Genomic DNA, 144,179 nt, shown 5'->3' on the forward strand with positions numbered 1-144,179 from the left:
CTACAGGAATAACAAAACTATCAAGTTGTAAGGCCAGACACATTTGAACTAGTATAGGTTACCTTCCACATCATCAGTTTCCTCCTCAGCTTTTGTGGATCTTGAGATTTCTGCAGTTGAATCTAGTTGTTCCTCCTCGGTTTATATTTGCAAAAGGACTGTTCCTGTCTATAATTCCTTGAGAAGATTTCCTAGGGCTCTCAGGGTATGTCTACACTACAAAATTATGTTGAATTTATAGAAGTCGATTTTTTAGAAAGCGATTTTATACAGTCGATTGTGTGTGTCCCCACTTAAAACCATTAAGTCAGCGGAGTGCATCCACAGTACTGAGGCAGCAGATACTGCAGTACAACTAGTAGCCATTTCTTTGTCTCCTGGGTGCTCTTGGCCAGGCTCGGTGAGGTCTGTCAGGGGCGCCTGGGCAGACATGGGTGCTCCTGGCAGACCTCGGTAAGGTCTGTGAGGGGTGCCTGCACATAAACGGGAGTGACTCAGGTCAGTCTCTTCTTTAAGTTTTGCTTTATGGAGATTCAGTCCAGCCTGGAACATTGACAGAGGGATAGCTCAGTGGTTTGAGCATTGGCCCCCTAAACCCAGGGTTGTAAGTTCAATCCTTGAGGGGGGCATTCTTCCTCAGGCTGTTCTCCCAGCCAGCAGAACTATCTGCTGCCAGTCTACCCCTTGCTCATCCCTTGGTGAAAGCAACGGCAGACAATCATTTTGCGCCTTTTTCTGTGCGGGCACCATATTGCTGTCAGCATCATCATCCACCCGCCGCTTCCACTACCACTCTGCTCTCCTGCTCACGCCATACCACGGCAAGCATGGAGCCCAGTCAGATCACCGTGGCAGTTGTGACCACTCTAAACATTATGCACGTTATCCAGGAGTATATGCAGAACCCGCAAAAGCAGGCGAGTAGGTGATGGCAGCACAATGAGTAGAGTGATGAGGATGTGGACACAGACTTCTCTCAAAGTACAGGCCCCAGCAATTTGGACATCCTGGTGGCAATGGGGCAGGCTCATGCCATGGAACGCTGATTCTGGGCCCAGGAAACAAGCACAAACTGGTGGGACCGCATAGTGTTGCAAGTCTGGGATGATTCCCAATGGCCTCGAAACTTTCACATGGGTAAGGACCCTTTCATGGAACTTTGTGACTTGCTTTCCCCTGCCCTGAAGTGCCAGAATACCAAGATGAGAGCAGCCCTCACAGTTCACAAGCGAGTGGCGATAGCCCTCTGGAAGCTTGCAACGCCAGACAGCTACCGGTCAGTCGGGAATCAATTTGGAGTGGGCAAATCTACTGTGGGGGCTGCTATGATGGAAGTAGCCAATGCGATCACTGAGCTGCTGCTATCAAGGGTAGTGACTCTGGGAAATGTGCAGGTCATAGTGGATGGCTTTGCTGCAATGGGATTCCCTAACTGTGGTGGTGTGATAGACAGAATGCATATCCCTATCCTGGGGCTGGACCACCAAGGCAGCCAGTTCATAAACCGAAAGGGGTACTTTTCAATGGCACTGCAAGCACTGGTGGATCACAAGGGACGTTTCACCAACATCAACGTGGGATGGCCGGGAAAGGTACATGACACTCGCATCTTTAGGAACTCTAGTCTGTGTGAATGGCTGCAGCAAGGGACTTGCTTTCCATACCAGAAAATAACTGTAGGGGATGTTGAAATGCCTATAGTTATCCTTGGGGACCCAGCCTACCCCTTAATGCCATAGCTCATGAAGCCATACACAGCCACCCAGGACAGTAGTCAGGAGCTGTTCAACTATAGGCTGAGCAAGTGCAGAATGGTAGTAGAATATGCATATGGACGTTTAAAAGTGTGCTGGTGCAGTTTACTGACTCAGTTAGACTTCAACAAAACCAATATTCCCATTGTTATTACTGCTTGCTGTGTGCTCCATAATATCTGTGAGAGTAAGGGGGAGACGTTTATGGTGGGGTGGGAGGTTGAGGCAAATCGCTTGGCCACTGATTACATGCAGCCAGACACCAGGGCGGTTAGCAGAGCACAGGAGGGTGCACTGCGCATCAGAGAAGCTTTGAAAACCAGTTTCATGACTGGCCAGGCTATGGTGTGAAAGTTCTGTTGTTTCTTGATGAAAACCCGCCCTTTGGTTCACTCTACTTCCCTGTAAGCCTACTGCCCTACCCTCCGCCCTTTGATCACTGCTTGCAGAGGCAATAAAGTCATTGTTGTTTCAAATTCATGCATTCTTTATTAATTCATTACACAAAGGGGGGAGAACTGCCAAGGTAGCCCGTGAGGGGTGTGGGAGGAGGGAAGCACCTGGAGGGTGGGGTAGGGAAGGACAAGGCCAAACTGCACTCTAAAACTTATTGAACACCAGCTTTCTGTTGCTTGGACAGTCCTCTGGGGTGGAGTGGTTGGGTGCCCGAAGGCCTGCCCTCACTGCGTTCTTGGGTGTCTGGGTGAGGAAGCTATGGAACCTGGGGAGGAGGGTGGTTGTTACACAGGGGCTTCAGCTGTGGTCTGTGCTCCTGCTGCCTTTCCTGCAGCACCACCATACACCAGAGCATATCACTTTGATCATCCAGTAGCCTCAGCATTGCATCCTGCCTCCTCTCATCACGCTGGCGCCACCTCTCCTCTCACTCATCCCTCCTGGCCTGTTGCTCATCCCTCCTGTTCTTGCATTCATTTTGTGCTTTCCTGGACTCTGACATTGTCTCCCTTCATGCATTGTGCTGGGCTCTTTCAGCATGGGTGGACTGCATGAGTTCAGAGAACGTTTAATCGCAAGTGCATTTTTTTTGGCTTCTAATCTTTGATAGCCTCTGGGATGGAGATGATACGTGGAGCGATGAAACATGTGCAGCTGTGGGAGGGAAAAAAAGGAGATTAGTCATTAAAAAGAGACATTTTAGAGAACAATGAGTAGACTCTTTCACAGTGAACCAAGCTGTTAACATTACATAGCACATGTGCTTTCTTTACAAGGTCGCATTTTGCCTCATATATTGAGGGCTTGCCGGTATGGTGTGAGAGATCACATACACAGGGCTGGCGGGCAACAGAATTTGGCTTACAGGCAGATATAGTAAGCCACAGTCTTTTGGCTTCTTTAACCTTCCTAGCATGTGGGAATGGTTTCAAACAGCAGCGTCCTCATTTCACATACCAAGCACCCGTTGGGTTGGCCCTTTAAAATGGGTTTGCCATTTAAAAGGAGGGGCTGCAGTTTTCAGGTTAAAGTGCAGCACAAACCCAACTAACGACCCCCACAACCCCCCTCAATTCTCTGGGATGATCGCTTCACCCCTCCCCCCACCGTGTGGCTAACAGCAGGGATGATTTCTGTTCAGCCACAGGCAAACAGCCCAGCAAGAATGGCTACCTCTGAATGTCTCCTTAATAAAATTCCCCTATTTCAACCAGGTGACCATGAATGATATCACTCTCCTGAGGATAACACAGAGAGATAAAAAATGCATGTTGCCTGAAAGCCAGCAAACACCAGGACCATATGCTGCCATGCATTGTAATGCAATGATTCCAGATTACGTGCTGCCATGGTAAAGTGTCCTACCATGGAGGACGGAATAAGGCTGCCCTCCCCAGAAGCCTTTTGCAAAGGCTTTGGGAGTACATCCAGGAGAGCTTCATTGAGATGTCCCTGGAGGATTCCGCCCCATCCCCATACACATTAACAGACTTTTCCAGTAGCTGTACTGGCCAAAAATGCACCCCAAGTCTTTAGAGCAAATTAATCATTAAACACGCTTGCTTTTAAACGGTGTATTATATTTACAAATGTACACTCACCAGAGGTCCCTTCTCCACCTTCTAGATCTGCGAGCCTTCCTTCAGTGGGTTGGGAGGGTACTAGATCCAGGGTGAAAAACAGTTCCTAGCTGTTGGGGAATCTCCGCTTGCTTGCTGTGCTTCAACCTCCTCCTCATCATCATCTTCCTCGTCCCCAAAGTCCGCATCCCTGTTGCGTGAGAGTCCATTGACGGATGGAATGGCATGTTTCAGAGTAACAGCCGTGTTAGTCTGTATTCACAAACAGAAAAGGAGTACTTGTGGCACCTTAGAGACTAACCAATTTATTTGAGCATAAGCTTTCATGAGCTACAGACAGTTTCCACAGTATGCATCTGATGAAGTGAGCTGTAGCTCACGAAAGCTTATGCTCAAATAAATTGGTTAGTCTCTAAGGTGCCACAAGTACTCCTTTTCTTTTTTCTAGAATGGCATGCAGCTCATCATAGAAGTGGCATGTTCTGACCCGGAGTGGCTGTTTGCCTCTCTGGTTGTATGGTAGGCTTGCCTGAGCTCCTTAAATTTCATGTGGTACTGCTGTGGGTCCCTGTTATAGCCTCTGTCTTTCATGCCCTTGGAGATTTTTTTCAAATATTTTGGCATTTCGTCTTTTGGAACGTAGTTCTGATAGCATGGATCCCTCTCCCCATACAGCGATCAGAGCCAGTACCTCCCATTCGGTCCATGCTGGAGCTCTTTTGCGATTCTGGGACTGCATAATCACCTGTGCTGATGAGCTCTGCATGGTCACCTGTGCTGATCAGCTTGCCATGCTGGCCAAACAGGAAATGAAATTCAAAAGTTTGCGGGGTTTTCCTGTCTACCTGGCCAGTGCATCTGAGTTCAGAGTCCTGTCCAGAACGGTCACAATGGAGCACTCTGGGATAGCTCCCAGAGGCCAATACTGTCAAATTGCGTCCACATGACCCCAAATTGGACCCAGCAAGGTTGATTTCAGCGCTAATCCACTCATCGGGGAGAAGTACAGAAACCAGTTTTAAGAGCCCTTAAAGTCAGAAAAAATGGCTTTGTAGTATGGACGGGTGAAGGGCTAAACCGATCTAACACTGCTAAATCCAACCTAAACTCGTAGTGTAGACCAGGGCTCATTGTGATCTTCAGATGATATAGCAGGTTGAAAAGACAATGTCTCTTGGCCTGTCCTGTACTCACTGTTTGCTGCACCAGCTTAGTTTTTTCTTTTATTTCACATTGCCATCTTTAAATTCAGCATTTACTTTGTTCTTGTCATTCTCAGTGACTCATCTGCAACGAAACTGGTGCCACAATCAAGTCAATTTAAATCTTTTAAATTATTTCTGTCATAGAGTTTGGCAGGTGAGCGGGATCACTGATGCATCTACTCACTACATGGACATCTAGTGAAACTTGCCTCCCTATTGGATATCTTTTTAAAGAGCTTTCAGAAATGTATTTTTGTACCTCTCGCTGTATGAATCCCTCCTTACCTAGCAGTCTTTACTTAAAGCCAGAGAATAAAATTAAGAAATTAAACTACCCGCATGCGTCACAGAAGATTACAATTGTATAATCAGTTAACATGTTTTAATCTATTTATTTGTTTGTTTATTTTTCTTGCCAAGTTTTTCCCCAAGCCACAGATGCCATTTCCTATTCAGCTGCTGCTCAGTTTCTTACAGACACCCTGTAGATCATATGGACAACGTTCCAACCCAAACTGGATTATTTGAGAAAAAAATAACTTCTGAAAATCTGTTAGTATTTCCCTTGCATTCTTCCCTTTTTTTTTTTAGTCTCTTGTAAATTCTTTGTACCTACAGTCCAACTCTCGAACACAGGCTAATGAAAACATTTGTTTTATTTTGATTTTCAAGCTTTGTTAGTCGTGATCACAAGACCTTATGACATTTTAAAAAACTTAGATAAACACTCAGAGTCTAGCACAGCTATTATTATCTCTATCATTCAAGAGTGAGATCATTGCAGTGTTTTTAATGCAGATATCTAATTTCAATAACCTTTACTTCTTTTAAATTAGTTGAATGCTATCATTTTAAAGTTCTTTGTAAACTAAAATCTCCAAGTTTCCCCGCTTTCAGTGTACAGAATTTAGAATCAATAGTGTACTGTGACACAGCCTGAAGACAATTGATTGGCATATTTTAAAACTCTTGATGCTTTTTTCAATGCAAATAAATAATTCGGTGTTGGTAAAAGCCAAGCAATTGAAAAGGCCATTGACTGAAGTCTTCAATTCATCTTTGGACCCTGTTGCAGACTGGACTTGTACTCAATGCTCTATCAATAAACCTTAAGTCCACAGAAATAGGTCACTCTTTAATGTGATTAGACATCTAATTCTTTATGATTTTGTTTATTTTACAGAGCTAACCCAAGTGGGGAAAAGACCTCCAGCAATGCAGAACTAGGCAAACATGTAACGGTTTTATGATGGTCATTCACAAGAAACTGAACCCACTGTAGAACACCTGGCCCCATCCCTCTGAATGCTGGAAGAGGTACTGATGGTAGATGGAGGTTTGTGATGGTAGTTCACAAGAAACTGAAACCATTCAACTTCCCCATCCCTTTATTTTTCTCAGCATTATTATAAGTATTCTCATTACTAACATAAGTCATATCCTTACACTTTATAAATAAAAACATAAGCATATTTCTTACCTTATAAAATATTATGTCTAAGTTTCCCTCGCATGATTCTAAGCTTGTCCACTTTTGTTGTTCTGTGGAAACCTTAGAGGTTGTCTGAAAAAAGAAAGTTGCAATATTGTGGGGTTCTGAGCAATTTGAAGATTTCTTTTCCCTTCTTTTTCTTGACTTTCCAAGAACTACTAAAATAAAATTGGATGTTCTCTTTGATAAAGCATAACATAATCAAGATGTTGTCTACAATTAGAAAAAATGATCAAATATGACCTAATTCCATAAAATTATTTAACCCCATTTAAAACATTTTTGAATTTTTTAAAGTCTGTTAAAACAACTGACCTGTTATTTGTGAAACTGATACTTTACTTGAGCACATCATGTCGCGTCTGTTGCTTGTGTTCCTCATTTGATTTTAAGTATAGTATTTTAATGTATATACTTCATATTTCTGTGATATATGTGTCAGAAAAAGACAAATAAATCCTTGTAGACCATTTCAGCTTTCTGGTCACTGATCTATCATGTACAATCCCTGGCTATCAAATGCTTCCTTTTGTTCTCTTTCTGCCAGGCTTTTGTAAAATTGGAGAGTTCCTATTCTCATCTACTCATTTCTTTAGTGTCATAACAATCCCATTTTATATTGAAAATTGGTCTTCTCTGAGGCTTAAATATTGTTTTATACTCTTTATGGTTCCTATATTCCAAATGAAAACTAAGATTTATGATGCCCTAGAGGGATCACTTGGTTTCAGTCCTTCCAAGAGCAATGTTACATTTAAAGACAGTGGTGGTATCCCTGCAGTGTATCAAGAATTTATTATGAAATATAAACTGCACAAGGAAAGAGAGATAATAGTGAACATGGGTGAGGAACTGACACGGTGTATTTATTTCTTGTTTTAATGTGGTCATGAATATTTACTGCATTTTTGAAAAATTCAATTTGTTGGTGTAAGACTGTGTTCAACGGTTGAGCTACTTTAGGCAAAGACTAACTCTCCCATTCATGTCAAAGCACTTGTGGTATATCACTGAACAGAAAGTTGTTAAACATCCTCCAGAGTGCTCATATGCTGCCTTGTAAAAGAAAGATTTGTCTTTTTATTTTTAAAACTATAAAGCCTTAATAAATTCCACTTTAAAAATACTGTACAATTTTAGCACTATTGTAAGCAAAAGCAACTAAGACTCTGAATATTTTCCGTGCGCTGATACTGTGCAATTTATCCTTCACCATTAATGACAGCTGCTCACAAAGCATTCTTTGGTTTACATTGGAAACCTCTGATAGAACTCTCTGCTCTGGTATCCAGATCTATGTAGCTGGAATTTTGTCTCATTGTTTGAGGCTCAAATCTGGGCTTTCTGCACTGCAGCTGATGGGAGTCAACAGGTGCACAAATGAAAAACGTCAACATAGCAATTAGGCAAGATCAAGTTATCAAGAGCAGTTGAAAAATAACATGTTAAACTTTAGTGAACAAGACTGTTAGGCATCCATACAATGGCAATACAGTGAAGAACTGGACACCACAGCACAGCATTTTGGAAAGATTCAGTATGTCATGATTCTGGCACAGCTCCCTGGCAGCTGATGAATGCTGGGAAACATAGTCCAAAAAAACACCTGACTCACAAGAAAGAGCCAATCTCTTTCACTTGTAATGCTGAGAGATAAACAGGTATATAACTAGGAAGATAACTTTCACCAGATTAATAAATGTAATTTTAATAGTAGAGGAATAGCTCATGAAGAATTTGGAATTGAGGTGCTATCTGCTGATGGCCAATATTACACTTGATGAAAAATGCATAGCTGAAAAGCTCTCTTCAAAATAATACTGTTAATTTCCTGTGTTCCCTTTGCCAGCTACAAAGTGGTGGATTGACTCTAATTTGGCGCTGTCTGGTTTTTAAAACTCCCTTAATGGTGCTAGCCCTGGTTTTTCTAAATTGCTGTATTTGAAGCTCAAACCAAGGGATATCTGCACTGACACACCATCCGCACTTTCCGGAACCCCACCACTACATCCTAAGTCATCAGACAATTTCATTGTCATTGTGGCGAGCCCTTGGATGTACACATCACCTCCCTGCTCACTACTGCTGAAGGGTTAATATATATATTTGGCAGGAATTTGCTACACCACAGAGATATGCATAAGGATTAATTGAGGTTAAATGGTGACTTTGATGTAACAAAGCATGAATAACACAATCTGACATAACATGTCTAAACGTTACTGGTCTGTTTCAGGTTTTTAATTTTTCTACCCTGAATTGTGGCTTCTCTGTAGAATTGTAACATAACATTAACTATTAGCAAGAAATTATTTGGGGTACTAGACTTCTGCAGGTAATTTGGAATAAAATGATATATCTGACAATTCTCTCAGTCATTATGATATGGAGATAAAATGATAATGATGAATTAGGACCTGATTCTGGAATTGTTGCCATATTCAGCAGACTCTTGGGTCTGCATGGAGCCTCACTGAAGTCAGAGGACCTCTCGGTTGGTGGACTTCACTGGGGCTTTGTGTGGAGGCAGTGGCCACTTTGTGCTATGTGAATTGTAGGATCGGGGCCTGGTGAAGTAGGGAATTCTAGGCAAATGGTTAATCATACTACAGGATCTTGTTCTTCTCTAAAGAGAATAACACTTTTTTTTTTTTTCTGAATGGGGCTCTTCTGATGGAAATGCTTACCATAAATTGTGTGGTTCCACTGCTTTTAGTTAGAGTTTAAAAGTGCCTTAGATGAAAAATTCACATAAAGTCTTTAGTGAAACAATGCCAAGCTAACAGAAAAATATCTTTATGAGGTCCATTACTGTAAAGGACTTGGAACAGTTTATTTCTACCATGCTGCCAAGGTCTATCATATTTCACTCCTTGGGTTCACATTGACTTTCATAGCAAACTTTCATAGAGTCCTATTTTCTGTTACTATACAAATCTAAACAATTATTCTCATTGTGTCAGCAGGAGTTCTGAGCCTAGAGAGCCTGCAGGGGCAGACCCAGTGTTAGAATTTGTACAGCTATTTGTTTAATATTAGACAACATGCAATACCTCAAAGGCTGGGATTGTCCTTTTCCCTCACCACCAGATTAGTCACACAGAGGGGTCCCTGGACTTGATATGGTGGGGTGGCCAGCCAACTTTACTGCACTGTTCTCCCTGCGTATTTTATGGTCTGTAGCATCCAAGTGCCTACCCACTTGGGGATTACGTGGGGGGTGAGGAGGGGGCGGGGGTGTGGATCATGCACATTGTCCTCCCTCCAAGCCCTGCAGGAAATCCAGCAACAATAGAATGTATCCCAAGGTTCTGTGTGGCCTGTTCCACCGTCTGGAACCTCCTTTCATGTGAATTCTGAGGACGGGTACTTGCAGATCCTAATAATGCATCTCCATTAGAGTTGTGCTGTCAAATAGCTGAAGGGCACAGGATCTACAGAGCTGATTAGGACAGAAGCACCAACTATAGGGACAAAACCTTTTGCTTATTTAGTAGGGATAAGAGGATAATAAAATGGGTTTGAAATAACTCTGAGCAGAGAAACTCATGGAGCTTTCTCTCAACTGGACCTCTGTATGATGCTTTTTCCCCCCAAAGGAGGAATTAAACCACCCCCCATTTCATATATGCCATATCACTGTATTCTTAGTGCCAGGGCCTGATTCTCCATTGCCCTCTACCTTTATACTCATTTGAACCAGTGCAAAATGAGTGTAAATGGGGTGGAAAATGCTAACATTCTTAACTGTCATTGTTTCACACCCACTTGGTGCTGGTGTAAGGGCTACACAACACAGAATCAGGCTCCGAATCTTTTGTATGTGTATGTTACTGCCATTAAAAAAATAATTTGAAGTGTAAATAATGGCAACAGTACTGTACAATGAGAAGTGCAGTTCCACAAGGGAAGGACTGAGAAATAGGAGACTGGGAAACTCTTCACCATCAGTGCCCTGCAGCAGCACAGCGGGCTGCTCAAGAAACTACCAGGCACAAGGCCCTCTGTCACTGTGCACAGTGCATACCATCCAAAAGGCAGAGGGCAGCAGTCTACCAGGTTGCAGTCTCTCCCACTGGATGTATCAACTAGTGTCAGAAGCACACCACTGACCTACACAATAGTAGTTGACTAGGTACTAGTGAGAATCATATGGTTATATTTACTGTGTGCAAAAATTATGGCATCAACCACTAACATGTCAATTTGGAACACTGAAAGGGTCAGTTGTCTACAGGTGAAAGCAGTTGTTGGCATAATTTACTGCAAACATAAATTTAAAGGAGGTGAGAACCTCGGAATTGTTCAAAGATCCCCAAGACATCATGAGTGCACAATCATCCAGAGAAGTTATGCTAGAAAAAAAAACCATCCTGGTTAAAAGGAGATGTGAAAGTGGAGATAAAACGTCGAAAAAAATAAGTATATAAAATTAATATATAAAAAATGGGGGGGAAAATGGAAGTAAATGACAATAAATATAAGTTACACATTTAAAAACAATAAGTAACTGACTCATTTGGCTTTCCTTGTCAATGAAATATCAAATGGCTAACAGAGTTAAAGAAAATAAGAAGGCATTTTGAAACATACTAAAAACAAAACAAAAACAAGCAAACAATCAAAAACCCAAAATGGGGACTAGGTCCACTGGCCATGGTGGTACTTTCTGACCTTGTAGTCCATGAATCTCCAGTCCTTCCCTTCATGGGCCCTGGAGAGAATAGGAAGCTCTTTTTTGGCTCAACATGCTCATAACACTTGCAACTCTTCATTAAAACAATTAATATAATCCAATGTCTTGCTTCAGAGCTTCAGTGAATCACCTGCAAGGGTCAGGAAGGATTTTTCCCCCAATGGCCAGATGTATTTTGAGGGTTTTATTTCACTTTCCTATGAAACATTAGTGATTGGCCACAGATGGAGACAGGACATTAAATTGGGTGGACTGGTGCTCTGAGATGGTACAGAGAATCCTCTGTCTTAGGTTCTTATAGATTCATAAAAAGAAAAGGAGTACTTGTTGCACCTTAGAGACTAACCAATTTATTTGAGCATAAGCTTTCGTGAGCTACAGCTCACTTCATCGGATGCATAAAGTGAGCTGTAGCTCATGAAAGTTTATGCTCAAATAAATTGGTTAGTCTCTACGGTGTCACAAGTCCTCCTTTTCTTTTTGCGAATACAGACTAACACAGCTGCTACTCTGAAACCTGTCATATAGATTAATAGTTATTAAGGTCAGAAGGGACCATTATGATCATCTAGTCTGACATCCTGTACAACACAGGCCACGGAAACTCACCCACCTACTCCTGCAATAAAACTCTCACCTATGTCTGAGCTACTGAAGTCCTCAAATCGTGGTTTAAAGACTTCTTGACTGGTGTGTCTCACTCACATGCTCAGGGACATAATAATTGCCAGATATGGGGTCAGAAAGCAGATCTGGGGACAGGCTAGTTTAGCATAGACTTTGGTTTGTTTTTGTTTTGCCTTCCTCTGCAGCGTGGGGTGTGGATCACTTTCCAAGATCCTCTGGGCATATCACTTCTAATCAATTCCCTGCTATAGCTGCTGCCTTGGGCACTGATGGCACCTATGTCTCTCCTGTTCTATGAGACTACAGTTTAATCTTCTTGTGGCTGAAATGCTTTAGCTATTGGGCTCAATTCAGCAATGATGATTCAGTAATGTGATGATCTGTTGTACACAGGAGGTCAGACTAGATGATCTAATAGTCCCTTCTGGCCTTAAACTGTGTGAAACTTTTCTTTCCTGCCTTGAGCAATCCTTAACTGAGCTGACAGGATGGCTACTGCATCTCATTACTATGAGAGTGCTACTACCACTAGAATTAGAGTGGTTTCCCCTCTGCTTCCACCCAATTACAGTTTAGACTTTCACCCCAAATCAGAATGAAATAGCTACACTACTCACTATAGTCAATACATACCATATTATTTTCTATTTTATTTTGAATGTCTATCATATTTATATTGAATATCTTCATTTTGAATAATTTCACTATATGTTTAAATTCAGATACTATGGCGAAAAAGCCATTTGACCATTATAGGTTACTCATATAGCCATTCAAACGTTTTAGATGATGCTATCATATAAGACCTGATAGCATCATCACATGACTCAATGCTGTCTTAAAAGCAGTTACAGGAATTTTCGTTTGATGAAGAAACACAGGCTATATTTCTTTTATTTGACTAAATTGTTGCCTATTACTTGTTGTGCTCTCTTGGCAGTAATAAATTTCATCATGGTTCCTAGCTTTCAGATCAACTGTTACACTATCTAGATGTAACACTGAATCAATAATGGATGATATGTATGTCAGCTCTAATAGCAGGAATGCAGTTTTGCCTTTAGGTGTCTCATTCAATAATCATTGTAATATTTATTGAAAAAGGAGTGAAATGCTACGATTTCAATAATAAATTGGTATGAATATATGAGGACATTTTCATAAATGCACAAAATAGACCTGTGAGGAGAACAGGTACAGTTAGTTTCGTATTTGGATAAAGGTTCTTAATCTTTGAAAAATTGCCTAATTAAGATACCATATCACATATTTTGCATTCACAGCTTTCTTGAGACACTTTAATTTTTCAAATTATCATACACAACTGGAGTACAGTCTAGTGAAATATTTCATAACTATAAGTCTATGCATTTCTCTTTTCAGTAGATTTAGATTGTTCACAGTTTGCTTTAGAAAATTCGTTACTATGATAGAATTATATAAATGTAGAGCTGGAAGGAACCTTGAGAGGTCGTCTAGACCAAGTATGCCTAGACAATCCCTGACAGGTGTTTGTCTAACCCAGTGGTCTCCAACCTTTTAACGCACGAGATCAATTTTTGAATTTAAGGACAACCCAGGATCTACCCCACCCCTTCCCTGAGGCCCTGCCCCTTCCCCAAAGCCCCGCCCTGCTCACTCCATCCCTCCTCTCTCCATCGCTCACTGTCCCCCACCCTCACTCACTTTCACCGGGCTGGGGTAGGGGGTTGGGGTTCAGGAGGGGTGCAGGCTCTGGGCTGGGGCTGAGGGGTTTGCAGTGTGGGAGGGGGCTCTGGACTGAGCCTAGGGCAGGGGTTGGGGTGCAGGAGGGGGTGAGGGGTGCAAGCTCTGGGAGCAAGTTTGGGTGCAGGAGAAGGCTCCAGGCTGGGCCAGAGTGTTGAGGTGCAGAAGGAGGTATGGGATGCAGGCTCTAGGAGGGGGGTCAGGGCTGGGGTTTGGGGTGCAGGAAGGGGTATGGGATGCTGGCTCTGGGAGGGGACCCAGGGCTGGGGGTTGGATGTAGGAGGGGGGATGGGGTGCTGGCTTTGGGAGGGGGCTCAGGGCTGGGGGTTGGGGCGAGGCCTCCCACCAGGCAGCACTTACCTCCAGCAGCTCTGGGTTGGTGGTGCAGCATGGCTGCCTCTAAGGAAGGCTCCCTGCCTACCCCGGCCCCACGCCATTTCCGGAAGGGACCAACGTATCCCTGCGGCCCCTGTTTGGGGCAAGGGGCATGTGGCTCCATGCGCTGCCCCTCTCTGCGAGCACCACCCCTGCAGCTCCCATTGGTCACAGCTCCCCGTTCCCAGCCAATGGAAGCTGCAGGGGTGTTGCCTGCATGCAGGAGCAGCGCGTGGAGGGAGAATCCTCCTCCACACTGGCCACTTCCGGGAGTGGCGTGGGCCAGGGCAGGCAGGGAGCCTGTCTTAGCAGCAGCCACACTACACCACCAGAGATTGCAATCAACTGGGAGATCCTCTAGGATCGACCATCAATTGCGATCGACTGGTTGGTGACCATTGGTCTAACCTGTTCTTAGAAACCTCCACTGATGGGATTTCCTGGAAAGTCTGTTTCCATGCTTAATTATCTTTACAGTTAGAATTATTTTCTGAATAGCTAAACTAAATCTTTACAACAGATTTAGCCAGTTACTTCTTGTCCTACCTTCAGTGGACGTAGAGAAAAATTGATCAATTTCCTCTTTATAAACAGCGCTTTAAATATTTGAAGATTGTTAGCAGGTCCCTCCTGAGTCTTCTTTTCTCAAGACTAAACATGCCCAGTTTTTTTCTACCTTTCCTCATAGGTCACCTTTTATCTTTTTCTTTGTTGTCCTCTGGATCTTACCAGTTTTTCCACATCTTTCCTAGAATGTGGCACCCAGATCTGGACACAAAACTCCAGCTGAGGCCCCACCAATGCCAAGTAAGGTGCATTTCATCAGGCCCTGCAGAATTATCTAACTTAGCTAATATTCTTTAACCTCTTCTTTCCCCACTTTGACATGTGTTCCTTCCTCCTTGTTGTTAACATTAACGGTGTAAAGTATCTGGCTACAATTTACCTTTTTAGTGAAGACTGAAGCCAAATAGATTTTAAACACCTCAGCCTTCTTGATGTCATCTTCTATTAGCTTTCCTTTCTGCAAAATAGAAGACTTACCCTTTCTTTTGTCCTTCCCTTGTTCCTAATGTATTTATAGACCCTCTTCTTATTTTCTTTTAAGTGCTTTGCTCGGTGTAATCCATGTTGTGCCTTAGCTTTTCTGATTTTGTCCCTACATATTTGTGGTATTCTTTTGTATTCATCCTTTGTAATCTGTCCAGGTTTACACTTTCTGTGGGATTCCTTTTTGATTTTCAGGTCATTAAAGAGTTCCTAATTGAATAATATTGGCCTTTTCCTGTTTTTCTTCCCCTTCCATTGGGATAGATTTGCCTTTAATATTGTCTTCTTGAGAAACTGACTGCTTTTCCGAACTTCTTTATCCCTTAGATTTTCTTCCAATGGGAACCTAGTTACCAGTTCTGAGTTTGTTAAAGACTGCTTTTTTTAGTTCCATTGTCTTTATGCTGCTTCTCTCAGTCCCTCCTTTCTGCTACAACCAAATCTATTATTTCAGGATAACTTTCACACAAATTGCCTTCAACCTTTAGATTCACAACCAGTTGGTCCCTGTTAATCAGAATCAAGACTAAAAATGGGTATCTTCCTGGTTACTTCTTCCAGTTTCTGAAACAAAATATTGTCCCCTACACATTCCAAGAACTTATTGGACATTTTGTGTTTTGCAATATTACTCTTCCAACAGATGTCTGTGCAGTCAAATTCCCCCATTACTAAAGTCCCCAAGTCTTTTGTTTTGGATATTTCTGTTATTTGTACCAGCAATGCCTCATCCACTTCCTCCTTGGTGGTCTATAGTAGACCATTACCATAACATCACCCGTGTTTTTCCCCTTTTTTCACTACCCAGAGAGTTTCAACTGGTCTGCCTCTCACCTCCTTCTGGACCTCAGAACAAGTGTATGCATTCTTGATGTAATACCACCTCCCTTTTGTTCCCTGCCTTTCCTTCCTAAACAAACTATACCCATCTATATATGAGAGTTTCTTAGTTATTAATTTTGAGAGTCTTTTCATAGGGAAACATAACCATTGAACCATAAACCTTGACATTATGGCCAGCATGGCAACACTAAAACCAAATATTGGTAGTGATGGAGTAAAATTAATAGTGCTTACCTGATCCTGTGCTCCATGCACACCTCATATTAACAATTAGGTAACTGGGAGGATGAGGTTTACAAGGAATGCAGGATTGTAGCTTAGATAATTTATTTGAGGAAAATAACTATTAATAACAATTATTAACAATTGAGTATATAATACCCAACTCTTATACAGCAAATTCATCCTCAATTTAAAGTGGCCTTTTCAACTGATCCATATTATTGCACTTTCCATACCATAAATTTTGTTGTAATAGCTAAACGTCCAACCTAAGAGACTTGATCTGAGAAGGTTCTTTTGCTAGAGATTTGATACTCAAATAGGCTTCTTTTTTTCTTAATTAAGAAAAACCCACTAGACTGAAAAGAAAAGCTTTATTGCTTCAGTCGTTCTGCACTTGCTCACATTGTTAGGTGAGATCCAGATTTGGCAGCAAATTTGAAATCGGAAACTGTTTTTGTAACCTGAATCCTTGCAGCAAGAAGTGGGTTTAGAAACTCAAGGAATGAATTGTCACAATTTCCTGCCCTTTCTTTGCTTCCAGGGGAAAATAATTGTGTTACACCCCCTGACCAAATGCAGAACTTTTCCCCAGGGCTAGCTCAGCTGCCAAGGCTGATATGTTCTCCTCTCTTTTTCTGCCTACTCCCCACAACTCTCTAAGGAGACAAATGAAAGTACCATACTCACAGTCCCTGCTGTCCCATCATACCAGAGGCCAGGTCAGAGCCTACTGAAGTCAATGGAAATTGTCCATTGACCTCAATGGACTTTGGATCAGGATACCAGCGCCTAGATACTGGGAGGCTGCAGGGACAGGGAAAAGATGTCATCACTCCTTCTGTCCCCAGTTGGGTCACAATCTGACCCTTATGAATGAAACGATGAAATTGAAACAAAGGAATTATTTTGGCTAAAGATACTTCAGAATATCCGGTGTAGTCTATAAATGAAACATTTTGTGGCTATGGAAGAATGGGAACAAATAAAAGAATCTGAGTTAGAATTCTCTTGGGAGATACTGAGAGAGATTTCTATAGCCAATATATTTCTTGGGGATATATTTCTATTTATTGTCTTTCCATTACTTTCTGAGGAGCAGTGCAGTTCACAGAAAGGAGGGATTGTTCTTGGTTGGGAGGTAAAAAATGGCCTTTGTTAGCACACTTCAACAGTAAGCAACAGTACCAGCTTTTGTCTGAAGTGAAGGTCTTGAAGCAATAATAGTTATCAAACGCTGGAATATAATATAGCAGAAAGTAAAACAGCATCTGTGATGAAAAGATGGTAGAAGAAAACTCCTGTTTAGAAAGAAGCTGATTATAATATAACTCAATTTATTTAAATGTGTCTGTTTAGAAATGTCTAATTTCACTAAGCTATATTAGAAACACAACATAGGTAAGATAATATTTTTATTGGACCAACTATATTGTGACAAGCTATATTATTTTATTTGGCAAGCTATATTAGTTCATTTTAACTTTGTTTTTTAATACTAACTTTTATATGCCACATTTATGGTTAAGGTTATTCAGATTATTCCTTATATAGGTCCGGAATATTAAAATATGCAATTCAGAGAGACTGCTTGTAACTCACAAATTGTCAATTGATTACTGCATTCAAAATATTACACCCTCCAAAAAAGGTGTTATAAAGGTTTTATTTTATACCACAGTCTACTGGGGTAACATGTCAGGATTTCCTTTTTTAATAAATAAGCTTCTTTCAACCATTACATTGAATGCTAAATATCTTAACTGGGCAATGCAAGCCTGGAACGCCTATTCATACATGTCTGTCTTGCAAACAGTCTGAAAAGAATCTGGTTTTTGCAAGTCGTTTGGTTCATGATACAATGAACCAAATGGCTTGCTGGAAAATTGGATAAATTCCAGTTGAACAGCCACTATTCAAATTGATACTGACAGCTCATTCTGAAAAAAAAATGTTATTTTCAAATGATTGATATGCTCTCAAAAGGGTGTGAAGAACTATAGCATTCATATTGCTCAGGAGCTGTTGACAGTTTGGCACATCTCTAATGCTGATTAGAAACAAGCCAGGGCCCTGCAGTTTGCATTCACATTAAGCTCACAGACCACATTAAATGATTTGATTCACATGAACATTCAATCTACAAAAGTGTGCCAAAATTTTCAAAACTGAATGTCTGTTTGCATTACCTCAGTACACATTGGAATGGTTCTGAACAATGAATAAACAAGACGGAAAATGTCGTAGGCATTAGGACCATTTAAGATGTAGTAGATACAGTGCTGAACTGGCTATTGCCCAACAGAGCTTAAAGAAGGCACTTAATCCTTTAATGGGGAAGACAGCTGCAGGTGAATGTTGGCAAATGCCTGCAGGCACTGCAGCGAGTAAGAAGGTTCCTGAGTCAGCAGGGGAATGACACCAGAGGGAAAAGCCAAATTCCAGGCTAGAAAGGCTATGTGGGCAGGAAGACAACTCTCAGAGAGGAGGGGCTGGACTTAAATGAAACTGGGATGAAGACTTCGTAAGATTGAATTTTCTTTTGAAAGACTCTGTATGGAACTTCCCAGAAGGGGGAATATTTTGACTATCTGGCTTGTGTGGAGAAACTGAGACAGGGTGCTGCTCCACTATGCTTGGCCAAAAGGATGTTGTAACCTTTGATTTATGTGTCTGCAATTAGTAATTTAAAAATAAGGAATAAAACCAAGCTGAATTATTTAAAGTCGGTTCCCCCAGGCAGTTACAGATTATTTAATTTAGTGGAGGACTGTGAATGACCCAATGAGTGATAACATTAAAAAACTTTATTTAATATAAAATAGTTAAGCAAACAGGCATTACAATATAACCATACACTGCATTCTAAGATGAAATGATGCATTTAGGGGTGATTAGTCCCTACACGAGGAGAATGGTTATAATCCTTTCTCTAACAATTTCTTAATAGTGGATGGCCATGTCTACCTAAAATTAGCATGCTACCCTTTTCATAATCAGTTATAATAATGTCCCTTAATTAATTAACATTAAATCCACCTTTTTAACCATATTTACATATTTTTTATTTTCTCATTGACTATTTAACATGAAGCTTCTCTTTAAAATACATTTGTGTAAATGCCAAAGCAATAACTACCAATATAGATAGCGTTTTTCAAAACATCAACTTTTTAATCTAAAACACTTGTAAAAAACAGTTAGGACCAAAACCTGTTCACAATATGACCCGGGATTACACCCTAATTTACCTCTAACCTGCCCTGAATTATCTCATTTCACTTTACTCACATTTTACCAGGCCTCACTTGACTATTGTCAAGCCTATTTTTAGGAAATAGATTTCTGGGCCTACTCACATTTCTATATAAACATAAGCAAACATCATTTCTATAGGCTACAGGATGCTACAGGGCAGGCATGCCCTTTGACAGATATTAATTAAAACTGAAAAACAATTTAGAATGTTCTGTCCTCCAATGAACTGCAGAACTTTTTTAGAAACAAAAGTAGAACCTCAAAAAAATTGTATGAGTATTGTGTGCTTGACCATTTAAATAAAAGGGTCTTAACGCTTTGGTGTAAACTTGGGATATATGCAAATCGATCATGCCGCTTTTCTATTATGTCACACTTTCCCTCATTTCCTTACTGTTTTCAAACTTTTGCTAGAAAACAGTTAAACAATGAAAAGTAGGTTCTCCCTCTCACTTTCTCATATTTTCTAACTGTTCCCTAATGCGGGGCGGGGATGGATGGTTGAGGAGGCCAAGTGTTATTTTATCTCTTTCTCTTATTTTCAAGAGTAAAGGTTTAAAAAGTGACAGAAAGGGTGTTACTTTTAAAAGTGAAAGTGTTACTTTATTTATTAAAAAGAAAAGGAGGACTTGTGGCACCTTAGTCTCTAAGATGCCACAAGTCCTCTTTTTCTTTTTGCGGATACAGACTAACACGGCTGCTACTCCGAAACCTTTATTTATTAAATGTTTTGTTTTACTTTTTTCACTTTTCTAATGAGGAAAGGGGGGAAAATGAGACGATGGGCACTTTTATCCAATCTCAAAATGAAAAAATCAAAAATACTCATTTTTCCCTTGAGTTTTTCATATCACTTTTTTATTTTTCAATTTAAAATTAGATATTTCTGCAAAAATCATTTGTTTTTGACAATCTTATTTTTCTTGAAAAATAATTTTCTTTACAGAAATTTAAGGTATCTGTAACTTAGTGAATTTTGTCTTAAATTAGGTGTTAAGTTTTTCAGGGCAGGAGCTATCTCTAACTTTGTGTTTGTACAGCGCATAGCACCACAGGGCCCCAATTTTGATTAGATCAAATTATGATAAAGTGAGGATGAAGTTTGCACACATTTCAGTTCCTATTGCTGCATATGAAATTAGCACAATTACAAATGCAAGATTTATTCATGTGTGTGGAGCTCAGACCCAGAAACATGAACAAACTTAGGCAGACTTAGGGCACTATTTTTGAAAATCTAGCTCATTTTCAGAATGATAAGGCGATAGATAATTTGTTTATGGAATATCTCTTGAGATAGATAAAAACACATAGAAAATGACTACATACAGTTGAAGGAAAGAGATGTTTACAACTTAGGGTTACTTTGTTTTTGGTGTGAGAGCTATGACTCCATTGTCAGAAATTTCTGCAATGTTTTTTTCAACCAGAAACTCAAGACTGAACATTTAGTTTTTAGTACAAGCCATAAATATTCTAGAAATACCCAGAACTTTCTGGAAAACACTATCTTTTAGCATTATAAGAGTGAACCTTTTAAGTCAATGTATTAAAACAAGTTCTTCTGTACTCATTGTACTTCCACAGATTTCGCTCCACTTTTCATGATTCACACATGATGGATCAGTGTGAGAACCATGTTTGGAGGACTTGGGCAACATGGAGGATATACTAGGGGTATTGTTATGGAGTTAGTTTCAGCTGCTACATGGTAGCATTTGTTGCTCACTTTGTCTTGATCTTGTGATGTGTTTTTAAATAACAGAAGGTACGTCTACATCTTTGGAACTTGAGCCTGCAGGCTTGTTGTTTGTAAGCCAGGCCTTGAGCATTCACACTGAATAATGGCCCCAGGTTTAGAATTTCTGGACCTGAGTCTCATACCCTCACTGAAGCATCTATACCACCCAGGTGTAGCCATTCTAGCCCTTTGTTCATGGAGAACCGTGGGAAAACTAGACGGTCCATCCCACAGTGCTTTGCAGGAAGTTTTCACAACCTGCCAAAACATCCAGCCAAGCCATTTTCTGGGTCTGCACACTCCTGGTAACAGGAGCCCACAACATGGAGGAGTCACCATTAGAAGAACTTGCCTTACTTTTGCTCCTATTTCAGAAAATGGGCTGGGTATCCATGAGATGGTGGCCATTTTGGCTGTGATTCCTGACCTACCAAAGGCACCTGTCAAAGGAGGATACAGACATGGCAAACTCAGACTGGCCGATGCTGCTGTTAGAATAGATGCTGATGCCTCCAATGTAGACTTGTGCTTCTGGTGCACCTATATTACGGATTTACATGGACCAATGACTAGTATGTTTATGGATGTATTTGTACAGTAATTTTTATAGGAAATGGATTACTGTTGTATGCTATGAATGGCAGATGTTATTATCATGGATTGTTAATTGTGGATGAGATGACTGCTCATACAATGTTGGGGGATGGTAGTTTGTATGACATTAATTCTGGATTTTCATTATGAGCTGATCTGAATAGATATATTGAGAAAGTGTGTTTGGATACAACTTCCCAGTTATGCCTTATCTTGTCTTTATATTTATTCCTTGAAATACTCATATTATTGTGATGCAGTGATGGTAATAAGCATTGCCGGGCAGGCCAGATGTTCCAAAACACCTGTAATAAAATAAAGTGCAAAACACAAACAATGAACAGTGCAAAACAGTGAAAAATCACTGCAAACAAATAAATTCCCTACTTGGACATGCACCTTCTCCCCCCATTTCCCCACCCCTAATTCTTCCTTCCCTTTCTAACAAGTTTTAGCACATACTTGACGCTGTTGTGGGAGACTGGAGGACTGCTGGAAGTACACTTGTCCTGTCCAATTAGTATTCAGTCCCAGTTACATGGGCCACCCAAATATAGTATTGCCAATGCATTCCTGGTCTGAAGGACATGGTACCAGTGAGGGGACTTAGGACATGGGGTGAGTAGAGCCGGAGGCTGAATCTTGTGGCCATTAGAACAAATAGCCTCTCAAGCAGACCTTTCCACTGCACTTCTGCCTTTTCTTCCCTCAAATGATGCTCCTGCTCTAAAATGTGCCGCAAGTCTTTCGTCACATACTGCAATTCTCTCCTTATGCTCTGCTGCCTGTTTGTGCCTATCCGCTTGCCATTAATCCTGTCACCTGCTTTTTGGCCCTGTTCAGGATATCCACCATAAAGTAAATCTCTGAAACACTTCCTCTTTGACCACTCTGAGACAGTTTGAAATCCCAGGCTATTGCTGGAACGTAGCTCGGCTGGAAGGTCCTGAAAATGGACATCAAACGGAATATTGTCTTAAAAAGTACTTTACTAAAGTACTTTAAAAAAAGGTTCAGTGCATCCTCAGCAAAAAGTGTCTGTGGAATCAAAAGGCCAAAAAGCGATACATTGGAAAACTTAATTTCAGTATATTCTCATAGGAATACTGTGGTTCCCAGATGTTCTGTGGACACATCTGAGTTAAGCAGAGTGAAAAGTGTACGTACAATGGTAAGGTGACACTTACAAATGCTATATGTTTAAAAATTGCAGACCACTGTAGCCTGGGGCCAGAGAGTGCCATGGTTTACTAGCTAAAGTTTGTCAATTATTTCAAATATTCCACCTTTTGGAGGACATAACAATCCTGGAGATTTCTGAATGGCAAAGGGACATTTTATTCCAAGCAACTGATGTCAAGCCAACTTTGTGTATGCCACAGAGGTTTTGAAGATTATGGTGACTGAGCAACAGGAGCACCCACAGAAAAAAAATGGTGGGTGCTTAGCACCCACCGGCAACCCCCATATCAGCACCTCTCCCTCCCCAGGCAACTTCTGCCCATCAGCACCTCCCCCACAGCGCCTCCACCCACTGCAATCAGCTGTTCTGCAGCGTGCAGGAGGCACTCGGGGGGTGAGGGTGGGGGTAGGATTGAGGGCTGGGAGTGCTCGGAGGCGGGGGCACAACAGGGCAGGAAGAGGCAGGGTGGGGTGGGATCTTGGGGAAAGGGGTGGAGTGGGGGTGGAGCCTGGGGAAGAGCCTGTGGAAGCACCCACTACATTAGAAACCAGACATGTATGGTTACTACTATGGTAAATGTTTGCGAGTAACAGCCCCCAGGATTGGATCAAAATTCATGGTGGAATCAACAGAATGCTGTGTTAGCATCTATATAGACTACTGCTTCCCTATAACTTAAGATACACCTACTGTAAATACATCTACCTAAGGGCCATAGGCAAACACACATGATAATATGGACTCTCAGAGAACTGCACAGCCAGCTTCCCCAACCCCACCACATTTCTGCACTGCATACAACTCCACTGCTGCAGTTTGGACACTTCCCCTTCCCCCACCCCCACCCCACCTTACTCATGTATGACATTCCCTCTTCCTTTATACAATTTACTTTTTACAGGAAGTTTGTAATGCTGTGGTGTGGCCAATTTGTACAGTGATATGTACAAAAAAAGGAAGGCAATAGAAAGTACTAGTTTTTAACACCCAGCACACCTTTGTAAGAATGTGAGAGTATTTAGTCTGTTTTCAGGACACAAGTCTGGAGACTTGATCCAAAGCTTGATCCACACTGAAAAATGATACACTGTGGATCCAAACTCAGATCTGCCATCTTGCTGGGTCATAGGGACCCCATCCACACGACTTACAGGCCCAAGTCAGATAGATGTGTCTAGACAGAAGGGGATTTGGGCTCAAGCCTGAGCCTAAGCCAAGACTTACATTGAAGAGTGGACATACCCTAACAAGGGCATCTGGGAGCAGGGATAAGCTCTTTACTTTTCTTCAGTTTTTACAAATCCAAATAAATTTCTGAAAGAGCACTGCTACTTTTTTTATTTTGTTCTATATTTAGAAAGCTTGCTCTGCTTTAGAGTTTAGCCATCATTTCCAGAAATGAGGTTTGGGGTATTTAAGGGGAAACAGCTTAAATGAATTCAATTATCACACAGGTGTGCTGAGCACTTTCTGAAAATTATGTATCTCAAATTGTGTACACAAAAATGGAGGCCTTCCAAATTTCTAGCTGCTTATGAAAATCTTGGCCTTGTCAGGTATTATTAATCCCTTTGAGAGACAGACATGTGTATTTAAGTTCTCAGTTCCCAAAGTAGCATTTTCTAAAATACCTAAGGGGGAGATTCTGTAAAAAAATTATAGACGTTCAAGTACCTAGGTTGGATAGTACAAAACAATGGTGAACTTACTGACAAACTTATAAGCAAACAGGAAAGGCGCGGACTAAATGGAGAGAAGTGAGTGGAGTGGTCTGTGATAGGAGACTGCCTATCAAGGTGAAAAATAAGATCTACAAGATCAACACTCAGGGACGCTTAAACGGGGGGCTGTGAGGGGAGCCAAGAAGGCCATGCTCCACCTCCCCGCCACCCACACTTTTAAAGTTCTATGTAGGCGCCTAAAGATACAGGTACGTGTTTAATGGGATTTTCAAAAGCACTGAAGCAGCTTAGGCATCTAACTCCCATTGACTTCAATGCTCATTTTTGGGTGCTTGCAGTTGTCAGTCTGTTACTGTCTAAAATTATTTATTGCTATTTAGTAGGGAAATGTTTTGTTAGTCAAAGCTTAATTAATAGTTATGAGATTATTATATGGATTTATTGTTGTTTAAATGTAGATAAATACGTAAAATATCACAGTTGTTTCTGAGAAATTTCATTTTCTTCCTCTACTTAGACTATTTGATAACTGCAGCATCTAAAGGACCACAATATGGTAACTTTATAAATGCAGACATTTTTATGGTAACCACAGAACTCAAGCCTTACAGAAAGAATATACATAATGTTACTCAGAAAAATCAACAAATGTGAACTTTCTTCCATTTCAGGCATAACAAATGTAAAGATAATCTTATGGCCATTGACACACTGCATAAAATATAAAACTATCACCTTGTCTGTTTTTCTGCTAAACAGCTAAGTTTTCAGTGACCACTTTCTTGGAAACATAAATTGACTCATCTTCCCCCAAATTAGAAATAATGTATCTCATTGCCTGTAACAAAGAAAATTAAGTTTAAATAGTGTGACCATAAGCATGAACAATTCTCAATCAATAATCTGAAATTGCTTCAGCAACCATCTTTTTCTTATGTTAGAATATTTAGGTAAGTTTTATACTGGAATTGTATAACCACATTCTACAAATGACATGTCATTTCACTTATTTTTTGAACACCAATCAGTTGTTATATCTATGCTACCACTTTTTGGTTATGCAGGTAAAATTCATAACACCAATGCTATTAATGGTGTCAAAATGAATACTAACATCATGGAGAATAAGAAAAATCAGAATCAAATACCTGGTTCATAGAAGTTAAATTTTCCTCCATAATTTTGTAATAGATTTTGTGTGTAGCAGCTCAAAAGCTTTAAAGTAACTATCAGGTGTTAAATGATTAACTAAAGGCTGAGTTGTACCTTGAAGGGATAGTCCCATGTTCGTATGGCATGAAGCTGCACCACTCTGGGGAAAATCAGGAAGAATTTTGGCTTTAGGAGTTCCACAGTGCATAAGATACACCCACTGCTATACCTCTTTAGCATGTTAGGGTCTTGTCCCCCAGGTACAGAGAACAGAGCAAAAGGACTGCAACTGTGCATTGCCATAAGAGTAGTGGAGCTTTCTGCATACCCAAGGCCTGATTTGAAGTCACTGGGCTTTGGATCAGGTCCCAACAGAGTAGCCAGGCACAATCTGGCACTAAAATATTAATTACAAATAGGGTTGTCAAGCAATTTAAAAAAATTAAATGTGATTAATCACGTGATTAGTCACACTGTTAAACAATAATATAATACCATTTATTTAAATATTTTGGATGTTTTCTAAATTTTCAAATATATTGATTTCAATTATAACACAGAATACAAAGTGTACAGTGCTCACTTTATATTTATTTTTGATTACAAGTATTTGCACTGTAAAAGCAAAAGAAATAGTATTTTTCAATTCACCTAATACAACTATTGTAGTGCAATCTCTTTATCATGAAAGCTGAACTTACAAGTATAGAATTATGTACAAAAAAACCTGCATTCAAAAATAAAACAATGTGAAACTTTAGAACCTACAAGTCCACTCAGTCCTACTTCTTGTTCAGCAAATCGCTCAGACAAACAAGTTTGTTTACATTTTCAGGAGATAATGCTGCCCACTTCTTGTTCAGAATGTCGCCTGAAAGTGAGAACAGGCATTCTCATGGAACTGTTGTAGCTGGCGTTGCAAGATATTTACATGCCAGATGTGTTAAAGATTCATATGTGCCTTCATGCTTCAGCCATCATTCCAGAGGACATGTTTCAGTGCTGATGACAGGTTCTATATCAAAAGCAGTGCAGACTGTCGCATGTTCATTTTCATTATCTGAGTCAGATGCTACCAGTGGAAGGTTGATTTTCTTTTTCGGTGGTTCAGGTTCTGTAATTTCTGCACTGGAATGTTGCTCTTTTAAGATTTCTGAAAGCATGCTCCACACCTCGTCCCTCGCTGATTTTGGAAGGCACTTCAGATTCTTAAACCTTGGGTCGAGTGCTGTAGTTATTTTTAGAAATCTCACATTGGCACCTTCTTTGCATTTTGTCAAACCTGCAGCGAAAGTATTCTTAAAATGAACATATGCCGAGTCATCATTTGAGACTATTATAACATGAAGTATATGGCAGAATGCGGGCTGGAGACATACAATTCTCCCCCAGGGAGTTCAGTCACAAATTTAATTAACACATTTTTTTTTTTAACGAGCATTATCAGCATGGAAGCATGTCCTCTGGAATGGTGGCTGAAGCGTGAAGGGGCATATGAATGTTCAGCACATCTGGCACGTAAATACCATGCAATGCTGGCCTCAAAAGTCCCATGTGAACACCTGTTCTCACTTTCAGGTGACATTATAAATAAGAAGCAGGCAGCATTATCTCCCATAAATGAAAACAAACTTGTTTCTCTTAGCGATTAGCTGAATGAGAAGTAGAACTGAGTGGACTTGAAGGCTCTAAATTTTGCATTGTTTTGTTTTTGAGTGAAGTTATGTAACAAATAAAATTATATTTGTAAGTTGCATGTTCATGATAAAGAGATTGCACTACAGTACTTGTATGAGGTGAATTGAAAAATACTTTCTTTTGTTTATTATTTTTACAGTGCAAATATTTGTAATAAAAATAATAATATATAGTGAGCACTGTACATGTTGTATTTTGTGTTGTAATTGAAATCAATATATTTGAAAATGTAGAAAAACATCCAAAATATGTAACAAATTTCAGTTGGTATTCTATTATTTAACAATGCGATTAAAACTGCGATTCATCATGATTAATTTTTTTAATCACAATTTTTTTAGTTAATTCCGTGAGTTAACTGTGATTAATCGACAGCCCAAATTACAAACAATGAGCTTGTTATAACCTGTACTGTGTCACTATATTTTATGTACAGCAAAAACTTATTTTAAATATACTTTTATTAATGTAGTACTGCCCAGCATCTTGTCTAGTAACAAAAGGTAAAAAAAAGTACCAGTGGAATCTCAGTTTCCTCTGGCATTATAACACCCGAATCAAATTAGAAGCGGGAGGAGAATAAATCTTTGATTTAATAATTTAGGTGCTATACTTTCAAATGAAAATGTGAATTTGGTCACAGAATATGGTGCACCTTATGTTAAATTATTAGAGCATTACAAGAGAAGAATCTGTAATAGAAGCACACTATACAGAAAGAGAAATACAAGCAATTGCTTGAAATCCTATTGTGCATCAGTCTCTGAACATCAATTGCCATCAAGTAATTAATTATTGGAAGGAGGGGTTCCTACATATTCCACATAATTGAAAAGTATTTTGTCTTACTGGTAGAAAATATCACACCTTAATATTCATAAGTAAAAAAGTAAAAATGCCAATAAATAGATCTATGAAAAAGAGGAAAAGAAAATAGAGCAATAGAGTACAGATGAGTGCTTTGCTAAGTAAATTCAGCAATTCCATATTCTTATTATTCACAACAAGTAATGCCATTTAAAAAGTCAGTTTTGGTCAACAGCTACCACAGTGGGCCCTGTGAGACACCACTAATCTGAGTACAAGGAAATCATGTAGTACCATGATGTGGTAAAAGTTGATGTTTTAATCCTATACCTAAAACAAGATTTTAAAAATGAAAGAAAAAGATAAGATAATGTTGCTCAGATCCCATGGTTATGACTATGGTACAGACAGGAAAGTGAGACAGCTGTATTTCATTACTAAGTACAGCCTAGTGCTGTTTGATGGCAAATTTTAAAGCATCTGTAACAAGCTCATTCATGCATACATGCACCAAATGCTGTGGGTTTTTTGTGATTCAGTAAGAGCAGAAATGGATTAGTGCCCAAGTCTTGTCGGCACTGCCAGAACAACGAATTTTGGTGGTATAATGTGAGAATCCTTTAGGGAAAAATCTATTCCACTGAAAACATAATGGTATAACAATTTGGTATTATAACACATGACAATATAATGAGTGTTTAGTGAGTGTTTTTTAATGGATTTTTATCTAGCTCAATATTTACTTTTATAGCAGTATTTGTGTATTCCATATATTTAGAATGGGAATAACTCAAGCTGCAATAAATTTAACTACTGTTAGTAGTGAATGTTCAATTTTAATGGTCCTTATTGTGTACAATGACCCACACTTTCATGCATTGTTATTTATAACAGTATAGTGCCATAACAATACACAGTTTTTACACCCTGTAAAATATACTAAAAGCAAAACATAAACTTTGCCCTGAAGAACATGTCTGACTGCTCAGGATTTCACATGCATGCAAAACTTGGTCAAAGAGACAAGTCTTGCATGTCTTTCTAATGTGGTCAAGTGGAAGCAACCCTGAAGTTCTCTCTCTCTTAAGAGAGTTGACTCTCTACCACATTTATTCTTCACCCTTGAGACAGTCATTTCTTTCATTCTCGATGAACATAGATCATATGGTATGTCAGATTTGGATGGTGGTCTTGTAATTAGGTTGGATCTAAGCTGTAAATGAAGGGGCTTTGTAGCTAGCAATGAGCATCTTTAAATTTAGCTCTCATGCTCAAATAAATTGGTTAGTCTCTAAGGTGCCACAAGTACTCCTTTTCTTTCTCCATCCATACAGGCTCTATTATGATTCCTTACTATGAGACCTGATCCACTATGCCATCAATTGACAACTAATGCCCAGAACATAAGACAGGTATAATATGTCCTTGCCAGCCTACTCCACTTGGAGGAGCAGCCAGCTACCATCAGCTCTGGCTGGAATCTCCCATTGCTTTGCAGAGGTAAACCAAAATGGAGTTAATATGCAAAACTAAAGATAACATGAGCCTGGCTGACTAAAGTAAGTTCTGCATCTGAAGATAGGGGACATGATGATCTGGTATTTCTAACCTTTGATAGAGTCTTTGCCTCAGGGAGCACAATGATTAATAATCTGAGAAGATCACCAAACTGAAGACCACTTTGGTGGTGACTGAAAGACACAGTGAGTTGTTGGAATGATTATTCACTAAAGTAATGTAAGGCCATTAAAATGCGTTTGATATTTAGTATTTACAGTGTGTGGGGAAAACTAATTATGTAACTGGTAGAAATAGATTCAGATAAGATATGTAAAATGTTAAAAATTAAATTAAGCAAAATTTGAAACTAGTTATTTAGAACCTCTTCCCTGAATTTTGGGTGTTAGATAAACCCATCCTGACATCTAAAAGACCATTGTTTGGTTACAATTTTGAAAAACCAAAACCAGTTTTGATTCTCTTCACTCAAAGTACAAATAAGTAAGAATCAGAACCATTTGTCATCATCCTCCCAATGAAAAATTTTGCGTTTGTATCTTTGGATCTGGATAGAAAAAAAATGCAACTCTAAAGGAGGAGGGACTCCAAAATTAAAATCCCAGATGCTATCATCTCTCTGCCCTTTCAATACATTTCACGCCAGAAGCCCTCAAACACAAAGCCTCAGCAGCTGGAGGACACTCTCTTGCTGCTCTGAAAATATAAATAGATATTTCTTATATAGACTAATATAAAGGGTTTGTTTGAAAAGTGTAGTGTAGTCAAAGCACATTGCCTTTAACATGTATTTAGATGTGCTAAAGCTTAGGGAGGAGCTTAGACTTTAATGTGACTAGCTTAGAACGTATTAAAGTATGCAGTGTCTTGTCTACACTGGACATTTCAAAATACATCAGAATATGTTAGTTAATGTGTTCTAACATCACACCTTTAATTCATAGTCTAGTCAAGGCCAGAGATAGATTCTCTCTCTCTCTGCCTCTCCTACTTTCCCCATTCTGGTATCTTCCCCTGTCCTGAAATCCTTTTCCTTCTCCTTTCAAAGATATAGATACTGTCATGGCAGAGCTAGCATTCACAAAGCAAAGGAAAATGAGAACTACATAAAGATAGACATGTTTTAAAGATATGGGGTAGAAATTTTCAGATATACAAGAGGGGATTTTTATTTATTGTTAAATTTGTTAATAATAACAAATAACCATGTCTGTGTTATTATTTCTAACCAACCAAAAAAGGAAAATGTATTAATTTATTATGAACTGCTTAGTGACTTTAATAGCAAACATTTTAAAAAATAAATATAGGTTTACCCAAATAGCTGAACATATGGGTGATACTTCTTCAGACTCCATCAGAGTCCTCATGTTTTAGGATGACATTTGATTCAACTTTTACAAACTATTTACAAATAGTAAAAGACAATTACATTAACTAAAGTTCTTTGGCAGCTATCCACATCAGCCTATACTCTTAGTTCACAATTTAAAAAGAAGAAAACATGTAAAAATACTCCAAAATTTTTCCTTTCTTTCAACAATTTCCATCAGGGGATCATAGGCAAAAAAATAAAAAGCTAAGAGTTACTGGGAATGTTATGGGGGCAATAAATACAAGGAATATAAGAAGAGTGGTGATACAGTAGTTAGGAGCTCAGAGATTCTGTGAGCTCTGCTATGATGGATCGACTTTCTGAAAGGCTTTTTCCATTTGAAAAAACAAGGATGCTTTTTAGTTGAGACAGGCCAGATGGTTTAGCAGAACATCCATTAGTCAGCCTGATAGTAGACTGTGTAATTTACTGTCTGTAATGCAAACTAAGGTACTTGCATTTCAAAAATAAATGTGAATGATTGTTACACAAGTACTTGGCAGGTGCTGAATCCCAACAAGAGAGGAGGAGTAATTAGTCTTGAAAGTGCTGGTGTGTATCACCATATTCTAGTAGGCAATATCGGATTATGTCATGATGACATAGCTATGTGTCATATTTTTTTTTTATCGTAGCAAACTTAACAGCAAGTTATAAATTAACAAACTACAGCTTGAAAAAGCACATATTAAAATATGCTCTAAGAATAATTTGGGGGAAATTCCATGACCTGTGTTACACAGGCGTTTAGACTAGAAGATCACAATGGTCCTTTCTCATTTAGAAGCCCTTTTAGAACCAGTTGTTCCACGAGGGACAACCGTTTCTAAAAGGGCTTCTAAATTTAACTGGTCAAAAGTGGCACCGACTCCATAGGTGCTCCAGCCCTGGAGCACCCAAGGGGAAAATTTGGTGGGTGCAGAGCATCCACCGGCAGCTCCCACCCCACCTCCAGCTCACCTCCACTCCACCTCCTCCCCTGAACGCTCCGCCCTGCCCTGCTTCTCTGCCCCTCCAGGCTTCCTGTGAATCAGCTGTTCACGTGGGAAGCCGGGCAGGCTGAGAAGCAGGCCGCAGCTTCCCACTCAGGCCCAGGGAGACAGAGGTGAGCTGGGGGTGGGGGGGCGAGGAGGGTGGCCCATGAGACCCTCCTGCCCTGTTCTGGGGGCAGTCAAGGGTCAGGGGAGGGGGGAGTTGATAGGGCAGGAGTCCCGGGGGGAGGGGTTGGGCAACGACCCCCTCGTGGGGTGAGGAGGGAACCCGTTGTTAAGATTTTGGCAGCTCATCACTGACTGGAACACATGACTTATGAGGAGAGGCTGAGGGAACTGGGGTTTTTTAGTCTGCGGAAGAGAAGAATGAGGGGGGATTTGATAGCTGCTTTCAACTACCTGAAAGGGGGTTCCAAAGAGGATGGCTCTAGACTCAGTGGTAGCAGATGACAGAACGAGGTGTAATGGTCTCAAGTTGCAGTGGGGGATGTTTAGGTTGGATATTAGGAAATACTTTTTCACTAGGAGGGTGGTGAAACACTGGAATGTGTTACCTAGGGAGGTGGTGAAATCTCCTTCCATAGAAGTTTTTAAGGTCAGGCTTGACAAAGCACTGGCTAGGATGATTTAGTTGGGAATTGGTCCTGCTTTGAGCAGGAGGTTGGACTAGACGACCTCCTGAGGTCCCTTCCTATCCTGATATTCTATGATTCTATGAATAAAGTAAGAAGAGAATGTTGGCATGATGAGTCATGTAAGTGGCATTCAAAAAGCAAATAAACATCCTCTAGATTTTGCATAAATTGAATGGAGGCTTATTAGTGTTTGTCAGTTTTTTCCTGTTCTAAGTTTTGGCTACACATTTGCACTCCAAATAGTTTCCATTACACAAATGGAAGGAGAATATGTCACTTTGCTGCTGATTTCTGTTTTTCATTCATAGCATGTGTTTTATTTATATTTTACTCTAGATGTTTCTGGTAGTACTTGCAATACTGTTAAAAGTTGTCTAAGAAAAAATAACAGCACATAAAGTACTTGGGAAGTGGGAAGAAGAATCCTCTGTGAGAGTGCTCATGCTTTGGTGAATCTGCAGGAAGGTCACAGAATTTCTCATATATCTGTATTATCTACCCGGCAGTTCTGAGGTAAATCCCATAGGACAACACATTCAAGAGATCTCCATTTTAGGGTGTCCTAAACATAGTTAATTCTTGATTCAGTTTAGCTTTAATAGAATGTTTGTTTGATCTAAAATCTAAAGACATGCAAGCCCCTCACTGCCACAGAAGAAACTTTACAATGGCCCCACCAATCCTATAAATGCATTTCTAAAATCCAAATATATTACTTACTTGGTGTTCTCCCCATATCTCCTAATTTTATAACATGTGAAAAAAGCAATCAGGTTTGCCTGGGAATCTGTATGCTCTATTATTCAATGCTATTTATTGAACATACTTTTATTATTCTCTAGGATTCAGATTAATTTTCTATGGCCTTCAAGCTAACCAGTAGAGCCCACAAAGTGAGAGAAGAGAGTCACCCAGGTAAGCAAGCACATTAGAGCTGAAACTCTCCCTTCTCCCCACCCCAGCCCTCCTTTCCTCCCAAAGAAAAGGAATCAGGTCAGAGGGTGCATGATTGCTTCTCCACTACTAAGCCCCCCAGACCCTCCATGCACTGGAGGCCGGTTAGTCATCAGTTCCCAAACCCCTCTTTCTCCCTCATGGCTGCACCATGTTGCTACTGCAGTGCAAGAAAGAGAAAAGGGGCAAGATTCACTGAGTTTCCCTTGGAGGTTGGGCCTTGTTTGCAGGAGCTTTCTTGTTTCCTCAGCTCCATGAAGCTTCCGTAGAGCTCCTCATTGCCCCTTGCCCCACTGGGCCCACAATGTGAAGACATTTGGGCAGTTATGTGGTCCTGTGTTGTTTGAGCCCAGGCTGGTTTGTTGAATTTCCAACTGGAGGATGAGAATTAGGTAATAACAAAGAGAATCTGTGCTGCTTGGTGTTACAAATAATAACAATCGAAGAGGAATTACGGTGTGTATATGTTTTGAAATATTCTACATCTTTGTAAAATTGGCAAATCATTGCAAAACACACAGCAAGTATATTTTACTAGTCATTGATATTAAAAGAGCACACAAAAGAAAAACTCCTTTTTATCCAGAGTTGACACAACTATTTTAAAAGAAAAAAGTCCTTGCAGTGAAAACCACTTATTATCCCACCTTTTTTATGTGTATTACTCCCATTGAAGTGAATGGGAGTCACACCCATGCAATTGATGGGGGTAATTAAGGTTCTGTATTTTCTTTCCTTGATCTTCTGATTAATCCTAAATTGAGTGTTCCATTAAATGTTGAGCCTCACACAATGTTTCAAAATCATACTGCAGTGAAATTTTTGGAGTCTTGAACATGAAATCGATAGGTCTGCTATCTTGTTCAAAGAATCAAGTTTCCCTTAGGCAAGACCTACACTGATCCCCAAAGTGAAGCTCATTATATTTCTGGTGGACTAAGACTTGACATGTTTTCTAATAAATTATTAATGTAACATGGTTACAAACACAAAAGAGTTTACTTAATAAAAGGAGAGTTCTTTGCCAGACTAGAATGCAGCTCCTAGGTAAATGTTAACATAGGACAATACAAGCCTTTTCTATTTAAAAATATTAGAAAGAACAGATTTCATAGTAGAAAATGACTTACAAGGAATATATTTAAAATCTTAAATGTGAACATGGTGGTATCAGATATGGAGGAAAAATATGAACAATTACAAGAAAGGCAAGAAAAATATAGACGGGGGAATGATTCTTTTACTACATAATAGCCTAGTCCTGGAAACACTTACTCTTGAGTGTGGTGCTATGATCAGTAATATTTGAAGGATTGGGTCCTAAAACAGCAGATAATTAGTTCAAATTATGATTAAAACAGTATTATTGAAAGTCTATCTACTACTTTAAGTTTGAATTCAATTAAATTCCTGATTTTGACTGCCTTGCCCCCTCTCAACTTCACCGCAGTTTAAGTCCACCTGAAAATTTACTTATGAAAAGAGAGAATTTTTCTGGAAACTTATTTGAAGTAAATAAGAAAAGGCATTTGGGAGATATGTTGGAACTGGAAAGAGACAACCACACTGGCAGATGGGAAGATGGTCTGAGAAGAATGGGAAAAAAGGGGGCTGGGGACCAGGAGGAAAAGACCCAAAGAGGAAAAATGTCTCTTTGAAGGAAAGAGAAAAGAGACAGAGAAACATTGTGCATAGCGGGAACTGCTCTGGTGAGGAAATGGGTCTCAATTAGCAGTCTAAAGATGGATCCTCCTATAAACCTGCTAAATCAAGTTCTTATCTTTGCCTCTCCATGTAGGCCTTCATGGTGGGGAAAGTGGAAAGCAGGGAGACACATAGCCACAGTGCACAAAGGTGGCTGAGGACCAGAAGGAAAGAAGAGAGATGGGGCAGTGCTGGGTGCTCTAGAGAACAACAGAATTTTATTTGTTACTACACAGCTTCCAAGCACCACCAGAGTCACTGTGCAACCTGCAAGCAGTGTGGGATTTCCTGTCAGTGAGCAGTTCTTAAACATATATTAAGTCAAGGAATTCTGAGGTAACATTTAGGGTAAATATTTATATTAAGTCAAGGAATTCTGAGGTAACATTTAGGGTAAATATTTTTATCATTTACTTAAGTGAAAAAAACTAATAAAAGAAGAGTGGTTTACTGAAAAAAATGCACGTTAAAATGTCTGGAAACGTAAAATGAGGGTTACATTAAACAAGAAAGTCAATATGAGAGTATAAAAGGATCACCTCTTGTCACCCTACCAGCCTTAACTCTGCCCCTCAGTCTCCACTAATAGAACTACCAAAAACCATGAGTCAGTTCTGTCCAGAAGCAGTGCAGTTCTTCATGGCATCAGTGACTTCAAAAACGAATAAGTAGTCACAGACTGACTGCATTTCAACAAAACTATTCCTGCTACTTTTGCAAACATAAGTAATTCTCAAAGAACAGAGGCTTTTAGATCCCACCACGTAAGGAAATCAGATTGAAGATAATTGCTCAGTACAATTCCTTTTTGATAGGGGATCTGTATCTCCCAAATGTAACAATGAATTGGAGCTTAGCAAGTCACACGTCTACCTAACCAAGCCTCAGCTAGTCAGCTGTGACCAAATTTCTGATAAAATAAGCCAGGATTATTTGGGCTACATAGAAACGAAACATCAAGTATGGGCCACTGTTGTGGGTAGGACACTGGATAAGCAGAAACAATGGTCTCTTGTGGTTTTGTGACCACTCCTCCCATCTTCGTCCAGTTGTCTATCTTTGTGTCTTGCTCTTTGGGCTAGTGATCATGCCTTCCAATATGTTGTATAACATGTGGCACTTTATGTGTCCTATAACTGTGCAAATAATAATTGAACCTCATCTTGAAAATATATATGCACATACCTAACTTCAATTACCTAAGTAATCTTATTTACTTTAGTGGGGCTATTCATGCTTAAAGTTAAGCACATGTGTGAATAGTCTGATTTAAGTAAATAGGATTACTTTTGTGCTTAAAATTAAGCACAGTCAAAATGATAACCATCTTTTGCAACTTTTGAGAAAGTTCATTGTACAATGTTCTCATAAATATTTTTTCCTGCACAGAACACTGTCATCTTAAAACTCAACTTTGTAATAAATATTCCTGTATGTTACAAATAATACCTTTGAAAGCTCACAGTGAAATTAGTTTTCAAATTGGATTTTTCTTTCTACGGTGTTCTTTTCATATGCTATTTCTGTACAGATTAAGGGAGCTTGTGGGTATATCCTGGTACTTGCTGCTTATGTGCATTAGTATGGTAACATCACACCTCTGTGGAACCCACATGCAGTCTCTCCCCTAGGAAAAGACTGCAACTATAGCTATTGATCAAATGCATGAATATCAGCAAATCTTTAAGATTATTTCAATTGCAATAAAACAGTTGAAACAGGGAATGTGGGTTGTCAGCACCTTTGTGCCACTCAGATATCATTAAAAAGCCATCATACAGACGCAAATCACCAGCACAGAACTCCTTTGGCAAAGATGAACTCTCTGCTGGGGCATCTGTGCTCTTGCTGGTTCCTACATCACCTGGTGGGAGGGAGTGTGGTGAAGCTAAGCACAATAGTCCAGTGGTGCAATTTAGAGTTTCCCTTCAACTGCTTTATGTTGTTTGGGGGCTATCCTCAGAATCAGTAACCAGCTCCCCCCCCTTCCCTTGATATGAGCACAGCTCCGGCAGAGGAGAAAATCTGAGATCTCTTGTTTTCTTTATTTTAATGGGTTCTAGTGTCACTGCTTAGATACCAAGATGATATATGCCTTTAAAATACCTCAGAAAGATATCCCCTACCAACCAGCAACACCATCTGCCTTTAATATCCTATGGGGAGTTCCCAGCATGGGTGCTAATATTCCTTCTTCCTGGTGAGGCGTATCTCATCTTTCTCCTCCTCCATCCAGCAGAGAGGATGTAGGGGGTTGCTTCCTAGTCTTATGGGCTCCTGCCCACCATTGGCAGCCCAATGGAACCAGGCAAGAGAGTCCTGAATTGTGCTTAGAGCTGCTGTTTATCTTTCCCAAGGAAAACATTTCTGCATCAGATTATGCCCATCATCATAACCCACTGGTGTGAAGCACCCTGATGTAGTGGGGAAGGGAACTCTGTCACTGGCCGACCTGTGCATTCTAGTGCGGACTCATGCGGCAGGCACACATTCCTCTTCAATATTTGTGTTTTGGTTACATACACTACAAAGGGAGGATTTGGGGAGGGGGTGAGAAAAAAAGTAATGTTTTCACTGGGATTTATTTAAAATAAATACATGGAAACTTTTATTTTATTAAAAAGTTTTAGGAGGGCAAGTCTTTCCAAAGGCTGATTTGGGGGCTTTTTTCAAGTTGGCAATATCCCTTTACACATTTGACAGCTGTTTATAGCCTTTACTTTGACTTAACAATGTGATTTGCCTGGGATTGTACCTAGACTCTGATTAGGATTCTACAGGGTCAATAGTACCATGTTACTAACTAAACAATATTTCATAATCTCAGCCAACAATCCAACAAAAGACTTCAGACAGAATTGAGCTGTTCCGTTTGATCTTTATTTTTTAATTTTTTTAGTCAATACATTAATTTAGTCTTCTCAAAAAAGGCATCTTCTAATATTGTGTTATCTTTAATTAGCTTTGAAAGCATATTTCAATGGAATTTGCTCAGATAACCTTTACCAGTTTAAACAGGTTAATTTTTAATGTCATTTATGTTGGAAAGGTGCTCAAAATATTATACTATTAAATATTTAATAACATCATTACATAAAAATTAGGCATTTCATCCTCAGACTCTCGAGGAAAGGAGTATTGTTGTACAGTAGTGCTTGAAACATTGAACTGATCCATTGAGACGTGCTTTTTTCATAATTTAATAATGTGGTTTAAGTTGTTGCTAACTTTGCAAAATATAGCATTTTTGCACAGATGTGACTGTTAATTAAAAAGTCTCTTGTGAGAGCAAATGGATTTCAAGGTCATGTTTCTGTTCACGTTATCATTTGGGAAATTCAAAGTATACAAGTGTATGTGAACTAGTAAACCTAACGTACATAAGACTGCAGTCATTCCTAAATATTTCACAGAACTACAAGAAAATCACATTTAAGTTTAAATGCCTTCATTGGCTTATATCTACCATATTGCTGTAAGGATTTATCTTTGATTTTTCACAATCAAGTTATGGAGTAAAAACATTTGTACTATAAATCCACTGGAGCGCTTATTCTTGTGAGATGTCTGCAGACTGTGATTATCAAGTGTTCTGCAGGAACGGAATCACAGAAGAAATTTTATTTTAGAAGTAATTTGAAAATGCTTCAAGGAAATCTTTGTTTCAGTGGGAAGATATTGGCAGGCCATTATCAGAAATCCGAAGAAATACACAAATACATTGCAGTAACAGCTTCCTTCATTTCCATATGGGGTAAAGAAATGCTCCAGTGCTGATTTCATAAATTAAATTCTCCTATGAGCATAAGGAAACACGTTCAAAGTTATTTTTCATTCAAGTAACAGTGAATATACTTGAATAAAAAATACAAGTTAGATATTATTACAATAGAGGCGAAAGGAGGTGGCCTAAGTTTCTTCCCGGAGCACAATACATCTTTCTAAAATTTTCTAAATTTCTTTATACTTCAAACAAAGAACAATCCATTCTCTAGTTCTCATGCAAATGTGTTAAAAAATAAATAAAAAGTAACAGTTTTAATGGCTTAGGCACATTGCTGTTAACTCCTTTTAGACTGCTCCCTTTTAAATTTACATGGGAAAGGACCATAGTGATGATGTACTGTATGGTTTTATCTAGGTAGGTTCCACTATTTATTGATTTTTTTAGGTGGTGATATACATGATTCTTTTTCCATAATTATAAACCACATCAAACCCATACATAGTATCTCACCACTAGTCAGGGGAAGTATTAAAATAACATAGTGAAAGCTACTTAAAAGAGAAATAAATAAGGTATGGGACTAGTAAGCTCATAGTTGATTTGCAAGCATGGTCCCCTGGAGCTTCCCCCGCCCCTCCCCATACAGGTGAACCTGGGATTTTTTAGCACACTAAATATCTTGTATGTGTTTCTTTTGATTCTGATAGAAAATGTGCATGTCTGGGATTGGTATACTAGGATTTGGCAAATGTAAGACAGGAGCTTAAACATTCTCTGAAAAGTGAATATATACATGAGAAACTGTCGAAGACAGAAACATTATCTGAAATAGCATCCCAAATATGGATGCAATGAATGAACAGAAAGAAATGTAGAGCTATGTAGCCTTTCTTCCGGCAACTCACAGAAGTTACTAGATCGCACGCCCTGGTTCCCATGGGAGACTTCAATCACCCTGATATCTGCTGGGAGAGCAATACAGCAGTGCACAGACAATCCAGGAAGTTTTTGGAAAATGTAGGGGACAATTTCCTGGTGCAAGTGCTGGAGAAACCAACTAGGGGCAGAGCTCTTCTTGACCTGCTGCTCACAAACCGGGAAGAATTAGTAGGGGAAGCAAAAGTGGATGGGAACCTGGGAGGCAGTGACCATGAGATGGTCGAGTTCAGGATCCTGACACAAGGAAGAAAGGAAAGCAGCAGAATACGGACCCTGGACTTCAGAAAAGCAGACTTTGACTCCCTCAGGGAACTGATGTGCAAGATCCCCTGGGAGAATATCATGAGGGGGAAAGGAGTCCAGGAGAGTCCGCCAACTCCTTTAGCACTCTCGGATGCAGCGCATCTGGCCCCATGGACTTGTGCTCATCCAGATTTTCTAAATAGTCCTGAACTACTTCTTTCTTCACAGAGGGCTGGTCACCTTCTCCCCAGGCTGTGCTGCCCAGTGCAGCAGTCTGGGAGCTGACCTTGTTCTTGAAGACAGAGGCAAAAAAAGCATTGAGTACATTAGCTTTTTCCACATCCTCTGTCACTAGGTTGCCTCCCTCATTCAGTAAGGGGCCCACACTTTCCTTGACTTTCTTCTTGTTGCTAACATACCTGAAGAAACCCTTCTTGTTATTCTTAACATCTCTTGCTAGCTGCACCTCCAGGTGTGATTTGGCCTTCCTGATTTGACTCCTGCATGCCCAAGCAATATTTTTATATTCTTCCCTGGTCATTTGTCCAATCTTCCACTTCTTGTAAGCTTCTTTTTTGTTTTTAAGATCATCAAGGATTTTACTGTTAAGCCAAGCTGGTCGCCTGCCATATTTACTATTCTTTCTACACATCGGGATGGTTTGTCCCTGTAACCTCTGTAACCCTTCTGCCCGTCAGAGCTGGCAGCAACAAGGGCCGGGTTCAATATCTAGGGGATCCATTCCAATAACACAATGCAAACCGGCTCGAGTCCCCACCCAGTGACCTGGGACAAATATATACCACCCCCGCTGGGCGCCTCCAAGAGGCAATACTTCCCCTCTCGCAAGCACATAGTCTGAGTGTAGCAAAAAGCCTTTTAATAACAGAGAGAAACAATGTGGCATTATGTTGGGGAAACACCACCAACAGGATTCATAACACAACCCATGAGCAAAAAAAACCCATCCCAAGCAAATTGGGGCATGCCCCTTTTCCTTTGGTTCTTGAGTCCAGCAACCCCAAATTACTCAAAGTCCCAAAAGTCCAATGACCCAAAAGTCTCTGTCCCTGGTCAGGGCAGCCCCAGAGTTCGAAAGTTTATCTGCGGAGCTTCACCTCCCAACCTGGGTGGAGATGAGACGGGGGTAAGAGGCACCTTACATGATCTGAAGCTGACCGCCCCACAGCTCCATAGGCCTTTGCTCCACTCTGCCAGCCTCCCCACGAACTCCTTCGCTCAGCTCTGCGGCCCACAAGCAGCTCCCACCGTCCCACAAACTGCTCCGCGTCCTACCAGCAGCTCCCACCATCCTACAAACTGCTCCACCAGCCTGTCCACAAGCACTCCAGCCATCCCGCAAACTGCTCCACAATATATCTTCAGGCTCCCCCACTACTTAACACAACGCTCAGTGATTTCAGCTCTTAGTCAGTTCAGCTCTTTGGTGAATTCAGCTTGTAGTAGGGGAGCCTCAGTGCTGGTGCACTGTTAGCCCAAAGTGAGCTCAGCAGCCTGTAACTAGATTTCTAATGAAATCAAAATTAGCTCTGATATTCCACAGTGGAGAGAGGAGGCAGTGCAATTAGCATGTAAGGCCCTCACCAAGGGGCCCATGCCACCAAGTATTAATACTTGTCCCTAGCCTCTCTCAATTCACAGAGTTTTGGAACCCATGACCCTTGCCTAGCGAGTGCCACTTAGTTGACTGTGAGTCCCTCCATCATAACAAAAGGCCAAGTACAGTTCCAAGCACAGTTCCCATAATTAGGGTAATAACAATTTATTCTTCCTGCCCCAATAACAGAGACACTGGGGATCCCACAGCAGCCAAAGTGACCATTTGGGCAGCTATGGCCTCATTCTAGGCGGGGTGGGCATGCCTATGCAAATGAGATCGGCCCCTAAAGTTCTTTTCCACAACTTGCCACACCTCACCACCAGATGTCAGGGTGGAGCTCATCCTGACACTGCTTACACCTCAAAAAGGATTCTTTAAAATACAGCCAGCTCTCCTGGACTCCTTTCCCCCTCATGTTATTCTCATTAACAATATAATAAGTAAAGCTGAGTTACATTTTAACCATTATTTCAACAGTTTTATGCAACTCTCCATTTACCATAATTATTTCTCCAAAATAATGCAAGTTTGGTTTTCTGGCCTATTCAAATTAACATTTGCAATTTCATAGATACTTTGAAGTAAAATTTAAGTGCACTATGCTGAAATCAGATAGGTAATTTTCAGTACAAAATGTTTCTGAAACTAATTTGGTGAACACTATTTAAAACAAATCTAGTAATCCTCACTAATGGTTTTTAGTATTTTATGTATAATTGCTTTTCAAATTGAAAGGTATTGTAATTCACATGCAGGCAGTTCTTTTTAAAATTTTAGGTTCCAAGTTTCTTGGGGTAGTATTTGAGAGGTTTACTGGAGGCTGAAAGGACAGTTCTCTGGGCCTACAGCTTCACCATAGAGGAATTCTTTGTTTCACCTTGTCTGTATAAGCATTCATTTTCCCCCATCTTGAATCTAACTTTTGCCTGCCCTCCTCCAGCAGACAGGTAGTCAAGCAGGCTTTTTGCATTTAAAGGTGCAGTATACAGAAAACACAACTGTGGCTACATATAGCACTGTCATTTCCTGATCTGCAGTATCACCATCTGTAATTGGTCACTAATTATAGATTACACAGTGGATCTCTTATGGCCAGGTGCTAGCCTGGGATCCTGTTCTTCTGCTATAAGATAAGGCTGACTCTTTGCACTTTGAATTATCTTTTCAGGAGCAGGGACACCCAATAATGAGCCAGGAAGCTTAATGTTTTTGTATGCATTCAAACATTACTGTGAGATGCTTCTACTAGTTACTACGGTAATGAATGGGGTGAGGGGAGAAAGAGAGAAAGAATGTGGTTAGCAAAAACTGAAGCCATTTGAAGATATATCTCAAATATGAGATTTTTTGAAAGTTAAAACATATGGTTATGCACTGCTTTAGCTCCCTTGTTTGAATTTCAAGTTCATAAAATGTATGCACTGTTGCTGTAGCTGTGTCATTCCCAGGATATTAGAGAGTAAAGGTGGGTAAGAGAGACAAGCTTTTGAGCTACGCAGAGCTCTTACTTGGGTCTGGGAAAGGTACTCGGAGCGTCACTGTTAAATTCATGGAACAAGCCACTCAAATACCCTGAGACAACCTTGTTCAATATAGAAATAAACCCCCTCTGACAGCACACCCCTAATAGTCACCTACCACTCTAATCTGGAAACCATAGAGGGTAACATCAGACTGGAACCCATACTTGATGAGGAACCAAGCCTGAAAGAAATCTTTCCTGACCTCCTCTTCTGGCCTTCAAACAACCCCACAACCTCTCCAACCTCATCATCAGAAGCATTTTTCCCCACAGACCAGGACACATCAACTAAAGCAGCACCAGACCCTGCTAAAATAACAGATGCAAGACCTGCAGACATATCTCCATACTACAATGATCCATACCCACTATAACACACATTTCAAAATCCATGGATCCTTCACAAACCTATCACAACATGTGGTGTACCTCATCCAGTGCACTAAATGCCCCAATTACAACTATGTGGCTGAAACCAGACAATCATTATAATCTTGAGTGAACTCACACAGGAAAATGATAAAAGACAAAAACTCCCCAACATTTTTCACAAAGCAATCACTTATATCTGACCTATCAGTCCTCATCCTTACAGAAAACCTGCAAAACACTTTCAGAAGATGAGCCTAGGAGCTTACATTTGCTAGACGCTAAAAATCATGGTCTTAATAAAGACACTGGATTTACGGCTTATTAAAACAATCTGCAACCCACTAACCCCCTTTTTTGTCCAATATCTACATGGGTGTTAATGGGTACTTCACCTTGAATGGTCTCTTAGAGTATGTACTAACTACTTATGCTAAACAACACTTTTTGTACCTTTTCCATACTTGAAGAAGAGCTCTGTGTAGCTCTAAACTTGTCTCTCTCTCCAATAAAAGATATTACCTCACTCATCTTGTCTCTAAATTCATAATAGTTCACCTAGAGAAGACTTTATTTACAGTTTTCAGAAGCAAAAATACTAATTGTCTAATACACAATATATAGACCAAAACTCAGTTTAAGGGAGGTTAGTATATAATGCATTTGTCTCAGATCCTGTTACAAAATTGGTCTAAGGTGACATCTTGATGCACTGTTAATGATAATGTTTTATGTAAGGCTATCTAGTAATAAAATCATCTCTAATAAGATTATTCTCAAATAATCTCATTAAAGATTAATTTAATGACCAATATTCTTGCTTCAAGAATGCAGAACTAAAAGACAGTTAACTTGGAGAAGCAAATAATAGCAACTGTCTTTGTGAGAATGAAGGATGAGAATGAACTAAAATGACATATTGGTAATGTTCTTGTACAGCTGCTGCCTGCCTGATAATAAAGGAGGGTAATGGAAATATGTTTTTTGAAGATGATGGAAATAATTCCTTTCAAACAGTACACCCTAAATGTAAGGGTTTTTTTATCTGTTTCTTTGGTATGGGAATTGTATATGTTACAACAAAGCAACAACTCAATCAAAACTATTGGCTGCTTCTGTAATTATGATTCCGTGATACATAGTTATCTCACATTAGAAATTTATTCAGAATTTAATCATGTATAATTTCTTTTTTGTGAATATTTTTTTCATTTAAATGTTTAATAGTGGCTACAAGAGCCCATGAATTATGTCTCTACACATGGGGTCTGTGGGAAATGGATTTGGTAGTTTGTAGATCCCCTGGTTATATCCACATTTAGTCATGTAAAATAGGCTACCAAAGAACTCAGACTCTCTACCATGGAGTGGGAATCTGTGTGTACCCTCTTCATGTGCAGCCCTCAACTTATGTACTGGAACCACAGCAAATGGGAGATGGAGCAGGAGTTCACCTATTTGGAACAATGCATCCTGCCATCCACTAAAATAGTAGCCAGCTTTAGTTTCGTTGTTTCCATCCCTTTGTAAAAATATACATTTAATATAATATAAAATGTTAATGATTAATTAACACTACTGTAAAACAATAAAATATGCAAAAACTATAAACAATTAAGAATTATGTTGCCATTAACCTGAAAAAGGCTTCCAATTCAGATTACTTGGGTCCACTCCTTACCTTGCTCAAAAAGTTGCCTGTGTTTTTTGTCTTCTTAGGAACTGAATTATGAGCTAAAGGATCATCTGCAGCCATGTATTACAGTACATTACAGAGAAGTATCACTGTTATCAAATGAGGTGATGTGAACCTGGTCAGACGGTATGCTTCTTATAGCTAACCTAGTGAAGTTGCTCCTTTAGAACATTAGTTAGATCCTTACATTTGCAATTGGAATACTCTGAGCGCGTCTACACAGAACAGCAATATGCGCTTCTCTAGTGTTTTACAGTAAAGCACATTAGGAACCTTTAGTGCACACCAGCAGAATCTATGTGACCCAATTAGTGCACAAAAGTTAGTGCACTTTAGAAATTATACCCCTGCAGTGTGCATTGTTGCATTGTGTGGAAAAGCTCTACAACGCTACTACTGTGTGAGTCCAAAGTGTAAGTCTGTTTACTAAAAAGTCCTAAATCCAGAACAAAATATCATTAAGGGTGCATATAATGTAGAAACTACATATGAATTTTTCTTGCAAAAGGAAGAAAACAGTATTTACTGCTGTGTTTTGATAACCTGTAGTAATGGGGATGATGTAAAGGTCTTAAAGCTTTTTTTTCCCAAGGAACTAGTTTACATTGTTTCAGAAAGAACAGCTTATTGAACAAATAGTACAATCTTCCCACTCAGAGAAATGATTTTATTTACAAGATCTGAACGCTCAATAATTTCCCCACTTTAGTATAAATGTAGTAAAATATATAAATGCAAGGTCCAATTGCCTCTACACTCAAACCTTCATTGACGTGTTTGGACCTGATCCAAAGATTATTTATATCAGTCAGACTCTTTGCACTGACTTTAATGGGCTTTGATTCAGGCCTTGTTGGGGAGATCAAGGTGAACAAAGAATGGAAGATCAGGATCATAAAATTTCTATTAATTCAGTTGTCTCAAGCCTGTCCTGCTGCAACAAGAACGTAGTGCTGGTGTCTTGTCTCATCATGGGGGTTATCACACTCTAAGTGATGTTTCTACTGGATACATTTGAATAAAATCTTATCTGTAGAGCACTCCCACAATCTTTTAAATACCGTATTTGATCGAAAGAATTGTTCCTTCTGGTATCTCTTTCCTCAAAATTTCTCAGTATGGACAACACTGCTAAAAAATGTTTAATCTTCATATATGATCACTGTTTAAAGTTAAAGAAAGAAAAGCTTTATAGAAACATGCAGTAGTATATCTTTCAGCTACGTGAGAATGATATTGTTACAAGCCTAAAATTGTATTCTAATGCATAGGTTGTCTCAGGCTAAGTTAAAGTACTCATTTTATCTATAAACATTTGCATCTTTTACTATATATACACTTTCATTGTGTTAAAATAAGTTATTTATAAAACATCAGCTTAGACCAGATTAATGATTCCACCAAAATATATCTGCAAAACCTACTGAATGCAGATCACAATTTATGAAAGTTGCATTGATTTGTCTAAAGTGTTAAATGACATAATGGCCATAAACTAAAGTATTGAATAATTTAAGTAAATCAATGTTTCCTGAATTTTGTAGGAGGACAAACTGTCTTGGGTGCTAAGGTAAATCAATATAATAAAATAAAAATGAAGTGGTTTATAATGATGAATGTATGGGCTGAAAATATCCAGAGGTAAAATCTCATTTTACCATTTTAACAAACAACTTCAAGTCATCTTTTCCTATATTATTCCCTTCAGAAAACATGGTATTATATAGCCAATTGATTTTAGTTCTTAAATAGCTTTTCATTTGCAAGACACCTAGCCGAAGTAAAAACTCAACCTTTCTCAGACTGTCATAATTTATGGTTTAATTTGGAGGGATAATACATATTTACTGATGCTAAGGTTATTTCATATGTTTATGTGGTTTCTAAATACTATTATACAATATTTTATAGGGAGTATCACTTTTGATAGCCTTAGAGTGAAGACCAGACTATCTCTTAGGCTAAGCCATGACATTTCTGCCCCTAGTCTTAGGCATTTAAAAAAAACCAAAAAACAAAACAAAACAAAAACAATTCAGAGGTCAAAAGAAACAAATTGTTAAGGGTAGTAATCCTATTTTAAAATGATTTTTTTTTTCATTTTCAACAACTGATTGGTGCATATCACATCTAAACATCATGTCCTTCCAAAAACGTTTGAATTTTGCAAAGAGTAATAAAAAAAGGAATATATGTCTTTTAAAGTTGCCCATAGCATTTAATCTAAAAAAAAAATCCTCTAATTCATTTCAGAAGTTGCCCAAGATTGTAAATCCTTTTAAAAATGGCTGACAATGCTTCTTAAAGCAGTATTTATGAAAGCTATTAAATTCTTGATCAGTGGTATCCAAAGACATAAAGGGAATTTTCCTATTACAATTACTTAGCACAGTACTTCATTTGGAGATTTGCAGGCTTAGAACTCTTGTAGAAATAATATGATGAATATCAGAGCTAGCTGAATACAGAAGATTATACAAGTACAGGAATAGGAGTATTTTGCCTTTTAGACCTGCCTCAGCAACTGTGGGCAATATTGATCACCTGATGCTTCGACACAGTTACCAGAAGCAACAGGTTTTGAAGGTGAAGGAATCTGAATCAAAATGCATAAGCCCCTAGTGTTCATCCTAGATGAAGGTAAATATAGTACAGAAATGTCACTTCTGCGGATGTATAAAAATCTCAATTCTGCTAGTAAACCTTTGACAGTTTTATGTGAGGAACAAATAAATTTCTTAATCAAATTTGGTTTTTACACAGATCCACTAAAAGAGAAGGATTTCAGAATCACTCTGTCAGGGTTTTAAAACATGCTGCTGAGTAGATATATCACTTTCACTCTGTCAAATCCCACAGTTGATTGCTAGCATTCAACAGCAGCCAATCAGACAGGTTTGAGGACAAGGTCTTCCTGTTTCTTTTTAGGGTAAAAGGAGTGAAAGGAAATGCAATTTTGTCTGGAAGTTTCTGTGTATTTCTAACTCTAATTCCAAGTTGGTTATTTCATACAAACTGCTCAGACTGCATTTTTTCATAGTACAGACTTAATTTAGGAGAATACAGCTATCATAATTTGAATTTGTATTCCATTTAACAGTTCTTAGTATGTGACCTGATAGTATATAAGTCTATACTGGTGTAAAAAATAATTTATGAAAATATCAAAGAATGTTCTAATTCTACAAGATAAAATGTGTTAAGATACAGTTTTCCCCATACATTATTGTTAAATACTTTTATATACTACTTGTCAAGAAAGTGGTTCTTCCTTCAAATCTATTGCTAAAATACCATTTGTGTATAAAATTTCCACTGCAAAGGATGAACTAAAACATTGCTGGGTTTCTTGCTTTCTGATATGAAAATTGCACAAGCTCAAAATATTAAGCTATCCATAACTTGGAAAGGTACAAGAGTCTCTTTCTATAAATGTATAATTGCAAAGTTCCTGGAGAATGAGCCTATTTTCTTTTTTTTTCTTGAATGTCATGATATTTACTTCTTTATAATAAGTTAAATTTTGAAATGCATTTTATTTTTGTATTCTTGCCAGTGTTCTGCAATTTTTCCATCTCAACCACTTCTTTATCCAGGGTTAATGGAATTATATGGCACACTTCGTGCAGTTATCTTCAAAAAAATTATATATGTATTCAAAAAATTGTTTAAGGTAAAAAGGGTAAAAATATTTATCAATGGAGTCCAGCTAACACCCCAAATCAATATTAATTCCTTTACAAAAATTCAACACCTTTAGCAAAGAAACAAACATTAGACTGCTTGTTTATTTCAATATAGTCAGCCATGTTGAAAACAGTTAGTATTAATTGTGTCCTGTCAGGTAATTAGGTAACTGGGCAATTTCCCACAAAGTTAGAACTCTTATATAAGGGTTTATTTCATTCAGCAGAATCATCCAGTCCTAAATTCAGTCCAGTATCCTATAAACAAAGTTTTCCAACTCCTGCTTTTGTCCAATATGCACTCCGCCTTTTCAGCAGAACTTCTTTGCTTTTTATAGCCCAAGCATTTTGCAGCTATAGCTAAAATATATATTTTATATGTTTGGCATGTAAGGTATGTGTATGCACTACAGTGAAAGGGAAGATACATCCACCTGTGATGTTTAGCTATAGCAGCAGTGAAAGGCTCTGGCAGGAGAAAATGTTCTATCAGCGGGGAGCTGCCAGAGCCTTTCCCTACCACAGTGAAAGGCTCCAGCGGTGGGGAAAGAGCAGCTGGGAATCAGGGGGACACTACACAGCTAAAAGTACCATTGGAGACATGAGAGGCACTGTAGAATAAATACCATAGGGTTGTGGGGAGTCTCTACTCATCTAAGCAGTGCCTCATTGTCTACACTGCTGCTTATACCCATGTTGCATACCACTATAAATGGAGACATAGCCTAAAGTTCCTCTGGCCACTTTGATTTCTGCCTTTGAACATTAATACAATGCCTCAGTCTAGGTGCCCGGGTGCCTATGTCATGCCAAAGGCCCGGTGGGATCCTCAAACCAAGTGATATTAGGCACTGGCCTACCTAGTTTGCCTGCCAGGTCCAATTCAGTAGCACAAACCTCCACACAAAACAGGGAGGAGGTACTACTGGAGTATGGCATATTCCGATGTGAGTCTCTTCTGTTGAAGTTGTTCCACTGTGTATAAATAACCAAGTATGCACTGGGCCAGTGAGAGAGAATGACTCTTTAGGCTAGCAGTTAGAGAACTCATCTGAGATGTGGAAAACCCATGTTCAAATCTTTTCTCCTCATTAGGCACAGGGGGACATTGAACTGGGATCTCATACATCTTGTCTGAGTCCCCTAAATACTGGAATAAAAGTTTATAAGGGAGTCACTCCCTCCCTTTTTCCCTGCCTCCACTTTGTATGGAGTTAGGCATCATTGCCGTTCTTGCAAGAAACAGCATAGGCACCTGACTGCAGGAGAGGAGTTCCCAGATGTGGAACACAAATGGAGATAGGCACCTCCATCCAGTCCAGACTTTGATGCCTAACTCCCTGAGATGGGCAGATCTTAGGACACCCCCTTCTCCTTGTTGTCTGCTATTGGCTAGATTAGGGAGCTATTCCACCTAACATGCTGGTTTTTGTGGATCACATTCTTAGACACCTAAATCTCCTTATTCTTTGTATAGGGAGTCTAGACTGTAACTCAGGCTTCCTGAATTCCACTGGGAAGCTAGGCACCTAAAAGTTAGGTGTTACAACTCCTAAATTCCTTTGTGAATTTGATGTCAATTTGTCCTGTGACTATGTTATCAGCAGGTATCAAAGATTAAGCATAAACTTTAAAAATGCTAAGCATGCAGTCACTGAACAGTGAGTGTAAATTAGTATTTACACATTCAAATGTCCAACTCCCATCACTGATAATTTGCAAATGCAAATAAGCTCCCTGTTTGTCCGTTGGCATGATGGTACTTGCAAATTACATCCACGACTTTTGAAAATCAGGCCCTACATTTAAAGAAATAGAAATGGGTTACAAGGCTGTGGGAGAAGAAGAGTTGATAGATATTATTTGACAAATTGGGACATTTTTTAATGGGTGTGGTGTTATTTGAATTTGAGTATGTTGGTATTCTGGTGGATTAAAAGAAGAATGAGAAAGGAGAAAGGTGAGTGTGAAATCAAACAGGAATGGCTATACGATTAAATGAAGGGAGACCTGTAATGAGTCCCCTAGTGAGTAGAGAGGAAAATGCATATCTATATTACTATTTTTTCTCAATGAAATATGAGCAGTTTAGCAAGGCAAACTTTGCCCCTCTACTTCCTCAGAAATTTATTTTAGAAATTACAGGTGGAGCTACTAATGGGAAACTGAATGTTCCATCTCAAGAAAATGATTCTTTTAACTGGCTTGTCTGGCCTCTCTTTATTTGGGCTTGTGCAGAGTTATTGTAATGTTGTAAAATGTTTAAACCTTTTGTTATAACCCAGAATGTTTATTTTCATTGAGGTATTTTCTGGGGTCAGTCTCCTGCTTACATTTTATAATCTCACAATTCTCAATTCCCAAAATAATACACAAAAAAGAAAATAAGACAACTTTTCAGTGTCATTTTCCCCAAGGTTGCTAAAAAGAGATTATTTTTATTGTAATATAAATGTGAAATATTTAATCTTTTACATCATTTTCATACAAATTCCTTAATAGCCATGAGAGCCTGTAAAATTGTTATATCAGTTACATTAGTTTTACTACAAATGCATGTCAAACATCTGAATTATCTGAGGCAGGATCAAGAAATTGTGCTTGAGGTGTCTTGTGTATTTCACGCAGGAAGCACTTAGCTGATCATCTCCCCAACTAAAGTGTTCCAATCCCAGATGTCTTCCCTAGAACTTGCTAGAAATATTGAGCCAGAGTGTCTACTCTGTTCAACTTCACCTTTGCACAGTGAGGAAAGAGGAAAGACACTGCCAGGGACTGTTCTAAACTGTTCTAAACTGTGCCAGCTGTCTGTGGTCCCCAACATACCGTTCACCAGCTGGAGTTGCAGGAGCATTATGTACTCCAGCTCCTCCCCCACTCAGACAAGACTTGGCATGCTCCTGTCACACCCCCTGTGATGGGTTGGATCACAGAAACCCCTTGGATCTGCCACCTAATGTGCCAAGACTACTTCTGCTCCTACTTTCCTGCCCTGTCAGCTTAGGACTTCAGTGCCCTGCCTTGTTTGAGCCGGACCCGCTAGCCTGATGCGAACCCAGACCCAGGTCTGAATCACGTCCCCTAACAGCTGTAGGCTTAACTGAAAGCAGCTTACAGAAGTGTTCCTGTTTTTAATACTCAGATACCCAACTCCCAATGGGGTCCAAACTCTTAATAAATCTGTTTTACCCTGTATAAAGCTTATACAGGGTAAACTCATACATTGTTCTCCCTCTATAACACTGATAGAGAGATATGCTCAGCTGTTTGACACCCCCCCCAGGTATTAATACATACTCTGGGTTAATTAATAAGTAAAATGTTATTTTATTAAATACAGAAAGTAGGATTTAAGTGGTTTCAAGTAGTAATAGACAGAACAAAGTGAATTACCAAGCAAAATAAAATAAAACACGCAAGTCTATGTCTAGTACGGTAATAAAACTGAATACAGATAAAAATCTCACTAGTTCCAGTAAGCTCTCTTTTACAGACTAATCTCCTTCTAGTCTGGGTTCAGCAATCACTCACACCCCCTGTAGTTACTGTCCTTTGTTCCAGTTTCTTTCAGGTATCTTTGGGGGTGAAGAGGCTCTCTCTTTAGCCAGCTGAAGACAAAATGGAGAGGTCTCCCAAGGGTTTAAATAGATTTTATCTTGTGGGTGGAGACCCCCTCCTCTCTCCTATGCAAAGTCCAGCTACAAAATAGAGTTTTGGAGTCACCTGGGGAAGTCACATGTCCATGCACGACTGAGTTCCTTGCCAGCCAAGCCACCTTCCTGGGAAAGCCCAGATATGGATTGGCATCTCCAAGTTCATTGTTGGCTTAAGGGCTTCTTGATTGGGCACTTACTGAGGATAGTCTTTTCTCAGGAAGCTGACTAACTGCTTCACTAAAACCTACTTAGAATCAGACAAGTATAGAGCCAATATTCATAACTCCGAATACAAAAATGATACATGCGTGCAAATAGGATTAATGCATTCAGTAGATCATAACCTCTACAGAGATATGTTACATGGCATAAAACATATTCCAGTTATGTCATATATATATATTCCAGTTATGTCATATATATATATATATATATATCAGCATATTTCCATAAAGCCTTACAGGGGGCACTGTCACCCCCCCACACACACTTAAAGCTATAGTGATGGAACCTCCAGGTCCACTGACTTTACAGCTGCTGATAACTTTCCTACACTGGTAAGGAAGTGACAAGCAATCTCTTCTCACTTTGCGCTACCTGAGTGGCACCAAGTTCGCTGAGTGGGATTGAATGGCCCAGTATCATCACCTCAGTATAAAAAGTATTGCATCAATCAAAAGCTTCCTTCTGGTGTGTTTAGCAACAACCAGTACTATGAAGATATGAAGCATCTTCCTCTATGACCAGATACAGCCAAATCATCTTAAAATTCTTGCCTTGATTTGATTTTTTTTTCAACTTTCTGCCATTGATGAGTAAATAGTTCACACTGAATAATTTCTGAAAAATTTAGCCTCTCCTTCTAATTGCGGAATATCTGCCAGCGGATTATATTTTCCTTTAATTTATCAGATTTTTCATATTTATGCAGGTGGATTGATCATAAATAACTCTTTGAAACATTCAATACTCAAAATATGAACTCTGTTATCCCATTGTGATTGTTCAGACAAAGCAAATAATATTGTCTCCACACCCCCGCCGCCCCAAATTAAGTAAGCATGCTATCAGGAATACTAACTTATAGCGAATTCTGTTTCCATACGTACTCATACATGTGACTTGGAAACTTGTTTTCAATTAACATTAATGGATCTTAATCTCTTGGAATATGGAATAGATCCTGGAAAGCAAACATAAAAAAATATATGAGAAGGACCAAAGCAAATTCATTTACAAATTCAAGCAAATATTTGCAAACCCTTTTTTTTAGCATTCTCTCTGTTCTCTACCTTATAGTAATTTAGTAGTATATTGTCTTTTAGCAAGCTTCCCAGAGATCTGTTTATTTGTTCAAGGCCCCAACCTTTCTTTTTTAAATTTAGGATTATTCATTCTCTGTTTTGTCTTCCATTTTGTCAAAATGCTTTCTAAATTAATTACTCCTGCAAATATATTATCCTAGTTTGCTTTTAAAGCTGCAGTTGTGGCACAAACACTAAACACTACCTAATGCCTTGCAAATTCAAATAGAATCTCACTAAAACTCTCATTACGTCCTGATGTGCTTGTTCAAAGTGTTTCTCCAGATGAATGTGGTGACTCTAAGGCCCCATGTTTTCTGCATGGAACATCCTTCTGGTTTACCTTCTGTTTGTTCCCTGACATTCCTTCAAGGTTCTGTGTATTAGTTCCCTGCTACAGACAAAAAGATTTGTGCTGCATTTGAAAAAGGATTGTAAATGGTGTCTATTCACTTGATCTCTTCAGAATTTCTGAAAAACACATCCCTTTTCATCAGAAGTTGTACGTCCTCTTTAAAAAACAAAACAAAACAACCCTGCTATTATCTAGAGGCCAAAATATGAAATAATGGAACCTCTTACTAGCTTGGAGTTGTGCTAATGTTGTAAATTGCTACACTGTGCTAATCACATGATCAAGACTATTTCTCTACTATATTTTTTCTCTCCAGTAATCACTTTGACTTAAGACATGTCTGCGCTGTCCCACAGTTTGGGCTAAGTGGTGAGAATGGGGTATGTTTGTGATTTGCCTGTGTGGATACTGAAGGCACAAACTTAAAGGTCATGAGTATGAAGTACTGTGGCTCTCTTCAAACAGGAATACGTTAGTGTGATCTCATGACCATTATGTTTGCACCCACAGCAAGTTACTACACAGCACTTTGCTATTTGCAACACAGAACTTTGCTATTTGCACCCCATTACTCTGAAAGGTGATGCAGTGTAGACATGCCCTTAGGTAACATTCATGGTATTTCATATTGCTAGCTTGAAGTCTGAACCCCAAATTAATACAGCAATGTCTTCCAGCAAACCAAAGCACATTCTGACTCTACATATACAACTGTGATTCAATCATTAACACGGTGAGACTGAAATGTCAGATATATGGGGAAGGATACATAATATTGCACATATGTGGGTAAAAATTGACACATATGACAGGAATCAGAAACTGCAACATTCCAATTGGAAAATATGCACTACAACAGGGTATAAAACTATTAATATTTCAGAAGTACCATAGACAGGATTAGATGTTTGGATATGTACAGCAATGCTAAACTATGGAAAAAAGTAATACAAGAATGTCACCTGCCTTACATAGGTTAAAAGACAGCAATTACATAAACAGAGAACAGATATCAAAAAAGTACAAATATTGAAAGAACAAAACAATAGCTAAGCCCATGTGTGAGCCTGACAAAACTCTGATTTGGGGAACTGGTTTCCCATTAATTCTTTGGGGAGTTACAAATATAACTCAATGAATGTTGATGATTGTTATAAACCTCCTTTGCAAGAATAAGCCCCCTTTGCTCACATTTTGGAGAGGAAAACTTGGGTAAAATCAGAGTATGTGCTTTAAGAATTTGTTCTTTAGATCACTTAGTCAATCTTCTTGGAAGCTGGCAGCTGTGGAGTGGTTACAACTGATTCTTATGCATTTCAGCTGTGGCTGCTGGTTGAGACCTGAGATCATGTAGTCAGTTTTTGTGTGCATTATACACCCATCTGTTCCTCCATCTGGCAAAACACACAAGCGCTTTATAAACTCTTACCAATGCACCGATTGTTTGCTTCCTGCTGATAGCCCTGGTGAAGGCTTCATTGGGTAATTATTTCAAGCAGAAAACAACCAACCCACATGTTCAAGAGTAATTACTAGTTCAATTAAGTAACCAGAAGCAAGGTTTTTTTTTAAAGTATCCGGAAGCAAAGCAGCAATATCTCTATATCTTAAATGTAGGTATTTAGATAGCATCTGTTCAATGTTATACTGCTACAGATTTTCGTAAATTAGACAAAAATAGTAACAGAAATTTTAGCAATTAGATAATAAATAAAGAATGGGTGCTTGAACACTTCCCTGGTTATGATAGGTTCAATATTAAATCTAGTCTTATTTAGCATCTACATTAATTATTTAAAATGTAATCAAAGAGCAAAAATTCACAGATGATATTAAATTGGAAAGAACTGCAAACATGAGTGAGTACAATAATAGTAGGCACATGAGAAAGCTAAGAAGCACAAGCAGGAAATAACAGTGAAAAATAAAAATAAATAAATAAATAAATAAATAAATGCACTATAGATTCTAGACCTGTCAGTATTTCTGTTTTCAAAGTTTCTATAGTGGAGAGCCAATCAGATACGAAAACAGACCTGTGCCAGTGCAGAGGGGGAGGGGAGATTAAGGGGAGGGGAGATTAAGATGCACCTTATTACCTTATCAATGATTGCAATACATTTACTTTACTTTTCCCTTGGAGCAATTCATTCCCTGACACCTCTAGTTACTTACCTGTCTACTTACTCCAGGGTTTCTTCCACCTTTCTCTATAGCATTTGGTCCAGGCTGCTGTCTGAAACAGAATGTTGGACTAGATAGACCCATGCTCTGATCCACCATGTTCCCAAGTGGTGGAAGCTTCATTGTCTGGATATTTTAAAACCAGACAGGACAATTTGCTAAAAAATGTGTTGTATGGAACAATCCTACATCAATGTGGAAATGGATTGGATGACCTACACAGGCCTTTCCCATCTTTAACTTCTGTGGTTCGTCAAATAATTTTCCATTTCAGAAACTCAAATTTTGTTTGAAAAAAAAAAGAAAATTTTCCCCAGCTATAAACCAAATCCCAGAGCCTTAAGGCAAGAAACACTGTTACATTGGGACTTAGACACCATAGATCAGTAGTGGCATATGTGCAAAGCCACCAACTGGCAGAAATTTAGGCATCTAGAGCAGTGCTTCTCAAGCTATCTGATGTGGGGGACCGGCAATTTTTTCCCCCAGTGTGTGTGCAGACCGGCAGCCAATGGCTTGAAGACCCGCACCGGTCTGCGGACCACCACTTTGAGTAGCACTGATCTAGAGGACCTTAACCCTGGAAACTTTCATACCTAGGAAATTTAGATGCCTACAGGTTTAGGCAGGCAGCTGAGCAGGGAGTTTGAGGACCTGACTTTTGGACTTAAGACTTTGGCAATTAAAGCCTAATTCCCTATATGGATTTAGTGCTCAGTTACCAATTCTTTGAGATTACCTTCAGAATCTTTAAATCAGCTCCTAGTTACAGTCATCGCAGTGTCAGTGTTTCAAAGCATGTTCTCAGCTGTTGGTATCAATATATTTCCGATCATTCAATTTGTGTGTGATTATGTATGACATATTTCACTGCTCTTGCCTACTGAGTAGAACAAATGACAGAAACCAGATGCTCAAATCACTAATGTATTTATTGTGCAACATAGGTGGTTCCAAAGCACAATTGACATAATAATGAAAAAAAAATCAAACAATACTCAGTTTCCATTAAAGATGTGAATTGCCTGTCAAGTAGGTAAATAGATTTGTGAGTGGATGAGTACCATAAGTACTAAGTGAGGATTCCTGGAGAATTATTCCATATATCAAACTATTTATCTGTTTATAGTAAGAAAAATTACTGGCTAGAAAGCGTAATTCTGATGTGTCTTGTGCTTGTGCACTGTGGGAAAGAAGCCTGGGTATATGGAACACACTAAGGCTGAGTGCAAACCTACCTTATGATAGTTAACTATTAAATATTCAAGGCATTGTACAGCCATTAACTTTACAAACACTCTTGGGAGGTAAGAAAGTATTACTAGGCCAGTTTTATGGATACAGTAACTCAGAAAGGCAAAGTAACTTCCCAAATGGCACATAGTCTGTGGTATTAGACTATTAGATTAGAACTCAGGGTCTCCTGATTCCCAGCCCCATTCTCATCCCTCACTCCTCCCTGTCTTGCACATATCTGGCAGTGTTACATGGTTGTGTAGGGGGCATGGCTAAACTGATGGCGACTTGTGTGACTACCAACATCCACCAGCAGGGGCTTGGGAAAAGCATGCTAATTCCTTTAGATGCTGCAGTAAGTAGCTCTGCAGCCTGCAATAACCATGTTGTTCAGGGACTATCTACTAAGCCACTGCCATGCAATCCCTTACCTAACCCATCCTCATGAGGCTCTGAAAACCAAGAGCAGAATTTCACCTCTAGTATCAGCAGTAGAAAACCATAAGGAAAAGGTGATTATAAAGACTAGTTCTGTTATAAATGAATAAGTGGAAGGTGGAGAAACTCTACACTACTAGCAAGAGAGAGAATCCTATTTAAAGCAAAGATTTTTTTTCTTGACTGAAATACAAAATCTGAAATTGAATTTCTAGGCTAATATGCTTCCTGTAGCAAAAAATCTATATTTTATTGATTTTAATTCACTTGTTTCTTTTTTTTTCTTTGTCATAACTTGGTGTTTTACATGTATTACATTGTCTCTTGTCAGTGTATATGCACTGCATAGATTTGGCTTGTTAGCATCTTCATATGGTCCATAATATCTACATCATTCTATAAACAGATACCTCATGGTATGGTGCAATATAAGATTCAATTAGCATACTTTTGAATGGCTTCATTACTTTTGAGGAGAAGCCAGGAGTGAATTATGCAGGTCATCTATGATGAGTGCTAGTAAAACCTTTCTCAAAAACTGAATACATTTTGGGTTTTTTTTTAGGGGGGGGTGCGGGGAGGGATGGTACACATTTTTCTCCTTCCCTGCCCCATTGGTAAAAGGGGAAAAAAGCGGGAGGGGGTAAATATCCCAAATTTGTTACTTTCTTAACAAAGTGTATGTATGGGGGGAGGGCTAGCTCAGTGGTTTGAGCATTATCCTGCTAAACCCAGGGTTGTGAGTTCAATCCTTGATGGGGCCATTTAGGGATCTGGGGCAAATACTGGGGACTGGTCCTGCTTTGAGCAAGAGGTTGTTTAAGATGATCTCCTGAGGTCCCTTCCAACACTAACATTCTATTTGGCTTTTGCTTTTCTGTTATAAAAAATATTTTAAAAAAACCGTGAGAATTTGATCAAAACATTTTCTGCAAAAATATTTTAGTCACTTATTTCAGGAAAAAGTTAAGATTAAAATAAAGTAATCATCTGTAAATCATCTGTTGAGTTTCTCAACTTCTTAATTTTAGTATTTGAGTGCAGGAAGGGCACTGATGGACACAAAAAGTCTAGCCATCAACTAAGAGGCAGAGCCACCTGCAACAATATAATGAGAAGGAGCCCCCCAGGTTCCAGAGGGGTGATTTCTCTGGTCAAACATTTGATAAGGTAAGATACAACATCACTGTAAAACAGTGGTTTACATAGAACACACTGTGATGTGTGGACGTAACCCACACACCTCCTGGGTGTGGTGCTCTGTCGCATGTAGTAGAACAGAGACTACTTAGAGAGAGATTAACGAGTTTTCTCGACAGCCTTAGCTAATAGCCATATGGCTTTTAGCTGATACAGAAGAGACTCGTGTACTAAGTTTCAGAGGTCCCAGGTTCAGTTCCGCTGACTGGGGTCTGTTGGTTTTACATGGACACTTGTTTGAATGACCTGCAAAACTCATTGGTGGGTTATGCCACAGCACACTGTTATGGATTCTCTTTCAAGAATCTATTTCTTCTGGAAATGTGTCAATTCTCAACTATTACATAATATAAGTGGAGTTATAGCTTGCTTTAGAATTATAGCCCTTTTGTTTCAGGATTAAAGTCTCTTTATACTTGCTATATTCTTTACCAATTAAACTAGATGGTTTGTTCTCTTAAAATGTTTTTCTTGCACTTCCATTTGTATGCAAGAACTCATCGTTGGACTGCTCTTTATTGATGCAAAAAAATCCTCCTGTAACCATTTTGTAGTTACCATTAATAGTTCTGCAGGAGACAGTCCACATTCTAATGGTGCTGCATTATTAGCTGATAAAGCCAAATGTGGATCTGAGTTACCCTCTGATGCTTTTCAAAAGTCTTTAACAATCTGTATCTCCAGTTTTTTTGCCTTGATGTTACAGTGCATCTGGAGACTTGATTACTAATATTTCCAAAGAAGCATAGAAATCTTGTTTCTTTTTGTGTTGTCCTCATAGTTGCTTCTCAGTTTTCTTCAGTAATCCTGATACCATTTAGGACAGGTATTCTTTTACAATACCAGTGCCAGAAAAGAAGTGATGCTACAGCAACCCTTTACAGCAGAGGCGCTGACTTTTGTTTTTGTCAGCAGGTCCTTTGTGCCTTCCAGTTTCATTGTGCGCCATGCATGTGCTCCTGCCACCTACTGCTGAGCATGCCAATTCTTTTTTTTTTTTTGGTGGGCACTTCAGCCCTGGGGTACCCACGGAGTTGTCACCTATGCTTTACAGCAATGTTCTTTGAATGGGAAGACCTTTAACATTGCAAGATGGTGGTTGTACCCTGCTAATTCATTTATCAAGACTGAATTTAAATCATTATAATACAAAGTGTGATCCTAGTTTGTTCCGGTACATTGGAGAAGCAGGTTTCCTGGATACTTCTTGTTCTTTATTTATTTTTGTTTGTTGAGCAGCAACAGTGTTCTCAGAGATGCACTGAACAGAGAAGACATTTGCCCCTCTCTTCATGTCCTGCCAACTTCTTCTTGGTTCAGTGCCTGAGGATATGAGAAAGCAGCTCTGTCTTCTTCAGTCCTGGAGCCAGCTGATAAGAACATAAAAAACAATAAGAACTCTAGTAGATTGGTGAGGCATGATTTCCGTTTACAAAAACCGTGTTGACTCTTCCCCAAAAATTATGTTCATCTATGTGTCTGACAATTCTGTTCTTTAGTATAGTTTCAGCCAGTTTGCCCAGTACTGAAGTCAGGATCACCTCTGGAGCCTTTTTTAAAAATTGGTGTCACATTAGCTATCCTCCAGTCATTTGGAACAGAAGCTGATTTAAATGATAGGTTACAAACCACAGTTAGTAGTTAGTGCTGCAATTTCACATTTGAGTTCCTTCAGAACTCTTGGGTGAATACCATCTGGTCCTGGTGATTTATTACTGTTTAATTTATCAATTTGTTCCAAAACCTCCTCTAATGACACCTCAATCTAGGACAGTTCCTCAGATTTGTCACCTCAAAAGAATGACTCAGATTTGGGAATCTCCCTCACATCCTTAGTTGTTAATACTGATGGGTTCCAGGACCAGCTGCTCCAAGAAGTAGTCATATTAGGTGTCAAGAAACTTTATCTCTACAGCCCATCCTGAGGTGACATACACACAGTCAAAATGGGGATTGTTGAAATCCCTGCATCTGATGAAGTGTGTTTTAGCCCATGAAGGCTTATGCCCAAATAAATTTGTTAGTCTCTAAAGTGCCACAAGAACTCCTTGTTGTCTTTGCCGATACAGACTAACGGCTACAACTCGGAAACACATCATTACTATTTTTTTTATTTTTATAGCCTCTCTAATCTCCCTGAACATTTCACAGTCACTATCATCATTCTGGTCAGATGGTTGGTAGTATAACCCTACTGCTATATTCTTGTTATTCAACCATGGCATTACTATCTATGGAGATTCTATGGTACAGTTTGGTTTATTTAAGATTTTTACTTCATTTGATTCTACGCTTTCTTTCACATATAGTGCCACTCCCCCACCAGCATGACCTGTTCTGTCCTTCTGATATATTTTGTACCCTGGTATTACTGTGTCCCATTGATTATCCTCATTCCACGAAGTTTCTGTGATGCCTGTTATATCAGTATCCTCATTTAATATGAGGCACTCTACTTCATCCATCTTATTATTTAGACTTCTAGCATTGATATGAAAGAACTTGAAAAACTTGTCACTTTTTAGCTATCTGTCATTCCATGGTATTGAATGATACCATGATAATATTTAAACACTTGCATTTTAATACAATTACCTCCTCCCCAGCACTACACATAAGTCTATCTAGATGTCTCAAAAGATCTGCAACCTTTGCACTAGGCAGGCAAGTCATCAAGCAGTTCTCCCAGTCATTGAAAACCCAGCTATCTATGTTTCTAAAGATCGAATCACCCATTAATTATACCTGTCTCTTCCTAATAACTGGAGTTCCCTCCCACAGAGAGGTATCTTCAGTGTGGAAAGATACCACAACATCATCTGGAAGGAGGGTCCCAATGATCGGATAATTTCCCTCTGTTCCAGTTGGATGTTATCCTTCCCTGAGAGAGCACAGAGGCTGTCAGACAGTTCTACTGTGTCCTGGAAAGTCTCATCTATGTACCTCTCTGTCTCCCTTAGCTCCTGCAGTTCAGCCACTTTGGTCTCCAAAGCATGTACACAGTCTCTGAGGGCCAAGAGCTCCTTGCACTGAATGTACACATATTGTGACAGATTTGTTCTGAATGTACACATATTGTGACAGATTTATGTTACCATCCTGCCTGAGGTGTCAGGTGATCAGGCTGAGGCCACAGGATCATTAGGGGAGGAGATGAAGGAGCACACCAAGTGACTAAGTTTTAAAGTTTCATTAATAAAATAACAGTGGTGAGTGCTGGGGCTTCCCACATCACTCAGGGGAAGAAAGAAAGCTTTAGTGCCCCAAGTCCTAACCCACTTTCATACTCACACACGCACAACCCAAGGCTGGCCAAGCCTGGGTGTAATGTCAGAAGAAGAGGGGGGAGGGTGTACGAGAGTTCTGTCCTGTGCACAGGCCATCCAGGGTCCGCTGTTGATCTCTGATTTGTTTCAGCTCTCGGGAGGGTTTTAAGTCCTGGGGTCTTTGGGAGGCATTCCGTTTAGGGACCTCTGTCCCCCGTACTCTTTGTACCAGTCAAACCGGCCTTCCATGGCTTCCTCACTTTTCCCAAAACACACCGGCTTCAGGGACACAACACTGTGGTTTTCCCCCTCATTGGCTTTCACTGTCTCACTAGTTTTCACAGCCCCTGCAGTTTGTTCAGCTGAATCCTCCTTTCCCATGGCTGGTCGGGGTTGGAATCCAGGCCCCCGTCTTTCTTGGCAAGCAGCTGAGAGTTGGTTGTGTGCTGCGGCCTTGGGCTGGAGTCAGCATCTTATCTTCAGACCTAGCTGGAACGTAGAGTTAACCCGTTCCCTTCTCCTTTCCTCCCTTTATGGCCTCTTCTAACCTGCAAAGGAACCTTTCACTCCAGACTTACACCTGCAACCCTTCCCACAATACATTTTACCACATATACAAGAGCTAGCAACATGCAATGCTAAACTGCTTACCCAAGAGTTCCCATTGGAGGGGAGCAGTTATATTGTGACAATATGCCACTTGCCCGGAGGGCAAATAATCCTACATGCTGCATTAAGTGCAATAAACTGGATAGCCCCCACTCTTTTGTTGGACTTCTGCTTGCATTGTCTTTTTACTTCTGCAGCTTGTTCCTTTGTTAAAGTTTTCATTTTCTCAGGGAGTGGTTTTGGCCTTAAGTTAAAAAAGTTTAAAGAATGCTAAGTGTATTAGCACACCACTCTCCATCCAAATTGCCTTGTAAAACTCCCCTGTTAGCTGCTCCTGTTCGCTAGCTCCTCTCGTTGCTTAGGAGAGGGCTTTTTAAAGCTCTGGTCTTCCTAAGTAGCCCCACCCCCTGGTTAAAGGTTGATGGGTCCTAAAGGGCTTAGGGACCAAAGCTTCATTAAGAAGCTCTCAGCCTTGCTTTGCAGGCTGCTAGGCTCAGCACATGATCCCCCAAACACACAGACTACATGGTCTATTTCAGTCAAGCAGCAAGCACACCACAAACACACACACTACAGACAAAAAAGTTACCCCAAGGGTCACGTAATCACTCCTCCTTCACCAGGAGAACTCAATCAATCCAGTTCCGGACATAAGGAAGTCTAATTCACGTCTGGCTGCACTAACCCCAAGGGGTTCTTATGGCAGCTAGGGGTTGCCAGCAGTGCTCTGATCTTTTCCCCTTTTAATGACCATGCCCTCAACATGCTCTGGAGGGTACATGATGGGGTTTGGAGTTAACCACACTTGCTCTATGACACCTCAGGATTCCAGCCAAACTGTTAGACCAGTTTTACAAGCCTTTTTGCACTGCTGAAACAGCACAAATGGGACTTCCCCAAGGCCACGATCTGTGCCCCAAGAAATTCACATTCTGAACTAAACACAGGCACACTCCCCACTTATGCCAGACCTGGTACAAAGTATTTTAGTTCTATTGAAATGGGGCTGTCCGTTCGTGATCAGATGTGAAATGGATTGAAGTCAAATTCCAGTCCCTTGTCTATAGCTTTCCACAACACAAAAACTCTCTGCATCATAGCAGAATGTGAATGGAACCCTTGTGAGCAGTCAAAAAAGCTCAAAGGTCATGAAAATTAGCCTTTCTCCTGCAGAAAATTTTTCCAGTTCTGGTTTGAGATACATAAGGGAAAAGAGAAAGGGGAGAGATTTGTAAGGGCAGTACTCATGTTGTTTTCTGGATACATGGGGAACTTCACTCTTCTAGGTTGTTCTTACGATTCCAAAAAAATACATATAAATATGCCTGACCAACTTGATTGTCTTCTATGATGAGATAACTGGCTCTGTGGATAGGGGGAAAGTGGTGTATGTGATATATCTTGTCTTTAGCAAAGCTTTTAATACAGTCTCCCACAATATTCTTGCCAGCAAGTTAAAGAAGTATCAGAGTAACAGCCGTGTTAGTCTGTATTCGCAAAAAGAAAAGGAGTACTTGTGGCACCTTAGAGACTAACCAATTTATTTGAGCATGAGCTTTCGTGAGCTACAGCTCACTTCATCGGATGCATACCGTGGAAACTGCAGCAGACTTTATATACACACAGAGATGATGAAACAATACCTCCTCCCACCCCACTGTCCTGCTGGTAATAGCTTATCTAAAGTGATCATCAAGTTGGGCCATTTCCAGCACAAATCCAGGTTTTCTCACTCTCCACCCCCCCAACACACAAACTCACTCTCCTGCTGGTAATAGCCCAGCCAAAGTGACAGCTCTCTACACAATGTGCATGATAATCAAGGTGGGCCATTTCCTGCACAAATCCAGGTTCTCTCACCCCCTCACCCCCCTCCAAAAAACACACACACAAACTCACTATCCTGCTGGTAATAGCTCATCCAAAGTGACCACTCTCCCTACAATGTGCATGATAATCAAGGTGGGCCATGTCCAGCACAAATCCAGGTTTTCTCACCCCCCCACCCCCATACACACACAAACTCACTCTCCTGCTGGTAATAGCTCATCCAAAGTGACCACTCTCCCTACAATGTGCATGGTAATCAAGGTGGGCCATGTCCAGCACAAATCCAGGCTTTCTCTCCCCCCCCACTTTTTTTTTTTTTTCCCGGGGACACACACACACACAAACTCACTCTCCTGCTGGCAATAGCTCATCCAAACTGACTACACTCCAAGTTTAAATCCAAGTTTAACCAGAACGTCTGGGGTGGGGGTAGGAAAAAACAAGGGGAAATAGGCTACCTTGCATAATGACTTAGCCACTCCCAGTCTCTATTTAAGCCTAAATTAATAGTATCCAATTTGCAAATGAATTCCAATTCAGCAGTTTCTCGCTGGAGTCTGGATTTGAAGTTTTTTTGTTTTAAGATAGCGACCTTCATGTCTGTGATTGCGTGACCAGAGAGATTGAAGTGTTCTCTGACTGGTTTATGAATGTTATAATTCTTGACATCTGATTTGTGTCCATTTATTCTTTTACGTAGAGACTGTCCAGTTTGACCAATGTAAATGGCAGAGGGGCATTGCTGGCACATGATGGCATATATCACATTGGTGGATGTGCAGGTGAACGAGCCTCTGATAGTGTGGCTGATGTTATTAGGCCCTGTGATGGTGTCCCCTGAATAGATATGTGGGCACAGTTGGCAACGGGCTTTGTTGCAAGGATAAGTTCCTGGGTTAGTGGTTCTGTTGTGTGGTATGTGGTTGTTGGTGAGTATTTGCTTCAGGTTGCGGGGCTGTCTGTAGGCAAGGACTGGCCTGTTTCCCAAGATTTGTGAAAGTGTTGGGTCATCCTTTAGGATACGTTGTAGATCCTTAATAATGCGTTGGAGGGGTTTTAGTTGGGGGCTGAAGGTGACGGCTAGTGGCGTTCTGTCATTTTCTTTGTTAGGCCTGTCCTGTAGTAGGTAACTTCTGGGAACTCTTCTGGCTCTGTCAATCTGTTTCTTCACTTCCGCAGGTGGGTATTGTAGTTGTAAGAAAGCTTGACAGAGATCTTGTAGGTGTTTGTCTCTGTCTGAGGGGTTGTATCGCAGAGCTTGGCTGTAGACGATGGATCGTGTGGTGTGGTCAGGGTGAAAGCTGGAGGCATGTAGGTAGGAATAGCGGTCAGTAGGTTTCCGGTATAGGGTGGTGTTTATGTGACCATTGTTTATTAGCACTGTAGTGTCCAGGAATTGGATCTCCCCCAGACATTCTGGTTAAACTTGGATTTAAACTTGGAGAGTGGTCAGTTTGGATGAGCTATTGCCAGCAGGAGAGTGAGTTTGTGTGTGTGTGTATGTGTCCCCGGGGAAAAAAAAAAGGGGCGGGAGAGAAAGCCTGGATTTGTGCTGGACATGGCCCACCTTGATTACCATGCACATTGTAGGGAGAGTGGTCACTTTGGATGAGCTATTACCAGCAGGAGAGTGAGTTTGTGTGTGTATGGGGGTGGGGGGGGTGAGAAAACCTGGATTTGTGCTGGAAATAGCCCACCTTGATTATCATGCACATTGTAGGGACAGTGGTCACTTTGGATGAGCTATTACCAGCAGGATAGTGAGTTTGTGTGTGTGTGTTTTTGGAGGGGGGTGAGGAGGTGAGAGAACCTGGATTTGTGCAGGAAATGGCCCACCTTGAGTATCATGCACATTGTGTAGAGAGCTGTCACTTTGGCTGGGCTATTACCAGCAGGAGAGTGAGTTTGTGTGTGGGGGGGTGGAGGGTGAGAAAACCTGTATTTGTGCTGGAAATGGCCCAACTTGATGATCACTTTAGATAAGCTATTACCAGCAGGACAGTGGGGTGGGAGGAGGTATTGTTTCATGATCTGTGTGTGTGTATAACGTCTGCTGCAGTTTCCACGGTATGCATCCGATGAAGTGAGCTGTAGCTCACGAAAGCTCATGCTCAAATAAATTGGTTAGTCTCTAAGGTGCCACAAGTACTCCTTTTTTTAAAAAAAAGGTATGGATTGGAAGAATGGACTGTAAGGTGAATAGAAAGCTGGCTAGAATGTCGGGCTCAACAAGTAGTGATCAACGGCTCGATGTCTAGTTGGCAGCCAGTATCAAGTGGAGTGCCCCAGGGGTCAGTCCTGGGGCAGGTTTTGTTCAACGCCTTTATCAGTGATCTGGATGATGGGATTGATTGCATCATCAGCAAGTTTGCAGATGACACTACGCTGGGGATAGAGGTAGATACGCTGGAGGGTAGGGATAGGGTCCAGAGTGACCTAGACAAATTGGAGGATTGGGCCAAAAGAAATCTAATGAGGTTCAAACATGGACAAGTGCAGTGTCCTGCACTTAGGAAGGAAGAATCCCGTGAACTGCTACAGGCTGGGGACCGACTAGCTAAGCAGCAGTTCTGCAGAAAAAGACCTGGGGATTACAGTGGACGAGAAGCTAGATATGAGTCAGAAGTGTGTCCTTGTTGCCAAGAAGGCCAACCGCATATTGGGCAGTATTAGTAGAAGCATTGACATCAGATCGAGGGAAGTGATTTTTCCCATCTATTCGGCACTGGTGCGGCCAAACCTGGAGTATTGGGCCCCACACTACAGAAGGGATGTGGACAAATTGGAGAGAGTCCAGTGGAGGGCAAAAAATATTATTAGGGGGCTGGGGCACATGACTTACAAGGAGAGGCTGAGGGAACTGGGGTTATTTAGTCTGCAGAAGAGAAGAGTGAGGGTGAATTTGATAACAGCCTTCAACTACCTGAAGGGAGGTTCCAGAGAGGATGGAGCTAGGCTGTTCTCACTTGTGGCAGATGACAACAAGAAGCAATGGTCTCAAGTTTCAGTGGGGGATGTCTAGGTTGGATATTAGGAAAAACTATTTCACTAGGAGGGTGGTGAAGCACTGGAATGGGTTCCCTAGGGAGGTGGTAGAATCTCCATCCTTAGAGGTTTTTAAGGCCCAGCTTGACAAAGCCCTGGCTGGTATGATTTAGTGAGTGTTGGTCCTGCTTTGAGCAGGAGGTTGGACTAGATGACCTCCTGAGGTCTCTTCCAACCCTAATATTCTATGATTCTCTGTAATTTCATATGTAATTCTATGATTTACTGTAAATTCCTAGGACTCTTCTGAAGTCTTGCAGCCATGAAGGGATTGAAATATGAAGAAGGTTTTTAAATATCAAATACCAATATGAAGAAGGGGAAAACACTGATCTAATTTTCATAATTGCTGAGTACCTCCAGCTCCCATTCACCTTGCGGGGAGCCTTGAACTCTCCACTTCTTTACAAAATCAGGCTGTATAGCTTTTCTTTAAGGGAAGGATTGTTAAAAATATGCAACAGACTTAAAACTGACAGCTAAGATATGTGATTGGTATGTATTTCTTTATTAGTTGTTACTAAAATATTTTCTGATTTTGTTTACAGTTTAACTTATAGTTTGCTTTGCAAACTGTTACACAATCTTGATCAATTAGGATGGCATTGAACTTCACAGGACAATTATAGTTTAGTTCTTACAGAATATTTAATTATAAAACCTGCAGCTTTTATGATTTATATATATATATATATATATAATTTGAGTTTTACCAGGGAAATTTTTGTCTGTTTAATTTCAAATTTGAAATAATGAAATATACTCACCAGTAATTAATGTATTTTATTATATGTGTCAGCAGATTTTTAATGTGCTCCTTTGAGGTGTCAGTCAATCATGTTAAGTACTGCAATTGTCAAAAGTAGGATATTTAAGAAAGTATTTGTGGGAGATTGAAACTGAATTTTTGAATACAAAAATCAAGTTTAGATATTTATAGAGAAGATGTAGATGGAAACAACGTATTTCTCTTAAATTGTACAAAAGCCCTTACAATTGCCCCTTTTAATTGCACTGCTTTGAACTATGACACCTCCTGTGCAGGGAGATTTGGTCATTTGACAGCAAGCTTCCAACTATTGGGTACATTTTTGTGAACTGCAAGGAGAGGGCTTATTGCTGTATAAGATGCAGAAGTAAACATGGTTGCTGCCCCAAAGAACTTAAAACCTAAGGGCTCTATAGAGCCTTTCAGATCCCTTCAGCACACAGAATTACCCCTGTCTGTGCAGAAAAATTAATAAGACACCTCTATGCCACCATCCCCCCTCATATCCACATCTTGTGAAGGTAGCTTCACAAGGTCAAAGATCCATGTGCATGAGATCACACATCACATTTTTCCCCCTTCCCACTGCCTACCCTGTGGCAGCAATACTCGGGAAGTTATTACAGCCTGAAAGTCACAACCTCCAGTGTGTTAAGGGTGATGTGGTAGCACAAAACAACCCTAAAACTGACACAAATAGCCACTTGAGGTTGGCTGCAGTTCAAGAGCCTGAGACTCTATTAACTTGCCTGTGGAATCAGCTGCATGCTGTGGAGTAATACATCAGGGTATTTTCTGGGGGCAGCTGCAGGTGCCTGGAGCTGCCTTAGCTGTGCAGCTAAACATTTATTCCCCATAGTGGGTGAAAATCTGCTATCCACTCCACTGCAATGTATTCTTCACCCACCAAATATACTTGTGAGCCATTCTTTAAAAAGAAAAACAATCCAAAAAGCTAAATTAAAAGAAACCCACAAGCCAATATAGATATGAAATTAGTTTTATGAGACAAAAAGAAAAGGAGGACTTGTGTCACCTTAGAGACTAACCAATTTATTTGAGCATAAGCTTTCGTGAGCTACAGCTACAGCTCACTTCATCGGATAGCTGTAGCTCATGAAAGCTTATGCTCAAATAAATTGGTTAGTCTCTAAGGTGCCACTAGTACTCCTTTTCTTTTTGTGAATACAGACTAACACGGCTGCTTTTATGAGACAGTTTAAAGTCCATACTGAATTCATTATCTCAAAACCCCAGCACACTTTGGGGCAGATCTTATATGTCTGTCACAGGAACATTATGTTCCAACCTTAAAACTGTTTAGTTAATCTATATTATCATTTTTCTGTCTCCTGGGTACTTTCTGGAAGTGAGGGGTACTTTCACTAGAAGCTTACTGATGGAACTCTCCTCATTTTCAGCCAAGAAAGTCCCTTCCTGTCTAGAATGGTACCTTTTGTATAAGAATATCCATGAGCTCCAAAAGTCCAAAATCTGGTCAACTCAATGATAGAAAATTCTTTTTCTCCTGATGTTGTGTTCATCATGAACTAAGTGGACACATTTGGACACAGTATGAAGTGGACACAGTATGAAGAAGGAATTTACCAGGCAAACAACACAAACCACATAAGATGAAGCTTAAGATACTGTAAATTTTTATGTACTTTACTGTGAGCTTGCTAGCTGGAAGAATACTTTGTTGTACATCTAGCCTACTTTGACCAAATGACAATTTTTGTCCTTTGTATAGCATATTACATTTTTGCATTAATTGACTGGATTTAATATAAAATTTGAACTGCAGTGCTCAGGTAGCATTTAGGTACATGATCTATTGAATTCACCGAGTAACCAATTTTAATTAAAATGCTGTCAAAAATCTTCATAATAACTTGTCAGTTGCTTTTTATTATTCAACAGTAACATGCCAAAGAAACATACTTTCCTTTATAATTCTAATGAGGCAGTATTTTAAATTAGTATATTATTTAAATGTGTAAATTGCACATTGACAACATCTGGTACTTTAATGCAGGATGATATGACATTGATTGTAAGATCAAGGTTATAGAATTTGACACCAGTTCTTTATGCAGAATAAAAATAGCAGTGATTAATCCAAAACTGCAAATTACTATCCTTTGATGCCCTTTGAACTTTGAAATGGGAAGACTCATAGTATACACTTAATTGGTGCCAGCAGTGACTTTGAAATGAATTAAGACAGCAAATATACCAGAAATTGTCACTATATACAGCATTTGATGTTCTACCCATACTACTACACCTTTATATGCAAATTTAGTGTAAACTTTTTAAAAAGAAAATCACAATTTTCCATTTTTCCCCATCATTAGAATTCACAAAAAGTCTTCCTGGTAAATTTAGTTTATTATGAACTAATTATATTAGCATTGGCATAAATTAATGTGCTTTGTAAATAACACTGTGGGACTCAGAAGGGGAAAGATTAGTAATTTATTCTCAGATCCACACAGATTTTTTTAGCTAAGCAAGAGTTCATATTTGATTGATTATGATGAGATTGAAAACCACAGTTTTCTGACTGCTTAAGCTACCATTTTATGAGTGTATCTAGCTGGTGAAATTTTAGCATCAAATGAATGTGGGGCAGGAACAAACATTCCATTTAATTCCACCTGCTGGTGTTGGTATTTACCTAAGGAAAAAACATAACCCTTCTAGCTTCCTAGGGCCATTTTATTTGTTAAAGGTTAGTCCACAAGAAAAAAAAGTAGAAATATATATTTTCCTGTACTCATTAGGGTTCCATTATTTGTTGTGCAAAATGCTCAATAGGAAGTTCTTTTTTCCCCCAAAGATCATTATATACATAAGTACATCTTGTTAGCAACTGTTACAAAATACTTATTCTTTTCTAGGTACTTCAAGTAAATGTAAACATTAAAAATGAAGCCAAAGGTTATGACAGAAACAGCAAATCAGTATGCTTAAAGACATACAGTAAGTGATGTCACTCTGAAAACATACTTCAAAACTCTTGAAATCCCATGACTACATGGATTGATTTAAAACAATGTACTGCCTTTGAGAACAATAGGGAAGTCTGAGATTAAACAAATAGTAAAAATCCGGAAAGACAGACAAAACAATGGATGCTATTCACAAAAGTTTTAAAAACAGTTGGTTATGGATTCAAAGTCCCAATCTACTCTCATTAAAGAAGGTGGAGAAAGATCATTTGGTACTGTTTTGTCCTTAATTCAAAACATCCCAGACAACCCAGTTGCATCATATCTATCTTTATTGTAGGCTCGTCCAGTGACACCCTGGAAGTCTTATTGCTGTGGACAGGAAGATAATATAAAGGGTATAGGACACTGGGGAAAAGAATGGAAAGGTAAATATAGGGACAGAAAGACAAGGTACTGTGAGAGCAGAAGGATGGAGAATGTATATGAATATGTGTATGGACACTACCATTGTTGTATCTGAAAGACATATGGTGGGCGATGTATGATATGGCACAAAATAACTGCTACCTCAACATTATAAAATAAAAAGAATGAAATTAAGGAAGTTGCAAGGTTCTGTGAACACAAAACTTAATATGTTCTTTCTATTGCCAAAGTTTGAACTCACCTAGCCAAATTAATCCCTGGCACATCTCCAATACATACAGTTATGCCAGGGATTAATTTTGCATGTAATATTTAATAACATTCAAAATTTGGCAAAATGATGTCTCCCAACCCTACTATTAGAAAACAGGGTGGAGAATGGAATAGAAAAATAAAAGACCTTGAGCAAATAAAAGAGCAGCTAAGCAAAGCATTTTGGACTCCACCAAAAGAGAAACCAAAAATAGATTGGGATTCAAAATACTGAAACTATACCAAGAATTTAGCAAATACAAACAACACAGGATCCAGCACAGCCTTATTCCCAATTAGTTTATTTGGAATAAGGCATACTTATTCTAGAATTCATGCTTCCACATGTGGAGTTAATCAGGAATAGCTATTCCACTTTGAAGTTACACCCCATCTTAATCCATATTAAAGTAACAGTGTAGACAAGCCCTAAGAATAAGATGACACCATAGGTTAGGTACAGTTAACAGATGAAAGTAGCATTGCATTGTTCACTGGAGCTATAACTTGACTTTTGCCGTTAACCTGACTCATATCCACGCACAAAAATCCCTAACTCACTTTAAATGATGCTTGAAACTCAAGACAGCTTCAGTGCAAGCTCAAGTGATGCTGCTGCTGCTCCAGCTAGTAATCTAGTGGGGATGAAGTTTCTCAAGTTACAATAATTGCTCAAATGTTAATGCTATCAATCTTCAGAGTGGTAGTGTTGTTTTGCAGAATGATCACGCTACTTGAGCTAGGCTGCATGAGCTCAAGTGGATTAATTCTAATGTACTAACTGTTGCAGTTAGACCATGTTCAATGACATCACATTCATCAGTATGGAAAGCAGCAGTCGCAACACACAAACTGCCTAACCATAATATAGCTATTTAATACCCAAGCAACCTTCATTCAGCCCCTTGTAACGATGTAATATGATAGCCTTGCCTACATCACAAGGAAATGCTGGGACAGATGCAAGAATAGAATCCAGCTGTCCAGTAGTCCAGTCCAGTGTCTCAAACATAAGTGAACAACCTTTCTCTTCTTGAAATCCTCTATTCATTCACTATTCATTCTGTTCACTGAATGAGGCAGGCGTCTTGTAAAACAAACAATTTGTGATGTGTCATTCAAGACTGTACATAACACATACACACATAGGACAAATTGAGGTTTCATGGACAACTTTAATTTTGACATTTCCTAATTTTTGAGTGCTTGACTGTGCAACCTTAACTTTTGTTCCCAAGTTTAGAAAAAATACAAACTGAAAAAATAGATATGCCATCACACAGAACCATATTGGCTCTCTACAGAAGTCACCAGCCAAGCTATAAATTTACAGGACAGACGTCTATCGCTTACCCAAAATAAATAACTGGTAGAAATAGTAGTCTGTTATCCTCTATTATCCATCCAATAAAGAGAAATGTGTCACATGCTTTAGTAGTGACTTACACAACTATTTTGTAGGCAGCAGAGGAATGTTGAATTCTCTTTGGTTCTGTGGGGAAGTGAGTCCAGTGACTGGAGTCAGTATAGCCAAGAGATAGATGTGGAGAGAAAGGTTCATCCAGTGGTTAGGATGCTAATCTATGGCTCAGAAGAAAAAAGTTAAATTCCATCTTCGGACAGAAATATTCTTTGTGACTTCAGCCAAATCTCAATGACTCAGTGTCCTATCCATAAAATTGGGATAATAGTATTTGCCTTTCTCACATGTGTACTATAAAGATAAGTTGTCATAAATATAAAGGGAAGGGTAAACCCCTTTGAAATCCCTCCTGGCCAGGGGAAAGCTCCTCTCACCTGTAAAGGGTTAAGAAGCTAAAGGTAACCTCGCTGGCACCTGACCAAAATGACCAATGAGGAGACAAGATACTTTCAAAAGCTGGGAGGAGGGAGAGAAACAAAGGGTCTGTGTCTGTCTATATGCTGGTCTTTGTCGGGGATAGACCAGGAATGGAGTCTTAGAACTTTTAGTAAGTAATCTAGCTAGGTATGTGTTAGATTATGATTTCTTTAAATGGCTGAGAAAAGAATTGTGCTGAATAGAATAACTATTTCTGTCTGTGTATCTTTTTTGTAACTTAAGGTTTTGCCTAGAGGGGTTCTCTATGTTTTTTAATCTAATTACCCTGTAAGATATCTACCATCCTGATTTTACAGGGGGGATTTCTTTATTTCTATTTACTTCTATTTTTTATTAAAAGTCTTCTTGTAAAAACTGAATGCTTTTTCATTGTTCTCAAATCCAAGGGTTTGGGTCTGTGGTCACCTATGCAAATTGGTGAGGCTTTTTATCCAACATTTCCCAGGAAAGGGGGGGTGCAAGTGTTGGGAGGATTGTTCATTGTTCTTAAGATCCAAGGGTCTGGGTCTGTAGTCACCTAGGCAAATTGGTGAGGCTTTTTACCAAACCTTGTCCAGGAAGTGGGGTGCAAGGTTTTGGGAAGTATTTTGGGGGGAAGGACGCGTCCAAACAGCTCTTCCCCAGTAACCAGTATTAGTTTGGTGGTGGTAGTGGCCAGTCCAAGGACAACGGGTTGAATATTTTGTACCTTGGGGAAGTTTTGACCTAAGCTGGTAAAGATAAGCTTAGGAGGTTTTTCATGCAGGTCCCCACATCTGTACCCTAGAGTTCAGAGTGGGGGAGGAACCTTGACATAAGTACATTAAAAATTGTGAAGTGCTCAGATGTCATGGTAATGGGGACAAAATTGGTACCTTAAACAGATTTAGCATACTCATTCTCCAAGAAACTGTGGTTAAGTAGGTGAGGCTTTAGTCTGGATATTAGAGACCTGAGGTCAGATTCCAGCCCCCACTCCAGGCAGATCAGCTGCTTATTCAGAAAACTACCTTGTCCCCTTCAGCCTGCATCTGCTTTGCTGCACCTCCTGAGAGACACAGTATAGAGTCTGTCCCCTATGTTTTATCTCCAATGCTGCCAAAAATGACCTGTGCAAGCTTTCAGTTATCTCATCTGTAAAATGATGTTTGGCTGCCTCTTATTGTTTCCTCAATGCTAAGGTCTGTGATTTAACACCAGTCAATGGAAAAGAGAAAACTAGAATGTATGTTCTCCTGCTGGCTACCAGCACATTTTACTTACAACTCCCTGCCAACACTTCCTCTCACCCGTGATTTCTCCTAGGGCAAAGAAGAAGCAGCAGCTACTGCTGTGGCTAGTTCAGTGTCCCCCTTGCTGAGTTCTGGCTCTCTTCCCGAGAACCTGCTGTTTGTGGTCATCATGTTATAAGGAGTTCCATGGGGCTGGAATGTACTCAGTGCAGATGGAGTGAGTATGTATAAATGATAATTTTCTGGGGCTGATACTTTGGTCAAATCTGGAGGTATTTAAATGGGGATAGCTAAAGTAATCTTGCTGACCAAGACCACTTCCACACTGAATTTCAAGTTGCTGCACCAAACCTTGCACAATCTGAAGCTCTTCAAAGGAATGATAGGAATTGTTTTTAACATTTCTAAAATCTATTTTTCTCTAATTTCATTCTCAGAAATAACTGAAACATTTTTGCTGAAACTTTACAAAATTATTCAGCCTGAGGCAGAAAGCAAGGGAAGGTACGGGGGGATGTCAGCCCATATGATTAATAACCAACAATGTTATAAGAAATTAAAAGCAGGGATTTATAATGGAAATTGTTCAGCAACTTTAAATATTGACGTCACTACAGGCTCTGCTTATAACATTAATAATGAAAAAGCTAAGGTTGGAGGGTATGGTCTGAGCAATATTTGGCTAGGACACCTTCAAAACACTCCACCAGATGCAACAGGAAGTAGTGCTAGTGAATTAGTATACAATACCAAAGCTTGATTGTGTATCATTGGAAACGCCACCTTTGGAGGAGATGTAAAACTGTGGTCCTCACTTGCCATTAAAGATTCTATCCACTTTTCAAAAGAGTGTTAAATCCAGATTCTGGGCCAAATTCCAATGTGAGTAATTACATTCTGCCTGACTAAATTCCCCCTGTAGTTTCAATTAGGAAAGTTGTTATTCACGCCATCTCCAAAAATTGGGTAGTGTTGTTAGTACAGAATATTTACTCTGTTTCTGCCCAGATGTTGACACATTTTGTGGCAGAGCTTACCCCGGTATTCAAATTTTCTAATAGGCTTTAAGTAAAGTATTCAAGTTTGATTATGATTATTTTATTTTGCAGCCCAGGTTTTTTAATTGGAATAACTAAAAAATGGCTAGAGTTCAAAGCTTGAAACCTTGCTTATAAATAGCCCTCAGTGAGAAGGGCTTGCTTCATTAAGTGTGAAGGAAATTTGGTACCGATTTAACAAAGTTATGACTGTTTGAAATTTGCATATTGAGCACTTAGTGGAAGTTTTTTGTTATAATAAATAGGCTCCAATTCTGCAAACACTTCTGCAAAAACTACTCATATGTTTAAATTTCAGCAAGTGCATAAATATTTGCATGATCAAGGCCTAACATCATGTGCATTTGTAGAGTAACAAGTGTATGTGCTTTGCTGTACACAGTATTGAAAATAGGTGGAAGCAGCAGCTGGGCTTTGTCCAGCTGGTACCTCTTAGGAGACCTTCCTTTCCATAGTTAGCAAGTTACCCTAACTTGTCTCTCCTCCTGCAAAATTTTTTGTTTTGCTTTTTGCACTCACCCAACTCCTACCCATATAGGAATGGAAGGCCATAAACTCAGTGGGAAAATAAGTGTATATTCCTTATGTCCAAGTGCTTTAACGTCCCTTTAAGATCCCTTTCTACGACCAGAAAGTACACAGCATCTCAGCCCACTTGATATAAACTAATTCATAGTGACTTCCAGTTAGACTGAATTCTAGTAAAAAGCATGTGCTGCATAACCGCCTTCACTGTAACACAAAAATGTTGGCATCCAAGCAACCAGCTTACACGAACATCTATTATTTCTACCATTTGAATCACTCAGTGGAGTATTAAGGAAGCCTGTTTAAATAATAAGTGCTAAATGTCACCAAACTGAAAAGCAACCTCATTTGCACTGATTTCATGAAATATTTTTTTTGTAAAAACCCCTCAGTTTTCCATGCTGTTGACATTTGGGAGCATTAGCAATGTTAATTAAAACAAATCTGCATCTTAAATGAAAATTAAGAAAATGAACAGTATATGCACCAAGCCTTGCGGCAGTCAACCCCAGTGTTCGGGGGAAAGTAAACTGAATGAAATGCTGTGTTCTGGACTCAGGAATAGTATCTCCATCACTTTGGTCGCAGGTAAGCAATACCAACTCAATGTTAAGATGCAAAAGCAAAAAGGGGTTTATTAACAGAAAACTAGTAAAACAGCTGGTAGGTTTGTTCTCACAGGCAAAAAAGCCAAGGTTCCCCTATAAACCCTTAAGAAACTATGGGCTAACTGACAGAACTTTACTTATAGGTAGATGATTTCTGGTGCACAGATGGAGATGAACAGACAGCTGGACGTGTCTTAGATCTGTCATGGCTACCAGTCGAATCCAGACCTTGAACTGCGCTCTTGTGGGACACAGGAGGAACATGGATCTGGATATAGGAGATGGTCTTCCAGGTAAGTAACAGCGATGGATCTTGACTCACGATGCGTGCGCAAATAAATGGGACACAGACTACCTCTCAGACAGACAGCAGCCTGTGCTGGGCGCATTGACTATTTATACAGTCTAGTCATGTGCCCTTTTCCTATCCTTTCTTCCTGCTGTTTGGGGAAAAAGGTGCAAATATTTCAAGAAGAAGGACACTCAAAATGGAGTCTACATAACAACTTGTATGAATCCAAGATGGTGATTTAACAAAATGTCGATCATAAACAAATAAACCTTACACCGGGGCTCAAAAATATATTTTCCGTAGCAACCTCAATCAATTATGAGGAATTTCTCATTAAAAAAACCAACAACAAACCAACCTACAACACAAAACTAAAGTTCCTTGTTGGAATATTCATGTAAGATTAAAATAAAAGCAAACAAAAAAAAAACATGCCTACACCAAACCCCTACTAAGATGAAAATAGAAAATGACTGGGAAGAAAGTATACAGACTGTTTAGGTTAGTTAAATTACTTAGGAAAACCATTTACTCCTCTCAGCTTCCTTAACTTCATCCTCACCTTCCATGCCCTGTGAAGCTACAAGTTTAAGAGGCTTACAAGCTTCACCAGAGGAACCTGTCAGTGTCTTGAAGTACAGGTCTTGAGTTCACTGTGTCTGGAAGCCCCACAATTTGCTCTTGCTGTGATTTATAAACATTTCAGGGAAAGGAACCAGCCTACTGAGGTTAGAATCATAGAAATTTCAAAACAGAGTAAGTTTCTGCACTGAAATATGTCAACACTGAAAACTTTCTCCGTGGTTGCTAGTTGTGTTACTTAAATTAGGATCCACAGCTGATTCCATTGACCTTAGACTGACCAGGGTCAAACTCTTTGCACTGTAGTTAAATTCCAACACTAACAAATGTTACCACAGCACATCAGCAAATTCATACGTTTTTAATACACTAGTTGTTTTTGTAGTTAAAAAAAAAAATAAAAGCAACCAGAAGGTCCTAGGGGCTGACCTGCAAACACTTAGTCTCATGAATAGTCCTAACTCATTTAGGTAGTCTTTGAGTTCAGTGAGGCTACTTATGTGAGCAATAATTGATTGCTCTTGTCAGTAAGGATTGTTAAATCATACCCCTGTACTTTTGACTATTTCTGCCATTTCAGAGAGATGTGTAATCAAAAATCACCTTAAAACATACTTTTAAATTAGTTAAGTATTTTGCATTCCTTAAAAAGTGGGGAGAGGGCAGGGGGTGATTCTGCTGAAACTTTCCAAACACTCCTCCAACCTAGTCTTCCCCACAGAAGAAAGTTAGCTCTGGCCTGAGAACAAGCATGGAGAGTTTCATCTGGAAGCAATATTCCCTCCAATTTCCAGTTGTTTTTAAAGGTTTAATGTGTCAGCAAATATAAGAGAACTTTATACCAGTGTTTCAGTACTAGTAGTTGATGGCAAAATAAATCATAATTAGCTTGTAATACTGTTTCTCTATCTAAGGTTTTAGATGTGTGGGGGTGATAGGGCTTTATCCAGTTCAGTGTCAGACCCTGCTGCTGCCTCAGCTTTCCCTTCTTGGGCTTGCCAATAATTGCACCCAGGCTCTCATGTCAACTGACACCCTTCTTGGAGTCTAGTTTATTAATACAATATCACAGCTTAAAGGTCAACATAAACCAGCAGAAGTTTCTCCCCAGCTCCCTGTGTCTTCAGGCCAGGCCAGCCAGGGCATAACAGTTCCTTCCCAAAAACCCAGGCCCTGCTGCTTCATATTTCCTCCAGCCTCTTTAGGCTTCTTTTCCTGCCTCTCACTGCAGGTTGCTCCATCTGGCTGGAGAAGAGAGTCTTTTCCCCTGTCCTCTCTGACCCTGAGTGCCATCTCTCTCAACTGTAGAAGTCTCCCTACAGCTTTCTCTCCTTCTCCTTGCAGAAGGAACAGGCTCCCTCTTATCAGCACGCCTTGCCTGTGCCCACTACTATCAGGTAATCCTGGTGATTTGACCTATCTACCTGCCCAAATTCAAATCCATCACCTGGGGTCAGATAATAAGTGGGGCTTGGACCAATTCCCTTACAAAAGCCAGCCCACTCTGTAACATGTGGTCTCTATTTTGAAGGGCCAAAATCTGGGTCCACTGAAATCAATGGCAAAATTCCCATTGACTTAACTCTGATCATGTATATATCCTGGTAAGAGTCTTGCCAACAAATAAGTGGCCTCTACTGGTAACTAAAAGTGCCACCACTGATCTAGTACTCTTCCGGAGTAATTCTTAAATCCTAGCAGTATCTCTCAATACTAATTTGGGGTGTGATGGAGGGGCATTCATCTATCTCCACTGCAAGACAGCCTCATTTTTCCTGCACTGTCACCAGATGGAGTGGGCTTCTAGATTTCTAGCTCCATTAAAGAGACCACAGCCTGCTAAGATTATAGAATGATTACAAACTCATACTGAAAAGCTGGCTGGGGCAATATTTTTCTACAATTTTACCATGTAACTTTTAGTAATGCAAATAGGAATTATGTATACAAGTCTAGAGCACAATGCCACTTAAAATTTAATAAATAATTTCCAAGAGTGCCAGTCTCCCCAGTACATCCGTACAGATAAGATAAGCCATGTGAAAATACAAATATTTTCTGTTGCTCTTCTGTTGTTTTATATGAATATGAAGATTCCGTATGCATTCACAAAGGTCAATTAAGTGCAAACTATGGCACAGACCATGCTGGAAACAGAAAATGATTTTATAGTCCAAAGGCTTTGCTCCGCAGTCTCTGCAGAAGGAAGTTTTCAGCCTAAACATTAACTATTTATCTGTGTTTCCTACTTTCCAATTGTTTATGATACAATTAAAAGTAACAGTAATTATGAATATTTTGTGCTAGGGTTCTTTCCTTCTGGGTTTCTCTCCAGCCATAGCATAGAAACGGTTCTATCACATGTAATTAGTGGCATCTCTTTTCTGATAATGAGTAGGGAGAAGAGGCAACTTCATTCTCTTTGAAGTCCTGGACCCCACCATAGCTATTCAAGCAACTGTTTCCTACTGTTCTACATCTCAAACTGATTTTTCTCTGTTTTTGATGCTGGTGTTTCTTTCGAACCACACTGCATATCTGTGAAGTCTCAAAAGATTCTATTCTGGGCCCTTTCCTCTTTTGTATCTACTTTTTCCATTCAGTCATTTTATCACTACCTTTACCCTAGCTACCACTTTTCAGTAGAAGTACATATTGAGTAATTTCTATAAGTGAAAGTATCTGTCAATAAAAATCAAAATTTCTTCACTAATAGGTATAATCAAGCAAGTAATATCAATAATTGTTAATTTCAAAATGCATTCACAGTGTACTTTCAATATATAATTTCCTTTTGTCAAGACCCAGGCATGGATTAAGCAGAGAATAGCTTGTGGACAGGAAACTAATATGTATATCATGGGAATCTGAAACTAAATATGTGCTAATAGTGAGTCTTATATTATGTATAGCTTTACAGATAAATAAAAATTACCATTCTTGTCATTCATTTCTTATGCTCTAAATTAGAAACAGCAAGGACTTATAATAAATGTGAATTAAAAGAGTGGGGAGGGGTAAGGGAAGATGAGCTTTAAAACAGTAGAAATTGAGAGATGAAGTTCTGATTATTACGCATGCATCTTGTTATATTAATTCCTCTAAAAGTTCAATATATTAAAATGTTGAGATAAATTCCTAGAATAAAGGACAGAGGTGAAGAGTATTCTATTTTGGAAGGCCTAGTCTAATGCAGAAAAGGGGGAAAAATCACACTCCATTAAAATGGCAAAAGTAGTATAAAAGTTATTTAGAAGTAAAGAAGATGTGTGGTACTGAGGGATACAATGTTGCACATATTAAGACAGTATCGTTCCATTTAAAATATTAGCTCTAATTCTGCCACAATTACTCAAGTTGCGTATACGTTAGGTCAGTGGTTCTCAACCAGGGGTATGTGTACCCCTAGGGGTACAAAAAGGTCTTCCGGGGTGCATCAACTCATCTAGATATTTGCCTAGTTTTACAACAAGCTACATAAAAAGTACTAGCAAAGTCAGTACAAACTAAAATTTCATACAGACAATAACTTATTTATACTGTGCTAGATACTATACTCTGAAATGTAAGTACAATATTTATATTCCAATTGATTTATTTTATAATTATATGGTAAAAATCAGAAAGTAAGCAATTTTTTAGTAATAGTGTGCTGTGACACTTCTGTATTTTTATACTTGTAAGCAAGTAATTTTTAAGTGAAGTGAAACTTGGGGGTACACAAGACAGATCAGACTCCTGAAAGGGGTACAGTAGTCTGGAAAGGTTGAGAGCCACTGCCGTAGTCCACAAGCAGTCTCAGTGGTTTCATTTGGGATCACTGTAGAGTGAGGTACAATGCAGGCTGAAATAGGCTCACTTGAAAATAATTAGCCCAATCTTAAACGTATTAAATGCCTCAAGGTCCAGTGACTTTCATTGTTGAACGTGTGGCTGTTATAAAGAATATTTCAGAACACTGGTATATAGAATGAAATGGAGCAGCCAGCCTAGAAATTGATAACATATCAATTAAAAAGAGGCTATTAAACAGTATAAAATGATATCTGAGACATTTGGAGTGCCTTTTTGGAAGTCTACAATTGATTAATAAGATTTGGTTTAATTAATATAATTCAATGTTAGCAATTTATGCTTTTGCATTAAGGAATGATCCCATTGATAATGGGCCAAATTCTGTTCTCATTACTGCTTTCATTTAGATTGGTGTAGATCTGGAGAAACTCCATTGACTTGTCATTTTAATAGGAGTACTTATTGTAGCGTATGATGTGTAGTTATTGCTTTTGTTAATAATGCATATCTGTCGGTGCACAGCATTCTATACGCATCCAGTCAGTTTTCTCACTCAAAATCACAAGAATTGGTTGGCAACACTGGTGACCAAAGTGCTGGATATGCAGTGAGCCTTGATATGGATGATGAATGGAGGAGGAGAAAGAGGAGGAGTAGGACATATCTTCTTCAAGCAACACTATCCACAGTTTCATTTCTTCCAGATTCCAAAAATTCATAATGCTTAATGAAGCTTTGTCTCCTAGCCTTCCTGCAGCCTTTTCTTTTTCTTAGCTCTTTGCAAATTCTGCACAAATGCTTCCTTAGCTGAAAGGGTATTGCAGAGAAATTAACAGGCGTTCACCTAAGAACTTTTTAGGCATGATTCTTATTTACACCAAGGCCCCTTTAAATTGCTCCAGCCTTACTGAAAATGAGAATTAAGCCATTTGTCTCTGGTGGGCCAAGAGGCTTCGCCCACCACTTTGTTTCTTCAACATGCAAATATGAAATCCCTCAGTCTCTCTCTCTCTCAGCTTCATTTTTTAATAACCTTAGCAAGCTCCACACAAACACTCCCTCAGCTGTATTGACTGTAAACCAAACAAGTTTATTAACCAAATATAACACAACAGAATTTTTAAAAGGCATTAGCTCCCTAGCACTATCTGGAGCCCAATTGAGAAGTAGCTCTATAAACAAGACCCTCAGCTGTAGTGATTTTAAAGTAAACAAGAATGTGGAATAGGGAGGTGAGCCAAGCTGAGGTGTGTAGGAGAGACGACTACTGGGTCCTGTTACCTGAACTCTCTATGGTGCTGTTTTCCCTCCCCTCCACCTGCTCACATGGGAGTGGAATGAGGGACATGTAAGGCTGCTCCTGCAGCATTGAGAGAAACTCACTCTCTTGGTCCTTCTGCCAAGACCATCCATGGTGCCACTGCCTCCCTCCGAGACCCCGTTTTCGAGGGAAAAGTTGAGAGACACATGCAGCTGCTGATGATGGTGAGGCAGGGGGGCATTTCAAACAACCATTCCTGGAGCTGTTCAGCTGGGACACAGCTAGATTCTGGGTTCTCTCCCCACCAGCCCTTGGCTCATGGGGGAGAGTGCAGGGCCCAACGAGTTGGTGGAGGCACTGTGGGGACAGCATCAGATCGTGTTCTTCCTCCCTTGCTTGGAAGTAATGCATCTGGGAATTGGGGCAGCTGGTTCACAACTTTCCCTGGCAAAGGGTTCCACAGGTTGACTGTGCATTGGGTGAACAAGTACTTCCTTATGTTTGTTCTAAACCTGCTGCCTATTCATTTCATTGGGTGACCCCTGATTGTTATGCTCTGTGAAGGAGTAAACAACACTTCTTTATTCACTTTCTCCACACTATTCAAGATTTTAGAGATCTGTATTGTATTCCCCCCCCCCCTTAGTCGTCTCTTTTCCAAGATGAACAGTCCCAGTCTTTTTAATCTTTCCTCATATGGAAGCTGTTCCATACCATAAGTCATTTTTGTTGCCCTTCTCTGTACATTTTCCAGTTCTAATATATCTTTTTTGAGATGGGGTGATCAGAACTGCACACAGTATTCAAGGTGTGGGCGTACCATGGATTTATGTAGTGGCATTATGATATTTTCTGTCTTCATATCTAACCTTTTCGTAATGGTTCCTAACATCCTTTTTTGACTGCCACTGCACATTGAGCAGATATTTTCAGAGAATTATCCATGATGACTATAAGATTTCCTTCTTGAGTGGTAACAGCTAATGCAGAGCCCATTATTTTGTATGTATAGTTGTGATTATGTTTTCCAATGTGCATTACTTTGCATTTATCAACATTGAATTTCAGCTGCCTTTTTGTTGCCCAGTCACCCAGTTTTGTGAGATCCCTTTGTAACCCTTCACAGTCTGCTTTGGACTTCACTATCTTGAGTAATTTTGCATCATCTGCAAATTTTGCCACCTCACCATTTATCCCTTTTCCCAGATTATTTAGGACTATGTTGAACAGCACAGATTACTGGGGGACACCACTATTTACCTCTGTCCATTCTGAAAACTGACAATTTATTCCTACTCTTTGTTTCCTGTCTTTTAACCAGTTACTGATCTATGGGAGGAGCTTCCCTCTTATCCCATGCTAGCTTATTTCATTTAAGAGCCTTTAGCAAGGACCTTGACAAAGGCTTTCTGAAAATCAAGGTACACTATATTCACTGGCTCACCCTTGTCACATGTTTATTAACCCCCTCAAATAATTTTAATAAATTGGTGATGCATGATATCCCTTTACAGAAGCCGGGTTTACTCATACCCAACAGATCGTGTTCATCTATGTCTGATAATTTTGCAAAAAGAAAAGGAGTACTTGTGGCACCTTAGAGACTAACCAATTTATTTGAGCATAAGCTTTCGTGAGCTACAGCTCACTTCATCGGATGCATACTGTGGAAAGCACAGAAGATCTTTTTATACACACAAACCATGAAAAAATGGGTGTTTACCACTACAAAAGGTTTTCTCTCCCCCCACCCCACTCTCCTGCTGGTAATAGCTTATCTAAAGTGATCACTCTCCTTACAATGTGTATGATAATCAAGTTGGTTATCATACACATTGTAAGGAGAGTGATCACTTTAGATGAGCTATTACCAGCAGAAGAGTGGGGTGGGGGGAGAGAAAACCTTTTGTAGTGGTAAACACCCATTTTTTCATGCTTTGTGTGTATAAAAGATCTTCTATACTTTCCACAGTATGCATCCGATGAAGTGAGCTGTAGCTCACGAAAGCTTATGCTCAAATAAATTGGTTAGTCTCTAAGGTGCCACAAGTACTCCTTTTCTTTTTGCGAATACAGACTAACACGGCTGTTACTCTGAAATCTGATAATTTTGTTTTTCATTATAGTTTCAACCAATTTCCCTGGTACTGAAGTTAGGCTAACAGGCCTGTAATTGCCAGGAGCCTTTTTTAAAATTGGTGTCACATTAGCTATCCTCCAGTCATCTTGTACAGAAGTTGATTTAAGTGATAGTTACATTCCACAGTCAGTAGTTCTGCAATTTTATATTTGAGTTCCTTCAGAACTCCTGGGTGAATGTCAGCTGGTCCTGGTGACTTCTTACCGTTTAATTTATCAATACTTAAACTGTAATAAAATCACCTCTCAATCTTCTTTTTGATAAGCTAAACAAATGGAGCTCTTTAAGTCTCTACTGTAAGGTGTTTCCTCCAGCCCTCAAATAATTGTTGTAGCTCCTATCTGCAGCCTCTCCCCTTTTTTTCAACATCCTTTTTAAAATGTGGACATCAGAACAGTATCAGTTTAACCTATGACATACGCAGAGTGAAAATCTCCTCACTACTCTTACTTACTATTCCCCTGTTTTTACATCCTAGGATCCTATTAGTTTTTGCAACAGCTTCGCACTGTTGAGCTGCTTGTCCTCTGTGACCCCATAATCTTTTTTAGTCACTGTTTTCCAGGTTACAGTTCCCAATTCTGTAGGTATGACCTGCATTCATTGTGCCTAGATGTATAACTTGGCATTTGCAGTATTGAAACACATTTTGTTTGAATGGACCCAGCTCATGGGCCCTATTCAATGATGATTCCCCACTGATGACGTTTGTTTGAGATCTGTCAGTCACGTCTTAATCCATTTAACGTACACTCTATTGATAAATATAGTGCTATTTTCTTAATCAGAATGTCATATGGTGCTAAATCAAACACTTTACTAAATGTATTATATCTACACAGTCCCCTTTATCAGAAAAACTTGTTGTATTATTAACGAATGAAATCAAGTTTCTTTGACAAGAACTATTTTCTATAAAACCATGTTGACTGGCATTAATTATATTCCTATCCTTTAATTCTTTATCAACTGAATCCCATATCAGCTTTTTCCATTATTTCGCCTGCGATTGATGTCAAGTTAACCAACCTAATATTGGACAATATTAGCACTGTTAGTCTTCTGAAACTTTCCCAGCATTTAAAGATATATTAAAAATTAAAATCAGCAGGCCTGAGGTCATCTCAGCCAGCTCTTTGAGGATACTTGCGTACAAGTTATCCAGGCTTGCTGATTTAAAAAATGTTTACCCTAGCAGATGTTGTGTAACATCCTCCTCAGTTATAATGGACTGGAATGTATTTCATTATCCTGATGTGATATGAATACCTTACCCTGATTTTTTCCAAATACAGAACAAATTTTATAGAATACTTTTGGCTTTTCTTCAGTATTATTAACAATTTTATCTTCTGTATCTAGCAATGGGTCTCTATTATTTCTAGGATTTCTTCTGTTCCTAACATACTCTAAAAACTCCTTAGTCCTTCCAGCCAGAGATTTTTCTGTCTCTAGCACGTCTCTAGCTCGTCTAATTTTCTACATTTCATAAATTCTAATTTATATCAAGCGCTATTTTCCCTCTCTCCCCTCCCCATTTGTTATATATTACTTTCTTATTTCTAACGACTGCCTTCACTTTGCCACTGAACCAGCATGGGATTTTAGCCACAGTTGTCCTTTTTCTTTATTGTGGAACTGTGGCTTTTTGGCCATCTAATAAATTCTTTTTAAACCACCCCCAATTTTTCAACTTTAGTGAGCTCCCTAATAAGCTAAATAGGTTTAGTTACAAAACATAACACGGGTATTAGCTCCAGTATTGAGTAATACTTCTGTCCCATCAAAAATTGGCTCATAGAAACACGTTTATTAAAGTTGGCTGGAGACATTTATCCCTTGCCATTCTGAGCTGAAGTTACACATTGGTCAGGTTTATAAATTTTGCTTCACCCAGTCCATTATCTTTCAAATCTCCTATTTTTCCTTCAGCTGACATCAAAAGTAACTTGCCCTGCCTCTGAGATACTTACCTCACTAAGTCTCCTCATACTAAGTGAGTGCCCTAAACACCAGGTTATGGGTGTTGATAAACTGTATAGTCAATTGCTTGATCACAATTTGGTTCATTATGAAATATACTCGTGAGACCAGATAACCAACATAAGTCATGCTTATTAATACCATACAGGGAAAAGGTTCTATACAATACCAGTCTCTGAGGAGTCATCCTGTGCAACAATGTTACATTCATCTTCAGCAGAAGGTGTGCTTCCCAAGTTACACATTTCAGCTGGTATCATTTATATGATTTTAGACGTTACACATTTCTTTGCACATCATTAAAATTCAACCCATCAGTTTGTTCCAGTTCCATAACTTGGTTGTTCTGTTCCTTCCTTATTTTTCTTGTGGATACTAGTATTCCAGGTACTGATCCGTGAAGGTAATTCCCTTGTTTGTACTAAGACATAGAATGAATGTATCTTGATTTTTAAAAGTTTCCTATCTACTTGTGCCAAATACTTCAGCAAATGCAAGGTTTTATGGGATACTTAGCATAAGTGAACAGAATTATGGTATGGGCCGGTTTAGGCTATATGAGAGAGAGAGAGAGAGAGCGCGAGCACGCGCAGCAGGAGAGTGATAGATGGGAAGTATATAAGCCCTAGGGATCAGATCCTTATTCCCTGTGGATTAAGGACAGGTTACTACAGAGTAATTAGAGCACCTGAAGCCAGTTAAGGCCCTGCCCAAGACCTAATAAAACCCTCTGCTTCAGTCAGACAGGGGAAGGGAAGGAGAGTTGACTAGAGTTAGAGGAGTACTGTTGTTAACCAGAAGACCAGAGTACCAGGAGAGGGGAAACCCTGCCCAAGCAGAATGAGGGTAAGCAGCCTGCAAAGCTGAAGGGGCTGGGATCTGGAGTAGGGGGTGGACTTGGGTCCCTTCCCCACTCCTCTCCCTACCACACTGGGGCACAAGCAAAGGCCACAACGCCCAAGAATAGGAGAAAGGCGCAGCACCCTGACCCACCATGCTAAGGAAAAGCTCAGGACCCACCACAGTAGCATTGGCCATTTGCCACAATACTTATATGTACTGGGTTATTCTGTGGTGGTCGGTCTCAATCTCTCCTGATGGAGCTGTTCTACGTTGTATAAATAATTAGATAGTTATTAGGCCAGATAAAGACTGAGTGAATCTGTGGGGTGATCCTGTGCGATTGAAATATGACCATGTATATCATTGATATTGTCACTGTTAGACAATTGCAACACATTTTGTACAATGTCATGTAATGTGTCAATAGAAAAATTATGATTTGCTAAATAAAATTGTCCTGTTTAAATCCATGTTTCATCACTGTATCTGAAGCTATGAATATTGGCTATATACCTATATCTCAGATGCACTTGTTCTGGGGGTAACATCAACAAGGTCATTTACATGCAGTCTAGCCAGCACATTCTGAATGGACTATTAAAGTTTGATGGCCCATTAAGGATACTTCACTTTAACAATGGGCCATAGAAGAAACTCATTCCGCCCAGACAGATCTTCCTGTGGATGCCTCCGCGTGGATATTGGCAATGGCTGCCCCTGTGAGTCCTCAAGCCATGTAAGGACATGTGATATGTTCATGTGACTCCGGATTCCATCTTGTGCCAGTAACTTTAGATTTTAATTACTAAAGGATTGGAAGCAGCATGATTATTGGATAAGATCTGAATTATATATTGACCTGTCTAAGTGGCTGATCTCTTGAGATTGTAAGGACTCTATAGTTGATTACATTGGTTTTCAGTAACCACTCATAGAGTCCAGTGACTGGGTGGTGAGACAAAGACTGGAATGCTGAAGGAGACTGCATTTTTGACTCCTTGTTAACTAGTGTGGTGAATCAGAAGTTTACTTTTGTTACTGGCTTGGTATATCTAATGATAGAATAGCCACCAATTTAGGGTGAGTATGCCCTATTTCTCAGCAGTTTGTCCTGAATCTGGCATTCTCTGCTGTGTCCCACTGAGGCACAGTGACATTTGTCCAGTGGTTGGGACACTCCCATGGCAGATCCAGGTTCAAGTTTCTGCTCCACTGAATATTTACGTGTTAGGTGCCTAAATAACTATGAGGATTCCACTTGCAGGAGAGACCTAGGAGTTGGCTATTGTGACATCAAAGTACTTTTGAAAATCTGGCCTCAACTGCCTGTTACCACAGGGATTGCAAAATTGAAATGCTCACAAAGGATTTTCTCTCTTCAAATCTCCAGATTCCCAACTCCTGGCAATCTTAATTTTCTCAGACACTCTAAGGTAACCATCACAGTGAGGCAGTTGCCACAACTGCATGCTAAAATGTGGACTAGATAGGGTAGAGTAGAAAAATAATCTCAGCACAACCACATATTAAAATATAAAAACATCCTCAGTACTCAGAGAACAGCTCATAATTAATCCATGGAGTTTTTAAAAAATCATGAATAAATCTTACAAGCAAATGGAGACTACCTGTTTTGCAAGACTGAATGCTGTGATATAAAATAAAGTTATATTTGAATGTATATATGCCCATAAGCAAAGCAAACAAGATAATATAAATATTGCAAATGCAGGGCAAGATCCTCATAGGATGTAAATTTTTTGGCATAGTTCCATAGCAGTTAATGGCATTATATCAATTTATAGCAGCTGAGGATCTGGCCCACAAGATCCAACTAAGTTGTCATCTGTGTATAAACATAAAGGATAAAGTCTAATATTTTTGCAGCTAGTTTTATAAATTCAAACTTCCTTTAAAGAGCTTTTTGAAAGTATCTTTTAATTAACTTCAGAGAAACAGCTGTGTTAGTCTGTATTCGCAAAAAGAAAAGGAGTACTTGTGGCACCTTAGAGACTAACCAATTTATTTGAGCATGAGCTTTCGTGAACTACAGCTCACTTCATCGGATGCATACTGTGGAAAATACAGAAGATGTTTGTTTTTATACACACAAATCATGAAAAAATGGGTGTTTATCACTACAAAAGGTTTTCTCTCCCCCCACCCCACTCTCCTGCTGGTAATAGCTTATGTAAAGTGATCACTCTCCTTACAATGTGTATGATAATCAAGGTGGGCCATTTCCAGCACAAATCCAGGTTTTCTCCCCCCACTCCCCTCCCAAACAAACCCACTCTCCTGTTGGTAATAGCTTATCTAAAGCTATTTTGTAGTGATAAACACCCATTTTTTCATGATTTGTGTGTATAAAAACAAACATCTTCTGTATTTTCCACAGTATGCATCCGATGAAGTGAGCTGTAGCTCACGAAAGCTTATGCTCAAATAAATTGGTTAGTCTCTAAAGTGCCACAAGTACTCCTTTTTAATTAGCTTGAAGTTTGTAAGTGCTTTTCAGAGATAAAATATTCTATAAATTCTTAGTATGCATATTTCAGAATGACCTCAAAGTGTGAAGAAATTAATTCTGTGTATTTAATAAAGCTATTAGCATTTTAAGTAACTTATCCTCTACATGAGTAATTATAAAGAAGTACAGGTAGGTTAATTAGTATATATTTGAGAAAAAGTGAGGAATGTTCAGGGAAGACTAGTATTAACAGAAGATTGTATGGATTATTTTGTGAATTCATTTGCTAAATTTTGACCTCTGCTCTGAGATTAATTAAAATATAGTATTGAGAATGTTAGATATTTCCTGTGTGAGCAAAGATATGATTTGCAATTCCAAAGCCTAACTTAGTTCCCTAATAGATTTGTAATAGTAGTTTGAAGAGATAATTTTACTTTTCTTCCTCACTTAGGCTGCAAATTACAGTATATCCTTATTCAGAAAGGCATCAAAGCATGTTAACCTCAGGCACATACTTACATCCCATTTGGGTGAAACATCCTTATTCAGTAAAACCCTCACACTTTTTAAGGGCTTTACTGAAGGGGGATGTAATTATCATTCACTTAAAACTTTTTGTGGAATTGGGGCCGTCAGTGCCTGATCTAAAGCCTGTTGACTTTTTGTTGACTTCTGTAGGATTTGGATCAGGTTCATTCAGCACTTAGTCTGTTCTCAGCACTGAGCCAGAGTAACTGGACTGTGAACTACTTTTAAAAAATAGTTCAGTAAGCTCACAAACCCTTGAATGGCAAGAGGTTCACTTATTCCTAACTGAAAGCCAAAGGTACATTGACACATTGAGCTACATTCTGATCTCATATGTAATCCTTCTGCCCATCAGAGTTGGCAGCAACAAGGGCCAAGTTCAGTATCTAGGGGTTCCATTTTAATAGCACAAGGCAAAACCGGCTTGAGCCCCCACCCAGTGACCTGGGACAATTACATACTACCCCCCTGGGCGCCTCTGAGAGGCACTACTTCCCCTCTCACAAGCACAGAGCCTGAGTGTAGCAAAAGTCTTTTAATAAAGGAGGGAAAAAATACGGCATTATGTTGGGGAAACACCGCAAACAGGATTCATAACACAAACCATGAGCAAAAGACCCACCCCCAAAGTAAGTTTGACAGTGTCCTTTTCCCCTCAGGGTCTTAAGTCTAGCAACCCTCCAGTCACGCCACCATGGTCAGTGTTGGCCCCAGAGTTCAGAAGTTCCTCCGCAGAGTTTACCTCCCAACCTGGGTGGAAGTGGGGGGAGGTATGAGGGGGAGCATCTCACATGCTCCACTGCTCGGGTCAATGGCCAATTGCCATGCCTCTGCATGTGACTCTGCTGTAGTCTTCACTGCCCTTAGTGGGGAGGGGACGCTAATCACAGATTCCCTGAATTGTTCTGCTTCTCTCAACTGATAAGCTCAAAACTGACACTAAAAGGAGTCTTTATCTCTGAATCAGGCTTTCCTCCACAATAAGGGGGCTGGATGAGCAGCCATGGCTCATCTGGCAAACTGCTTCATCGTATTACCCCATGCAGAAGCCTACCATTTGGCTTTAGCGGGAGTTTCTAGTCCATTTTTCCCCACCCCTGTCTCCCGGCATGTTGGTAAATGGTGTCAGAAGGCCCTGGTCTCCATTATTGTTTTAGTCTATAGGGTCAGACCCCCTAGAGGCTCAATTTAGAGTTCCAATAACTGGCAGATTTCACTTCCATTTTGCCCAGTGTGTTTCAAGGCTTCCAATAGGCAGCGGTTGCAGTAGAACCCAAACAAAGAGCAAGAAAGCCAGATAAAAATAGGATGTTTTCTTCAACATACAAAGGATGTTCGTGGCTTGTAAAAATTGTAAGATCTAGTAGAATGAAAGAATTTATAGCTGTCCAGAAGAACCATAATGTGTCTGGGAAAAGGTTGCCAAGCCTCCAGGATTGTCCTGGAGTCTCCAGGAATTAAAGATTGTCATGTGATGAAATCTCCAGGAATATGACTAACCAAAATTGGCAACCCTAGTCATGATTAAGGCACATTTGTTTAAATGTCAAAACATCTGGAATCCATGTATAAAATAATTCACGTAAACGGTTTGTGGAATAATTTTGAATAACAAATGCAAAAGAATTGAAGACTGTTCTGGGATAATTTGTGAAAAGAAATCATTTTAACGAATTGATTAAATTGTTGGTTTTGTGTGGGAGAAAAGATCCACTGCATCACTCTCACTGTCTGTTCCTTAACTCTTTATATCAAAACCCTGGCATTCTTAGCAGAATGCCAATTAGAATTCATTTCCTCCAGTGGTTTGCCAGAGTCTGAATCAAATGACCTTCAGGGCACAGTGAAAGACTTAGGTTATGTCTACACTACCCTGCAGTTCAGCCTACAGTGAATAGTTGTGCTCACCAAAGTGTTGTAACTCCCTTATGTGGATGCTGTGGGCGTGAGCTAAAAGGCTCCCAGTTTGCATTAATGTTTTCACTACAGGATTACATGAATTCAAGCTAGGGACCTTTTAGGTTTGTGCCTGCAGCATCCACATGAGGGGTTACAGAGCAGCACTTCGGTGTGCATGGCTATTCACACCAAATAGACAAGCCCTTATTTTTCTGGTGAAGCTTTTGAGAAGAATTTTGGTTTAGTTTAATAATGGTAATTGGGACTGAGGGTTTGAAGTTGTTTTGGTGAAGGGCAATTTATTGCTGACCTTTAAGATGAAATGTTGGTGTAACAGAGTGTGCTTGTCCCTTGAGGAGCAGGTGCTGCTCAGCTGCCTATTACTGGGGCTTGGCCCTGAAAAGCCAGACATTTAGGATGGTTGTGGGGATCTCCAGAGATCTCATATGACCAAGAAAGAACCATGTGACTGGGGACAGGGCTATAAAAAATGCAGCCTTTCCTCAGAAAGGAAGGGGTTCTGGCTGTTTGCTGGCAATTTCCTTCAAGGAAATTAGACCTATTTTGGAGCTCTATGCAAAGAAAGCTGGGGAAGCACTAAGTCCAGGAGCAGGTTGAAGAAAAGGATGGTTTAAAAAAACCGACAGGATGCGGGAAGGATATGTTGTTGAAGACCTGAAGAAGCAGGCTCAAGTAGGATTCTGGGGATCGATATGTAGAAAAAAGTAGTAATAGTAAAAGTACTAGTTGTCACTTTAGGGCACCTAGATTGGATCTTCCAACATCTGCATCAACAGAGTAAGAGTTGAGCCATGAGGAAGGACAAAAAGACTATTTTGTTCTGTGTTTATACTGCTCTTTTTATACTGGGAGAAGAGGGCTTCAAATGAGACTTAGCTGGGGGAGGGGGACAAACCACTTTTTCAGAAGAGAAACTAAGGATATGTCTACACTACCCGCCGGATTGGAGGGCAGCGATTGATCCAGTCGGGGTCGATTTATCGCATCTAGACTAGACACGATAAATCGACCCCCCTGAGCACTCTCCCATTGACTCCTGTACTCCACCGCCATGAGAGACGCAGGCGGAGTTGACGGGGGAGCGGCAGCAGTCGACTCACCGTAGTGAAGACATGGATATCTTCCTACTGTATTTTCCACTGCATGCATCTGATGAAGTGGGTTTTAGCCCACAAAAGCTTATGCTCAAATAAATTTATTAGTCTCTAAGGTGCCACAAGTACTCCTCATTCTTTTTGCTGATACAGACTAACACAGTTACCACTCTGAAACTTCAGCTACGTTATTCACGTAGCTGAAGTTGCATAACTCAGATCGATTTCCCCTCCCCCGCACAGTGTAGACCAGGGCTAAGGATGAATGACCTTACTGCCAGAAGAGATTGTGTGCAGGAGGTAAACTACTTTATCAGAGGAGACGTTAAGACTATGTACTAGAAGGAAGATTGAGGTGAAGAAATGGAATCAATGACATGACAGAGGTAAGAATTCATTACAGTTGATATTTGTCATTTTATAGCTGACTGTTAATAGAAATATAAACAAAGTTCATAAGTGCTTAGTAATGGGTGCCAGTACATTTTTTTAAATAAATAAATGTTTCTCATTAAATTCAGAAAAAAAACCAAAATGCTTTCTATTGGTGATATAATTCACAATATTTGATGAAAAAACTAATCTTTCAAACAACATTCTCTAATATGGTTATAAAGAAATCTCATTATGGCTAGATAGGAAAAAATGTCCATTATCGAAGCAAGTAAGTCATAAGTGGAAAGTTCAGAATAGAATCTATGGTTACATTCATGAGGTCACCCTCACCCACCCCGAGACTTTGTGTTCCCACAGGAGCAGATAATTATTGGGTCGGTTGTTTCTAGGTATTATGTATCATGAGTTCAACTGGGCATACACCATAGCATACACATATTAGCTTCAAGGAAGAAGCTTTTCTTATGATAGCTGGCAAACTTTTGTTCTTTATCTGGCCACCTGTTAACATGCTCTTATCTGTGGTCTAATGCATTTGACACAGTAGGTTATAAAAAGAAAAGGAGTACTTGTGGCACCTGAGAGGCTAACAAATTTATTTGAGCAAAAGCTTTCGTGAGCTATAGCTCGCTTCATCGGATGCATTCAGTGGAAAATACAGTGGGGAGATTTATATACACAGAGAACATGAAAAAATGGGTGTTACCATACACACTGTAAGGAGAGTGATCAGGTAAGGTGAGCTATTACCAGCAGGAGAGCGGGGGGTAGAAAACCTTTTGCAGTGATAATCAAGGTGGGCCATTTCCAGCAGTTGACAAGAACGTCTGAGGAATAGCGGGGCGGAGGTGGGGGGAATAAACATGGGGAAATAGTTTTACTTTGTGTAATGACACATCCACTCCCAGTCTTTATTCAAGCCTAAGTTAATTGTATCCACTTTGCAAATTAATTCCAATTCAGCAGTCTCTCATTGGAGTATGTTTTTGAAGTTTTTTTGTTGAAGAATTGCCACTTTTAGGTCTGCAATCGAGTGACCAAATAGATGGAAGTTTTCTCCGACTGGTTTTTGAATGTTATAATTCTTGACATCTGATTTGTGTCCATTTATTCTTTTACGTAGAGACTGTCCAGTTTGACCAATGTCCATGGCAGAGGGGCATTGCTGGCACATGATGACATATATTACATTGGTAGATGTGCAGGTGAACGAGCCTCTGATAGTGTGGCTGATGCGATTAGGCCCGATGATGGTGTCCCCTGAATAGATATGTGGGCACAGTTGGCAATGGGCTTTGTTGCAAGGATAGGTTTCTGGGTTAGTGGTTCTGTTGTGTGGTGTGTGGTTGCTGGTGAGTATTTGCTTCAGGGTGGGGGGCTGTCTGTAAGCAAGGAATGGCCTGTCTCCCAAGATCTGTGAGAGTGACGGGTCGTCCTTCAGGACAGGTTGTAGATCCTTGACGATGCGTTGGAGAGGTTTTAGTTGGGGGCTGAAGGTGATGGCTAGTGGCGTTCTGTCATTTTCTTTGTTGGGCCTCTCCTGCAGTAGGTGACTTGTGGGTACTCTTCTGGCTCTCTCAATCTGTTTCTTCACTTCAGCAGGTGGGTATTGTAGTTGTAAGAATGCTTGATAGAGATCTTTAGGTGTTTGTCTCTGTCTGAGAGGTTGGAGCAAATGTGGTTGTATCTTAGAGCTTGACTGTAGACAATAGATCGTGTGGTCTGATGGGGTGAAAACTGGAGGCATGTAGGTAGGAATAGCGGTCAGTAGGTTTCCAGTATAGGGTGGTGTTGATGTGACCATCACTTATGAGCACCGTAGTGTCCAGGAAGTGGATCTCTTGTGTGGACTGGTCCAGGCTGAGGTTGATGGTGGGATGGAAATTGTTGAAATCATGGTGGAATTCCTCAAGGGCTTCTTTTCCATGGGTCCAGATGATGAAGATGTCATCAATATAGCGCAAGTAGAGTAGGGGCATTAGGGGATGAGAGCTGAGGAAGCGTTGTTCTAGGTCAGCCATAAAAATGTTGGCATACTGTGGGGCCATGCGGGTACCATAGCAGTGCCGCTGATTTGAAGGTATACATTGTCCCCAAATGTGAAACAGTTATGGATGAGGACAAAGTTCAGCCACCAGGTTTGCCGTGACATTATCGGGGATACTGTTCCTGACGGCTTGTAGTCCATGTTTGTGTGGAATGTTGGTGTAGAGGGCTTCTACATCCATAGTGGCTAGGATGGTGTTTTCAGGAAGATCACCGACGGATTGTAGTTTCCTCAGGAAGTCAGTGGTGTCTCGAAGATAGCTGAGAGTGCTGGTAGCGTAGGGTCTGAGGAGGGAGTCTCCATAGCCAGACAATCCTGCTGTCAGGGTGCCAATGCCTGAGATGATGGGGCGTCCATGATTTCCAGATTTATGGATCTTGGGTAGCAGATAGAATACCCGTGGTCGAGGTTCCGGGGGTGTGTCTCTGCGGATTTGCTCTTGTGCTTTTTCAGGGAGTTTCTTGAGCAAATGGTGTAGTTTCTTTTGGTAATCCTCAGTGGGATCAGAGGGTAATGGCTTGTAGAAAGTGGTGGTGGAGAGCTGCCTAGCAGCCTCTTGTTCATATTCCGACCTATTCATGATGACGACAGCATCTCCTTTCTCAGCGTTTTTGATTATGATGTCAGAGTTGTTTCTGAGGCTGTGGATGGCATTGTGTTCTGCACGGCTGAGGTTATGGGGCAAGTGATGCTGCTTTTCCACAATTTCAGCCCGTGCACGTCGGCGGAAGCATTCTATGTAGAAGTCTGGACTGTTGTTTAGACCTTCAGGAGGAGTCCACCCATAATCCTTCTTTTTGTAGTTTTGGTAGGAAGGTCTCTGTGGATTAGTATGTTGTTCAGAGTTGTGTTGGAAATATTCCTTGAGTCGGAGACGTCGAAAATAGGATTCTAGGTCACCACAGAACTGTGTCATGTTCGTGAGGGTGGAGGGGCAGAAGGAGAGGCCCCGAGATAGGACAGATTCTTCTGCTGGGCTAAGAGTATAGTTGGATAGATTAACAATATTGCTGGGTGGGTTAAGGGAACCATTGCTGTGGCCCCATATGGCATGTAGTAGTTTAGATAGTTTAGTGTCATTTTTCTTTTGTAGGGAAGCAAAGTGTGTGTTGTAAATGGCTTGTCTAGTTTTTGTAAAGTCCAGCCATGAGGAAGTTTGTGTGGAAGGTTGTTTTTTTATGAGAGTATCCAGGTTTGAGAGCTCCTTCTTAATCTTTCCCTGTTTGCTGTAGAGGATGCTGATCAGGTGGTTCCGCAGTTTCTTTGAGAGCGTGTGGCACAAGCTGTCAGTATAGTCTGTGTGGTATGTAGATTGTAATGGATTTTTTACCTTCAGTCCTTTTGGTATGATGTACATCTGTTTGCATTTGGAAAGGAAGATGATGTCTGTCTGTATCTGTACAAGCTTTTTCATGAAGTTGATAGATTTCCACTCCATATGGCTAAATGCAGTACCTTGCATAATGACAGGTTTCTAATTGTGTCTACCTTTAAAGATTACAGCAGGCTATGGAGATAGGCAACTGATCTGGCAGTGCACATGTTTCAGATAGTAGCTTCATCCTTGTACAGCTGGCAGTATACAAAGCCCAGAAGATATAAGATCTGTTGTAGTAATTGGGTCTACAAATTTACTCTAATTGTGAGGACAACTGTAAAAAGTAAATTAAAGTTCATGAGATGTCACAATGACATCTCACAATGGCATGTCACTTACAGTGACAAATGTTGATGGGGGTGGGGGGAGGTATGAAAGGGAGACATACTGAATTAATCCAAACAAAAAGGCCCTCCGAGATAGGACTGTATTATGATCATGCCTGGTAAACAGGAGGAGTTAAGAACTGAAATTTAAAGAAAAAGAAAAGGTGTCAGAAATTAGGCCTAATTAGTGAATAATGGGCTATTCTGCCCATCACTCCCTTCTAGGATCCTTAAAGAAAAAGACGTTGGGGAGAAAAACTGGCTACTGGAGCAAGATTCACCAGCATGGCTGCTATTCCCACCATTTTCTGGGACCCCAGACCTTCTTCATCCTAATCCTGAGAGATGTCCTCACCAGTGAGTGAGCCAGATGACATTGCTACCTTTACCAACTCCAGCTGAATCCCAAATACGAGCTGGGATGTGAAACTTCATTACCCCCACACCCATCAATACACACACACCCCCTCTCCACCCTACATACATACTCTTCCTTCCCCACCTTATTTCTGCTCTTTCCTTTCTTTCTTCCTTTTCCTTCTATCTAATCAGAGTCTGGTTAATCAGCCAAGATTGCATATTTTGCAACTTTGCTATAAGCCTGTGACCAGAGAGGCAGACAAAAGTAATGCCCTAAATAGTCCAATGCTGTTATGAGTGTGCCAGGTCTCAGTGGCTGATGAGAAGACTTTGTGCTGTGCCTGAATTTTTTCCAGCAATGAGATTGCACGTGAGAATCAACATGAGAGACAGAAGCTGCATTTTCTATCTTTGCTGTTCTTTCTTTTCCCCCCTTTGTGTATGTTTGTCTAGTTTTGCCTTCTAGGAAACTACCTTCAAGTTTGGACTTTAATAACAATAGCTCTAGTCCATCTCAACTAACTTCTTCACTTTTCTCCAAAAGAGTAGTAGTTCTTTAATAGTTCTTTAATATCATCTAAAAGATTTTCAGAACAAAGGGTTTTTTCCCTTGTAAAATCTCTCTCCAGCTAAAGGGAAAGGGAAGTAATGTTGTTAAAATCAAAAACTTATTTAATACTTTAAATTTCAAAAGCGTTAACTGTTTTCCTTCTTTTCTGTGACCTCAATAAAAAGTTAAATGGATTTTTTATTGGTCTGTTTACCATGGTACTAAGCAGGCTGAGTTATCTGTAAACCAGACCCCAAACCTTGGCTAAAATTGTTTCATGTTGGACAGTCTCAAAATCATGTTAACATTTTGGCTCTCTGGGCCTATATATTCCATCTAAATGAATACCACAGACCTGTAGATGGACCCATATGCAAGAAAAGAACCTATCTAGTTGTTGTCAACTAGTATCACTGAGGGGTTCATTCTGTAGAAGGTGCAAAAGAACTGACTATCGGAGAAGAGTCACTGTGATACAAACAGCACACAGGAGTCAGAGCAGAATATGTTACTTAATGATTGTAGAGAGCTCAGTTGGCAAGAATTTACCTCCTTGCACCAACATTAGTGAATCTGCTGCAGGGAGGTATGTAATCTTGTTTACCAGTTTCTTCTCTGTCATTTTGACACAAACTAAACTGTATAAGACTGAACTTGTCAGAAATGAGTCTGACTTTAAACAGAGATTGGAACATCTATATTTCCATGGGGTGTGTGTGTGTGTGTATATATGTGTTTGTATGTTAATACTCCAGTGACATGGTAGTGCAGGTTTCAGTTTTTCAATGTAGCCTGTTTTATTAGTAAATACAGTGTTTTATGTCTCTTTGTACTGATAACTTTTTGATATTATCACTGAACATATGACTAAAACTCTGACATACCTGTGCAACAGCCTTTCTGATGGAAAGGATTAACTTCCTTCAGAAGCTGCATACATATTACAGCCTTGCCCGGTTCTCTGTAATTTTCAGTTGTAAATAACACTCTATTTTTCTGATTGTAGCATTTTGAAAAGCACTGATAACCTGCCTTTCCCTTAATGGACTAAAGCAATGTTCATCTGACTTAACATTTCTGGACAGATTGTTAGCTATTTCTGTCCTGAAAAAGTTTTCATTTTTATCTAATTAGTATTCTATCTGCTTCATATTTTTTAGCCTACATAAAAATAAATACAAAAGATTTCTACAAATCCATTGGTCCTGGGTATGTTTCTTTACTACTACTGGCTTCCTCACTTATTCTTCCACTTGTGCAGACTTCTCATTCTACTGATGTGAGGAATGGACAGGGATTAATATTTCTTATGAAAGAAATGGATTTTAATGAAGGATTTCAAGAAGAAAAAGGTGGTGTAAAGGTCCCAATGAAAGTTGTCAGGAAGGTGAAAATGAGAAAAGAACACGGCGAGTATGTGAACAAATGGGATGTATTCCATTTTGCAATCAAAATAAGACTGGCTACGCAGCATGTGTTGAGGCAATTCTTGTAACTCTTAGGGAAAAGTCACTCAGCACTGAAAGTTCTGGTGGACGAGAGGAATCCTGTAGAAATCCAAAAATGATAGTGAGGGACAGGGTTTCTAATCTGAAGTCTGCCCATAAATAAAGTTAAGGTGGAAATTAGAAAAAAAAGATTTCTACCCATCAGAGGAATGAGGTTTTGGAACAGCCTCCCAGTAGTAATTGTGGGGGCAACCAACCTAATTTAGTTTTAAGATACAGCTTGATAAATTTAAGAATGGAATCATCTTCTGTAGATAAATAAAGGGAATGAAACCTAGTTAAAAGGCTTCAATTAAATCTCCACAGAGAAGTTCACTCCAATATATGTTTTTTTAAGGTCAGGCTTGACAAAGCCCTGGCTGGGATGATTTAACTGGGAATTGGTCCTGCTTCGAGCAGGGGGTTGGACTAGATGACCTTCTGGGGTCCCTTCCAACCCTGATAATCTATGATTCTATGTATCCCTTGCCCCTCCAGCAAAAGTCTGAGCAACTGAATGATTGTTGCAGTATGCCTTGAAACAAAGCAAACTCAGGCTCTGTCAGACCAGCAAGGGCAGTATTTTACTTGATGGGTTTTGCTTGTATATTTGATCTTTCTTGCACCCTTTGTTTTCAGTTTTAGATTGCAAGTTTGTTCAAGGCAGGGACTGTCTCTTGCTCTGTCTATAAAGTACCAAGGAGGTTTTGATACTGTATAGTACCCTTGTCAAGGCTGATTCCTCACTCTGGCACTTTGAGTGCAGAAGGTGGTAGCCCGCAAGGATTCTAAAAATGAATACTGGCCACTCCAGGCTTGTATTAAACTCCCAAGGTTACAGCTTCTCTCTGACCGTGGATGGGTAGATGCTGCCACCACCCAATTGCAATTGCCCCTCCAACCCACCCCTTTGAGAACCCAGGAAGGAGCACTGTGGGGTACCCTCAAGCCCTTTCATCCCCCCCTCTGGGGAAGAGCTGAGAAAGGAAACAAAGGAAATCAGCTGTTGCAACCAGCTAATTAAACAACATATGCACAAACCTCTTAGGACACAAAACCCCAATCCTGTTCTTAAAAAAGGGTAAATTTTATTAAAAACAAAAATAAATAAAATACATCTGGAATTTAGGCTATTGCTAGATTTTAAAAGAGCCAATATAATAATTAAGCATCAAGAATGGTTTTCTTAAAGGTTAAAGGTTAAAGCTTAAAGGTGACAAAGAAAACAAAAGTGTTTGGGGGTTAGCACAGAGGAGTCCCCAGGCCTTACAGAAATAAAAGAAATAAACCTTATTGCATCTTCCTAGACATTCCCTGATCTACTTTCATATCTGGGGTTCCAGATAAGTAGGTTTGAGGTATGAGTTGATGATTTTTTCATACCTGGGTTTCATACCTGGGTTTTAAAGCTTCTTACAGCATTGCTCTGTTTCTCCTCACTCCAGAGAACAACAGACAGACAAAGGGAAAGTTTTTTTCCCAATTTTAAAAAGTTCTAGCCCTCCCATTGGCTCTTTTGGTCAGGTGCCCAATCAGTTCCTTTTACCTATGCATGCAGTCAGACTTTGTAACCCTTTACAGGTAAAGGAAGTAGAGAACAGCTACCAAGAGGGATTTTATAGCTAACTGGCTGGCTGGGTGTCCATAAAAGGGAGATTTCTTCCCCCTTCCCCTTCATTTATCACAACCCCAATTAAAAATAATTGTGTATTCTGGTGAACAAGCCCTATGCCAGCTATAAAATAGTTCTGATAGTGTTCAGTGTGAATGGCTTGATCTCAGTTGTCTTGAAAGGAACATGAAGAGAAACTACCTCTAAAATAGACATGACACAAATCATAAGGGGTGGTATATGTAAAAAACAACAGGTAGGATTGGGGGAGATGGAGCCACGCTACCAATATGCAGGAGGCTTCCTGGATTGCTCATGGATACTTTGACTGCTGTATTAGATACACTATATTACTTCCCATCACTGAGTGCCTTCTACATATAATAAGTAATAAATATATAGCACAGCCATATGATAAATGACAGATATCTTTACTTTTCAAAAACTTCTGAAGATGCCACAGTCCAAGTACAAGACTGCTGAAAACTTTTTTGTTGCAACCAGTGATTTTTTAGGAGACCTGAACCACGGCCACCACTGTCTTTGCAAACACATTGTCAAATGTTTATCCTGGACTAGTACAAGTTAGTGAAATACATGTTTGAGCAAATGTTATGAAAAGCTGATGCTTTACAGACTTGTATGATAACTCGACAAAGAAAAAACTTGTGGAGACTTTTCCTTAATCTGAGTGGGAGACTAGATGAGACAGAAGCCATATTATTCTAGCTCAAGAACAGTTGGGCTATAAAGTTGTATTTATAGAGTAAAGTTGAATGCCTGAGTCATCTTTCATTAGGAGCACCACTAGCTTAGAATGGAAAATAGAAAGCTTAGACTCACAGCAAAGACTACACAGTCTGAAATTTTGGGGAACACCAGCATGAAAAGAATCCTGCTGAATGTTGAGGCCTAGTTAGTTATTTGTTAAATTATTTGATTTAAAGTTGGAGAAAGATCTCAAAATATAAAAGGATATTCAATCCCAACTTGGATGGAGTAACTCAGACTCTAATTGTCTGTCTCTTATAAAAGATAAAGGACAAACCTTTCAAGATGTGAAGAAAAACAAAACATCTGGAAAAGATCTTCACTCGTCTTGACTTGAGCCCTATCAAGCAAATCATAAGGAAGTAATGTATGAGGAATTTATGGATGATGGACTGTAAGTATTTTGGGTGAAATATCTTCTCTAAATACATGTTTTTTCTGGGTTGTAAAATCAGCAACTTAGTTCCTGAAAGATCAAAAAAGACAATGCAAAATTCGCTGAAGACTCTGTGCTTCCTGGATTCATAAATGCCTAAATCCCCCCCCCCCGAAGCTATTAAATATCACCTTGTCTCTCAAATACCTCCAATGTTAGGTTATTATCTTACTCCAGCATAGAGGTGTATGGAGAACTCTAGGAATTGTATGGGGCTCAATTAATTTCTTGTCATAGTTTTATAAGCTCTATTCAAATTGACTTGTTTAATTTTTTTTTTAATACTGTGAAGGACACTCTGAGCTCCAGATGGGCACTCCTATTATAGTATCCAAAAATCTAAATAAATATAACCTGAATATTAACAGTTTATTTATTATAGTTTTATCTTATGATATATGTTTTCCTGGACAACACAAGGATAAGAGTTTAAAACTTCCAGGGGATAGATCCTTGATTCTTAAGTCTTCCTTGCACAGCTCTTGTAGTGCACTAGAGACTTCAAGTTGCCTTAAGGCAGCAGCTGAGGATTCCCTCAGAGTAAGACTGTTACATTATATGGACTCTTCATTAGGAAATTAAACGTGTTGGGAATATTTGGCAGAATGGATCATATGCTGCTGACTTACATGACATGTCTGCCAAAAATGTGTGGAGTTTCATTCAGTTGGATCATTAGTCATTCCTCTCAAACAAATCCCAGGGTTTGTGGTAGCTCAATTTCTGCTTTATGAGCTCTTACCTGTGGGTTCATGCAGAATTCAATCTTATACTCCTCTTGTCTTTCTCTATATATATGTAAAATATATATAGGAGATATGGTTAGGTGACATTCTTTAATGCAGAAGGCACCTGGTTCTAAGCACTCTTCATGTCAAACATCTCTGGGTGACTGAGCAAAATGATCTAGATAAAGAACAGCTGGCTGAAGTAAAACCAGGCCATGACACATGATGCTGGCATTTTGAAGAACTGACTAAAACCATGGTAACATACTCCATTAACTGTGTCTCAAGGTCGGTCACAGCTTTGGGGTCCTTCCGGATGCTTTTGCAACTCTTGCATAAACAGATAACAGGAGAAGCAAGAAATGCATTTTATCACTTTATGTTAGCCAGGAACCTATGCCCATTCCTGTCTAATGAGGATATGGACCATGTATATCCACACAGTCATTCCCTCTCGGTGCTGTTTCTTCAGCACACCCAGACCTGGTTATGATGGAATGCCATGAAGAATATTCAGCTGGTCCATCATGCTTTCACTTGTCTCCCAAGCAGCACACATTCAGAAGAACACATCATTCTGGTGATCTGAAATCTGTACTGAGTGTCCATTCTCTACAGAATGTAACTTAAAACCCTGATCTTAGACACTGAATAAATTGTGACAGAGAACATATCTGAAATGACTTCACACAACAGCATAGGTCATGGGAATTATGTAGTTAACAGAAGCAAAAACAAGAATTGTAAGGCCAGGGATGGGGCCTTCTCAGCAGCTGGCTCATGAGTCTAGAATGCCTTGCCACCTCGCTACATTTCATCACATTCAGAAATGAAGATTTTCCTCAAAAATTATTTCCAAGAATAGGTTGGTATGGCTAGACAGACTAAGGAAGAAACTGAAGAGTAGAGGGAAGTTGAAGAAGCAAGAAGTAAAAAGAAAAAAGTTATTTATAATTAAAGCATATTCAAGTATACACCCCAAGAGCATTGATGAAGAAATGATGGGAAAAAATGTTCTCTCCTTGCATGTCTAAATTTTGTTAGCACTCAGACACCACAATGAGGCATGCATTGTAAATAACAAGACTGACACTTCCCACAGACACTTAAAATAGACACTGTGGACTTTATCAAGCATCCACGGAACTCAGAGAGCCTTTATATTGATTTCAATGGGCATCCGACCAGGCTGTTTGGAAGGAAATCAAGTACAGCTTTGCAAAGGAGATACTAAAATACTTTAACCAGAAGAGTTTAATTTCTGCAAATTGTGTTTAACTTCTGTGAACTTCGGGGTAATTGGGCTGCCTTAAATGGCATAGATTTTCTCAAGACTATGGCTACATCTGCACTTGTAGCATGATTCCCCGCTCACACAGACATACTTGTATCATCGAGTTAGCGCACTAAACATAATTGTCTAGCTGGGGTAGCACAGTTAGCAGCAGCACAGGTTAACTATCCTTAGCATGTTCAGGTGGGTTTGTACTCAGCATGGCTAGCCGATGCCATTGTTCACTGGTGCCCAGACTACCCCTCTTTGTTAAACCTCTTTGTTCCTTCATGAGACCAATAGCCTTTGAGAACTTTATCATGTCATTTAAAGGACTCCAATATTTTCCCCACACATATAGTAGGCTATTGCTTTCTTCTTCTGACTCTGTCATAAAGGTATGAACAATGCTTCAGTGCATTACACATTAATAAATACTGACCCATGTTTTCAAGTCTGAAACAGGGTCACCTTGTGAGATGACTCATTAACATTTCCCCAAGTTTTATCTGCCCAGTTACCTACACATTGCTGGCTGTCCCTTTGCTGCTGTCCTGAATCTGTTTTTCTTCTTCCTCAATATTTTGCATATGAATTTTCCAGAAATTTTTCTCTTTTGTGTTTACATTTTCAGATTGCTGTGTTGACTACAACACTGGCAGCTAGTATTTCATTTTATTTAAATGCAAATATGACTGCCATATTTTTGTACCATAGTACAATAGAAATATTGGCTAGCTGCACTGATATGTACCAGCTTCAATTTACATTACAAATAAAAACACAAAAGCTCCACTCTTATATATTTCCAAGCAGTGTAACCATGTGGTCCAATAATTTTTTTGAAAGGAGAGTATTACATCATTAATGGTATATCAAACACATGTGAAACATAATTTTTCCTCTTACCAGGAAAATGCATCTCAGTTATTCATTTTGAACAGTACCCTCAAAGACAAACTTGGCAATAGAATTTTTAGTGAATATTTTATAAGTCCAAAGTAAAGCCAGGGGTGCAATCCAATATATATAAATGTTACTTCATTGTCTACAGAACTCAAACAATACATCAAAGCAAAACGCCAAACAACTTACAAAAGCCCGTAGACCATATGTGAACTAAATAAAATGAAAATAGAAGCTCCTTATCTGGGAAATCACATTGCCATCATTTCCATAGGGTGAACCAACAAAATAGGTTAATATTACATTGGTGTTATGCTGTTTAACATGTTTGAACAAGACAGAAATGGGATCAAGTTTCATTAAATGTGTATATAACACTTGATTCTTTGTCTGTTCTGGAGATGTTGAAAAGCAAATGATTCTATTAGAAGATGGTAGTGACCACCTTTCACTGATGTAGAGGTGGTGAATCCTCAACGTTAGATATCAGGCCCCACTCCTCAACAAAGATTTCTGTGCACTTTCTGTGGACTCTGTACCTGATGCCAACTCCAGCATTAACTTGTACACAGCATTCCACTGGATGTTCATTACAGTCTGAACTTCAGTGTTTCTGAGGACTGGGTACTGAACTTGTACTTATTTGACTAATTCCCTCAGGAGTTCTGAATTCTGTACTTCAGACTATGATACTACCCTTTCATCTGCAAAAACCTGTTGAACGCCTCTATGCAACACTTGAAATCAAACACGGAATCTGATAGTGGATGTTGTTGCTGATCACACAGAGTATCTCGGTTTAAACTGACTCTTTCCTGTTTGTTTGTAGTTTGGAGGTTGAACATGTAGTATCTGATTATTTCAAGTGCATGTAAATGAGCATGTAAGAGGACTTTGAGCAAGTTATAAAAATGTAATTTAATGGTGAAATTGCAATCTGTGGACAAAACAAATTATGTAATATTTTTGTATACAATATTTGAGCTATATTTAGCTCTAGCTGCAATAAAACTATACTGGCGTAAATTTAAATGATGTTGTATTTGGTTGTTATCAGTTAGGCTGTCTGGAATACAATAGGTTTTTTTGCTAAATTAGTTAGTTTTTATTTTGTGATTGCATGCAAATGTATTCTAAAGCTGAATTGCATCAGCAGGAAGTCAGAAAATCATTTTCATCTCTCTAAATCTGCTTTCATAAAATTTACTAAAGCTCAAAGAGATAATGGGGAATTATGCAATATTATGTCACCAAATTAATGCTCAGTCTCAGTATGGAATCTAAATTTAAAAAATCAGTGGGTTCTTCATATCTCTGAGGATATATAGTGATGACTCTAAAACATGGCTCTTTTAGCGGGCACAGGTATGCAAGAAGATAGGGCAGGAAGTTCAAATGGTATTCTCAAGAGACAAAGATTTAGTAAGGTGTAATGGCTCCTTGGTTCTAGGGAAAGCAAGGTGACTCATGGGATTTGCTGCACCCTAAAAAGGCTAAACCAGTGCTGTCCTACCAGGGCCTGGCAATATGATGCGTGGAGGCATGCTCCATCCCCTACTTTACTAAGAACACACTACTTCTTGAGCAGTAAACACTGCAGGCAGCACTGGCTGGCCAGCCTTTCCCCACCATCTCCAGCCTTCCTCCTGTACCTACTGCTAAATTATGGTTGCCTCCTTCATGGGTGTGTGGAACCTTCAAGTGCTTTTCTAAAACACTTAACATATCTGCAGGCCCAGTCATAATTTGGTCTATGAAAATCTGTACAGTGCTTTTCATCCACACCTTTGTAATGAACTTTCTAAACATTATTGTCCGCATTTGTTTGAAGAGAAATGAAGTCGTTGAGAGATTGAATAACTTGCTCAAGGTCAAACAGCAACTAGAGTAGAGCTGAGAATAATGGTCCTAACTGAACAAAGTACTTCAACATGTGCCTACGTCCCATTGACACACACATAATATTGTTAAATGGTACATGTACTTATGGCCCATTGAAGTAATTTTACACATTAAAATGTGCGGGAAGAGCGTTGCTGAATTGGGGCCTTCACACTGAATTAGAAGATGCAGAGACTGGTACCCTACATATTGGACCAAGTTGCTTCCATAAACAATAAGGTAGCTTTCATTACGATTCTCACCTGGGCAAAACTTGCTGAAGTCCATGGGATATAGTCAATGGGAGTTTTGCTTGGGTAACAGCAGCAGGATTCAGCTGCAGAGGAATAAAATATGTTGAACTGTGTATATTTTTAAGGGATTCATTGAACTGGTATTAATTTTAAAGGACTTTACCATAGTATATCAACAGCATGAAAGCAATTCTATAATGCTTGAAATATAGGGTGGGAGTCAGTTATTTTCCTGAGTTAGAACTTATTTTTGGATTTGTAAAAGATCTCTGTTAGATAATAATATAGTGTCAACACTGCATGAGAAGGCAAAATGAATGAATTATAAAGTGTTCAGAATGTCTGAAAATGGATCCTTCTTTATGGTATTCAAAAGTAATAAGTCATTTTTGTATTAAGCATATGTTTATAGCTCCAGCCATTTGGCAATACCTTCTTCATAGTACAAAATGTGTTATGTGAAATTAATAACATTTATTGTCATGGATAAACAGGTGCCATTATATAAAATTGAATGCGCTGCTGAAACAAAAGGCCTGCAGAGGGGAGCATAAGTGAATGAAAGGGGCAGAATTGTCACAGGAATGAGTAAAACAAACAAAATGTGAAAGTTTGCCTTTTTTTGAAGCAGTTCGTATTAGGTTCAGCAACATGTATACAGAACTATTGCCAGTATATCAAATCAAAGATTGTCCATAACTTATTCATGTTATAAACCTCTATGAACTCGTGTGACATTCAGCTGTAACATTCAAAAAATACTGTATTGTAGTTTCTTATTTACTACAGGATGTTCCCTCCTCTACATAGAAAATGCCACCGTTTTTAATATGGATTTAAGCGAGCATCTTGAGATTCAGTGAATTAAAAATATTCTTGTGTTCATGAAGGACCTGATCCTTGCTCACTTAAAGTTGGATTCCATTGAAGTGAATAGGACTAGTTGTGAGAACAGTTGATTTCACTAAGAGTGTGGAAATATTGGGTTCCTGAATAGTTTACAGCTTAAGGTTCTAGAAATTTTCTCCTGTCATCCAATCCAAATAAATGTGCACATACAGAGAATACTTCTGGTACTACATGAAATGGAATCCTCAAATATAGACTGCATTCTGCCTTTCTGAATGTACAGGGCACATTGAACCAATACACTGAATTAACCAAAGGAAAGGAGAAAGTAAATATATTTTAAGAACAAGGAATTCTTAAATTTCTTAATTTTTAGAGGAAAGCAACCTATCACTTTATTTTAGTATAGGACAAGAAAGGGTACTAAACACACTTAGGGGAGCGGGACTCATGACATTGGCAATACAATTTAATTATTGAAGAAAACGTGTGTGTGTGTGTGTGTGTGTGTGTGATTAAAATAATCTAATGTGAAAACTAACTTAAGTCTTTCAAGCTACATACAGCAATGTTAACCATAAATGGTTCAAAACAATTTGTACAAATCCTATAATTTTTCATTAATTCTGCAGCCCTCATTCCCCCCCCACCCACCCACCCACACACCCCCTAGGTCAGCTCTCCTCAAAGTAATAATCCATTAGCAACCTTGCACTGTGGAAACCAGAATTACCGCTATTTAATTATTTTTTCATGAAGAGAAAACACTTGTTAATGATCATTTAATTTCAATATACACTAAGTCAAAGAGAGACATTTTAAAAAAAGGAAATTAATATGTAACAGTAATTAAGATGACCATAAACTAGTTTTTTAAAAAGGAATCTAGCCAACAAAATTAAGAAATAATGGACCAAATAATCTCACCTTAATTAAGTAGCCTTATTGAAACTGATGAGAATAAGGCAATACAATTTGACTGAACTATAACATTAAACAACATTTTTAAAACTCTAATATCTGGCAAGTACTATACTCTTCCTCAGAGCATCTTTTATTGTAAATGTCTTATGAATAGGAGCAAGAATGCTAGTCTTTGCCTTACATCTACTTTCTGGGCTGCTCATTGAATTGCATGGCTTTTATTATTGTAGCAATGCTTATGCAATTCAAATCTATGCTTGCTTTTCATTATTTTCTAGCAAGGTCTATAATTATGTTTGAGTATCTTATATTAGTCTCCATCTGGATGTCTGTTTTTCTCACATCAAATATGGACATTATAGAAGATGTATTAAGACTTCTGGAGTACACATTCAGTAATTCCTAGATATCCGGTCAATGTCTTTGTTTCCCGCATAGTCAGCCAAGACCTAAAGTGTTGGGTTTTTTTCTTGACACTGTTTTTATCTCACACTGATTCTTTAAGTTTTGTTAAATTATTGACTTCATTCATGTACATTTAGCTGTTTCTGGCTGGTGAAACATTAAACCATGCTCTTCTGACTTCACAATAGGACTAGTGCACATAGCACAGTAACCAGGCTTCTTGCCCTCTTGATTGCTCTTCTGTAGCTGGTTCAAAATCTATTAGCGTTTATTTTTCTCCTTCTTTTATGGTGCTCATGTTGCACCTTTTGTTGCTGAGTTGCATCATTTAAGTTCACAGTTCTTAGTTTTATGGTGTCATTGTACTTGTCTAATTTCATGGATGTATGTGTTCTTATACAAGAATATTTGGGGAGTGCCTTACTGTTTTCAGAGCAGGGCAATGCTTTGTCCAGTATTTTGAAAATGCATAACATGTATAAAGATTTAGAAATTACTATTTATTTTGAGTGTCTCAATTTTGGGGTGTTCACCTCAACATGAGATACTTTTGGGATTTTATTTTGAGGATGCGTTCTCAGCACTCCAAAAATCAGACCCCTTTAAAGTTGTCAAGCTGGTCATTCAATTTGGGCAGTCAGAATTATCTAGTCACTTTTGAAAATCCTGGGCATACTTTTTTTCACCCAGTCACTTTTAATTGTATATTCGTGGTGATGAGCGTAAATCCTGCATCAGCATACCAATATATTACTCTAATGGGAATGTAACCCACTTGCCATTTGGTGGTTTGAAAGAAGCAGCTCCTGTAGATAGCACCAAATAGGTAAAGGATGGGAATCGTCTGTCTAGCCAGACCAGCAATTGGGGCTTGTAGGGAGAAGAGTTGGAGTTCATGCACCCTAGATATGATTCACATTCTTGGACAAGTGTGCCCTGAATAGGCTGCACAAGGCTGGGACCTCCCAGATGTGTGCCCAGCCGAAACGAGAGTACGTCTGCTTCCAGCCACAGAAGCACACAGATGTTCACAAGCCAGTGGGCCCTATAATTCTTTTACTCCAGGAGCAAGCTCCATAACTGGGAGGACAAGTCTTATTGCTAACTAGATGTTCCTGGAATACATCAAATGTTATTGTCATCTGGTATAGAGCTGGGTGGGATTTTTTTTAATTAAATGTTTTCTTTTGTCAGATAAACTACACCAAAACATTTTGTGGAAATATATCAGTTTTGATAAAAAATTTCTCAGGAAGGAGGGAAAGAGAGAGAATTAGATAAGTTCATGGAAGATAGCTCCATCAGTAGCTATTAGCCAAGATGCTCAAGGGTGTAACCCTATGGTAGTCAGAGGCTGTGTGACTCAGTCTCTGACTACCAGATGCTGGGACTGGACAACAGGGGAAGGATCACTGGATAATTACCCTGTTCTGTTCTTTCCCTTTGAAGAATCTGGCACTGGCCATTGTCAGAAAACAGGATTGGTCTGACCCAGTATGGTCATTCTTATGTTTTTACACAGCAAAGTACCCACAAGAGCCAGTAGCCTGGCTTGGGTACTCAGCTGGGATGTGGGAGACCAAGTTTCAAGTCCTTTCTCTGAATGTTGCCCACATCCCAGGAATGTGCCTTAACATCTGGGCTATTGCCTATTGCAGGGTGGGTCTTTCTTTCTCATGTTCACAAAATTTCAAAAGGTCTCATTTATGTTCTGCATTGGAATAAACAGATTTTGAAAGATCAGTGTTTTTCAAAAAGGAATTCTTGTTTCTCTACCATCCCTAGTCTGATGCTTTTGCCCTAACTTTGGCATGGTTGGTGTTGAGGCATCTGCTCTTTCTTGAACCACCTTTCTAAACTGCTATCCTATCCTTTATGGCAGAAGTTCCACAGAATTTATGCATTTGTCCATAAAACAAAACTGGAAGATGATGCCCCCATACAACAAACTTGGATGATTGCCTGTGTTCGTAAAGGAACCTGTGCCATACAAGATACAAATGTTAGAAAAGATTTGTTTCATAGAATTCACACATCAGTATGGGTGTTTCCAATTATATCTTTACTAGTAAGTGTGTTTACTGCTGCTCTGATTTCTGTGACACAAAGCGACTTGAGGCTTTTTCATAAAAAGCCATAGTCTTGGTATAGTTTTGATTATGTATAGTGACATAATCTAAAGCACTTTTTCAAAACAAGATTTGCTAGCTGGGATGTAACTTTATAGAATTTTGGTGTATTACTATCTTCGTCTATTTAGAGAGAAATAAACTTGATGATCAAAATATATTCTGCAATGAATTTTCCATTTTACTCAAATAGCTTTTGTTGTTTTGATAAAGCTATGACTCTTCAAACTTTGCTGTCACAGATAGGCCACAACCATTCACAAAAGAACAGTTGGTTTGCATGTGGACAGGACTGTCTACGACAGTCTAATAAGATGGCTGTGAATATTTTAAGTACTTTTTATAACGCCCATTACCACAGTATCAAACCACCTCATAGTCTTTCAATGTAGGATCCTCACAACATCAATATATCCTCACAAAACCCCTGTCAGCCAGAAAGAAAGGAAATGTTCAGGGATGTCCTAGGAATCATGCCCCCAAGTTGAGAGCTTCTGTTCCAAGTTGTAAGAGGGGTGCAGCACACTGATGTTTTGTGTAGGGTTGTGATTGTTTTGTGCATCACAGGCTCTGTCTAGTTTAATGAAAGTCAATTTCCATACAGCATAGGGCCCAAAAATTCTTTAATCTGAACCTGGTGAGGAGTTGCATTGGTCCAGCAGCAGTTCTGTGTTGGTCATTCTGTTTTGTAAGATGTCTCTTCTTCCCCACCTCAACTGCCCTCATGCCTGTGCTCTTTTGGTAGATAATTCCATGTCTCTGGTGGAATGGAACTTTCGGGGAGGTTATGGTTGTAGGGGGATAGGTCATTTCTCAGATAACTAGGTTCCTCCCAGGACAGACACCTTACAAAGAGTTTTGCAACCAATACCTCTTTTCCCTTCATTGAATATAGATTGGGGCAATGGGTCCTGGCAACATGAGTGACAGAATTTGGACAAGATGGAGTTTTTTGTTATGTCTGTTAATCCAGTCTGGAGGCTGTGAATGGATGGATAACCATAGACAAATAAGCGATAATCAGGCACACAGTCTTCTGGCCAGTTGCAGATGGAAGTGGATTTTTTGCTGTTATGGCTATGTGGGCATGCATTTGCATTGAGGTGACCAGAAGGACCCCAAGACTATAGATAGATGTCCTTGATTAGTGGGGTATCTATCCCTTTATCCACTTAATTTTTCATCTCTATATTCCTGAATTGTGTATGATCCCTTCTAACTACTGAATGTGTTTGTCTCTTTTCTTATCATTAATAATCTCAATCCTTCCCAATTGCCCTAACCTCTCAATTGCCACATACTCATCTCAAACAAATCAGTTCACCTCAATATATCTGCTGAGTCTGCTCATTCACAACTGTGGATATTTGAGAAGGCTACTCAGAACTGAGTGCAATGCACCAGATGTCTTGTCAGTTGGAGGAAGACACAGACAAGAGTGAGTTAGAATTCCTTTTATGGTCTCCCTCCTAGGGTGGCCTAGCTGCACATCACCCTTACACCAGGCTGAGCTCACAGGCTCAATAGAGACCTAAAGAAACAAGACTGCACCTACAAATGCAACGCTATAATGCCTAAACATCCATTTCCATTTGTATTCATTTAACACTTTATTGAAGAGAAATTAAAATTGGAGACTTAAACTGTGCTGAAACTAATCTGGCCTGAGTAATAGAAAGTTAGCAAAACACTTCAGAGGTAAATCTCCCATGGTTTTACCTTGATGTCTGAATACCTTTGATCAATAATACAATAGGAGCCTTCAGAATCAAAGAACTCCTAACTGCGAGTGAAAGACTGTCGGTGTGATAACACTAGAATTGAGTCACTTACATCTTGGTATTGTAAGCAAACTGGGATTTAGTTTGTAAAGGACAGGGAGGGATTTGAGAAAATGTTAAAAAATTAAATTTTCCAGAGTTTTGCTTAGATCTTGTAAAACCTAACAAAGGGATGAAAAGGGTTTCAATATTTGACTAAAAGCAAGATGACTTAGCAAGTATCTTTTAAAAAAGTCACCTTGGTTCAATCTCTAGACACTTTGTTGGAGCTGACTACACACTATCATGGAATTGTATTTACTTTAATTGCATTTTACAGTTGTTGGAACTTCTAATCATAGTCAAATTGTGTTTGTAGCCCTCTGAAGGGGACTACAGTGCACAGAAGATGTATGCAAGATGCACTATCCTTTGCTTAGAAGAACCTGCTTCCTATCACACTCAGCCAGCACTGAAGGACAGTATGTGAAAGAAGTCAAGCTGTGATCTTGAGGCAAAGAGGGAGCAGTTGTGTACCCTTGAACATATGGACTATAACTCTCCCTGTCATTGCACAGGATGCACAAGTGATTGGGGAAAAGGTTCCTTGAGCAAAAGGTTATTATGAACAGAGGCATTTTGCAAGATAATTATGACCAAGTCTATGGAAAGCTTTGAAAATCAGGACTGAGTTTGAATTTGACCCAAGAGTGACCCTAAGAACCACTCAGTGCCAACTGACAAAGGGTTCATTGTTCTGTAACTGTAACCCCTGGCAGGCCTGGTAAACCCAACACATTTTTTCATAGTATTTATCCAAAAAATGGCTAGTGAGGTAGCTAATAAAAGCTTATGTAATACTGATCTTTGTGAGATGTACGTACAGATGATATTTAAGGAGTTCGGTACATATTCTGGAAAATAAGTTTTAAAGTCTGAATCAAAGCAGAATTGACAAGCAAGTTTTGACTAGACAAAGTATGTATACGTACCTGTCTACTTCAGATCACATGTCAAATAAGCACTGTAAGCCAACACAATGGAATCCCGTTTGCACACAACATCAGCATAAGGATGTGAAAGTAACACATAGCCAAAGTATCAGGGAATAAACCACAGGCATCATCCTGAATCTAACGACAAAACAATGAACTTTGGGGGCACAAGAAGCCAAAAGTACACCTTTTCCTCCTTCTGTGAGGAAGCAGAAAGGAGACAGAGCTTTTTGATTTCTGGAATGCTGGATCCCAGACACATTGACTGGAGATGCTGGGAGATTTCTTTGGGTAAGAAACTACCTTTGACAAGGGTTTTAGCCTATTAATATTAAACTCTAGAAAGCATATATGGATTTTGTTTTACATGCAACCATTTCTGTTTCCCACATTATCCTTATTCACTATCTCTTAAACTTAGCCTTGATAATAAACTTATGATTGTTGTTACTGTAACTATATCTCAGTTCTCTGATATTATATTGGAGCTGGTACTCAGGTGAACCAAACAAACTGGTGAGTGCATTTTTCCTTTTGGGACAGCATACCTGGTAATTTTCTGTGAGTGTCTAATGATAAAAGGCTGGACTGCAGAGGAACATTTCAAGGGGACTTAGGGATTGTGGTACACATACTGTTAATCTTCAAGGAAAAGTAAGGGCTGGAAAAGCCCTGAGGAGATTGTTGGGGTAGCTAACAAACTGGTAGCATCAGGGTTCTGATACCCAGTTAAGCACAAGCAAATCTTCCTCTTGCTGGAGGTAAGGGCGTAACAAGGAAACTCAGAGTCCTGGGCACCATGAGAAAGCATCACATCAAGAGGCTAGTGTAGGAAGCAGAGTACAGGGACGATGGGATTTCCATGGGTGATGGCAATGAGGAAGTACTTTAGAACAATTAAAGCTTTTTCAGGTACATATCTTATATACCTAAACATGAGTTGCATTAATCTGTCCTGGAGATTACAGTTCTATCAATGATAGTGGCCAAATTACTGTCCAATAGGCTGGGGCACAATTTTCACCTCTGATGAGCTATTTGAGTGGTATTTGAGACTGCAGCAGCAGCCAAGACGACCCAGGGAACGTTAACCAGTTTGATCTGGGAAGCCACCTATGCTCTGTTCTTTGTGTGGGAAACAAGGACACAGATATGTTATAATATTAAAGTAATGCTGAGGAAATGTGGGCTCCCAAAGATGTATTCAATGTTGATTATATTAAGAATCTTGCAATATTTGGTGTCTATATTTAAAGCCCTTTAGTCTGGAATCAATTGACTACATGAGAACTCAGCTGTCATTTTTCTGGGCGGAAAAATGAAATAAGCATCTATCTCATGGCTGTGGAGAAAAGCTTGAGAACATGACTTATGTGCACCTATAGGCTCAGAAATTAGAAGGAAAATTAAAAGAATCCAAAACATGGTTTATATTTTAAAATCATGATTTGGGGGGCATGGCTGATGATTCTTGAATGCTTCAGGTTGATAATACTGTGTAGTAGGACCATACAATGGAATGGTGGCTAGCATACTGGACTCCAGGTTCACCTATATTTTGATCCGGAGATTGTTGTTAGCCGTGGCTAGCAGTGTCAGGCTGGGATGCTAAAGCTATGCTGTTGGTAGTCTTGTTAGGATGGGCTCCTGGGGCCTGAAAGGTCTGGCAAAAAGACTCTTATTAGGACCATTCTCCCTCTGCTGTTTCCTCTCATTTATTAGTTGTGTTGATGTTTATGTAGTCACTTTGCCAGTTTGGGGGCTTGATAAAAGCAGCTCTCAGACAGCAGTACAGAGACGGGGAAAATTGAAACTTAGACTAGCTGTGTAGTCTGAGAGCCAAACAACTTACGGAGGCTGAGTGAGCAGTTGGACTGATAAGCAGAACCACCAACTCCAGATACCGGATAGCTGGCATGTGGTTGGGACTACCTAGACAATGGGAGCTGAGCACAGGCAGGGTCAGTGCTTGTAGAGAGTTGACTGCAGGGATCAAGTTATAGAAACAGGAGATCATACAGTTTCTGAGCTGTTCTCTGCTTCAAAGGACCAAAGCTGCCATTTTGTATCTCAACCTGAGTGTAATGCCTGCCAGCTGATTCCAGTAGGCCACCCCTGCACCACAACCCAGCAGTCCTTGAGCCTGGCCAGGAAACCCTGCTGCACAAAGAAGAGAGTGAGTCCAAAGACTCTGCCTTTCCAGAAAGGACTGAACACCACCTGTGCCTGGTAGGCCTCCACTGCACTAGAAATCAGGGACCAGCCAAGGCTTCCTAAAAGGTCCCACATTCTGTCTTTGGGTGTTAAGTCCAGAAATCAACTATGGCCTGTTTGTGGGAATGCTTCTGGGGGGAGTGGTGGGATGATGTGTTTTTTTACTGGGTTTTTGAGGGAGAAAGTGTTTAATTATTGCTGTGGAATGTGTTGGTTTCTCATTTACTTAACATCTGTTCCTTTTATTCCTTTCTAGAGGTGCTCAGGAACCCAATTCCTATTCTGCAGGAAATACTGGCATTTCAAATAAACTTGCATTCTGAAATCTCAATTTCTCTAGAGACAAAAAATCCACTCCCCTACCAATGATTTAGGACTATCAAAATGATTTATTTTGATGTTTAAAATACTTATTTTGATATAGTAATATATTCTGTTTAATTTTAAATATAAAAGCCAAAATAAAATGAAATATTTTGACTCCTATTGAAAATTTCATCAAAATTGACATAATTCAAAAACATTTTGATTTGACAAAACTGCATTTTTGATGGAAAACTGTTCCACCAAAACAAATTTCAACCAGCTCTATCTTTTTTCTTTCTTTTAACTTTTCCCCAGGAATGAAAGTAGTATCATGATCTGTTGGTTCTTGATTCACTGCAACTATAACTTGTAACGTCACAAGGTCCATGCATTAGTTTATGGACCTATCTTCTAGGTGGAGGCACTCAACATTGAGAGCCCAGGGCCCATTGGCCAAGGAAGCTCACCGAACCCTTAAAAGGGAGGAATAATGGGCTATCCCATAGTTGGGATTGGGGGTTCCCCAAGAGGGGACTGCAAATAGAATAGTTTTTAACTCCCACAGCAATGGGACCGGTGTGTCAAAGTGTTCCCGAGGCTCTTGGGCCAAAGCCCTAACAGAGTGATCTCCCTGCACTCTTCCCAGTAAGGACTCTATCCAAACATGCCAATTAGTGTGTTGTCCACTGTGGGGAAAATAGGCATATAGGGACTCGGTGATGGGGCAGGGTCTGGGGAGCATATTTGACTTGCTTCACAGGCCAGGTTCTACTGGGAGTTTGGTTAAAAAGAAATTAATTCTTGAATAAAAAGGGGTCTGTGACACTGTCATGAATAAAATGATGCTTTCACTGCAATCAGAATTTCTTAATGGAGCAGTAAGTTTTATCTATACACAGTTCTTAGGTGCATCTATTTGTATCTCTCTGTACATATGTAAGAAACAGAATGATGTTTCTAGGGTTGCACCAGCTGCTTCTGTCAGTTCTGTAATTTAGTTAGTGAACTTATTCTTTTACAAATGGTGATTAGTCACACACACACACACAAAAAATCAGACTGAAATTCAGTTTCCCCAAACAGCCATATGAAGAAAACATCACTCATATGAATGTTTGTACACAATAGAATAAAGAGTGATGTACATAGTTGTATCAAAGATCTATTTAGCATATATGAAATATTTATTTAATTTTTCCAAGTACATTATTCACTCTGCTCTTGTAAAGTGTTACTTAAAGAGTGAAATTAAACAGAATCTAATTATGCAACAGTAATCACAAGTGCATTATAAGCAGAGGTGATCAGGAATTTTGATTAATGTTTTTTTTTTGTCAAAAAATTCCAGTTCATCAAAACCCAAACTGTCTGTAGTTTCCATTTAAAACAATATTTTGTTTTGAAATTTGCTAATTAGATGAAAAATGACAAGTCAAAAAAGAAAAAAAAAATGTTTCAAAGTATTTTTTGATTCATGAATATTTGAGAGTGATTTTGTCCTGATTTGAGCCAGGAAAATTTGAACCCTCAAATTTGAGGGACAGTCTGTTTCCTGCCCAGCGCTAATCAGGAGATAAGTGCTGCGTAAAACCTAAACTGTCATTATGCAATTTATAATCCTATTTTCTTCACTTGTTAATGTGATTTGTCACTGGAGTGCTCCAGTTGGTTACAGAATGTGAAACCATCTAGGTTAAAAGCCAGACTTACTTTATATTTTTGTTTTATCTTTTACATTTATCATTTATAAGGCTCCAATCACCATAGTGTATAGGCACTTAAGAAAAATTATACCAGCATAAAGATGAACCCTTAATGTACCAGTGCTATTCACTTGCAATTTTTAGCCAATTGCAATTGCATTTTTTAAAACTGATCTCTTTCTCCTCCTCATTGCTCTCTGGCTTATTATTATGAGAAGGTCAGGTGGGGACAAGAAAAAGCAGGGGTTCAACACTCTACATGGTGGCCACATGACTGAATTAATTCAGTAACATGAACTAGATAGCCGCTGACCCTCTGTAAAATTATTTTTATTATACTCGGAAACATTTATTAGTTTAGGGCAGTGGTTCCCAAACTTGTTCTGCCGCTTGTGTAGAGAGACCCTGGCGGGCTGGGCCGGTTTGTTTACCAGCTGTGTCCGCAGGTTCGGCAGATCGCAGCTCCCAGTGGCTGCGGTTTGCTGCTCCAGGCCAATGGGAGCTGCTGGAAGCGGCGGCCAGTACGTCCCTCGGCCCATGTTGCTTCCAGCAGGAATTATGCTGGCTAACATCACAGCATAGACCCTGCTGGATTCAGAGCTAGCAAATGCCAAAACAGCCAGGTTGAAAACAAGACATGTCAGAGGTACATTATTCCAAATATGTGCATCAAAAAATGTAGCAGGCAACAGTGAAAAGGATACAGTCTCTGAGCAGGTGCAGCAGTATTGGATTATATGCCTAACCATTACATCAAATTGATGATATGTGACTTCAATGCACAAATAGGAAACAATTCTACTGTCTGGGAAGGAGTCATGGACACAGCAGTGGGAGACATACAAACTGATAATGGGAAATGACTCTTGAATTTCTGTGGCACAAAGATAAGAAGCAGTCTCTTCCAGCACAAAAGGATTCACAAGCTCACAAGAATATCACCAGACAATGCAACTCTCAACCAGATAGACAATGCATGTTTACCTCAGAGAGGACATCTTCTGAGATAAGACAGAGTCAGCAGAGGAGGAGATGTTGGCTCAGATACTTATCTTCTAGTGGCCACGTTACAACTTAAACTCAAAAAGATTGCGAAGACAGACAAGAAGAGCATTATAACAGAGAAGATCAAAGACAAAGAAATGCAGATGAGATTCCAGATTACACTTAGCAACCATTTCAGTGTTTTACAGGACCGGGCTGATGAAAGTCAGGAAGACGATGGTAACTGAGACATCAGAGGAAGTGCTGGGACATTGAAGAGGCTAGAAGAAAGATGCATGAAGTTCATCTGGAACATAGGCTATGACTGACATGCAGAAAGCTCTGAAGGACAGAGTACAGTGGAAGACAAAGGCAAAACTCAGAGATGGATGCAAGATACAGAGAAAAAGACCAAGAAATAAAGACGACTTAGGCAAGATTGAAATGCCTGGATTCAGGAGAAGGCTGCAGACGCAGAAGCAGCAGTATAAAGGGGAGATCTCAAGCAGTCTATAGAATAGTGAAAGACTTCTCAGGAAGAATCAAATCATCACAGGTGGTACCCATAAGGGACTCTCGTGGGCAGATGTTGAAAACATAAGAACAAGCCTGATGATGGAAAGAACATTTCAGTTCCATAACAAACTGTCCAGAATTGATCATACACAGGTTTAAGAGAAATCCAGTGCTAAGTTAGAAATAGAAAAGGGGCCAATGAAATTAAAGCAGCCATCAGAGGCCTCTGACAGGGGAAATCCTGGAGTTGACAGAATTCAAGCAGAGGTACTAAAGATGAATTTCTGATTGAGCTGCTAACTAAACATGGCTAAAAGAGCAAGTGCCACAAGGCAGGAAAGACTGTATTGTGACATTATGAAAAAAGGGCAATCTTACTGAGTGTCAAGCTCTGATTTCTAGGAGGTCAGGCCTGATGGGTTGGAGCAATGCTCAAGAACAGGTACCAGGGATCAAAGCTGGACGTAGAGTCGGGAATGGGCGGAGACCAGTGCTAAAACGGGAGTCTAGGGACAGGCTGTGAGTCAGAACCAGGGTCAGAGTCCATGGATATGCCAAATCTGATCATAGTCAGATGCAAGTCAAAGCCAGGTTGGAGTCAGTCCAAGGGTGTGGGGGTCAGGAGGCAGGTGCAGGGCAGGAGAGGGGTAGGACCAGGGCTGAAGTGAGGTCAGAATAGGGATATGGAATCGGTTGAAGCAGGCTGGAACAAGGTTGGAGAAAGTCTGGGGCAGGATTGAGGGTAGTCTGGAAGGTTAGGGAGTCTGTAACACTGCCAAGGTAGCAGAAGGGTTCCTAGGGCAGTGGTGCTGTTGCACAGAAGGTAAATTTGAGGCTCTGGCAGTGACAGTGAAATACTTGTGCCTGCAAGTCATTTTACCGGGAGCTTGCCCAGGGATAGGCTGCTGCAGCATGCCTGAGGGATGAATTAAGCTCTGCTGGAGGGATGAGCCATTATAGCTGAGTAAGGAGCCCTGGTCCAGCTGCAGGTTTGTCTCACACTCAGTGCATGAACTGGAGAGGTATTGTACTGCTATCAATCCCAGGCAAAGGAGTGGTTACAGATATGCTGAACAGAATGAAGGTGGAAGTGGATGAAATATTATGAGAAGAACAGGCTGGGTTCTATCCAGGTAGATCATGTTGTGAACAAATATTCACTCTTTGACAGATCATCAAAAAAGCTACTGCTTGGCAAAAACCCATCTTAATCAGCTTTAAGAAAGCATTCAATAATGTTCACACAGAGACCCTGTGGAATATTGCTAGAAGATATGGAATACCAGACAAGCTGATCAACATAATCAGAAGTTTATATGATAGAGGCAGATGCATTGTAGTGTGATGGGGTATACAAATCCCACACTGGACAAGAAGTTGTTAGGGAGCTGCTCTGGCCTCAGCCAGCTCCACCACACCACACCACACCAGCAAGGCATGTGTAATCTGGAGGTAGACCTTAAAAGGAAAGCACAGCAGCTCACTTGCTGACAGACCAGGGAAGAGAACAGACCTTCACCCCTTAGTTCCTGAGGAAAGGGGTGATTGGGGCAGGAACTTCCCAGATGACTGCTGCCTGATGGCCCATCCCTGAGGGAAAAGGAAATCCAGATTCTGATGCACCCTGAAAGGGAATTATTCCTCTCTATTTTTATTAACTTTGTTAATGTGCAATAATTCCCCTTTCTTTCCGCCCCCTCCCCCCGCCATGGATTTTCCTGGAAGGAGAGAGACTTTAAAGAGGTCTGGTCATAGGGCCAAGCCACAGAAAGAGGTAGGTCACTGCAGAGATGGGCCAGCCATCAGCAAGAGACACCCAGGGTTAGAGAGCTACTACACCAAGCCCAGCTGCAAGGAGGTGCCAGCAATGAGCCAACCCCTTCACAGCAGTAAGATCAGAGGTAGGCCTGGGTTAGTGATTTGATAGTGACTGGAGTTAGACAAGGGTGTGTGTTATCACCAATCCTCTTTCTATTAGCAACAGACTGGATGATTAAATGGGTAGCAAAAGGCATTCTGGATAGTGTAAAGTGGACTAGCAGAGATGAGTTACACGACCTTGACTTTGCTGATGATATTGCTTTACTAAGTATGACATGGAGCAGAATGATTGCCCTTGCATCAGAGGTAGAACAGGAAGCAGCAAAAACTGGATTTAAATTTAATGCAGAGAAAACCAAGATTCTGAAGGTACAAAACTGAGCAATAGATTCAAAGGTGTATACATGGATGGAAAAGAAATCAGACAGGTAGAAGAGCTCTGTTATCTGAGGAGTGTGATGTTTGAAGGTGGCTGCAATAAAGATATTCATACAAGATTAAGAAAAGCAAATCCCACTTTTGAAAGAATGAACATCTTGTCAAATGGAGCTTTCAACACCAAGCTAAAGGTCAGAATATGCCATGTGAATGTACTAAGCATGCTACCGTGTGAAGCAGAGACTTGGACAATGACTGTGGCTAACAAAAAAGAGATTGGAAGCTGCCCATCACAGATGGCTGAGGAAGATATTACACATTTTATGGAAATACAAAATAAGAAATGCCAGGGTAAGGGAGCTGACAGATATCACACATTAGAAAATATTATCAAAGAATGAAGGCTTAGGTTGGGACATGTACATCATATGGAAGATGGGAGACATGCTATGCAAGCACTGAACTGGGCCCTAAAGGAGGAAAGAGAAAGTGACAGAAGATATTGAATGCATGAGACTCTCCTGGGAAGTATCACCACAACTAGTGAGTGACCATAATCTTTGGAGGAACTGGACTGTCTGATGTGTCATCAGCACAGGAGAAACTAAGGTCTAAAAAGATTAGTCTGTGAGTCACTAGGAAGGAAAAGTTAAAACTGTATACAGGGGGCAGATTTTTAAAGGTATTTAGGCACCTAGTGGTATTTTCAAAGCTGATGAGCACCTAAAACCCATTGCAGTCAATGCATTTTGGACATCCAGATGCTTTTGAAAAATCTCACTAGGTGCCTAAATATTTCAAAAATCTGTCCCTGAAAAGAAGTCTATATAGCTCCTAAAATATTCAATGCCTTCAGAAACTAAAATGTTTGAGACTGTCAATTGAATGAGCAGATTGTGTTCCATTTATTGATACAGTAAATGCAGTGCTCTTATCCCTCACAGGAGTGGGGTGAGGATTATCTAATGTTTGTACAGTGCTTGAAAGATGTAAAACACTGTGTAAAGTACATGCCAAGTATATTTTATGTACATATTGTTCTTAGCTCTTATGTTTATACTTCATTAATATCTTTTTTAATAGTAACTAGAAATTCTGATTTGATACTCAGGAAATAACAAGAGTATAACTGTAAAGGAAAAGGGCAGAGCCCTTGTCATTTTCTTTAAAGGTGTTATCAAGTCCAGTGCTGGCCTTGAAAATGTCTAATGAAAACTGCTCATATCTGTTAGGATGATAAATTAAGGCTCTGGGTTTTATCAAGAAAAAATTCTGAAATCACTATGGGAAAAATATTTTACACTATACATGTTTTTGTATAAAAATATCAACTTATATCATGCTAGGACCATTCAAGGCACTTTACCAAATATAACTTAATGAAATCTGCAGTGAAAGCAAAGGAAAGAGTGTTCAGCTTTGATTTGAAGAGAGGAAGAATCCTTGACACCTTTGGGTAAGACTCTCAGAAAGAAATTGCTAAATGACTACAACAGTCGTCTAGTGTGGCATGGATTGTTGTTGATACACAACTTATCTTCAAAGTGCTTTACAGACAAGTAATTTCAGATGTTTGACAAGTCAGATGACCTTACTTGACAGTGGAAGATTTACAGAAGGATCAGGTCAGAAGATGTTCAAATTAATACCTCATAGGGTTTTATAGTCAGTGGCAGCCAGTGTAACTTGGCCAGCATTCGTGTTCATAATTTGCTGTATTGAGTGTTGTGACAATCAGGGTCCAGGGTCCACAAGGGGAGAAAAGGAGGTATGAACCCCAAAGAATAAGCAATTGAATCAACTGGTAGTATACAATGTTATTGTGTATAAATGTCAGGTAAGGTTTTTTACGAAAGCTTGTAATATTCTAAACTTGATGCTTATGAGGATATATGTATACAGGTTATGGTTATGAATATGTGCCTTTATACATGTATAGAATATTGTAAGTATAATTAGGATACAACTACAGCATTATCTCACAGTAGTGTGGAGAAGTTATCAGACAGGGAGGGACACCTCCTGGGCTAGCTGTTTAAATGCAACTAACTGCAATCACTGAGCACTGTACAACCCAGGAAAAGACCATGGTGGACCATTAAAGTTAACTGAAAGGCACTGAAACTGAACAAGGAACCTGTGGCAGAGGATTGGTGAATACCACCAGGAAAGTTTCCTAGAGATCTCTCTGGAGGATTCCCATGAAATCTGGATGTGCATTAACACCCTGTTCTGCCCCCCTGCATAGCTGCACATGGAAATACAGTCAGTATTGTACATTTCTAACCCTTAACCCCACTTCTAGCATAAAGCAAAGGCCAGCTCTACCTCATGTAATTGAGCAGAATAAACTCAAAAAGATCACTCACCTGAGTTCCCTCTCCTGCATCATGCACACCAGAGACAGAGTGCTGGGACTGGCTCAAATCCGCCAGGGTCAAGAAGAGGTCCTGGCTCACCCTGGAACTGGATGACCCTGTCACCTGTCCCATTTCATCCTCCAACTCCATTTCCTCATCCACCAGTTTGTCATCAGGGTTGAGTCCGCTGTTGCCAGCCTCCCTGAAGTGTCCACAGGGCTCTTGGCAGTGGAGGTGGAGTCGCCACTGTGGATAGCATCCAGCTCCTTATAGAAGTGGCAGGTCTTCAGCGCAGCACCAGAGCGATGGTTTGACTCCCTTGCCTTCTGGTATGCTAGCCTCAAATCCTTTTTCTTTGTGTGGCACTTATGCATGTCTTATTCATAGCCCTTATCCAACATGCCACAGGAAATCTGACTGTAGATATCAAAATTCCTATGGCTGGCACAGAGCCGGGAACGCACAGCCTCCTCTCTCCACACACAGACAGCTGATCCAACAACTCTGGTGCATTCCAAATGGGAGAGTGTTTGCTGCATGGTCAGCTGGGAAGATGCAATGTGAGCGCTCAACGTCATGCAAACAGGAAGAGAAGGGACAGATGCCTGTGTACTTGGGTGCAGGGCAGCGGAGTTCGAACTGCTGACTAGAGCAGTCAGGATGGGAATTGTGGGACACCTTCTGGAGTCCATTTACACTCACATAACCAAGCACAGTGTGTACACTGACACTGTCATTCTAACTTTATCGCAAAAAACCTCTAGGCTTCTTGTCAAGGTGGTTTTATTTTGTTCGCAAGCAGGAGAGTTTTGTTGGCAGAAGGAGAAAACACCTCCACTGTTTTGTCGACAAAAGCTGACTTTTCTTGACAAAAGTCTGTAGTGTAAAAAGGCCTCAGTTTCAAGCAGAGTAATGAATTTAAGCTCTGAGGCTCATCTTTAGAAAGTGTTTTGCAGGTTTCCTTTGAGGATGAGGACTGATGTGTCAGATATATTGTGGGTCACTCTGCCTTGAATTGTCCCTAGATTCACAAGGGGACTCTTGCAACATTCAAAAATCTAGACTCTGCAGTCTGGTCTCACTCAAGCCATTTCTGTATCACACTTCCCATTTCCTTCTACAGGAACCAGCGATTTTCCTGAATGCAACCACCAATTCCAATTACCTTAAATCAAGGTTTGTTGGAGAAAGGAAATAGAGAAAAATCAATGTAAATAAAAGTTAAGCTGATTAAAACATGTCTCTGCTAGATATAATGCAAACCTTTGCTAGACAGGATACATAGTGTAGTTGTCCTGTGTTGACTTATGCAGGATTTAAAGTTCTGAATTCATAAAATTCCATCCCTGCACTCATGCTGACAGGTACCTCCCCCTTAGTATCAGGGGATAAATGACGTTCATAGGTCATCAGACTAAATCTGATCTCAGTTGGGTGTAAATGTGGAATAACTACACTGACTTCGGTAACATTCATTCAAATGTACACTGGTGTAATAGAGTTTAACACATCACTTTCTTCCTGGAAGTAACACTCATAATCACTTTGTTTGGGGATTTTGCTTCCATCACCAGGTATTGATCTTCTGTTTTGCTAAAACACTCAGCTTTACATCATTTCACATCAGATAAAAACAGCACTGTCTCTCAACTGTACGTGATCCTGGCAGACACGAGCAACTGACTGAAACTAAATCCAGGAATGATCAAGATGATGCTGGTGAGAAGAAGAGATCACTTCAAAGTAGCTGCGATCTCCCTGATGCTACCCTCCATAGAATGCTGTTGCTCTCAGATTAAGATGGTGTGCAGCCTTAAAGTTCTGAGAGACACTTCACAGTTTCTGGATACCCAAATAACTACAGCTGCATTTTAAAAAGCCCTGTTCCACTTACAGCTAGCAAGGATTTGAGAAAAATATCCTTTTTGTCTCAAATGTAACTATGGTGAGCCACACATCTGTTAGATTCTCAAACTCTTTCCTTTAATTTTAAAGTCACAAAGCATAGATCATGCTGATTTCATGTGAGCTCCATCATTAAAAGAGATAAACATTTTAAAAATCCTGAAAGATCCTCACATGTCTAACAACCCAAACTCCAACTCTTTGATTCTAAAAGTAAAATTGCACTTTCTGCAGGAGTTCTCTTGGTTGGATATTTGAATTTTGTATGAGAATTTCTGCTAGATAGTCTCCAGTGTTGCAGAACTTTTAAAGGTACTTCACTTAATAGAAACTTTGGGACGTCTGGAGACTACAGGAGTCCAAAAGGGAAAATGCTGATTCACTCCTGAGAAATTCTGGATCTCTTCAGACCAGAAGCTTCTTGGCAGCCCCTCTTGCTGAGGGGAGCCCTAATATTATGAAGCAGTTACATAAAGCTCCCAGTTTTATTTTAAAAAATTCACTTTAGTCAAATACTTATGTGATCTAAACCCCAGTATCTTTGAATCTGGGTTTCTACTAGAACAAATGCTGAACAAACATCTGTCTGTTTAAACAAAGGAACCCCCTGCAGAAGGTCTCTCTTATTGGCCAATTTCATTTGATTAATGCTGATACAAAAAATCTTTATTGCAAGTTCTGTTTAATAATTTACTTAAATTATTTCTCCATTAATTCACCTTGTATAGGTTGGTTTTATCCTGGGGTGATTTCCAGTTTTTAACATTAGCCACCTACTTACTATAATTTTGCAAGTGGGGTAACTCTGTCAAGATTATGGGATCATTTTACTGAATGTGGAAAAAGCATTCAATCAGGTGGAATGGGTCCACTTGCTTTTAAAGTGTAAAAGCATGGAAAGCTTACAGTTGTAACTTCAGTGGGTCATCACACTTTGTATCAGCCCTTAATTTACTCTTTTGCTAATTGTAAGGCAGGGAAGTGTTCTCAGATGTGGTCACCTCATACCTTAGATTTTTTTTTTTTTATGATTCTTCTAAAATTACTTTTCTAAGGACAGTCATGCAGAAACGTATTGCAGCACAAATCATGAACATGCCATTTCTTGAATGTTGTGTAATAGCTTTTTATGGACCTTACGCAGATACCTTTATTAACACTGAATAGTACATTGTTCCATAAATGGTTTCATTTTGATCAGTGAACCTGATTTTCTTGGATAATAATGCCCCCTTAGTAATGAGCATCATGCTGCTGATTAGACATTACCAGGTATAAAGCTTCCTGTTCCACACCTTGTCTGAGCAACTAGTTGCTAGGCCTGCTGCTGACCAGACTCCTGCCTCCTTGCTTGGTTCCCACTACATGTTCCTGTTACCACACCTTCTTTCTAGCTCCTGTTCCTCACCCTATCTCCAGTTACTTAATCCCAGCTTTGACCTATGGCATGACTTCCAACTATGACCTTGAATCTGTCTCTGGCTTTGACTATTAGGTCAGACTGCCCCATTACAGGATATGCTCAAGTGCTAAGTTTTGGCCTAACTCTGCTCCTATTGAAACCAATAGTAAAAGTCCCATTGACTTTGGTGGGATGAATGGTGGACCAATACTTCTGAAAATCCCACCCTAATTCTGCAACAACACTTATGAAATTTTCAATTATGTCCTTACGCTCTGTGATTTGCTTAATTGTTAACATATATAATGTTGTTACCCAGGCATTATAAATGGGAAACAGCCCAAAGGCAAGAAAGAGAGTGCAGAACCCAGAGTAGGAAAGTCCAGAGAAGCAGAGTTTAGAACTAAGAGTCCTGAGAGTAGACAGAGCTCAGAAGGAGAGCAGAGCTGGCTTGAGAGCTTCAGGGGTGGGATTCTCTGAAGGAGGGAGCAATAAACGTTCTCTAGTTATGAGCAGTGGAGCCAGATCAGGCTGGTAAACAGTGGAAGGCAGTTGGGGGATAACCTACAATCTTCTCCAGGCCGGAGATCCATTGTCAGAGAGGGCTGAAAGCTGAAAGCAGCAGAAGGAGGTACTGGCCAGCTCTAAGCCGGAGTGGCTGAAGTCTGGGGAATGATGGATGGGTGAACCTGCTGAAGTCTCCAGGCAGGAGTTTAAACCATAACAGGGAAGAAATCAGGGGGTGGAAGCATGCCAGCTAGAGGGAGCCTTGTGAAGACCCTAAAGCCTTACCTGAAAGGAAAGGCATGGTGAGACACACCAGAACTGTACTTGTTGTGATAACTGGGCTGATGAATTTACCCTAAAGTTAGGGTAAATAAATAGATGAACATTCATAAAATGTCACAATAACGATAATAACTGTTGTGGAAAGTAGGTCACATTGCTTTCGATAATGAATGTTATAAACAGAAGCAAGAGAACCAGACAAACACTAAATCAGTTCAAGGACTATGTTGAAATCATACCTGGTAAAAACGGAAGATATGGAACAGGAAATTAATGAACCAACACTGGAGTGTTGGATATTAGGCCTCATTATTGGTAGACAAACCACCCATCATTCCCTTTTTTGGATTCTTAAAAAAAGTAACTTTGGGGGAAAGAAAGGAAGAACAGACGGCAGATACCAGAGCGAGCTTCACCATCCTGGCTGCCACTCCCACTGTTTTCTTCCCCAGGCCTTCGTCATCAGGCCAGAAAGAGAAATACAGGCGATATCACCACCCATATCAGCTCTAGTTGAATTCCAAACTACAGCTGAAATGAAAGGGATTGGACTTTAATAGCAGCTTCAGCTCATCTCAACTAACCTTTTCTCCCCAAAAAGAACAGTGGCTACTGTCTTTGATACCCTCATTGACACTTTTTTAGATGGTATCTTTCTAAAAGCTCTCTCCAGCTAAAGAGAAAGGGAACAAAGCATGTTATTAAAATGAAAGCCTTATTTAATATATTCTATTTCAAATGTTTTCACTATTCTTGTCTTTATATTTAAAAAGGATGTTTAATGGTGTTTGTCATGATACTAAGCAGGCTGAAGTCTCAGTATACCAAACCTTGGACCTTGTTTATTACAGTTTAAATATAACCCAGTCACTGTCCAACATTAGAGCCCTGCAAATCCATGGATATCATCTTTATATCCACGGACCAGTTTTTATGGATTGCAGATGGGATGTGGATTCAAATTTTGTATCTGTGTAGGATCTCAAAGGCAGGGAAGCAGCTGTCTGCAGCTCATAGCCTATGAGGCTGCTTCCCCACCAATATTCCCTCTCCCCCTTGTATACAGAGAAAGGGGAGGTGATAGATCAAGATAGGAGCATGGGGGATTTTGCTGCCTATCACCACAGTTTAAGCAGCCAAGCAATTTAGGAAACCTCTCCCGACTTCATTGCTGTATCAGGTCAGCTGGAGAGGGAGGCAGCTTCTTCTCCAAAGTGAGTGAGGAAGCTGTACTGCACTTTGCAGAAGCAGCTGCCTCCCTCTCCAACTGACCCGATATGGCACAAATTAAGCAGTGTATGGGCAGCTGGAGAGCACTTTCACTACTACTCCTGTGCCCCTAACCCTTGCACCACTGCCCTGTGCCTCTCATCCCTGTACTCCTCCCTCTGTCCCTACCCGCTGCACTATGCTCCTAACCTTGCCCTGGAGTCATGATGTGCCTGTTGTTCCTCCTTGCAGCCCCCTAGGAGGATGACCTGCCAACCTGAGAGGTGCTCAGCCTCGGCCAGTCCTAGAAAAAATTAAGCACGTAGCCCTGCAATAGTATCCCCCTTGCACGCTTCCACAGGGAGAACAGTGGCTGGTGCAAAAAAAAAAAACTGGGATTGCTGAGCTCCAGTTGTGATGACATTATAAATCACAAGCTAAATAGGCTGTAGATTTTTTTATTTTACAGTTCAGTGTGTGATTTTGAGCATTATTGACTTGAGATGTTAATTTATTATTTTTAATGTAAAAGGCAATTTGTTCTGATGCCAATTGTATAATAAGAGTGATGTTTAAAACAATAATAATGATAGCGCACACATTTATAAAGCCATATAGCTTTCTTATCTAGCATGCATGCATGCATGCACAGACACTTTTCCTGAGCAGCACTGTGAGACAGCATGCTACAGGTGCAGTACAGATGCGGATACAGATAAAAGATGGAGTGTGGATTGCAGGTTGGATACAAGTTGATTCTTGCGGATGCATATCAGATGCAGATCCACATTTTTGTATCCATGCAGGGCTCTAGTTTTGTTAACACCTTTGCAAATTAAAACAATTTGCATTAATTAATACAATTTGCAAAGTGTTGTTGGACTGTTGAGGCTTGAAGAAAAAAGAATGTCTTGAATAGCTTGATTTTAGTAAGGGTTTTGAAACAGTCTTACATATTCTCATAAGTAAGCTAGGGAAATGTGGTCTGGATGAAATTACTATAAAATGGGCGCATAAATGGTTGCCAGACTATTCAAAGAATAGTTGTCAACTGTTCACTGTCAAACTGGGAATATGTATCTAGTGGACTCCTGCAGGAGTCAGTCCTGTAGGTCCAATACTATTCAAGATTTTCATTAATGACTTGGATAATGAATTGGAGAGTACGCTTATAAAATGTTCAGAAGACACCAAGTTGGGAAAGGTTGCAAGCACTGTGGAGAACAGGATTAGAATTCAAAATGACCTTAACAAATTAGAGAATTGTTCTGAAATCAACAAGATGAAATTCCATAAAGTACAAAGTACTTCACTTAGGAAGGAAAAATAAAAGGCAAAACTAGAAAATGGGGAACATGGGGTAGGTGGGATCTGATCTGAGGGTTATAGTTGATCACAAATTGCATATGAGTCAACAAATGTGATGCAGTTGTGAAAAAGGCTATCACTCTGGGTTAAATTAACAGGAATGTCACACGTAAGACAAAAATGATAATTGTCCCACTCTTCTCAGTAGTGATGAGACCTCAGCTGGAGTAGTGTATTCAGTTCTGGGTGCCACACTTTGGAGAAACTGGAGAGAGTGCAAAGAGCAACCAAAATTATAAAAAGTGTAGAAAACCTAATCTATGAAGAAACATTGAAACAAAAAAAAATTGGGCATGTTTAGTCTTCAGAAAAGAAAACTGAGAGGGACCTTTTAAGTCTTCAAATATGTTAAGGGCTGTTATAAAGGAGACAATGATCAATTGTTCTTTGTGTCCACTGAAGGTAGGACAAGAAGTAATGGGTTAATCTGCAGCAAGGGAGGGTTAGGTTAGATATTAGGAAAAACTTCCTAACCATAAGAGTAGTTAAATTCTGGAATAGACTTTACAGGATGTGTAGCATCAACTTCATTGGAGGTTAAGAACAGGTTGAACAAACAGTTGTCAGGGATGGTCCTGCCTCAGCGTAGGGGGGCTGGACTTGATGACTTCTTGACTTCCTTCTAGCCCTACATTTCTATGATTCTGTGATACTGCTTGGACTGTGCTGAGGAATTCTGGGTTATGGTTCTGAATTTTTTGTAATAAATTAACCCCACAAAGGGCTATTTATACATGGAAAGCTATGGTGTGGAGTTAATGGTGACTCTGTCAAGATAGGGAAAACGGAGGTATGACCACTGGTTGTGCCAAGGGCTGCTGCTGGAGGGTTCACTAAGTGGGAATCCTTCTTACATATGGTGGAGAATTCAAGCATGCAATTGGCCCCTGGGAAGAGGGGATATTGAAGAGGGAAATTGAGAAAGGGCTGCTTACGGGGTCACCTGGAGGTGGCTAGCCTGTGCCAATGAAGTGAACCCCAAGAAAACGTTATATTAAAAGATTATTTTTCTTGTCCTAATCAGAACACTTCATAGTTTAACCTTTCACTTGTATGGGGCTTGTGCTCCCATAGTTCAAAAACGTTTGAAAACATATGGAAAAAGAATTTGTCATCTTGTACAAAGATTAAAAAGCCTTTGAACAACTAGATATGATGCAGATTTTTTCTGTGACAAAAGGATCTTCTGCATTTTGTTGTACTCACAGCACCAAGAAATGGTGGTGCACAATAGAAATATGAAACAAGCTACCGTGTATAAATTATATACTGGATAAAGCAGGGAGCAAAAGAACAATGCTTCTAGTAGAAAGCAAAAAGAAAAGGAGTACTTGTGGCACCTTAGAGACTAACCAATTTATTTGAGCATAAGCTTTCGTGAGCTACAGCTCACTTCATTGGATGCATTCAGTGGAAATACTGTATTTTCCACTGAATGCATCTAATGAAGTAAGCTGTAGCTTACGAAAGCTTATGCTCAAATAAATTGGTTAGTCTCTAAGGTGCCACAAGTACTCCTTTTCTTTTTGCGAATACAGACTAACACGGCTGCTACTCTGAAATCTAGTATAAAGAGAATTTGTAATACTTAAGGGGGAAAATGTTTATTTCCCACAGGACACTCTTCTTCAAAGACTAGAAAGCAAAGATATTTATGTAACACTTAGCCCTGGTCTACAGTGTGTTTGTGTGGGGAAATCAATCTAAGTCACGCAACTTCAGCTACGTGAATAATGTAGCTGAAGTCGATGTAATCAGATCAACTTACCATGGTGTCAGTCAACTGCTGCTGCTCCCCGTTGACTCCACCTCTCACGGAGATGGAGTACAGGAGTCGATGGGAGAGTGCTTGGGGGTCGATTTATCGCATCTAGTCTAGATGCGATAAATTGACCCCCGCTGGATTGATCGCTGCCCGCCGATCCGGCGGGTAGTGTAGACATACCCTAAGTTGTGAGACTTTTTTTTAAAAATGAAGTGCTTGTCAAGGGGGCTACCCACAGGTTAGAGGTGCCCCCTAGCATCTGAGCATGACCAAGTCTTGTTTCTACCTTTCTAGTGCCCCCCAGTGGACATCCAAGGTTCCCCTTCCTCTTTGATAATTTGGCCCTCCAGCCAAGTCATATACCATTGCTTCCCAAATATTCTCCTCTCTAGCTAACTACCAGCAGAAATCCTATTCCAGTCTCTTAGTCAGCCCTGTTTCAGGTCTCCCTATCTGGAGTTTCTGTTTCCTGTAGGCTCTCTTTCAGACTCAACCCCAGGTCTCCCTCCTGTCTTCTCTCAGGCTTTGCAAGCCTCCCAGCCTGCCTCTTAGACTTCTTACTTAGCCAGCAGTCCCAGCCTCCTGCCACCCAGGCCTCTGTGCTTCTAGCTAACTGTCTTTGCCACCTAGGCCTCTGTCCACTATACCTGGTCGGGCTCTCCCCCAGTACTCTGAGGGCTTCCTTCCTTGTAGGCCTACTATTGCAAACACACCCCTTTCCCAGGTGTACCAAAGCAATCCCAATTAAGATCACACACATCCCTTTGCCTGGTGTTATAAGGCAGTCTTAACTAAGACTCAGTTTCATTAAGCTTTTCCAAGATCCTGTTTCTTCATAGTTAAGCATCTCCCAACATTTTTATCCTAAAATACCCAAGCTTAGTATCAGTTCAATGTTCCTGTGGTTACCTGGCATCACTTTGTTCAAACTCCCCCCACATATCTTGAGGCCAAAGTTCCTAGGCCTCAAAGCTATGCTAACTGCTTAAGTTAATGCCTTACAGGATAGAGGCCTGTAGGTTGCCTCCATTACTGCCAAGTAAAATGCTAAAGCTAGCTCTATTGGCTATAACATGCCCTGCTCTTAATTCCCCTGGAAGTTCATTGTTTGATTTCTCCATTTTTAACTCCATCTGCCCACAAAAAACAAACAAAAATAAAAAAAACCCACATACACAGCCTCTCACATTCTTTGGAATGAAGATCTCAGTAGTGCACAACATTGGGGCTGAGAGGTAATGCACATAAGAGGCATTCACTGACTCTTTGGTCCCCATTAACATTTTACTTTGGAATAATAATGTTTCCTTAAGTAATGTCTAACATATATAGCTAATTACACCACTGAGGTTATTTTATTTACTGTTATTGAAAGTTTCTCCTGTGAAGCATCACTAATAGCATTGCAAATGGGCCAAGTTGTTCCAGGTTGTTCTCTGAGAGTCCTGGATATGGAGTCTCCTGGATATGGTCCCTGTCCTAAAAATAGGGTGACACAAATTTATATTTTAATCATTCACAGAAGTGCCAGCTCTAGAAGGATAAGATAAGTCCAAATATTGCTCTACCACCAACAGTGGCATCAAAATGCAGAACTAGTTATAAACTGTGAATCGTATAGCATGGTAGCATGGGTATCTCAATCTTGGACCAACTTGAGGCAGACTTAACCCAAAAGCCTGAATGTGATATTTAGCACATTCTTTTAAAGAAAATTTTAAAAAAAATACTCTCAGTGCCTCTGTGCATTCTGTGGTAACTTTAAAATATAGTTAAATTACTTTTAGAATTGACTGTTTTAAGTTAATCATGTGTCAGAGCTAACACTTGTTGTATAGGCTGTCTGAAACAGGATGAGCAGCTAGTAAATACAAGAAATAATGGTAGTCAAGTGAATTTTTGTTTTGTGTATGCTTCAGCTATATAACTATTACGGACTTTCTATGTCCTGTATTCCAATGTAATAGAATTTGTCATATATTGAGCTGGTCTCCTATCTTCCCTTGACCATGAAGCCTTTCAAGCATTCTTGACATAGATAAAGGTAAGAGCTGATAATGATAAAAACTATTCCACCAAGCCCCTACCAGCTTGATTGTTTTGATCATTGTTGTTTTTCTTTTCCCCTTTGTTCTCCAGATGCACCATTACAAATTAGATCCTTCTATTTGCACCCATGTGTAACAAACTTTACCAAGATGGAAATAAAAGGCTGTAGATTTATTGGAGGTAATTCATTATTTCTCCAAAAATCCAGGTAACAGGCAGAGATAGACGGCATCAGCCCTGAACTTGGGAAAAATTAGGGTCTGGTTTCATTCTTTTAGAAAAAGTTGGTCTTTTGGTCAAAGCAATGGACTGGGAGTCAGAAGTTCTGAATTTTATTCCACGATCAGCCAACAAACTTCTTCTATCACCTTGCTTCTCTTTGCTGTGCTTCTGTATTTGATTGGTAAAATGGATATAGTAGATGCCATTTAAATTATGGGGTAGTTGTAACTGGGGTGTTCATAAAGTGCATTTAAATCTGTATATGGAAGGTGCTATACAAGTGCTAAGTATAGAGTGGAGAAGGCTCTGATCTCCTAGTGAGTATGGGATTGGAAGTGGAGTGTCCTAGACAGATTGTTTCCTAGTGGGTAAGGAGCGGTGTGTTGCTCCTAGCCCCACTAGGAGCAATGGTGGCAGCATAAAATGGAGCGGGTTCTCTAACCTCCTTCCTGTCTGAGAAGAGACTATTAGAACTGAAGTTTGCATAAGGAAAGGGAAAGCTTACATATGGACTTGGTGTGTCTTCCCTGTGACACCAATCGCAGCTCAGTCAATGATATTTTGATTGTTTTGAGTAAAGAGGGTTTTTTCCCCATTACCACCTAGAGGCATGTCCTTTTGACCCAGCTATGACTAGTGGGACACACTACTGATGTGATGGCAGCACAGTCTCAGAGACCCCTACAATTGCCAAAGTTTCTTTAATTTTCAACACAAAGTTAAGTAAAGATCCATTTTCTGAGGTTATTAATGGTTTAATTTCCTGAACTCTAAAGATCACATACACAGAGCATACAGCATCCCCACATATTCAGGATTCTATAATTAATATAATTCCATTTTATCCAACATGCTTAGTTCTAGGTTTATTCTAACAAATTTCTTGAAGAATACTGGGAATTCTGACTCATTTTAGACTGATGACAATACTCTGGTCTGTAATGCCAGCACAATAGAGCACCAATCCCAAATTATCCCAATCCCAATCCCACAGATGCTACCACAACACAAAAATATTAACAACAATGGTCCTGAGATATTGGAGTTATTTCCAATACCTACAATAGGTAATGACTGCAGTATCTCAATACCACGGTGTTTTAACTGTTGGCAAATAGTAGCTTGCTTGTCACCATAGTAACAGAGTGCCCTCTTAAATAAAAATAATCTGACATTTTCCCCCTACTAGTCCTCATCATCATGAGAGTTCTCATCTTTGCTTGGCAAAACAATATGCTTGATGTCTCCGTTCAGTGGCTTGCCATGTTTTTTGTTTTACAGATGACTATGGGTGGTTTAGTCTGCCATATTTTGTTCACTATAAAGTTCAGCCTCACAGCGTTTGTGACCTGGTTGGACATCAGCAACATATTATCACTTCAGGCGAGACCCTTCAACTACTATGGTACTCACTGACTTTGACACTTCTGTTCTTGCTAGAATTCACTGTGGTGTGACTAGAATAATTTTATTTTATGAACGGCACCTTAGAAGGTTTTCCTACTATAATTTATCTGTTCTCAAACTCAGTCTATGTTGATAATCTCTCAGTCGGTTTTTCCTACAAATGGCAATAGGCTGAACTTTGACAATATCCTCTTGCAAAGTGCCATGATATAGTGACATTTTTGTGTGCATTATGACTGAGCGTTTTTTTTTAAACTGAAACAATCTATCGTGTATGACGCCAGCTTCCATACTTCTGAAAACTGGAGTTCTCAAATACTATATTCTTTTTTAAAAAATGTAAAAAAAAAAATCTAGATTATCTATGGTATCTTTCTGGGAAGGAAATGATGTTTCTATTCTCAAAGAATCAAAAAATCTTTTGGACATCTCGTTCAGCAAAGTTGTAACATCACAGAACCTTGCTGGCTATGATATGTCACTTCTGCTGCTCCTGTAAAGTTTAAAACTATCTTACCATTTTTCCCAGCATTTTTGCCAATCAGGGATCCTTCAGATTAACTGGAGGGACAGAAGCACCTCATTGCTGCTAGTTATATTTTGTACATCATATGAATAATAGCTAAACTGATATTACTGCTGTAATCAAAAGAGAGTTCATGACTTTCCATTAGAGCAAACTTGCCTATGAAATCTAACCAGCTCCACTTCTCTGACGTATTGGTGTCTGACAGAATTAATTTTTATATTTTTGTCTTTATTTCACGCATTATTATTTCAGTTCCTAGCTTCTGCAATTCTATGGTTACAACACTATGAGCACTATGCTAACATTTATTCCCTTTAATTATCCAATCAATAGCTGATTAACCACACATCTAAACGTACCTCTTCTGATCTTAAACCTTGTCTACTTACAAATTTATATCAGTTTAGTTAAACTGGTTCATTTAAACCCATTTAGTTAAATCTGTGCAAATCCCTGTGTAGACATGCTTATTTTGGTTTTGCTTAAATCTGTTCTGAATCAATTTAAGCTAAAATTAAATAAATCTGTTTTAAACCAAACTAAGAACATTTACACAGCCTCTGGCACTGATTTAACTAAATTGGTTTACAATTGCCCCTTAGGCTGAACTGTGAAATTTTGAATGGAGAGAAGCCCTTAGACAACGCTATACTATAATCACTCAAGTGATTATAAATGAGTGACCCATTTAGGAAAAAATGAATGAGAGAGAACCCTTACGGTTCTCACTTTCTTGGGATTTGTGATGCTCCCCGCAGGTCGCCTTTCACGAGGTCTCAAGAGAGCCCTTCCTCTACAAGATGTTTTTTGAGAAGAACTAGCCAGCCTAATCCCACCTTCTGGTGAAGAATGCATTCGGATAACCGGCCAGCCTACCTTCTCCCATTAGCAGCAGCTGAGTAGTATGCAGTAGCCTCAAAAGTGGCCCCATTGCTACCCATCTCTCTGCTCTTATCAGTACTTGGGTCTGTGCTAATGTACACCATACAATCTGAATTCCTGTGTACACTGAGATTTGAGAGATACAGGATATGCCCACAGGTGCAAGTTATAGAGAAGTCCAAGGAAGCTGCTCAGCTGAAAGAGAGCAGCTAAATCAATGTTCAATAGAGGAGGAGAGTGCATCTATTCCCCAGCTACAGCTGCTGCTGCTTCCACCACCAAAGACCTGTCTACTTAAAAGAACAAGAATGTGCCCTCAGAGGTCTGATCTGCTACAGAGGAGGAGAGAATACTTCCTGGCTGGCAACACTGAGCTTCTGTTATACTAGGGTAAGTACTGATTTGGAAGTTTCCCCATCACTATTATTTATACATGATTTAACTGTTATGTCCAAATTACAATCTCTCATACCAAGCACCATATGGGTTATCAGAGTTCATTGGAACAGTTTATCCTCCAAAGTCAGCTACAGATGTTGTTGGACGCTTTATTTCTTTTCATTCATAATAAAGTTCTAATACAAACATTATAGCTGTTTATTACCTTCCCCCCCACACACACTCAACAGCTATATATAAATCATGCAGATGTCCCCTAAAACTACAAACAATTCTGCAATCACTAATTCTCAAATTATTACACACAGGTAGCCACAAGTAATAGAATATAATTTTTATAGGCATCTGTATCTCCTCTATCTCACAAAGATCTGGAAGTTCTCCTATAAACAAAATCTTACTGTAACTTAATTCTATGCTACATATAACTACTATGACAGTTACTTCCATACTGGAAAAAGTGATGTAAACACTCCTGTAGACAAATTTATTATGTAAAATAAGGTGTACTCATATGTGTCAAATACTAACAGTCCATTCACTAATATATTTCTGTACTTCATGTTTCAGGTTTAATAGAAGCTCAAAATATCTTTTTGCAAGCATGTTTCTGCCTACAGTGAAACCAACAAAGTAATTCATGAGACAGCAACGTTAAAATTCCATAACCCAAACAAAGATCCTCACTTTAGGCTTAGTTCTGGGGTGCCCAGAGCCCTAAAAAGCCACTGATGCTAACAGGAGTTGAAGGTGCTCAACGCCCCCGAGGACTGAGCTCAGTGTTTTTAGAGATGGGCATACAATGACAGTCTTCACTTTTGATTTTGAAAAAGCAGGATTTGGTCTACAATTAATCTGAACCACCAAGGTGGAGAAGATTTCAAATAAAAATTCTCCATCTCTCCTATCATTAAATGTACTTCTGATACAGCAGATGTCCAATCCAGTTTTTCTTCCTTTCTCATTTCTTTTTAACCTATAATTTCCTGTGTGATTATGAGTAATAAATATTTTCCCCATTACATAATTTTAAATCAAAATGCCAAAAAATCACTTCTAAATATTTCATTATAAACCTGATTAGTGCTGCAGTCTTCAAGTGTGTCAAACCATAGCTCTCCCATTACAAAGTAAGCATTTTAAAGAGTAAAGCTTGGAGGTAGAGCCCATCCTCTGGCAGGAAATTATTCTTGGGAACTATATTGCAACAGGTGAACAGGGAAGAAGGATCTCATCAGATAGAAAAAAAAATGCAGTTACACCCATAATTTATTGTGTGCTGAATTGTCAGGGAACAAAAAAGACACACTCCAGAAATCTAAAGCTGGGTATTGAGGGGGAAACTGCTGACATTCAAGAGGAGTAGTAACAGGAAGGAAGGCCACAGAAAATGGTCACTTGGTATCAAGGTCTGGAAGGAGCTACAACAGTCCTTAAATTGATTATTGGATCTCTGGAACACATCTATAGGCACCCATAGGACTAATAGGTCCAAAAATACATGTATTTCTGGAGAATGTCTAGTGTTGGAACATCTGAGGAAAATGTGAGCCACTTTTGCCTTTCAATTTTACCTTTTCTGTGAGAAAGCTTGAACTAACTATCTTTAACACACAGAGTGAAGTATTCTCCCTTCCAATAAAATGAGAAAAAAGTTCAGTTTTCTTTCAGTTTGTATTCAGCCTCACTGTATATATTTTTCTTTAAAACTTTATATTAAGACTAGTTAATTTAATAAGGGCATCCCATCACTTTGAAACGTACCTGCTTTCTGAGGCTATGAAGTTGAATGCATTATATTTTCCAAAAACCCCTTCCCTGCCATCCTACATTTGTAGGGATGGTGCATGTTTTAGAGTACTCAGTAGAGATTACTGCATTTTTTTATTCCAAAGGAGTAAAGAAAGAGCCAGTGACTACACAGCAAGTACAAAAGATTGCAGAGTCAGGTGGTGTTTGGCACTGTGTAAACTCCTCTCTGATGTGGTTTATCAAGAGGTTCCCCCGCCCCACACACCAAAAAAACCCAAACACACTTTCACAAATGGAACTTCTGTTGACAGTCATGGCGAAAAAGGTTATGGCTTTAATGAACATGAAAGGTGAACTGTCCTTCCACATTTGGTGTGCATGTTTGGGGAGTGGGGTGGGGTTTGCAATCTGGGCTCAGGCCCTGTTGCAAGGTCAGGTGTGAGATAATATAATTTTGTTGCCCTTGTTGCACCAACTCAGACGGAGAAATTTGGCCTGCATTTCTGTCAATAGATCACATTTCATGAGCACTACATTTATTTTTTTGATATGAGGCCTACAAAAAGGACACAAGTTTTACTGGAATGTGATGCTGAAATTGAGGGGAAATCTGTACCAATTTGTATCAGTATCTATGATACTACTACACTAATAATGTTTTTATTCCAATAACTAGCAAATTAATATGAAGGGTGTGTAAAACAAGGGAGCTGTAGCTCATGAAAGCTTACGCTCAAATAAATGTGTTAGTCTCTAAGGTGCCACAAGTCCTCCTTTTCTTAAAACAATCCGATTTGGCTTGTCACTGGCTTGTTACAGAATAAGCAAATTGGGAAGTTCACTTCATGGCTTCTGAGGTTTACATGAAGGTTCATGTTCACACTCTCACATATGCTATAGAAATCTGGAGCAAAACCTGGACATCCTAGTTTTACTTTGCCAGCTCACTTACCACTGTCTCCTCACCCTATGCTCTAAGTCATCTTCTAGAGAGACCAGATCACCTACAACCCCCATCTGTAAGCCAGATATATTTGGGATTTGCCAGCCTACTCTGCCAGATGGAATTTTGGCAGGTTGGCTGCTATGTCCACTGGTTACAAATGCACCATTATCACACTTAAAACAACAGTCTAACTGACCCCTTCCTTGTTCAACAGCAGTCTCAGGAAATACTTGTTAGAAAAACTATCTTTTTCAGGGTCTGATGCACTCCATAATGCCTTATTATTGACCAGACCAGAACTAGAAGCACTGGGAGTGTGTATTACTTTCTCAATTTTGGTAAATGAAACAGAGAGATGTTACCCTGCTGTTGACATTTGTGGTGTGATGTGCAGCAAGAAGTTGAATCGTATGAGTGATATATGGAGAAACACAGAGAGAAGTGAAACATGAACAATCTGCAAGAGTAGAAACTGAAAGAGAGAAAGTGTAAATTGATATCTTCTATACATTATTGAAAGTGCCTTCAGAGTTCACAAAGTTATGTAGAGCAAAGATAAATGCTTCAAACACTTGTTTTGGAAGGACCAATTTAATCACCAAAAATGCTTATACAGAGCTCCCAACCACTGGTGCTACTGTACAATGCTATGTGTTAAAAGGGACCTCATTACCTCAAAGCCTGCAAGTCATACAAACAGAAATAGTAAAGGTCTTGTTAGGTTTACAAGATATATGCCTTGTTAATAATAAAAAAAACTTAGGTACTTATACGGCCCCCACCACCATAGTATCCGAGTGCCTCACAATCTTTAATGTATTTATCTTCACAACACCCCTGTGAGGTAGTGCAATACTATGATCTCCATTCTGCAAACCAAGTGATGCATAAGGCACAACAGATCTGTGATGGAGCAGGGAATGGAACCAGGTCTCCAGTCCTCGGCTAGTGCCCTAACCACTGCACCATCTGACTTCT

Source organism: Eretmochelys imbricata, chromosome 4 (assembly GCF_965152235.1).
Source record: "Eretmochelys imbricata isolate rEreImb1 chromosome 4, rEreImb1.hap1, whole genome shotgun sequence".
Taxonomy (NCBI): Eukaryota; Metazoa; Chordata; order Testudines; family Cheloniidae; genus Eretmochelys; species Eretmochelys imbricata.